General features: G+C 33.9%; 5 protein-coding genes and 1 non-coding gene across 8 annotated transcripts in view; 4 read left to right on the top strand and 2 right to left on the bottom strand.

Annotated features, from left to right (window-relative positions):
- LOC145278080 (bolA-like protein 3) overlaps nt 1-598 on the top strand; it is an 11002-nt gene extending 10404 nt beyond the window's left edge. The window contains exon 4 of the mRNA XM_080130344.1: nt 1-598. This exon is cut by the window's left edge and continues 724 nt beyond it. The gene's annotated coding sequence lies outside the window, so the exon portion shown is untranslated.
- Nucleotides 599-17194: 16596 nt separating this feature from the next.
- On the top strand, nt 17195-17267 carry Trnar-ucg (transfer RNA arginine (anticodon UCG)). The gene has a single exon. It is a non-coding gene; the product is annotated as a tRNA-Arg (tRNA).
- Nucleotides 17268-24808: 7541 nt separating this feature from the next.
- On the bottom strand, nt 24809-35450 carry LOC145278074 (coiled-coil domain-containing protein 86-like). The gene is made up of 4 exons (XM_080130330.1): nt 35245-35450; nt 31692-31821; nt 25634-25708; nt 24809-24948 (listed from the first exon to the last, which is right to left on the bottom strand). Exons 1-4 carry the CDS (start codon nt 35406-35408, stop codon nt 24883-24885), a joined length of 435 nt encoding a protein of 144 aa, XP_079986456.1. The 5' UTR covers nt 35409-35450; the 3' UTR covers nt 24809-24882.
- A 271-nt stretch (nt 35451-35721) lies between these two features.
- On the top strand, nt 35722-53128 carry LOC145278070 (uncharacterized). The gene is made up of 4 exons (XM_080130324.1): nt 35722-35858; nt 42345-42906; nt 43814-44477; nt 51779-53128. The coding sequence occupies exons 2-4, from the start codon at nt 42483-42485 to the stop codon at nt 51831-51833; spliced, it is 1143 nt and encodes a 380-aa protein (XP_079986450.1). The 5' UTR covers nt 35722-35858; nt 42345-42482; the 3' UTR covers nt 51834-53128.
- Nucleotides 53129-57717: 4589 nt separating this feature from the next.
- LOC145278062 (meiotic nuclear division protein 1 homolog) lies at nt 57718-100262 on the bottom strand. Of its 3 annotated transcripts, none has more exons than XM_080130314.1 (6): nt 100242-100262; nt 85049-85114; nt 81176-81349; nt 72475-72582; nt 65342-65501; nt 57718-57864 (listed from the first exon to the last, which is right to left on the bottom strand). In XM_080130314.1, the coding sequence occupies exons 2-6, from the start codon at nt 85070-85072 to the stop codon at nt 57761-57763; spliced, it is 570 nt and encodes a 189-aa protein (XP_079986440.1). In that variant the 5' UTR covers nt 85073-85114; nt 100242-100262; the 3' UTR covers nt 57718-57760. The 3 variants fall into 3 exon arrangements, with proteins under 3 accessions (XP_079986440.1, XP_079986431.1, XP_079986434.1); XM_080130305.1 differs by lacking the exon at nt 100242-100262 and adding an exon at nt 98842-98974; XM_080130308.1 differs by lacking the exon at nt 100242-100262 and adding an exon at nt 97398-97446.
- LOC145278056 (uncharacterized) lies at nt 99117-140779 on the top strand. Its single transcript, XM_080130300.1, has 13 exons — nt 99117-99273; nt 107784-107869; nt 110663-110775; nt 112663-112846; nt 112947-113051; nt 115273-115349; nt 121975-122088; nt 125261-125357; nt 126254-126422; nt 128351-128442; nt 132205-132372; nt 138074-138205; nt 140118-140779. Exons 1-13 carry the CDS (start codon nt 99174-99176, stop codon nt 140133-140135), a joined length of 1455 nt encoding a protein of 484 aa, XP_079986426.1. The 5' UTR covers nt 99117-99173; the 3' UTR covers nt 140136-140779.
- Nucleotides 140780-144179: the final 3400 nt, after the last annotated feature.

Here is a 144179-nt window from a genome sequence, read left to right as displayed (position 1 = left end):
TTTTTCAAGAATGGATGATTTAAAAAAAAATTGGCAGTAAACGTTTTTTTGTGTGTAAGCAGAAGTTGTTTTTTTATAAGAAAAGATGAATGATTTTTATGAAACCTATAAATTGTTAGGTGAAAGTGCAAAAAAATTTACGAATTTTTTTTTAAACAAAAAATAAGCAGAAAAAATAGCCCCCCCCCCAAAAAAAAATAATTTAAAAATTACGTTTTTTATAAAAGAAAAAGTCGGTTTAGCATTTCAAAATTTGAACAACATACAGCTTAATTTGATGATTGTCAGTCGAGCCCGAGCCAGAGCCAGAATTAATGAAAAATCCCGAGGATTTGGGTCAAATTCTGCAAGAATACCATAAAACTCATGAGACACTTCTTTCATGGCAATGTGATTACAAAGTATCAGATGTTTAATTAAAAATGAAAATTTTGTTTTTATAAAGTTTTAAAACAAAATTTACGTTTTATGGTTTACATAGTCAATGGTTTTGATTACGACGGTGATGGCAAGAATATTGGATATTATATATCCACAATATCTAATGTGTTATATTTAATAGAATTTAATAAAGAATATTTGTTTATTATTGTACAAATATGATTTATTTTATTTTGTGAAAAAGGCTTTTTTACTTGATTTTTATTCAACCCTTTTATTGCGAGGTTTATGGTTTTAACTGAAGAGTTTATTTTTATTGGATTCCCAAAATGAACAAATCTTTGATGGTAAATAATTGCAAAGATTTTTTTTTTGTCTTTTTTTTGGTGCTTTGTTCTTGTAGCAAAATTCGACAGCTGAAAAAATATTATTTTATTATTGAAATCCTTTGAGATGAGTAATTTGTATATTTATTTTTTTATTTGCGGACTGTTATCCACTGTTATCCTAATCTTTATAGTTACTGTTTCACAATGTTTAGGCCAACTACTCCTCTGGCCTTCATCAGATAGTTAACCGTGACAGGATAGGAATGCTGAGTCTTGTAACTATATCCTCAGTAATTACTGCCTTCCATAGTTGTCTCACCACGTTTTGGCCAATTAATCCTTTGGCCGGCTTTGGGTAGGATTGAAACCACTGTCTTCAGACAATACTCACCTGGAACGTGAACGAAAAACTTGGACAAAAAATCCAACCTTGATCGCCCTTTGGGGCCCGTGGTACTATGGATAAAGGTGTTGAATCTTCACGCTTAAAGAAATAGATAAAAAAAATATTGCTCTCGCTCTCTTTTTTTTGGTTCTTCATTATTTCTTCATTATTTCAGCAAAATCCAACAACTGAAAAAAGTGTGTTTCCATTAAAAACAATGATAACTACTTACTGTTTTTATCAATTTCAACAATAAGCAATGTTATCTAATTGTCATGTCACAATTAGTTTAATATTATTGCATTATTACATAAAATATGTAGTTTGTAGAAGTAGATGATTGCATGACAGCCACCATTATTCTAACAAGATGGACTGAGTTGCTTCCCCTGACTTGATCCTATTAATGTATATACATACTTGAAACTTTTCTAAAACTATTTTCATTAATAATTAATTTTCTACCTTATCGTTTTTCGTAATGTTTGGATATTTTCATTACTGTGACATGGCAATTCATTCAACACTATTAGTTTCACTTGAAATTCAATATTTCATTTTATGAATTTCGCTGTAATAATGAAGAAATATCTTTTTTTTTTCTTAATAAAAAAATTATTCTAACTTATTTGTTGTACACTGCAAGAAGTATAAAATAATGGAGACAAGTGAAAATGTAAAGAAAATATATTTGGATGATGAAGCTATTGAGGTTGTTCAGAAATTTTTTTTATGTTGGTGATATCATCGGAGCACAGGGTGGAGCAGGTGATTATGTAAATGATATTATGAACTTCTCTGTGGCAAAACAGTAAAAATGCTAGTTAAGCATGACTGATTTGTTGATTAACCCTTAAGATCGAGTTTAGTGTGGCGTGCGTTCATTTCTGGGCATTACAAGGATGTTCAATGGCTGGTTTATTTGAACTAAAGTATTTAAATCTATATACGGCATAATCAAGTGGACTCACCGTTCTTGTCAGATCACCGAAGTTAAGCAATGTTGAGCCTGGTTAGTATCAGATGGGTAACCGTTTGGGGATTCTAGGCGCTGTATATGCTCTCCACTTTCAGCATTTGTTTTCAGTTGTTCTGTACATACACATCACTTGCCACTGGTATTTAACAATGTCGACTCAGGAGATATGTGGTTGGAGATTGTGCGCCTCCTGCCACAAAAAACTTTTCATGTGCAGGCACTCTTTTGTGGGTGTCCATAGTCTGTCAAAGACTGAAGAAGCCTATGATTTAAATCTAATAGTCGAGTATTATGGTTCTGCTGTGCTCACAAACCAAAGGAAAGTATGAATTTCTTTGTTAGCCCTTCTTCCCCTTAAACAAGAATTTTCAAAAGAAAAACATGAAAAGAAATGGGATTTTCTTATATTTTCTTTTCTTCTACCCTTCATTCTTGGAGAGTGAGAGTGGGAGCTACTCTTAGTTTATTTTGTCCTCCATCAGTGAATGAGAAATATTTCTAGACTAAGGCAGTTTGTTTTTTGCTCTAATTCAGGGTGTCCCTTTCTAAGAGCTAGATTTTCTTTACATTAAAAACCGACCTCGGTTTTAAATTTGACCTTGTGTGGAGGTTAGTACTTTACTTTCTCTTTTTTACCTAATTTCTAGCCTTCTTTCAGGTTTTTTTTTTTTTTATTGTTGGCTCCAAGTTAGCTCCTCTGTTGGTTGAACAATCCTTTAAGTAGACAAAGGCAAAAGCAAAAAAAAGAAAATAAGCCCTTCCATCCATTTCAGAATGTGCCTTTACAATCAGTTATGGAAAAAAAAAAGTCATTTTTTTTTTTTTAAATATATTCTTAAGAATCTCGATTTCAAATGTTAAATTTACTTAATACATGACAGTAAGGATTTTTTTAACACGAAAAGGAAAAATGTAGAAAGAATTTTCTTGTTAACTATACTGCACAATCGCCCATTAAAGAAACATTTTTACAAAATTTATTTTATTGTAAACTTTTTATTTTAAATCATATAAGGCCATTAAAAAAAAACAAACAAAAAAATATTAAAACAACAATTTAAACATGACTATATTTTTAACTATTTTTCTCTCAGCCCGCCACCCAGGTACAAGTTATTTGACATTTTAGCTAGGAACAAACTGTAGTATCTGTTCTGATGCTACACTTAGTCTATTTGGAACTCAGTCAGTAAAGGAGAAGTTCTTCTAGACTGAGGCAATTTTTATTTTTATTCCAATCCTGAGTGTCTCTTTTCATAGGAGCTGACTTCTCCACATCGACCTTATGTTTAATTTTGCCCTCATGGGGAGGCAAGGAAAAAACAGTTATTGTGCAGTACAGTTAATAAGAAAAGAAACGTGATAAACAAGTAATTTTTACCAAATGCAACCAATCAATCAAATATTATGGAGAGTAGAAAACGTATTATGGATGCGTTATCGGCAGCTCCCATTACTCTCGCTTCTCTTTATTTGTCCCTCAGTCCTCATTTTTTAATGAGTGATTTTTCTGACAAAGAGAAGAAAAAGTTGTATTCTAGGTTGGCAGTATTTTGTGCGAACAGTTGGCAGAGATGGCGGAAATTTTCTTTTTCTATGTCTATCCTTGTAGCCATGTCACTAGTAAGGGTGCTGGAGGTAAACGTTTTATCTGGGCTGACGTTATCCGCCTGATAGTCAGGGACCCAAACCTTGGATTAACCACTAAGGAGGCTGTCCTATCAGCAGGTGCAAAGTACTGGGGTTGCTGTATTGCCATTTGGTGAATGGATTCTGGACCATGCAGTAGCTTCTGGTGGGGCCTCTCGATGCCATATTAGTGGGTAATTGTTACAGCTTTACCTTATAATAAAAAAAATTTCTTCGTTTCTTTTTCTCTCTTAGTTTCCTCTCTCTGTCCTGCTCTAAGCAAGTCTGACGACCTAGTCCACAAATTCCAAAACTCCATCATGACAAGTTTCAAGAAAAAATACGATTAAACCCGGATCTCAAACTTCCAACGCAGACCCCCACTACCATGTCTCCTTCTCCAACATCAGGGGTCTACGTTCAAACCTTCCAGAGGTTGAAACCCAATTACAGGAGACTAAATCTGATCTTTTATTTTTAAGCGAAACTGGCATTGGACAGACTATTTCCCTAGATGAGTTCGTAATTAAAGGATTCTCTAACTTAACTTCTAAATCTGACCCCCAAGATCGCCATGGGCATGGAATATGTGCCTATATTAAAGATGGTTTTCCATGTGGTAGGGACATCTTCAGAGAAGATCCTAACTTACCCTATATGTGCTTCTGGGTTGCACTAGCTCAAACTACTGCATTTATATTTACTCTCTCTCGCTCCCACAACAGCAGAGTTACTATCTTTAAAAGCATATCTGAGAAAATTGACCAAGTCCTATCTGCTTATCCTTCAGCTAACATTCATGTATGTGGAGACTTCAATGTTCACAACGTGGAATAGTTGACCCACTCAAACAAGACCGATGATGAGTGGAGGTTCTGTCATATTTTCTCCATTGCTTATGACCTCACTCAGATTGTTCACGAACCCACCCGTGTGCCCGACAATGACGGACAGTATGCGAGTTTACTAGACCTTTTTCTCACAACTTGCCCTGAACTATGTTCAGTTTCTGTTCTGTCTCCTCTTGGATCTTCCGACCACTCTGTTGTATTAATTAAGATAAAAATGAAATATAATAAGTCCCCAGACGTACCTCTCCATCGTACAGTACATCGATACACTATGGCTGACTGGAATAGCTTCCGTACATTTACATCTTATCTACCTCTGTGTTCCATGTTTAAAAAGGATGTGTCCTCTATAGTATCAGACCTGACGGAATGGTTAATTGTAGGTATAGACCGTTTCATACCCTCGAAAAAGTTCCAGCAAAAACCTAACAGCCAGCTATGGTTCTCTCCAGAATGTGTTGCTGCCATTGTGCACAGAAATCACTTTTTCCACTGCTTCCAACGTAATAGATGTATGGAAATTAAAGCCGCTTTCAGGACTGCTAGCAACCATTGTAAGAAAGTAATAAAGAACGCAAGAGAGTTGTATGCTCAGTCCGTCAAGTCCAAAGTAGCTGAACAGCAGCTTGGTTCCCGCCAGTTTTGGCAAATAGCAAACAGAATCCTGAATAGAAGCATGTGCTCTATCCCAACTATCATCAATGGACCTGAGGTAATCTCGTCAGCATCAGACAAAGCCAAAATCTTTGCCAAGAACTTTGCAGCTAATTCTCCCCTTTGCGACCAAGGCCGCCAACCCCCAATATTTCCTCCTGTATCAGAAAACATGCTATGTGATATACATATATCTGTATGTGATGTTGCCAAGCTAATCAAAAACCTTGATTCCAGTAAAGCAACCGGCCCTGACGGTATTCCAATTATAGTACTCAAAAAACTTCAACCAGAACTAGCGCCCATATTTACAAAACTGTTTAAATATTGTCTTAAGGAGAATAGCTTCCCATCACCCTGGAAAATCTCATCAGTATGCTCTGTATTTAAGAATTCAGGTGATCGCTCATCCCCCTCTCAGTACAGGCCAATAAGTCTCCTGTGCGTCATGATCTGTCTTAAATAGAGAAGTAATCAACCATCTCAGCAAAAATAACCTTCTTAGTTACACACAATATGATTTCCGTTCTGCTAGATCTACAGCAGATGTGCTTACAGTTATATCTCATAGGATTAGCGAAGCTAATCTCTTGACGGAGGCAACCTTTCTAGGGCAATTGCTCTTGACATATCTAAGGCCTTTGATTGGATATGGCATAAAGGTTTACTTCACAAGATCTCTAGCTATGGTATAGCTGAAAATGTCTTCTCAATTATTAAATCATTTCTTTCTGACAGATTCATAAGAGTAGTAGTTGATGGGCAAAAATCAGAAGCTCACAGTATTAATGCTGGAGACCCTCAGGGACCCATCCTGGGCCCAACGCTTTTCCTGATCTACATTAATGACCTTCCAAATCACATCCTTACATCATTTGTAGACATTTATGTTGATGACACTACCATCTATGGTAGCACATCTAAGTCAGTAAGCGACCAAGTTCTCTCCGATTCTCTTTCCTCTGATTTTGAGCACGTAGTACAATGGGGAAAGGAATGGCTGGTTACTTTTAATGCATTTAAAACCAAGCTTCTCTCTTTACATCACCAACGTTCTGATCCCCATCTGGCATCAGTTGAAATGAATGGCTCTCGTCTTGAGGAGGCCTCAAGTTTTGACAAGCCTCTGGGCTTGACCTTTACTCCTGATCTTAAATGGAACAGGTACATCAAATCTGTTGCCAAAGCCACTGGAAAAATGATGAGATCCTTCTATCGATCCAGTAGATATCTCACTGCTGATGCAATTCTCTATCTATATAAGAGCCAGGTACGTCCACTGATGGAATACTGTTGCCACATCTGGGCAGGAGCTGCTAGAAAGGACTTGTCCTGCCTTGATAGAGTTCAAAATAGACTTTGTAGCCTCGTAGGAGATATCCTTTCACTTCCCTGCAACCTCTATCTCACAGAAGAGATGTTGCGAGTTTGTCTCTACTGTATCGTTTTTTTTTTTCATGGAAAGTGTTCGACTGAGCTTCAGTCTATGGTCCCCCCTCGCAAACTTTCACAAGAAACACTCGTCTAGCTGAAAACACTATCAATAATTCCCCCCACTCGTTATTTGTGCCTAAACCTAAACGTAGATTCCATGAACAAAGCTTCTTTCTTAGAACTGCACACCTGTGGGATTGTCTTTTTCCTGCTTTCCAGCTGACTACAATGTGGTTGTCTTCAAGTCTAATGTAAACGAGTTCCTGATGAGCCGTTCCACTTAAGTTAACAAATTTACTGAATTTCCATTACTAATGATTACTATATAGTCCAATTTCTACTGTACACTCTTTTACCCTTATCCTCAAGTGGCCGCTTAGCCTTGATAAGTAGTGATGCCTATGTAAAAAAAAAATTAAATATATATTAGTGGCAGTTATTAGTTGTATTTTTGTTTAATTTGCGATTTTCAGTTGTTAAACATGTGACGACAAACCTTCACATCAAGTAAATAAAGGACACCATCTTTAATTTTCTATTTTTATCATGCCATTTTAGGTTGTATTACAAAATCTGAAAAAATAAACCTGCAAATAAAAAAGTTTGGTTCTCGTCCAGAATTCCCCCTATATTGAAAAATTAAAATAGAGAAAAATTTGTAGACCTGATTAATCTTTGACTATTCAAAAAAAAAAAAGATTTAAATTAGAAACAAGAACAGCAATATCAGCAGAAGAATTCAACAAGAAAAACTTCTTAAAAAAAAAAGGGTGATTACATCTAGTTACACCAAGATATATCCTGGCAGCTGAGGCAGGATCAAAATCAGTTTTTTTTTTCAAAGCATTAACAAATCTGAAAACAAAGCTGAAAACTCTTAACAGCTTAGACAAAAAAGAAAATTTGGGTTTGTATTACTGTACACATAGATTCGAAAAAGTTGTCAAAAAACAAATACATAACAAATAAATGTTATCAAAGGCAAGATAAGTTACTTTTCTACCTAACTGGATATATTTTTTGTGTTTTTATTCAATGTAACATATTTATTCAGCTCGAAAAACATACAGTGTTTACTGATGTATTCGAAAATTCAAGATGGCGTCTCACACCCTCTTTAACACCGTAAGTATGGAAAAAGGTGTTATAAATAAAAAACTATACAAAATACTATTAAAAACCCGCCGAATATAGGTCAGCCTATGTCACGGTAACATATATTGAGCGAGTTTTTAACAGTATTTTATCCGTTTTTTTATTTATAACATCTTTTCTCACACTTACCGTGTTAAAGAGAGAATAAGACGCCATCTTGAATGTTCCAATACATCGGTAAACAGTGTATGTTTTTCGAGCTGAATAAACATGTTACATTACATATAAACACTAAATACATATCCAGTTGGGTAGAAAAGTAATTTATCTTGCCTTTGATAACATTTATTTGTTATATATTTGTTTTTTGACAACTTTTTCGAATCTATGTGTACAGTAATAAAAACCCGAAAATTTTTCTAAATCCAATACAGAAGTCACATCAGAAATGACAGGCAAATCTGAATTAAAAAAAAAATTTTTTTTTTTAAATTCAATTTTCACCTCAAACAAGGCACAGTGCCACTTTGAAGTAGGGAGCTACTATCGGGGACATAAATTGCAAGGGTATTAGGAAGAGAGATGAGTAGCAAGATGTCTGTTCACATTACACTTGAACTTCTACATGTCAGTACAGATGGGAAAGTAGAATCCCGGAAGGAAATTCCAAAGTCTAGCAATTCTAGCAAATTCTAGCAAAGTCTAGCAATTCTAGCAAAGTCCAGCACATTCTAGCAAAGTCTAGCACATTCTAGCAAAGTCTAGCAATTCTAGCAAAGTCTAGCAATTCTAGCAAAGTCTAGCACATTCTAGCAATTCTATCAAAGTCTAGCAATTCTAGCAAAGTCTAGCAATTCTAGCAAAGTCTAGCAATACTATTGGAGTAGAAGACCTTCTTACACCTAGAGATCTCTACTGTAAAGGGGTGGGATTTGGCTGCTTGCAGGGTTTGTCGAGGGTATTCACGTCGAAGGGGTACAAGTGCTTGTAGTTCATCAGACCATTCACCATTAAAGTATTTGTAGAACAGGCAGAGTGATGTAACATTTTGTCGATGGAACAGAGGCTGAAGCCTAGATGACAGTTCAGGACCTATCAGATTGACGATTCTCTTTTGAACCCTGTCCAGGAGTGAGAGACAAGTAGTAGATGCACCAGCCCAAATGTGACAACAATACTCCATACATGGACGGATGATGATCTTATAGAGGTACAAGATACTTTCAGGCGTAAGTAATTTTCTAGCACAGTAGAGAGAGCCCACCTTCCTCGCAGCAGCCTTGGCAATGTTCTCAATGTATCTATTCTAGTTCATGTTTCCTGTAAACGTTAGGCTGAGGAGTTTAAAGGAAGTACTTTCGGGTAATGTGTTCTTGGCCATTGCTATTGGTGGTAGAAAAGGTTTCTTGTAATTATTGAAAGAGACAAGCTTAGTCTTGGCAGCATTGAATGTGACCATCCATTTTTCTCTCCATTCCACAACAGATTGGAGGTCATCCTCTAGTATTTTTGCCATTTCCTTGGATATGTGTTCATTTGTTTTCTCCTCGTACCTGTTATAGAGAGTGGTGTCATCAGCAAATATACCCATCTCAGAAACAATTTTATCAGGGAGGTCATTTATGAATATCAGAAATAATAAAGGTCCAAGGATAGACCCCTGAGCTACTCTTGCATTTATATCAAATTGTTTAGATGTATGACTGTCGCGGACAACCTGGATTTTTCTCTTACTTAAGAATAATTTAACTACATCATGTATTCTTCCAGTGATACCATATGATCTAATTTTCCTTAGAAGACCATCGTGCCACACCCTGTCAAAAGCCTAAGATATATCGAGGGCTACCGCTCTACCCTCCCCTGTTTTGTCTAGTGAACGGTATATACGTTCAGAGATTACAGTTAGGATGTCTGCTGTGGAACGTGCTTGCCTAAATCCATATTGTTTGTCGGTCAGGAGTTTAGCAGCTGTAAGGTGATGGACTAGAGCTTGATTAATTAAGGACTCAAATATTTTGGCGAAAAGTGGGAGAAGGCTAATGGGGCGATAATTTAATGGGTCAGTTCTTGTGCCAGAATTTTTGAAAATTGGTACCACAGAAGCGGTTTACCAGCATTCAGAAAAGCAAGATTCATTTAGGCATTTATTGAACAGTTCGGAGAGAACTGGAGCAACATCAGCGCAACATTTTTTTAATAGCACAGCCGGGATGAGATCAGGTCTACATGCTTTTGAGGTGTCTAGGTTTTTTATGATACCATGTACCTGAGAAGGGGTGATTTTCAAATCATCTAGTGTGGTATCTGTCCGTAAAGGAAAGTCAGGGAGGAAGTGGTTTACTGGGTCCAATGTGGAGTTAGAGGCAAACCGACTGGCAAGTAGGTTAGCCTTCTCAGTTGCCGTGCAAACAACCTCTAACTTCACGATTGTTTGATAGTGGGGGAATCATTGACTGCCCATTATTTACTACGCTGTTGTAGATTTTCCAAAAATCATGGGTTCCTAATTTCTGTGTTTCGATGAGTTTTCTGATGGTTTCAGTGTATTCAGTCTTAGCTGTTGCTCTTACAATTACTTTTAGCTTCTATATACTTCTGTCTGTTTGAACTGGACTTATGTCGGTTGAATCTGCAGTACGCATGCTGCCTTTGAGCAATGGTAGCTGCACAAGTAGAAGTAAACCGTTGGGGAGAGTGGGGCTTGCTACAGAATTTCCATGTGGGAACATGTGCTTCAATTGCAGTTTTGAACCATTCAGTGGTCTCATTTGTGCACTGTTCAGTTGGAAGAGAAAAGATATTTCCCCATGGGGCATCTCTGATGAGATCCCTGATGGCTTCCCAATCAGCCTTTTTGTAATACCTCGTTGTTTTGAGCAGTTGGTCTTCAGTTTTGGATCAAGAATTAAGGGCGATTTCTACCATTATCACAGCGTGATCAGCATTCCCGAGTGGGCTGTGGGCATTCGTTATACAATCATCGGGAACTATGGTCAGAAATAGATCTAGAAGTGAGGCATGTAGATCTTGCTGATCTGGGAAACATGTCAGAAATGTAACCGTCTGTGATAGGGAATGGATATAGAAAAGCTATGTGTTGTGCTACCAGCTATGTCTATGTGAGTAGAGAATCCAAGCCAGTTACTGTGGTGAACATTGAAGCCACCAAATACATGTACTTGTGCACTAGTATCGAGGGAGATTGCTACATCTATGCTGTCAGAAACTTTGTTTATTATGGTACAGTCCTGAGTTAAGGGTGAGCGGTAGAGAAAATACAAGTAGTTAATATTATGATGCATGTTTAGTCTGAAGCACATAAAGGCCAGGCCTGGTCGTCCGATTCAAGTTTTGTTTCTCTAGTCAGAGGGAGGGTGTTACAAATATAGACTCTAAGCCCATGCATGTGTCTATCTGAGTCCTCACAGCAGAGTGGAAAGACGCACAGCTAGTGACCATATTCAAAAAGGGAGATCGCAGGCTGGGCGGTAACTACAGGGGTATATCACTCTCTCAGTCCCTGGGAAAGTGTTCGCTTGTATTCCCCTGAACAGGCTTATAGCGCACGCTGAAACCTTGCTACCTGAGGCACAATGTGGATTTTGTGCATACAGAGGCACAGCGGATATGATCTTCTCACTCAAACAGATTTAGGAAAAGTGTGTGGAGCAAAATATGGAGCTGTACATGATCTTTGTGGATTTTATGAAGGCTTTCGACACGGTGGATCGAAGCACTCTTTGGGAAGTCTTGCTGAAGCTTGGCTTTCCTGCACACTTCACCAGCCTTGTCAAAGCCCTTCATTCAGGCATGAAAGCCACAGTTAAGCTGAAGGGCGGGATCTCTGATCCGTTCGACGTGCAGAATGGTGTCAGACAGGGCTGCGTCCTCACTTCAACCTTCTCACTCTACCTGTCAGTTGTGCTTCGGCATGCCTTTAGAAATTGTGATAAGGGTGTTTTTATATGATCTAGGCCGGGAGCAGACCTTTTCAATGTCAATGCATACAAATCCGCAAATAGAACAACAAAGATACTCGTATGGGAGCTCATGTTTGCTGATGACACCGCACTTGTAGCGCATAATCAAGAGGATGCTCAGGACATAATAACTTGCTTCGCAGGATCAGCCAAGGCCTTCGGATTGAAGATTAACATCAAGAACATCTAAAGGTAAAAAATACTGACATTAATTCTAAGGAATGTAGAGTCCTCTTATTTAAGGGTGCTACCTTGGTTTTGGTGAATAATAAGTTAGCTGATCTCTTTTGAAAAACATGAGCACCAAATCCAAATGCCTTTTTGTGAGGCATCACAAGATATAATTAAATCTGAATTAATAAGTGTGTCCATTATAAATCTGGGAAACCTCAAAGTTTCTAAAAAAAGCATCTCCTTAAATAATCCACTCTAAGTATTCTGGGGATAAATAGACAAGTGTTTATTCCATTGAACTTTGGTTTTCCATAAATAACTAAAGAGTAATCTCCCTTTGATCGTAACAAGCAGACAAATTGATAAGGGATCATAAACACTAGAATTTTGTGACAATATTCCTCTTTTAGTATTTGCAGCCTTTTCCTCCAAATTGAGTGAAAGGTGCAAATCATCCTCTGTAGTATCATATAAATAAGTACTTTCTCATCAGGAGAATCATGAGTAACATAAACTTTCACCCCCTTTAAATTTCAATATTTCACTGTTAGAATTACATACGATCTTAAGTAAAAATTCACTTCTGACATAACCTGCCTGACATCATTATATACAGATTTAACAAAGTTTCTTGTGAATTATAAATTTTGATGAGATTGTCCACATAAAAATTATTGAGCAGCATTTCTTTAAACAGAGCATCTGGATATCTTTTCCATGTGATGATGCTTAATTATGAAATTAAGGATAAAGGGACTTGCCACAAAACCAAATATAAGTGTTTTGTAACGAAAATCTACAATTTTTGTCATTCAGCTGGACAAAGAAACAAAATCAATTCTGGTCCTTCTCTATCTTCAACTTGATCATTAAAAAGAAGTGACGAAGGTTTAAATTAAGGCTAGTCATTCGAAAAAAGGGGATAACTTTGGAAAATATCGGTGAAAAAAGCAGCCCCTCCTTGTAGAAAGTGCCCAGTTGAGGGTGAAGGAATTAATGTTTTTAGACAATTTTTCGATATTTGTTGTCCAAAGAATCGAACTTCAAAACGATACCAATATGAAAATCCGTTGCCTTTGTCAAAAGTTTTAGGCAGACATACATACATACATACATACATACATACATACATACATTTAAACAGACAGGTGAGATTTATATTATAGATAACAATTATTTTTATACCTACAGACACTAATGTTTCATGCTTATGCAATCATCAGTGTAGAGTAACAATTTCTGCCGGTCATGTATATATATGTAATCAGCATTGCTTATATTTAATTACATGTATTCCTTTTTACTTGTCTGCATACAAGTGCAAAGTTAGATACAAGGTCGGTTTTTAAAATTCAATTCCTCAAAAAGGAACACTCTGGATTGAGATAAAAATAAAAATTGCTTTAATCTAGAAAAATTTTTTCTTCACTGGCCGAGGACAGAAAAGATAAAGTATTAGAACAGATACTACACTTTGATTTATGTATTTGCAAAAGATATAAAAGCAGGATGGAGTAGCGATGACAGATTTCCTGGCAAAGAATACTATGATTACAGATGTTTCACTTTTGAGGAAATTGAGAAAAGCTATCAAAATCAAGAGACAGGGTAAAATTAGCAAAGGTAGCCTTCACTTGTAAGACATTGCTCCGGTCAAAAATCACATATCACCAGTTCAGAAGCATGGGTGTGTGGCGATGGAATCTTCACTATACTGACCTGGCACCCTCTGATTTTCATTCTTAGTGTCCAAATAAGGGACGGCAATTGTTGTTGCTTTGTTTGTCATAATGTGCCTTTGCTATTGCTTCTCAACAAATCTGCAGCAGAGCGATTCTGGGCATCCTGTAGACAGGTGTAAGCTTAATTGATTTCAAGTTGCTGGTAATTGTCCTGCATACCTTGTTAAGCTCGACATCGACCTTTGTAGCATGAGTGGAATGAGCCCATGTTGCTGTACAGTATTCCACGGTTGATTAGCACAGAACTAATACTGACAGATAGAGTGTCTGTGCTTTGGTTCCCCAAGAGCTGTTAACTAGAGTTGCGAGTAGGCTGTTGTGCATCGATAGCTTTTTGCAGAACTTCTCAACGTGAGTTCTGCATGACAGTGTCTTGTTGAATGTTACCCCGAGATAAGTTGGATATAAGATGTTTTCCAAGACTTTACCTTTCCAGGTGATGTTGAGCATCCTTTGTGCTAGGTGGTTCATAAGATGGAATGAGCAAACCATCATTTTACTTGCATTCGGGTTGAGATGCCATTTATTATAGTATTATGACAACTGTATGAGTGTTTGCATTAATCAATCTTTCATGAGTGCAAATTCATTTGATTGGGTTGCAAGGCACACGTCATCTGCATAGATGAACCTGTGGGCATTACAAAATACTGGCATGTCATTTGTACATATGTATAAGAGTACAGTGTCTCAGATGATGCAGCCTTAATTTCTGAAATCGCAACATGGTTGGAGGATCAACCTGGGGCGTTCTAGAGTTCTATTAAACGATGGAAGATGTGTATAACTCTTGGTGGTTCCTATGTAGATAACTGTGTAAAATGTTGTCCTACTGTTGTGAAAATGTCAACTACACATCAAAACCATGTTGATGGTTTTAATGACGTTGCTTCTAATGTTATTTCTCCAAAGTATTTCAGATTGAAATCCTCACTACATGTGATAACTAAACAGAGCATAAAATTAACACTTCTTTTCAGTCAGAACTGACAGAATAAGAACAATCTACTCCTGTGGATTGATTAAAAAGTTTAGTTTGAAATTCTATACAGGTTTCTAAGTTCAACTTAAATATTCCCAAATTTGATTATTAGTGTCTCAAGTTTAAAAAGATGTACCCTAAGAAGGTCGGGTGTTACACCAGCAGAAACATTCTGAATATGTCATGTCGTATTATCAGTTCCACACTTGTTCTAAAAAAAGACACTATTGCAGAGATAAAAACAATTTTGTTTGTGTGTGCATGGTTACTTTTAGATGTCACCAAGACATCGTTATCAGCAGCAGCTAATTAGATTGTATAAAAAGGGTTTTTTTCATTCAACACATTTTAAACTCTGTCTCATACCCTCATCGTCAGGTCAAATGGTGACTTGGTCAATAGCCCCCAGATTCCCCACTGTATGAAACTTCAATTCACTAAAACAACAATGATGACTGGCCAATAGCCACAGTAGCAGCAGAATTTCCCACACACTGGCAATTTATAAGGACTACAACCAACAGAGATGACAGTGGATAGACTGACAACGTGGATGTGCTAAGTTCAAATCTAGTTCGTTCCACAGAAACACTTTCACTGTACACGATCCTTCCTGCAAGCACCCAATGTCTTTCTAGAAATAATTTTAACGAAAGATATTGGGGAAATGAATGCCAACAATAATTACCTGATTTATTTAAAATGAATGAATTAGATGATTAACAACAACAACAACTGTCAACTGATCTTGACATGATCACCACAGAGTCTACTACAGCGACTTTGTTGTCAGTCCCTACCACAGTTTTCTAAAGTCTCATACAAAAAAAAAAAAAAAAAAATCACTGAATTTGATCAAGTACTTTCTTTTTTTTACAGAGGAAAATCGAACTTTAATAAAATCGATCGTATCGCGGCCATCTTGTTTTTCGCGGGTAAGGAGGGGGGCACCAGGGGAGACAACTCCAATCACCGCTTTAAATTTGTCAAAATTTCATGAGATTATTTGGAAACATGGGCCGACAAAATGCCTAAATAAATATTTTAGGTTTTTTTTTTTTCACTTATTTTACAGAGTTTCTCTGTCCTTTTTTAATCCCTTTTCATTTTGTCCTTTGTTAATCCCTTTTTCGTTTAAAGGCACCCCTCCTCCTCCCCGGCAAATGGCGACGATACGAGTTTGATTTTCCTCTGTAAAAAAAAAAAAAAATACTTAATCAAATTAAGTGATTTTTTGGGTTTGTTTTACTGTACACATAGATTCGAAAAAGTTGTCAAAAAACAAATATATAAATAATAAATGTTATCAAAGGCAAGATAAGTTACTTTTCTACCCAACTGGATATGTATTTAGTGTTTATATGTAATGTAACATGTTTATTCAGCTCGAAAAACATACAGTGTTTACCGTACCGATGTTGGAAAATTTAAAATGGCAGCCGACTCTCTCTTTGAGAAAATGAGTTATAAATAAAAAAAAAACAGACAAAATATTGGTAGAAACTCGTTCAATATGTTACCGTGACATAGGCTGACATATATTCGGCGGGTTTTTAACAGTATTTTGGCTGTTTTTTATTTATAACTCCTTTTCCCAAACTTACTGTCTCCGAGAGAGAGAGAGAGAGAGAGAGAGAGAGAGAGAGAGAGAGAGAGAGAGAGAGAGAGAGAGTCGGCCGCCATTTTGTATTTTCGAATACACACTGTATGTTTTTCGAGCTGAATAAACGTGTTACATTAAATATAAACACTAAAAACATATCCAGTTAGTTAGAAAAGTAACTTATCTTGCCTTTAATAACATTTATTTGTTCTATATTTGTTTTTTGACAACTTTTTCGAATCTATGTGTACAGTAAAACAACCCCTCCCTCCTCTCCCCATGTTAAGAATGGCTTTCTAAATAATAACGTTATTCAGCATGACTCAATAAGCGCATATACCGCATAAGTACCGAAAAACGCAGTCTTTCGCTTTTTTCAAAAGACTTCGATTAATGGCTAAAAAAGATGGTCAATATAAATAGATCAAGAAAGGGAGAAACTAAGTTTTATCATTTTCTTTTTAAAGTTTTCGGCTGGCGTACACGAGTCAGGCCCCCATAGCAAAATACGTATCGACTCCGATGTTGTACGCAGCATGTTCGAGGGAGCGTTTATTAATCTAAAAAGAAAGGAAATAAGCTTTCATTTGCTGTTTGCTAACCTTTTCCTCTCATTTTTTTCTTTCTTTTAAAATTAATCATTTTCAGAATGATCTGCCTACTTGAATAATTTATTATCGGTCATGTTTCTTTTGTATGACAATTTTTCCCCGCGTTTTGCGTAGACCAACTTTGTACTTTTCATTTATTTTTATTTTTGCAAAAAGCATGGTTTAAAAAAAGAAATAAGGAAGATTTTAGGGAAAACATATTTCTTTGTTGAAAAAAAAAATTCATAGTAAATAATAAGCAACCATTTAGTTGAAAATGATACAACTTACTAAGAAAAAAAAAAAAAAATTAACATTATTTTTCTACTCATCATCACCACCAAACAAATATGTACAATAAAATAAGAGAAATTAGGGCACGTGGCCGCGTGGCCTAATGGATAAGGCGTCTGACTTCGAATCAGAAGATTGCGAGTTCGAGTCTCGTCGTGGTCGAAAGTTTTTTACAACGGGAATTCATCTTATTCATTTTTTTTCTTTTAATAATCAATGGTTTTTACTGGCCCTCTTCTCTCTTGTCCTTGTTTAATAATGTGAATGATGTATTTTCTGTGAAACTCAAACTCAAACAATAAGCATTTATTTTTATATAGGCGTCACCAATTATCAAGGCCGAGAGACCACTGAAGGATAAGGGTTAAAGAGTGTTATTCTGTGTTTGTTACTCTGTTGTTTTTCTTTTTAAACTAATGAACTTGGTACTTTGAACCAAAGTTCACCACACGTTGAAAACCACATAAAAATGAATACTATTTAAAAATTGAATTTTGTATGCATACAAAATGATGCAATTTAAAAAGGGGGTTTAGCAGAGACGGGAAAAGGATAAAAAAAATTCAAATATAAAAATATAATAAATAAATATTACCAAAGGCAAGATAAGTTATTCTGGATAAGTTTTGTGTAATTGAACATATTTTAAAGCGTTAATTTAATTCGAAACACAAGTAGTGCCCAGTGCCGAGTTGGTAAGTTAGAACAAGATAGCCGACATCATCCAGTCGTTCAACTGGGAAGTCTCGATAATCATTTGAATCATGAAAACAAAACAGAAATTTGACACTCCGAAGACATGTTCTTGTCGGTCGTATTGTTGTCGGTTTAATTTACAACTTGACACTACTTGTTTTTCGAACAGAATAAAAGCATTAAAATACGTTAAAAACACACAAAACTTATCCAGGTAGGTAGAAGAGTAACTTATCTTGCTTTTAGTAACTTTTATTTGTTATCTTTGAATTTTGACTAAATCTCTTTAAAAAAAATACTTTTGGCATCTATTTTATTTGTTATTTTAAGAATAGGCTTTTTCACATTCGAAATTGATTTTGAAGTGTTTAAAATGCCGATTTGAAAGCAATTTCGTTCCACCACCACTCCCTTGCCTTCGAAATGAGATTCTACTTTTGGTAAAATTCCTTGAGAGCGTATGGTGGTTATATGAGAAAATAAAGCTGTGTACGCATTATAAATGTTTCTTTTTGTGTCTTATACATTAGTACATTAAGGGTCATTTCGAGTTAAAAGTTTATTTACTGCACCCATCTGAAATAAAGAAAATCATGATTTAAATGTGTATACCTCGTCTAAATAACTAACGATGAATATCTAATATGGCCGACCAGACGGCTGATCAAAAAGTCAGATCGAGCGTACCGGAAAACGAAATGAGACCAAATTGGCAACTGGCCTTCTTTTTTTTTTTTTTTTTTTTTTTTTTTTTTGCTTGAACTTTGCGCTTTTCAGATTATTTTGTTATGTTTTATTTTCTTGATGGATATTTTTTTTTTTGGGGGGGGACAGAGATTATAGTTATAGGTAAAAACATTAGAAACACTTCAAACATTTGAGAAGGCACTTAAACCATAAAAAATAACGGTAACATAAGTGCATAAGCACCAAAATTGTTTTTGTTTTGTTTTGTTTGTTAGTTAAATCCGGCTAAAAAACAATCATAAAAATAAAAAATAATCCGAAAACCGCAAAGTTCAAGCCAAATTGAAATTTTTATTTGTTACGTTTGAATAAAAAATAATTATTAAAGCAAAAACAGTCGTGTTCTCGTCGAGTAAGTTTTTTTTTTATTCAAGAAAATAAAGGGTACTCATTTTTGTTTACAAATGCTAATCTGGACTTGCATCAGTTTTGTTGTTAACAATTACCTATAACTATAATCTCTGGCAACATTACCCCACCCCCAAAAAAATCCACCAAGAAAATAAAACATAACAAAATAATCCGAAAAGCGCAAAGTTCAAGCAAAAAAAAAAAAAAAAAAAAAAAAAAAAAAAAGGCCAGTTGTCAATTTTCAATTATTTCGTGTTCCGGTACGCTCGATCTGACTTTTTGATCAGCCGTCTGGTCGGCCATATTAGATATCCATCGTTAGTTATTTAGACGAGACATATACACATTTAAATCATGATTTTCTCTATTTCAGATGGGTGCAGTAAATAAGCTTTTAAATCGAAATGACCCCTAATGTACTAATGTATAACATACGGCACAGAAAAAAAAAAAACATTTATAATGCGCACACAGCTTTATTTTCTCATATAACCACCATACGCTCTCAAGGGATTTTACCCTACTTTTTTAGGCGATTGTGCATGAACAGTTTGAAAACTTTCAGAGAAAAAAAATATGGGTTTGTATTACTGTACACATAGATTCGAAAAAGTTGTCAAAAACAAATATATAACAAATAAATGTTATCAAAGGCAAGATAAGTTACTTTTCTACCAAACTGGATATAGTTTTTGTGTTTTTATTCAATGTAACATGTTTATTCAGCTCGAAAAACATGCAGTGTTTACCGATGTATTGGAAAATTCAAAATGGCACCCGACTCTCTCTTTAACACAGTAAGGTTGGGAAAAGGTGTTATAAATATAAAACTAGACAAAATACTGTTAGAAACTCGCTCAATATATGTTACCGTGACATAGGTTGACATATATTCGGTGGGTTTTTAATAGTATTTTGTCTAGTTTATTATTTATAACACCTTTTCCCAAACTTACCGTGTTAAAGAGAAAGTCGGGCGCCATTTTTAATTTTCCAATACATCGGTAAACACTATGTTTTTCGAGCTGAATAAACATGTTACATTGAATAAAAACACGAAAAATATATCCAGTTTGGAAGAAAAGTAACTTATCTTACCTTTGATAACATTTATTTGTTATATATTTGTTTTTTGACAATTTTTTTGAATCTATGTGTACAGTAATAAAACCCAAAATTATTTTAGGGTAGCTTTGGAACCAAACAAAATCCTGTTTTTTCGTCCGGCTTTTTCGGACTATTTACGTAGGGCAGATGACAATTTAATTTGTAAATTGATTAAATCATAAATTAGCGAAAAAGGTGAAAATCAATAAATGGTAAATGTTACGGTACCTTACGCTACAACAGAACTCCGACCACTTTAACTTTTTTTAGGGGTATTTTAGGTCGCTGACAACTAATCTGATAATCAAACTTGTCGCAAATTTTATCGTTTGCATGGTATGAACCCCTGAATCTTGGGACTATTTTGCACCATTTCACCACTTTCGGTAATGTTTTTCTTGTATGATACGTTCGCGTGCGAACGAACGGGCGTAGTGAAGTGTCTTATCACATCGCGGAGGAATCTTTAAGCGGCCATTTGAAATAAGAAAGTTAAAAAAAAAAAAAAAATGTGGTTCATTTTTTCTTGTCTTATGTAGTTTTTAATGCCTTTTAATTGATTAAAAAAAAAGTTTCCCGAGCGGTTTACAAAAACATAAGCACCAAACATTTTTTTTTTTTTTGGGGTGGGGGTGGGGGTGGGGGTGGGGGGAGTATTCAATAATAGAACATTTCCCAAAAATTCTGTTTACATTGGAGGGGGCGTGGGGACAGGGGTGGTGCCGAGGCGGCAATTCTATAATGTAATACCCCCCCTCCCCTCCCGCCTCTCCAAAAAGAACGAAAAAACATGCTTAATTTTTATTATTAAAAAATGAGTTATTGCCAAAAGGTTATTTTAAACTAGAAAAAAACAAAAAACAAAAAAACTTAACATATAAAAAGAACATTTTAAAAACACTTACAAAAAAATATAAAAACATCAGTTTGTAAAAAGACATGTGGGATGAAATAAAGAAATTACCTCTGAAATCCCCAGAGCACAAACCATGGATAACTAGGAAGATTTTCTGTGAACGAAAGCCAAGAAATACTGTATAGGGACACTAACAAGTGATGATGTTTGAGGCAGTCTTGATTTACTCATGTACGGAGTATTGTTGCTAACTCTGGTCTGGTGCCTCTACTATTAGTCCCTCACTCTTAGACAGAGTTCAAAATAAAATCGCTAACCTAATAGGTCCCATACTGTCAACCAAACTCTATCTAAACTCTGTCCTATCACCGAAATATTGCACCCTTGTGTCTGTTTTACAAGAATTTTAATGGAATGTGCTCTAACAAACTCCAAGCATATATATTGGAGCACATACTCCCAACTTACTTGATAAACATCAAAATCAATCTCACCCCTACACTGTAGAGACCCTTAGATGTTTGAAAGCCTTTATCTCTAATAGTTTCTTCCTTCAAACTGATAGATTTTTGAATTTCCTCCTGGGTCCCTGTTTTTCTGACTGTACTGACATGTAGAAGTGTAATGTGAACAGACATCTCGCTGCTCAACTTCAAGTATCCCTGTAAATTTTGTCCCAAATAATAACCTCTTCTATCCAAGTGCCTTGTTCCAAGTGAAATAACAACAACAACAACAACAACATTTCCAGCATTAGAAGATAAAATTTTGAAAGGTAGCTTTACTTTTGATGATGGCTGGTACCTGAAATGATTTTACAGTCACATGCAAATAGATAAATATTAAATAATAAAATTGTAACTTTACATCACTCTGAAGGAGAAAAAAATTGAGCACTCAAACTAGCAAGCTTCTCTCTTTGCGAATGTTCTAGCAAGTATTTCAAAGACAATGTGTGACAGCACGTGTGGCCCCAACAGACCACCGACCCTCAACATCGTATGTGCCGCAGATTTTTCGTCAACTTCTTATAGCTGGATCGTCATTTTCTCACTGGCGATTGTCAGTGGGGGACACACGTGGTCAACAACTAGAAGAATAGAATAAAACAAATAGAAGGAAAACATAACCACCAATACTTTACATATATTTGACGGTTCGGGCTTGTGAGTGTTTGTGTGTCTCCAGTTTCGATGTCACGTTTGTCTCTAAAAACTGTACATCCATCCTTAACGACTGCCAATATCAACTCTCCATCCATTATCCACCACTGCTAGCTGTCAACTACTACCTGGTGTTGCGATATCAAGTCCCCTGCTCTGGCTACCCTGAAGTTTCCCTTCCTCCTCTAAGCATCTCATTGATACTCCTGTCAAGTGTCATTGGTTCTCTTTTTTATCTGTTCTGTAGGTTTCTATTGCCATTAAATCTAAAGGCTCAATCTAAAAATACCTCCAGATTCATTGTTTGTCATTTCCTCTTTCTTTGTTTATTCTAAACCATTTCCTATTTCTTTGTCTATTGTCCCCCTCCCTTCCTCTCAACACTTAGTGACCATAGGTCATCTTCATAGTATTACAAATGATCGCAGACTTGATATTACCATCATCAATTACCATCATTCTGGTGGTGGTCAAGAAGCAACTTTTGTCCTTGTATGTGAATAAGAAACGAAGTCAGCAACTTCACGAGCTGTTACACCCAAACTAGCTGAACCTCTAGCAACCTTTTCAGTCTTTCATCGCTTACTGGAGTTCCTCCTATAGAACGGCCATAATCTACTCTATAAAAAAGTTGATAAAGAAAACCCAATGAATTACAGACTAATGAGCCTCACTTCTATCGTCTCCAAATCCATTCTACACAAACAGGCAATCATGCCTCATTTTATATCTATAGCTGCCATCTCTCCATTTCAACATGATTATATTTTGAAACATTTGTCTCACAAATTTACTGTGATGGAAGAATAGATCACAAATATAAAGGATGATGGAGATACTGCTGACATTGTCTTTTTGAACTTTCCAAGGCCTTTGATTCTATCAATCACCACTTCTATATAAACTGAACACCTCTGACCTCTGTTAATCGATTATAAAGTGGATAAGGCCCTTTATTGATCATACATACAGAGTTAGGATAAATCGCAGTCTGTCACCTAAAATGAATACATGCAATCATGTTACCCAAATCCTCATGCTGAATCCTATCTCAAATCTAGGTTTCAATGTGCCTCAAGAACACTGTAAGACTGCTGGGAGAGGTACCATAAATATAATAATGGCATTTAACGTTCCAGCATTTTCATTACCATCTGAGCTAACAACTAATGGATATCAAAACTTTCAAATTTAACCGACTTTAATGTACATTTGTGCATACGTAGAGAAGCATTATCGACTTATGCCTGCCAAGTTCCAGTTTTTTTTTCAATTTTGACCCCTTACCAGCTATTTTTACTGGCTAAAACCCAAATCAAATTTGTTCCACATGTTCAAATCCCCTATATATCAAGTTTCAAGTCTATAGACCAAAAATTGACAGAGTAGTTTAGTAAAGAGCATTCTGCAGAGACAACTAAGGTGATTTTTATCTACACACACACAATATAAAATTATTGGTCATTTATTGCTAAATTCTATACCACGTCACCCAGCATATGCATTACTTCTTTGTGTTGTTTTACTCTCAATTCATGAGTTCAACAAGATACACTTTAAGAAGGTCAGAAGTTACATCAACTGAAACATTGTTCAAATAAAACTAAAGAGCAGTAATTTTAATTATCAATGCACATTTAAAAACAAATTCACAAATATAAAATTATTTATATACTAGCAGTTCCGCCCGGCTTTGCTTGGGCCCTATGTACTATTTGTAACTTTACGTTCCTATGTATATATTAAAAAGTGTGAACATGTACGATAATGCCTTTCTATATAATAGTCTCCCTTAACTACCATAGAGAAAAGTTGGTAGAGACCGCAGATATCAATTTTTTTTTAACTTTGACCCCTTAGCATTTATTGTTTTGGGCTCAAATAGAATTATAAAGTTAGATCCCTGTCCAAGTAATATATATCTACAATTGCAAGTGCTTAGACCCAAAATTGGTGGAGGAGTTTAGTAGAGTTCTCAAAAGGTCAAATTGTTGAACTTTGACCCCTTAACAACCAAATTTCTGGCCGAAAACCGATTAAAAAGATTTTCCCAAATCTCAATACCCCTTATGTCAAATTTCGAGTCTGTAGACCGAAAATTGACTGAGTTATTTGGTAGAAAAATGTAGACAGACACACAGACAGACATTTTCACTTTTGTCTTTATTTCAAAACTTTGTCAAGATGACGGATTTGAAGAAATAACATGCATGTGCATTATAGATATGGATAAAAAAAAAAATCTAAAAGGATGCAATAAACTCTTTATCAGTAGGTCACAAGAACACATCTCAATATTTCCATATAAAAGTCATGACCAAATTAAAATAACATCACTTTTTAAAATCAATTTCAAACGTTTTCTTGATCTCTGATTTGTCGATTTCGTAAAATGTTCTAAACCAAAATTATTTTCCTGACATTGACATTGCTTCTCTAGTTAAAAATGACCGATTAGAAATTCTTTTATTCAATTTTTTAAACTTCATTTTAACTTTGCTGCAATTTTGTAATATTCAGATGGCGTGTGAACATTTGAACTATGTAAAATAAACAGTTACAATTTTCAAAATATATGATTTAATCAAATTGTTAAGTGTGAATATTTTTTGTTTTTAAATTAAACATGACAAAATATATATCTGAGGCACTATAGTTTTATGCTACAAGTTATCAAGTTGGGACCCATTGAATTTCGAGGATCAAGTCAAAACATCATTTGTGCATAACAAACTCACTAAAAAAAAAAAAAATCAGCATAATTCACAAATAAAACCAGAAAATATCAATGCACATCTAATTTTATTTTAAAAATTGTTTTATATACAAGTGCTGCAAAAATAAATCTTCACACCGACTAACGCATTTCAATATTACGTAAATGTTTCTTCTTCATCTTCTTTAGTTTTTTAAGGTTGGTAATCTGGAAAAAAAAAAAAAAAAGGCATCAATTAAAAGTCTTTCATATTTTAGTTGAATTTATGATTCATGTCTAGAATTTCCCCTATATTAAGAAAGAACAAAAGTAGAGAAAAATCTGTATGATGTACATACATGACAAAATGAAAATATCATATTCCAAAAATCTAGTAAATTGAATAATTAGTTTTCTTTCATACAGAAGATCATTTTTAAGCGATTAATGGGGAATTCGTAGGGATTAGATAAATCTAATAAATATTGTGGAGCTATCACCCTTGTTTCTCTCGAAATTTTTCAAAATGGCAGGCGAGACAGTTACTTCTCAGATACTCATAAAATTTCATTTTCTTTGTTAAAAATAAAACCAATTGTCATTTTATGTGATTTTTGGAACATATTTTCACTATCACGAGTACGTACATCATACAGATTAAAAAAAAAAATTATTTTTAATATAGGAGAAATTCTGGACACAAATCAAATTTATTTTTTTAACTGGAGATAAAAAGTGACAGATACAATGAATTTAAAGATTTTAAACTCAGAAGATTTAATTCTGATATTGAAGTGATATATAAGATGTCTAAAGAAATCTCAGCAGAAAAATATGAATAAAAAATGTTTCTTTTATTTGCATCTGAATTGTTCAAAGTAAATTCTTTCAAAAAATATCAAAAGTAACTCACCTTTTGAACAACCTCATTCTTTCTGGAATTTTCTAACTTTCTATTCTGTCGTTCTTCAGTTTCTAACCTCTTCTCCTGAAAAGAGAAACATTGTGGAATCAAGTTAATATTTCAAATGTGTAGTAATTTCAAAACATGTACATAATCCCCAACTATTTTTTGTATTGTCTGAAAGAATAATATGAAAAAACATAATACAGTAGAACCGGACAGTATACAACATTAGAATAAAGTAACAAAATATAATACAGTCTATAATACATATGTATATAATCAAATAACATTATAAATAACACCAAAATGCAGGGAAAATATCATAACCATGGGTCAGAAAAACATCATATTCCACGTAATTACCTGAAAAGGAGTATTCTAGGTCTTCCATATCCTGGGGTTCTACTGTAAATTTAAAGTTCCAAGTAGAAGAACACAACTACTGACAGAAAAATATTGGCGTTGGTATTAATAACGAGAATGACACAATGGATGTGTAATGCTAATCCTAAAGACAGGCTTAGATCTGATGACCTCAAAGGAAGATTAAATCTGGACAATATAGGGAGATTTGTACAGAACCGGAAACTTTCTTAGTATGGTTGCATTAAAAGAATGCATTAGTAGATGTAGAAAAGTTGAGGTAAGATGGTTAGTTGGCCAAAGAAAACATGAGGAAAGATGGATAAAGAGGGATAAATAAAGACTTAGCCAGAGAGAGGTTAATTTGGAAGTCAATTTCTGAAAGCCATCCAACATAAGCCAGCATGTAAAACAGATGTTGAACCAAATATGATATTGATGACTAATAGCATTCTTTAAAACAAAAGACTCAATTTTATAAATTGAAAATAGAGGCTGATGTTTTGAAGAAAAAAAAAGTTACGTTTCGGAATTTTTGAGATGAGGATTGATAATTCGTATTATTTGGATTCTTCAGACTACTGTTCTCATCTTGAGTGTCATTTTCATTTTTTGTTGAATAATGGATATGGAGTCTTACATCTTTAACCCTCACATTTTCCAATTTCTTTATTTGGTAAGACTTGACCTCCTTAAGTTCTTTTTTATATGATATATTCAGGTATTCTTGGATTTGGGTGTCATCATCAGCCAGTGATATATTTTCTAGGAAGGGGGCAAGGTTGTTTGAGATTTCTATCTGTAACTGAGGTTTCCTCCACTGGTTATGGATTTAGTCTTGGACGAAAATGTCACTCAAGACGAGAATAGTCGTCTGAAGAATCCAAATAATACAAAAAAATGTTATTTCAATTTTTTTTATTACAGTAAGCAATATATCATCATATATATTAAATAATATATATATATAATAAAACTATAGTTATAAAATTTGGACCCCCCCCCCCCCGAATCCTTGCTTCCAACTGTACTGAGATGCAAAAGTTAAAGCGTAATGTAAACAGACATCTTGCTGCTCAACTCCCTACATAGTATCCCTGCAAATTTTGTCTCAAATAGTAGTCCCTTACATCCAAGTGGCAATGTGCTCTGTTTTGGGGTGAAAAAGAAAAAAAAATTATTAAATAAATAAAAAAAATGATCAAACCCCTAACAGTAAACTAGATTCACAACAATCTGAAATGAAAGGCGGTATCTCTGGTCCAACCCCCTAACATATTGTATCTAATTAAGAAATAGGTGACGTTTAGACACCCTATGGAGATGGTCCATTAAAATTAACTCTTCAGCAATGGATGTCTATCATTTTTAAGTAAAATTTTAAGTGAAAATTGTTATCTCCTTTGGTATATACGACTTCAATGGATAAAAGAATTAAAAAATAATAAAATAAATAAAATAAATCATTAAAAAACAAGCAAACATTTCCATGAAAGATGCACTATTAAAAAGACTATATCAATTCATATATAGAACTAGTTGTGTAATGTGTTTTCTTCGAAGCTTGGATAATATATGGAGATATATATTTTCAAAGTTAAATCTTCCAGCGCTTCTATATCATACAAAAAAAAAAAAAAAAAAAAATTTGAATTTCAAGTGAAACAAATGGTGTCTTCATAATTGTCAGGCCTCAAATAGCAACATATCCAAAAATTACAAAAAATGATAAGGTAAAAAATAATTATAAATGCAATAAAGTTTATATTGGAAATAAATTTTGTCCGACATTTTAAATTACGTTCGTCACGTGACGTAAGCAACAAAACTTAATTATCTCCTCTGTCAACTTATCTCTTTTACCCAATTTAGAAAGGTTCAAAGAAAATATATGAAGACAAACCTGTCCATATTTAACGAAATATCTCCAAGAAAACTAATGAAAGACAAACACACATATGTATATATAATTATGCATACACATTCTTATGAATATAGTTGGGAAATTAAGTTTGATTAATGTAATCATTTTTATAATTATAATCATGTTTTTGACACATTTAACTTGACAAACAAGCAATATAAGGAGAAATAAATCTGATGGAATACATTAACTTTTTTCTTGCAAACATTTTGATTAGTAACTGTATCCACTTACACCAGGCAAAAAGAAATTTTAATTATAATCTGACAAATTACATCCCTTATATAATTTTACCAAACTATTAGCAATTTTCTTTTTACCATGACTTTTATTTTTCTTATTGAAATTTTACATACAAAAATTCCAGAAAATTAATAGATTTTTTTTTTTTTTTTTTAACAAGGTGGTCACCACTAATCAAGGTCCAGAAGACACTCAGGGATAAGGGTTATTGTAAGTACAGTACGTTAGTGTGGAGATTTAATAGTGTCTACTTAAGGCGATGGTTCATCAGGAATTTGTTTACGTTGGACTTGAAGATATTATCCTTTGAAATATAATCCATTTTCTTTTTTACCTAACATGCCAATGCTGGAAGTATTTATTAGTTCAGTGGGCACTTCTTTACAAGCACAATGCAAAAAAAAAAAAAAAAAAAAAAAAAAAAAAAAATGTTTAAATATTCCAATACTAATAAACTTTGGAAACAAATAGTGTTTTGTAGTTTGCGCATAAAGAATAGTAATCTTCAATTTTTTTTTTTTTACAATTTTAAGCCTGGTTTTCTCATCACTGTCATTATCATGTTCTGACCATTTTATGCTTTTGCCATCTTCAGGGTTTTTTTTATGTCAAACTTAGGAATTGTCAGTAAAATTTGAACCCAACTCTTTTTTTAAAGCCCTGCGTGTACACCATCCTCATTTGATTTATGAAGCTTTGTTACATTTTTTTTATACTAACGAATCAACACTTACAAAAGTCACTCAAGGATAAAGGTTAATAAAACTGTCATTGGATGATGAACAGTATTATAAAAGGATTAAAAACAAATGAAATGACAAAAATGTTATTACTTAAGAGGACGGGTCAAATGTTCGTTGAGATTAGTTGATCATGTTGTGTTATATATGGAAGGAAATAGATTCCAGTAATTAAATGAACAAAGTAAATAAGTTTGAAAATATATTTACTAAAGAAAAAGGTTAGAATCGAACCCAGTATTCAAAAGTTAAAAGTGAATACATAATGCAATCTCAGGAATTTAGTGAATTGACCATTTTGTTTAGAAATAACTAAATAACGATTCAACTAGTAGATATCGGACAATGTCAATTAAGGAATGTCTTTGCTTTGCCAAAAATGTGTTAGACGTATTATATGTAAACCCACGTGAGGAATCACATGGTTGAGCACATTTCTGACATTACAAAGAAAGGTAAGTTCAATATATTCAGTAAAGAGGGTTCAGTCAGATTGGAGAGAGTGGTAGAGACAGATCAGTCAGGGTCAAATCGTGAAAGAGGAGAGTTAGCCAAGCCCCTTTCGGAGGCGACAGAAAGGAAAGAAAGACACTGTAGAAATCAGAAAAATCACGGAATACCTGATCATCTCCTCCGGATCGAATAAAGATCATATTTATAAGTTTTTGTTGTCATCTTTCAACCTGAAAGGTAATGTGATTTTTTCTATCGTATTTGTAAAAGAAAATGTATGACCCCCCCCCACCACCACCACTTCCAAAGTGTAACTGATTCCCCTTCCTCAAAAGTGTCAACTGAATCTCCTCCTTCAATAATGGATTCTCATCTCCTATGTGTTAAACTAACTGTCTCTCTTTATATCAAGCTCTTATCATAAATATGAACTGTATGCAATCATATAATTGTCGGCCCCATTACATGAATGTCTTGTCCCCATTATACAACACTTGTAATCTGTAAGGAAGAAATGGCATAGTATTGTACTTCACAGTGTAATCTAAAAAGATTTAAGAGAAAAAAAAAAAGAATTGGCAGCGCTCTCACGATTCTAAAATTCAGCTTGTTCCCTACCATGTCAATACACTCAACTTCCTTTTTCCTAACATAGCTAATCCATTCATATGCAAACTAATGCATTTAAATTCACATGCCTCCATGATCCCTAAAGATCATTTCATATATAAACCCATGTTTAAATTGGCACTTACATCTCTAGGGCTTCTTACACAACCAGACACAGCTAGTCCTCATTCTACAAGGCTAGACACAGCTATCTCCCTTATACATGGCTAGACACAACCTTTATATCCTAGTTTACTTTCAGACACAAAAAAGTCCAACTCAAATCGTAAATATCTTCTCCATAAAATGTTGACAGACTCTTGAATGCTGATTTCAAATTCTCCATAGCACGATGACAATTTTCAGTCCGGCTTTCAAATGCTCATTTAAAACTCTCCATAGCATGACAATAATTTTCTCAAAATTTGGCTCTGGAATTCTTATTTAAAATTTTCTATAACATGCCGACATTAACTGTAAAATATCCAATCCTTCTTGATTACATCAACTTTACTTTTTCTTCATGCCCAAAATAGTTTATAATCTAATAAGATTTTATAACAATTGCCAGCATGTGCACGATTTCTTAAATTCCACTTCTTTTCTTCAGTGCCAAAACACTAGACTTCTTCTTCTTCCAAACTCTTAACATAGCTAATTCATTCATATGTAAATTAATGCATTTCAAACCACACATACAAAAGAAATCTTGTTCATGAATATTCTGTTTGGTTTTAGATACACAGAAGAATGAAAAAAAAAAAAAAAAATATTAGGAAAGTTTTGTCTCACCCAACTACCAAAATGAGCCCCCCCCTCCCCTGAAAATTGTAAATAGTTTTGCTTTTAATATTTAAATTATTTTATAATAACTCCACAATGTTGCATCCTTGTGCCTGTTTTGCAAGCAATTTATTGGAATGTGCTCTAATAAACTCATGGCACTTGTGTCCCCATGTTGGATATTTGGCAGGCGACCCTAGGAAGAGACACATTCGATGGATTTCACACACTCATATGATATGTGAGGAATGCCCGGCTTTCCATCATTGTCTATTAAAATGCATAATTTTACCAGAAATATGTGAGAAGATATCGGTCAAAAGGTTGAGAAAATAGCCAATGGGAAATATTAAAACATTACAGAATGAAAGAATATTTATATAAATCTACACAACAGAAAGCCAACCCAAAAGTTTGTCACAGAACGAGGACAAGCCGACACATTTTTCTTAACTGCCAAATATTCAAATCTTAATATACATATCCCCTACCCACCGAACTAACCCTATAAACAGCAAAATCCCACCTCTTCAATGTTGAGGTCCCAAGAATTCAAACAGCTTTCTACTCTAATAGTTTCTTCCTTTGGATGACTAGACTTTGGAATTCACTATTTCCTGCTTGCCTGACCATACCAACAAGCAGAAGTTTAGATGTAATGTGAACAGATATTTTGCTGCTCAACACTCCATTTACTCCCGTGTAAACATGATCTCAAATAGTAGCCTGTCACATCCAAGTGGCAATACACCTTGTTTGAGTTGAAGATTCATGAGGGGATTGCATGTATTTTATTTTCAAATAAAGTATTTCAACTTTAAATATGAACTTGTAATTAGAATTCAAATATTTTAATTAATTAAATTATTATAAAAAAATATATTGTTTTTGACATTCTAAAATGTAGAATCCATTTCATTTTTAATACTTGCAGATTTTCCAAACTTACTCGTAATTCTGCGTTTCTCTTTTCTTTCAATTCTTTCTCGTAAGCTTTAACATTTTTATCTTCCAAGCGTTTCTTCATTTTAGAATTCCATGTCGACTTCATACACTTGTCCTTCTTTATTGTAGCAATTCTGGAAAGATTAAAAAATAAAAATGTCATTGATTTCTGCTTTCTAAGGATAAGAAACATTTCTTTAGTTGTTATATGTTGACAGAAAATTAAAATTAGTTTCCAAGAGGATGAAAAAGTTACAAGGAATTCAAAGACATTTAAGTTTTCCTCCGATTTCATCTGGGGCCAGTAGGGATCAAATAAGTGATTGAAAGAGGTGGGAGAGGGGGTCTGAATAAACCAGGTGAAATAATGTCTTTTGAAAATATGAACTTACGTCATGATTTTTTTCTCACATTCTATTAAGACGTTTCACACATAGAGAAAGTTCTTTTGTTTAGTTTTCTGAATTTTTGAGATGAGGATTAATAATTTGTATTATTCAGACTACTGTTCTCATTTTGAGTGTTATTCGTGCAATTTTTCGGTCAATGGAACCTACAACATTCTTCAGGTGTATCTTGTTAAACTCCAGAATCTTTCTGTCAAACTCCGGAATCTGCACAAAATTTTGAACAGAACCCGTTATTTAATCCATGAGAATAGCATGCTCTAATTCCTTCAGCCATGACTGGGTAGAAATCTTAATTTGCAACTGTATTTTTAGTGTTATCCAGAAGTGTGTAACTTAAAACTGAATTTTACCAAGTACTTTATCCACTATGCCAAGGGTCCTTGTGAATAACACTCAAGATGAGATCAGTAGTTCAAATAAGTTTTTTTTTCTGTCAAACTAAAAAGAAATGCCAGTAATTTCATGTTATGGAAGACACATCAAGCAGAAGGAGAGATAAAGTACACGTTTTGAACAAAACTTTTATGCTTTCTTTCTTTGCAGAGAATGTTAGGAAAGTACATCAACATATGAAAAAGATCTCACGGATTGGCATCCTTTATTAAAATAATTTCAACCATAAGTTCCATAAATTTCTTCTACATCAACAGTTCAATGTTAACTGCCTGGTAAAGAAATACTTGATTGCAATAATTTGAAGTGGATGGTATAAGTTCTGGGGACTTCTGTCTTTAACCAGAGAGGGAAAGTAAGAGAGAAAAAGAAACGAAGAAGGATTTTTTTGCAGATCATGATGTGAGCGAATCTAACAGCATTAATTAAAGAAACACTTGATTAGAACATTTGATATAGAAAGAAGCCGGGCAATTCCAGCTGGCCTAGCTGATTGATGACTCAAGTCAAAAGCAAGGGAAAGCTAACATTCAACCGCACTGATTTGGAATCGATAACATTCAAATAATATTTCACTAACAAAACAATTGTTTGGTGATGAATCGTATTCGGTGGTTGTTTTCGGTTTACTGAAGGCTGGGATGACTTTTGGGGTCAAGAACCGGAATGGCTTGTCGTGAGAAACTTGTCATTGGAAAATTGCATAATGCGGGCACTGACCAATCGATGAAGAAAGGATTTTTACCTAGTGATTATTAATTGGTGGGGAAAAACACCCTGGTTTGCCAGATCCACACTGTTACCCAGTATAGAAACATCAGGAAAAGCAAATTTTCCAGTCTGAACTAGCTTTCAGCTGCTGAAACCTCTTCCCCCACACCACCCGCTCACTGCCCACCAGATGACAGAAATACTAAAAGAGAGAAAAAAAAAAAAAAAGAAACTTTTTTTTAAACTAACTCTTAGATTCAACTGTAAATAATTGCGCTGTTGAAAAAAAAAAAAAATGTATTCAGAATTTAATTCTGCTGTATAATACAAAACATTGTAGTTAGAAGTTTTATTTGATAATATAATTTTTGAAAAAAAACCAAAGAACTGACTATTGAAGTTTTTATTTATTGGCTACAAGATTTATAACTTAGTTATCAGGCCGCACAGTTCACTTCAGCTATTTTCTTTCAGGAGATAGCGAGCGGAAAGGGCAACTACCCTAGCACCGGGAACAGGCTGTAGCCCATTGATCTAAAAGAAACATGTGCCACACCTGTTTTCGTTTTTGTTTTTTTACTTTGCAGACTACTTGTGGAAAAGGAATAACTAGAATTGCACATCAAACCCTGCCATCGTATAGACCATCAAGGCCAAGTTGCTGAACTTTCTTGGGTGTTCCAAAATCAGAACTACCTAGAACTGCACTTATGTACCGGTGAACACTCCTTAGAGTCTTTGTCGGGTTACAATGATAAGGTAAAGCCATAACATTATCCACTAATATGGCACTGAGAGGCCTCACCAGAAATTACTACATAGTTCAGAATCCATTCACTAAATGGCAATACAGTAGCCCCAGTATTTTGTGCCTGCTGATAAGACGATCTCCTTAGGTGTTATTCCAAGGTTCGGGTCCCTGACTATTAGGCGGATAACATCAGCCCAGTTAAAACCTTTATCTCCAGCATTCTTATTAGTGACATAACCACAAAGATAGAACTAGAAAGAGAAAAATTCGGACATCTCAAGCAACAGCTTGTGCGAAAGGACTGCTGAGGGGATAGTCAAGATTGTTTGCTCTTTTTGACTTCCGGTTTCTGCTGTCCATTTGGCTGGACAATTAGTTACTTTCAAGATGACAAGAAACCCATTCTTAACATGTTTTTTTTTTATGTTATCTGACAAGAAGATAAAGTACTCATGCAGAGAGTGATCCGTGCTGAAATAATAACGTTATTATTTAAAAAGCCATTCTTAACATGAGGAGGGGGAGGGTGTTTTGTACCTAATCAGTACTTTAACCTTACAATTGATTAAAAAAAAAAAACATATCATAAAACTTTAATTAAACTTGAAAATACGATTTAAAAAATAGCGCGGAGAGTCATCCAGTCCACCGGATCACTCTCTGCATTAGTACCGAAGAGAATAATCAGAAAGGACGGTATCTTGTTTGTCACAGTTGTTTCATTTGTTGAGCAGAAACCGAAGTTAAAAAGAGCAGACAATCTTAATTTTAATCAAACACGTAAATAAAAGCGCTGGAAAAAGAGACAAAATAAATAAATAAATAAAATGGTAGGTAAGTAGAAAAGTAAATTTTCTTGTCTTTGTTGACTTTTTTTCCTCCTGTTGGACATTCTACATAATCGCCGGGGATTTTTCCTGTAGGAGCGCATGATAATATTCATGTTTTTCATTGGTTTGGGAACACAAATGAACTCTAAGACTGGATCTTTACTTTTAAACTTAATTTTATTTTTATGTAGTAATAAATGGCCAAGACAATTTGTTAAACTTTAAATTTTGAAACTGTTGATTAGAAAATAATCATTGGCAATTATTTGAAATTTAAAGGCAAACATCGTTTTATTGTTCTTGTATGCTCCTAAACTGAAGGAAAGCATAAACTTTCGAACGAATCATGCCGAAATAAACAGCACTAAATTAAGCACAAAATTTATGAAAATAAGCTAAAAATTTAATTTTATCCAACCTGCACGTGAAGCAAAAACTTTCACCGTAAGAATAAAACAATACCTATTTCGTGGATTTTTCCAAATCTTTCCAGATTTTCTTCTTCCCGTAGGAATGTTGTTATACAATTCTTTAACTGCTTTGTTTTTTTCCTGTATAACACGCTTATATTCGTCTTCAGAAATGTCTTTTAAGTGAACCACGTTGTTTTCTTTAGACGTCGCCATTTTTCAAGATGCCACCTAGCGGTGTCACCATATCAACACAAAAAAACAAGGGAGATAAATCAATTTAGGTCACTCATTTTCCTAGTTGATTTTATTTTTCATTAAATGGATTTAAAACGTTTTTAGATTGTATCGTACGAGAAAGAATTTAAAATTGACAATTTTTCTGACACTCATCATTGTTAATAATCATTTTCTACTAATAAGTTTTACATTTGATTGGATTTCGTCAGGATTACTGATAATTTAACAAAAAGTGTAATGCAATTGTAAACGACGGATTGATCGATTTTACATAAGGAAGTATTTTTCCCTTTGCACCGGTCATAGTAGAAATCCTCAACAAAACAATCGCTTTCATCAGATTTTCTTTTTTTGTTTTTAGATGTTTACATTGAATGTTTTTTTGAACAAACAAATTCACTGATGGCAATTTGTTACTTAGAAAATGTAAGTGATTTTTTGGGGGGCTTTGTTTTTTCTTTCGTCCAATTCTGGCAAGAGTCTTCAGAAACCGCGATAATAATATTGACATGACATTTTTTAATTTTTTTTTTTTTTACATTTCCTTGCATTTTAAAGGAAAGAAAGTATTAAGTGGTATTTTTAGCTGTGGTTAGTAGAAATTTAGGGGGGGGGGTAAAAAAGCAAATATGCAACAAATCTTGTCTTTGGTAACATTTATTTGTTGCATGTTTGTTTATTGACCTCTTTTTGGGTATTTAACAATAACAAAAAAGTAAAAACATTAGATTCTGTTGGGAAATATTGGTGCTTGTACAAAGAAAGGCGACATATCGATTTTATAAAATAAGATTGCAGAAACAGGGGACATAACTCAGATATTTTAAAAAAACATATTTTAGATTACTTTTAATTTTTGCTTATAGTTCGTGATTTGGCCAGGGTATTCCGATAGTCACATTTACCCGTTATTTAATTCAATTACTTTCTTTATTTAGAAAATATTTTTTATATAAGTTTACGAAAACAGAATAAATTACTTAAATTTTAATTAATTTAGTTAAAGTACGGTTTTTGCGGTCTTGTTTAACTAAATCGGTACTTTGTGCACTGTTTGTACCGCACTGAAATAACATTATTATTTAGAAAGCCATTGTAACATGGAGAAGGTATTTTGTAACTATTCTGTATTCACCTAACAATTCAATATTATAGAAAGACCTCCCTTGTTTCACGATTTATCTCCCTTGTTTGATCTGTCGCCTTTTTACAAGCACCGACAAATTTATTTACTTTAATTTCTAATACATGCATTTTTGTCACTTGAAAGGTTGGCGCAACACGATCTTCTTAATCTTCATTTGTTAGCTACCCACCCACACCCACTGTCCTAATGACTATCATGTGTCCAAAATGTTATTAAGCTTTTAACAACATTTAAGAAAACATTCTCTCGTGTACACTTAAAAATATTTCCCCCTTTTTAGGAATTATTTATTATTAACACGTTTACTTTTAGTATACAAAACTTAATTGAATTAACTCGATTAAGTTTATAGCACCTTTGAATAAAAGGAGAAACATTTTTAAACGTAATCGGTGTGAAAATCAAAATCTTTTGTTTTTATCGCTAAGATTTCAAATTCTTCGTTAATATTTTTGTTTTTCCTTGCTTGAGGGAAGAGATAATGAATGTTCTTGCATCACAAAGAAAATACTAAATCAAATATTCTGGTCGTTTACGCTTGTTTTATGAGCCGAAAGTTAGAAACCACAAACACGCAATTTTCTTTTTCTTTCGATTTTTAAATGTCAAATTAAGCAAGACAGACAATGGTTGTTTTCAAAAGTAGGGCACCCTTCCCCCTCCTTATTTTTTTTGTTAGTTCCTCGACCGGTGTCAGTGTCACATACACAGGGGAGGAAGGGGATAGATAGCATGTGCTTATTGGCCCAACAAAACTTGAACTTTTTGTGTTTAAAAATGGAGCTGAATAGATTCCATGATAGAATAGTGGCGCTGACAAAAAATACTGTTTTTCTTTAGTTTAAAAGAAAAAAAAAAATCGTGTACAAATACAGAAATAGTCATCTGAGAATTTAACGGACGTCGCCCACTCATGCAGGCAATTAATTGTGGAGACAAATATTCGGAAAATTCGACTCTTTCGACAGTTTACTTTCCGACTTTTCTACATCTAATATTTTATAAATATGCCGTGTTTGTATTACAATCCACATAGGTACAAAAAAGTTGTCAAAAAATAAATATAAAACAAATAAACGAGTAAATTTTTACCGGGTTTCCACCTTAACATTTCCCTTTAAAATGACTTTTTGTGATTTTCGGGTATGCTGAAAACGAATATCGCATTTAAAATTTCCGCAAATAAGTATTTTCCTGATATTAAGCAATGTTATATGTTATTGCTGGTGGCCATCTTGGTACGCGCCCGCTTGCGCGTAGTTTCTCGGAGTTGCGTTTGCGCGTACCAAGAGATAGCCACTAAAAAGTGATATTGCTTAATACCTGCGGAAATATTAAGTGCGATATTCGTTTTAACATACCTGAAAACCTTTTGATCATCATCATTTTAAAGGAAAATGTTAAGGCGGAAACCAGGTAAAAATTTTCCAATAAATTTTATCAAAGGCAAAATAAGTTACTTTTCTACCTAACTGAATAAGTTGTTAGTGCTTTTATTTAATGTAAAATGTTTATTTGGTTCGAAAAGCAAGTAATATTGAGAGCTACCAAAGAACAAGAAAGAAATGGCTCCGATGTCTTTGAAGTTTCGATAATGAGTTCAAAAAATAAATAAAACAAAACAGTGGTTACCATGACGTCATATCTTAAGGACTGTCTGGTCCAAATATTTTTTTCTTTAAATTAAAGGTTCTCCTTCTGAAACGCTTTAGTTGTCCCTTTGATAGAGCTCTCTAGTTAAAGGGTAATGAAACAATTTGTCGAAATTGTCCAACAACTCTCTCGTCATTGTTAATAAAAATCTGTAGGAGTTTTCTTCAACTCAATTCTTTCCTGCACTAGGAAAGCTTCACCTTCTCAAATGCCAGAGACAGTCATAAATCTTGTTGATTTTTCTTCTAGACAATCTGGTTCGAATTATTTTACGTATATATATGAAATATAGATGCAGTTCTAGAAACCCATCCGCCCGCTTGTGAGGAAATTCAGGAATTAATTTTCATTTTCATCAAATGCTCAAGAAGACCTTCACCCCCTAAACACCCCTCCCTCTCCTCTCCCCTTCTCTCACTCCTGTCAGGATTGCTATAGGGTGAGGATGGTGACAGATAGGTTAAGGCAGATGACTCCTACTACAAAAGCCACTGAAAAAAGGGGCTGAACCCTCACTATGTCCTTGCTTAGGTTGTGAGGGTTAAAAATTCTCAAAAGTCAGTGGATGATGAAGGGTGTACACAATTAATCAGAGGTTCTTGATAAATATTTTCACAAACCTAGGAAGCTTGTGCATAGATTTTTGCATTTGGGATGTGATTGGAGATATGAATCCCAAGAATATACTGGAGGTTGCACAGTGTCCTGAAGAGCACTATAAAAATCATCCTTGCTCAAGCAGTCATTGCCAAGTGTAGGGGCATATACCACAGTAATGGTGCTGTTGAAGCTTGAGCTCTTAAAACAAAGTTGAGCAAAGCATTCGGAGAAACTACAAAATAACTAAATATGAAGTAAAATGAATAATTTCTTTCACTAATTAGTGTCTTCAGAAAAAAAAGCTCAATAATACATTTGTTCTTTTTTATTGATTAAGTTTAACATTCAACAGTCTTGAAAGTCTTTGGTGAAACTCGGAATTAATGGCATAAATACTAAAACATGGTGAAAATAGTCTTTGGAATTCAAATGTGATTTTAACGCCTTTAAACTCAATTCAAAAGTAATTTCTGTTTAGAATGAAAGCTTATAACCAACAGTAAAGTATCCTAGTTAATTTGCATTTTTAAACCAACGAAAAAATGTATTTTTTTACTGCACCATTATTATAACAATAAACTCAAACATGCTATATGCCACTAAGTGCAATGAGAAGCAAATAAAATAGCCTAAATGAGAGCCTAACTTATTAACCAATGAACCTGAACCATTATTTCAAATCTCAAGTTAATCTGATCTAACAGGATCAGAGTGTGACAACCTCAACAACAATTTGTAGATCATCAGGTCCTGCTTCAATGCAATCAAGATCTCATACGCTTCTATTTCAGCAAAATCACGTCCTACATCTAATATTTTGCAAATGTGCCTACTTCCAATTTATCGGCTTACCTTCGTAACTACTTCAATTAGTATTAGGGTTAGAGAATCCCCCTCAACTATTGCTCAAGCCAGTTTATCTTATATTTATTTATATTGTCCTTATTTAGTACAAGATGCTGTCCATACTTGTCAGAAATTTTTATTCTTAGCTTTGAAACCAACACACCATATACTTCTAGTAACTATTAATAGTTACACTATAGTCTACTGAATAAGGTTTCTATTATTTTTTCTTGAAGTTATGTACCTCAACTCCCTGTATCTAGCTAGGCTAAACTAATTGCTTAACTGCAGCTAGAGCATAACCAATTTATGTTTTGGTTGCCCTATCAGTATAATTTATGGTATAATATAAAGTCTATATTGTCTCTTCTAATGACCATTCTATCCAAATGAGTATTTGGTAGTGATGGGATGATTCCAATATTTTTCCCGATTCCAATACAATTACAGATTCCGATTCTTTATAAATTGCTAGATATATAAAAAAAATTGCTATAAAATGCTAAAATGGTTATTTTGTTTCAATTACCATAAAAACGCATCTTCATTGTGAATATATTTTCTCAAACATAAAAACACACTTGTAAGGGGGTCATCTATAGATTTTCATTTTACTGGAAGTTTAAATCAATAAATATTTAGTATTTTATTATTATTGCTAGCAGCAGTGGAAGATTTTGTTTTCAACAAAATCACATAAAAAGAATGATAATTAAAAGAGTCGTTTTTGGTATCGGAAAACAAGCGTAATTATTTTCCAATACCAATACGCTAAAAAGTTCCGATTTTCTGATTCCTGATTTTGCTTAATTATCCCAACACTAGTATTTAGACAGGAAAGCACGCTCTTAGTGTTGTATTTCTGCCATACTTAAAAGAATAAATGTGATAGATGGTTTGTTATTAGAAGGAAGATGCACACACAGGAATGCAGCAGTTGGTTCTTCTCAGGCCCAAATCGTCAACCAATCCTGCTATCCATTTTAGATTGTATTTTGGGTTATATAACCATTTGTGACCACATCAAATGCCCTCTTGGGATGGCATTGTCACTGTAGTCACACCCCAAGAACATTTTATTTGGTGATGGTCAATTCAATAAATGGATCTGACTTTGGTTTAATTTGAATACACACGTATATACTTTTTACTGAAAATGACTTTTTAAACATCCAACATTTAACTTATATTTTAATAATTGTTCATGCTTGTTGTTTCTTCCCATGCAGATACCTGGTGTCAGGTTCATTATTTTTATTCAACTGACATTTTAGTATTTTTTGCGATAATTGTTTTATACTGTTTCTTGCATATCATTGCCAAGTACTCATATCCTTGTCAAAAAAAATTTTGCAGTGCACACGGCCTGAATATTTAACATAAGTCCATGTCTGCATTTTCTGCCTCGGATGATCGAGATTAAATCTGTTAAGACCACATCTGGCTAAACGGACTGTTTTCACACCTATCTGATCTTCAAATACTTCTGACCTTATTTATCTTTGGATCAAGGATAACATTCCAATTATTAAAACTATGTGCTTTGGGCATGAGATGAATATGTACAACTATCAAAAAATGAGACCCTCTCTCAAAATAAGTTGGACACATAAGCCTTGTAATCTAAAACTTGCAATCTTTCATGGCAACATTCGTCACAACGAGCATGGAATAAAACCTCTTTTTAAACAAAATAACAAAAGGTTTGTTTGGGCGGTCGAAAGTTGAACTGTGTCCGTTTAAGAAAAAAGTAGAATAGAAAGTTCTTTGGATGTCTCAAGTCAGCCAGCAGTTATCTTTAGCAAAACTCGTCTATGCTTGAGTGTCCAGTGGACAGAGACTAGAGAGAGAAGAGAGAGGTCTGTCTTTGATGCTTGGAGTGTTCTCGCTGCTAACTGACCATGATTCTCAAAGGGACTAAAAGAAGTTCCTTAAGGGACAGCTGGAATGAATGCGCCCTTTAAGCTGATTGGTCAGTGTGTGGCCGAATCACTTAATATCAATATTGATATGCGAGAGAAAATAGATCTTTATTTTATTTGTGACTGCTACAGTATATTTTTGTAGATAGCAGTGTTGGGACGATTAATCGGAATCAGGAATCGGAACTTTTAGGGGTATTGGAATGGATGCCAATAAACAATTCTTTTAATTTTTTTTTTAATTTAATTTTGTTAAAAACAAAATATTCAATTGCTGATAGTAATGATAAAATAATGAATATTTTTTTTTTTTTTTTTTTTACACGGTGGTCACCACTTATCAAGGCCTGGAAGCCACTCAGGGATAAGGGTTATTGCAAGTACATTGATGTTTAACTAATAGTAAAACTTACGTCTATAGATCATCACTTACAAGTGTATTTTTTATGCCTGATAAAATATCTGCACATTTAACACATGTTTTTTTACTATAATTTTGAAAAAATAACTACTTCATAGTTAAATATTTAGAGTTTATAAAGAATTGGAATCTGAATCTGTAATTGTATCGGAATCGGGAATTTAGTAAGGAATCGGTAATTATATCGGAGTTGGGGGAAAATATTGGAATCATCTCATCACTAGTAGATAGACATTACAACTTTTTCCATCATCCAGTTACATCAGATTGTATTTGGGATTTAGTAATAATTGGTTTTGATGCTTGATCTTTGTATTTTACAGGAATGCTACAACCCAAAAGGAAAAATCAACACAGGAAGCATCAAGTGTCGTCCTTTCCTCACCCATACTTAACAACATCTGACGATCATTGTCAACATTACTTTTTATCATTAAAGTGTTTGTCATTCTCTTCTCAACATGGATAGACTATTTACTTGCGAATTGTGCAGCCGTTCTTTCAGTCAATCGAGCACGTTGGAACAGCATAAACAGACTCACGAGGAGAAAAAACCCTACAAATGTATCTATTGTGATCAGTCGTTCCAGTCTTATTTCCAGCTCAGTACACACGTCGGGATAAGTGAAACGGAGCCGAAAGCTCACAAATGTTCCTTTTGCTGTCTGTCATTTGCCGAGGCCGCTTGCTTATCTGTCCATGCAGAGACGCACAAAGATGACAAGTCGTACAAATGTCGGTTTTGTGGAGAGAGATTTACCAGCTCGAGTTTTGCCAGTCAGCACGAGAAAAGCCATTTCGCTGAAAAACTTCACAAGTGTGGCTTATGTTATCGAACATATTCAGATGCTGTACAATTGGCAAAACATTTTCAAGTTCATACAGGTATGTGGTTATAGATCTTTTTTTTTTTTTTTTAATGAAAATTGATTGAAATAATTTTCATTAGGAAGATTTCCTGATGCTTAAAAATTGTGAACACTGACTGTGAATTTAGCTTTTAGGAATCATTTCCGAAACTTCAGAAATAGAAAGAATTTAAAAGCTTAATACTTTAACTTTTTAAAATATTTTAATTTTTACGAGTTTGTTTGAATATAAACAATTTTTCAAATAAATATTGAACTATTTTTTAGTTTTATTACTTAGATAACATTTTACCTAAAAAAATTATTTTAAAATAAATATTTGGTGCTTATACAGTATGGGGCACAGATAAAAATCATAGTTAAATTGGTACACAGATGAAAATCAGTTACGCAGGTTAAAATCATAGTTACATGAGTGAAAATCACAGTTACATAGATGAAAATCACAGTTACATGGGTAAAAATGACAGTTACACAGGTGAAAATTGCAATCAGTGAAAATCAGTTACACAGATGAAAATCGCAATTACACAGGTGAAAATCGCAATTACACAGATGAAAATCATAATTACACAGATGAAAATCATAATTACACAGATGAAAATCATAATTACACAGTTGAAAATCACAGTTACACAGGTAAAAATCATAGTTACACATGTGAAAATCATAGTTACAAATAAATCGTGTTCAGCAGTTCCTAGCTTACATAAAAACAAACTTTTTTTGCATTAGGCTAATGTTCGCAATCGACATTAAAAAGGTCTTCATAACTTCTAAAGAAAGTGTCAAATATTTGTTTTAAAAAAGTTAAAATATGCAAATTTTAAAAAGATGAATAAAATCTAACAAATAAACCAAAAAAAATGATAATGCCTTACATTTCTCATCTTTCAGTTTTTTGTTTTATTATTTTTTTGTAGGTATTAAACCTTACAAGTGTGATTATTGTGAACGCACTTTTTCCAAGTCAAATAAACGAACAGTTCATTTGAGGTCCCACACTGGAGAACGACCATATCGATGTGCATATTGTGATAAGGGATTTGCCGATTCCGACAAACTCAATATTCATATTCGAACACATACTGGTGAGAGACCGTACACATGTGAATATTGCCAACGATCGTTTACGCGTTCGGATAAGCGAAATCAACACACGCGTAACGTCCATAAAAAAGAGTTGGCTTCAAAGTTTATATACCACCCGACGGAAGGTCTTCAGCTTTTGCAGTCTGTCACCAGTGAACTGCCCTATATGACTGATGGCTTTGAGGTAACTCTTCACCACCCACCTCTAACGACTTCCGCCTCCACGATACCACCCACCTCCTCATTCGACGAACCAAATCCTCTTCCAAATCAAACGGATTTCAATCATGTTTCAATTCCTACGCAACAGAATTCAACCGTTTCGACACCTACCTCGCAGATTTCAACCGTTTCAGTTCCTACCCCACAAATTACTTCACCCGACCAACTCGTACTTCCACAACAAACTGCATCTCCCCTGCAGAATAAATACAAAAAATTATCTTATTCTTTGACGGATGCTATTAAAGAACCTGGAAAACAAATACTGGCACAGTGAGTCATTATTTTCACTTTTAACAAATGGCAATCTTAACAGTTTTATTAACTGCATTTTATGTTTCTGGATTTTTTTTTGAGATGAGGATTGATTATTCGTATTATTTATTCTCATCTTGAGTGTTATTTGCACAACGTTTCAGTCGATGTAACCTTTAACCTTCTTCAGATGTATCTTTCTTTTACTCATGTTCACCCCTTACTAAACATATCGCCACTTGGACGTAAGGGGCTACTATTTGGGGCCATGTCTAGGAAAGATTAACAAGATATTTGTTTATGTTACATTTAAACTTCTGCATGTCAGTACAGTCAGGGAAGCAGGCAGCAGGAAGGGAATTCCAAAGTCTAGCTGTTCGAGGGAAGAAACTATTAGAATAGAAAGCTTTCTGGCATTTAGGGACATCAACAGTGAAAGGGTGCGATCTTATTGCTAAGCGGGTTTGTCGGAGATATGTACATCGAGGGGATACAAGTGAAATAAGTTCATCAGAACACATTCCATTAAAATATTTGTAAAACAGGCACAGTGATGTAACATTGTGGTGATGGGACAGGGTCTGGAGCTTAGTTGGTAAAGTGGGACCGATTAGATTGACAATTCTTGTTTATCTTGGAGAGCTCTATTTAATCCACAGGAATAGCATGCTCTCATTCTGTCAGCCATGACTGGGTAGAAATCATAAGTATTTTTGGGTTGCCTGCCCTGAGGAATTAGCCTTCAGTCTCCAGGAATGTAAGTTTTACAACTGAATTTCACCAACTACTATATCCATTGCGCCATGGGTTCTTGCAAATAACACTCAAGATGAGAACAGTAGTCCAAAGAATCCAAATAATATGTATAACTACATTTTTTCGATGCATTAATAGTAATTTTGTATAATGAGTTTGGCTGTTTTTGATGAATTACATAATATTTATATCATTATCTTGATCTGGGTGGTAGGTGAAACTCCACTGCTAAAGAAGCTTAAATAAAAATCATTTGAAGTAAGTTTTTCTTACTGAATAAAACTTAACTGCATTTTGAAATGAATACAAGACAGTTTTTTTTTTTTTTTTTTACAGTGATCACCACTTATCAAGGCCCGGAAGCCACTCAGGGATAAGGGTTATTGCAAGTACATTACGTTAGTGTGGAGATTTGATGAAATGTTTAATTAAGGGGGCGGTTCATTAGGAATTTGTTAACATTGGACTTGAAGACATCCAAGTTGTAGTCCGGAGGGAAGCAGGCAGATGGAACAGAGTTCCACAGGTGTGCAGTTCTAAGAAAGAAGCTTTGTTCATGGAATCCGCGTTTTGATTTAGGCACAGATATAGAGTGGGGGAAATTTTTCACAGTGGATTCAGCTAGACGGGTGTTTTTCGTGAAAGATTGGTGAGGGGGGACCAGAGATTGGAGTTCAGGCGAGCAGCTGCCATGGAAATAACGATAAAACAAGGATAGGCTCGCAACATCTCTTCTGTGGGAGAGAGGTTGCAGGGTAGAGAAAAGGGCATCCCCCACTAAGCCACGAAGTCTATTTTGTACTCTGTCAAGGCAGGATAGGCTGTTTTTAGCAGCTCCTGCCCAGATATGGCAACAGTATTCCATCCTTGGACGTACTTGGCTTTTATATAGATAGAGAATTGCATCAGTAGTGAGATATCTTCTGGAGTGGTAGAAGGATCCCACCATCTTTCCAGCGACCTTGGCAACAGACTTGATGTACGTGTTCCATTTCAGATCAGGAGTAAAGGTCAAACCCAGAAACTTGTCAAAACACGGGGCCTCACCCAGACAAGAGCCATCCATCACAATTGATGCCAGATGGGGATCAGAGCGTTGATGATGTAAGGATAGGAGTTTGGTTTTGGATGCATTAAAGGTAACCAGCCACATCTTCCCCTACTGAACCACGCGCTCAAGATCAGAGGAGAGAGAATCAGAGAGAACTTTGTCATTTACAGCCTTTGATGTGTTGCCGTAGATGGTCGTGTCATCAGCATAGATGTCAACGAATGATTTAAGTATGTGTTTAGGGAGGTCATTGATGTAGATCAGGAAGAGAGTTGGGCCCAGGATTGACCCCTGAGGGACTCCAGCATTTATATTGCAGGCCTCCGATTTTTGTCCATCTACCACTACTCTTATGAGCCTATCGGAGAGAAATTATTTATTGATTGAGAAAACATTTCCAGTTATACCGTAGCTGGAAATCTTGTGAAGTAGACCCTTATGCCATACCTTGTCGAAGGCCTTTGATATGTCAAGAGCAATTGCCCTAGAAAGGAAGCCTTTGTCAAGAGATTCACTAATCCTGTGGGATATAACCGTCAGCACATCTGCGGTAGATCTTGCAGAGCGGAAACCATATTGTGTGTCACTAAGAAGGTTATTCCTGCTGAGGTGGTTGACTATTTCTCTATTTAATATGGATTCCAGCAACTTACTCATAACACACAGGAGACTTATAGGTCTGTACTGAGAGGGAGATGACTTATCACCTGAATTCTTAAATACAGGGCAAACTGATGAGGTCTTCCAGGGAGTCGGAAAGCACTTCTCCTTAAGGCAGCGCTTAAATAGTTTCGTAAGTATGGGAGCAAGTTCTGGTTGAAGCTTTTTTAACACTATAATTGGGATGCCATCAGGGCCAGTTGCTTTACTGGAATCTAGGTTCTTTATTAGCTTGGCGACCTCATGCACGGATATTTGTATGTTACCTAGCTTGTTCTGTGTTATAGGAGGAAATATGGGGAGTTGATGGCCTTCGTCGCATAGGGTAGAATTAGTTGCAAAGTTCTTTGCAAATAGTTTGGCCTTGTCTGACGCTGACGAGATGACCTCTGGTCCATTGATAATTGTTGGGATAGAACGCACACCTCTGTTCAGGATCCTATTTGTTATTTGCCAAAACTGGTGGGATCCAAGCCGTTGATCAGCTACCTTGGATTTAACAGACTGGGCATATAGCTCTCTTGCATTTTTTATTATTCTTTTACAGTGGTTGCTGGCAGACCTGAAAGCAGCTTTAGTCTCAGTGCATCTATTACGTTGGTAGCTATGGAAAAAGTGATTTCTATGCGCGATAGCAGCAGCACATTCTGGAGAGAACCATGGCTGGCTGTTAGGTTTTTGTTGGAATTTTTTAGATGGTATGAATTGGTCTATGCCTACAATTAACGATTCAGTCAGATCTGATACTATAGAGGACACTTCCTTTTTAAACATGGAGTGCAGAGGTAAATCAGATATGAATGTACGGAAGCTATCCCAGTCAGCCATAGAGTATCGGTATACAGTACGGTGAAGGGGTACGTCTGGGGGCTTCTTACATTTCGTTTTTAACTTAACTGATACGACGGAGTGGTCGGAGGATCCTAGAGGAGAATGAACGGAACATGAACATAGCTCAGGGGAAGTTGAGAGAAAAAGGTCTAGGAGGCTTGCATATTCACCGGGTGTATCGGGCACACGGGTGGGTTCGCGAACAATCTGAGTGAGGTCATAAGCAATGGCAAAATCATGACAAAACCTCCCCTCATCATCTGTCTTATTTGAATGGGTCAGCCATTCCACGTTATGGACGTTAAAGTCACCACAGATGTGGATGTTAGCCGAGGGATGTGAAGACAGTATGTGGTCTATTTTCTCAGATATGCTCTTAAAGATAGTAACTCCGCTGTTGTGGGGCCTATAGAGGGCAAATATAAATGCAGTGGTGTTAGCAAGTGCAACCCTGAAGCACATATAGGGTAAATTAGGATCTTCTCTAGAAATATCCCTGCCACACGGGAAGCCATCCTTAATGTAGGCACATATTCCATGCCCATGGCGATCTTGGGTGTCAGATTTAGCTGTTAAATTAGAGTATCTGTTAATTATGAACTCATCTAGGGAAGTGGTCGGCCCTATTCCAGTTTCACTTAGAAATAATATGTCCGGTTTCGTCTCCTGTAATTGGGTTTCAACCTCTGGAAGGTTGGAACGTAGACCCCTGATGTTGGAGAAAAAGACCTGGTAGTAGGGGTCTACGTTGGAAGATGGGGTTCTAGGTTTAATCGAGTTTTTATTCTGGAGATATTTCATGTTGAGGTTTTGGGATTTGTGGAATAGGTCGGCATACTTGGTTAGAGCAGTACAGAGATTAATTAAAAATAATTTTCTTTACAATTTATGTGATTTTTGGAATATGATATTTTTGTTTCATCACAAGTATATACATCATAAAGATTTTTCTTTCTTTTTTTTAATATAAGGGGAATTCTAGAAAATAGCTCAATATATTATAGAAGTAATAATAACTGATGCTAAAAAGTTTTTTTTTTTTTTTTTGTTTTACAATATATCAACTCTTATGAAGTTAATTAATACCACAATCCATCAAAAAGTTATGGCAGTTTTGGAGTTTGTTTCTTTATACACATATATACATACCAGTTTTTATTTAAACTGGTTAGCAAAAAAAAAAAAAAAAAAAAAAGAATAGGCAGAGGACACATTACTAAGGCAGGAGTTTTTTCTGATGTCAATAACCGAATTTGAATCTCGCATCAGTCTAAAGTAAGGGTCAGCAACCTCCATCCAGCAGGTCAATTTTGTTTGGTCCGCCACCTTACTCAGAGCACGATATAAATTTAAACAAACCAACCATCTGTTTTAATGTTCCTATGGTAAAATAAGTGACATCGTTTCAATATAATCATATTATATTTAATACTTGTTTTCTTCAAACGCACAAAAAATTTATTTACATATTTAATAACATTGTTGTCCCCCATAACAATGTAATCGAACCTGCTTAGCTCTCCTCCTATAATCAGCATAGTATTTTGGCCATTACACCTATAAAGGTTGCCGACCCCTGATCTAAAACATTCTATTTTACTGGATACATGTTATATAAATTTTAAGTAATTAATATAACATGACATAAAAAACATTATATAAATCTAATATATAAATGGCTATGTCTGTCTGTCTGTCTATATATTTTCAAACTCTATCTCCTCCGAAACTAAAAGTCGCAGAGTGACGCTAGGGGCCTCAAATGATTGGATTTTTTACGGGCCGTTCTTTTCTGGGTCTTTAGCTGGTTAAAATTATTTTTAAGGGGTCAAAAATGAAAAAACTCATTAAACCTTTTGTACATTCATCTTAGTTTATTTTTTTATTTTTAATCAGTTTATATGTGTGTCACGATACAGTGGTAACATCACCAGCTTTGAATGTTAAAGTTTCAGTTTCGATTCTAGCTGATGGCACCTAAATACTTTCTTTTTTTACTTTTGAAATCTCGACTCTATAATAATATATCCGAAATCTGGACAAATTAAAATATCATATTTAAGCGTATTCTAGACCCTCTCTCTCTCGTATTATTTAAACTAAATAACCAGTTTTGTATAATCTCTCTCTCTGTCTATATATATATATATATATATAGAGAGAGAGAGAGAGAGATAAAAGTGACCTAGACTGTGTGTGTTTGTGTGTAGAACAATCTCTACCAAACTACTCTGTCAATTTGTGGTTGACAAAGACTTGAAATTTGATATATAGGGGATTTGGACCTGTGGAACAAATTTGATTTGGTTTTTGACTGGTAAAAATAGCTGCTAAGGGGTTAAAATTGAAACTTGGCATGTGACTTAAAGTGCTCCTCTACGTATATACAAATATAGAATTATACTTTTAAGTTGGTTAATTTGTAAAGTTTTGATGTTCATATGGACTTATATGGTAGCAAATAATGCTGAAGAGCTAAATGTTTTTGTTTCAATTCCAGATAACACCCAAGTCATTTTCCTTTTTTTTTTGAACTTTTGAAATTACTACCATATATTGGGTACAATATAATAATAAAAAAATTGGCTCTATAATAATACGAAATTGCATAAATTAAAATATCATATTTAAAGATATTTTATGACCAGGCAACACCAGGTGACATACTAGTCACTAAGAAAATAAGATAAAAAAAAAGTATTTGTCATTATTTGAAAGCAAATTATTTTTTGTTTAAAAAGATAATTTTTAATGCTTTTTGTCAATAAAAACAATACCTAGGTGCATTCATCATAGTTACTTACTCTCTCATGCAAATAATAAAATAGAATTTTTTTTTCAACAAAATTTCACAAATATTTTTACTTTGTACTAGCTATATAGAAGTACAAGTTAGGTCAAGATGAAAATTAACATACCGAGGTACTGTACCAACAAGAGTGGTTATAAAGTAGGGGTTTTAAAAAACAAAAATACAGAAAAATCTTTGTACATCACAGAATGAAAATGTCATATTCCAAAAATTACATAAATTGATCAAATATCTTTTTTATAAGAAAATCAAATTTTATAATTCGCCAGATGGGACAGGCAGTAGGTGCCATATTTTTTTAGGTTGCATTAAAATTCAAAGGTGGACAACTTACCAAGGCAGACAACTCAATTCCATTAATTGATTTATTTCTCAATAAATAAGAGATCATCAATGACTGCCAAAAAATATTTAATCGCTAAAAATCGTACATTTGATTTTCTTCAATAAAAAAAATACTTATGCGATTTTTGGAATATAAAATCTTTGTTTCATGACGAGTAAGTACACCATAAAGACAAGACTGAGAGTTCATATAGAAACGTTTTAATTTTAATAAAATACGCATCACGTGCGCTTGAAAGCCAAATCACACCGTAATGTAAGGAAAATAAACAAATATTTTACTTGTTTGAAATTTATCACAAATATATTTCAGAGGTATACTCCATCTTCAGTGTGTTGTTTCTGTTTTCCTTTTCTTCTTCCTTGCCATGTTGTAAAGTTGGAGAAAGAAGTATGTTTGTAAAGAGCCGTGCGTTGTATCTAGCGGTTTTATTTTGAAATGTTTGAACTGTGCGTAGGCAACGCGAGAATAATGTCAAGAATGAGAGTTCATATAGAAGATGGAGTATACCTCTGAAATATATTTGCGATAAATTTCAAACAAGTAAAATATTTGTTTATTTTCCTTACATTACGTTGTGATTTGGCTTTCAAGCGCACTTGATGCGTATTTTATTTTATACACCATAAAGATTTTTCTGTATTTATTTTTAAATAAGTGTTATGCTAAATATGCACCTAAACTAGTTTAGGTAATATTGAGTAACTTCTGCTGATTATGATAGACAAGGGAATAAGAGATTTGGCTCTTATGGTTAAATGTAATTTTTTAAATTAGTAGGCTCAAATATTTTGTTGTAAATGATTAAAGTTTTTTTAAAACTTCTTTAACTATATTAGTTTTATTTTATTTTTTATTTTCAGGTGCAATGATGACGATGTGGTGCCAGGAGACTTCTTGCAAGTTCTCAACAAATGATTGCATTTTTCTTTTTTGTGTTGCTTCCTTTTAAGAATTCAGAAAAAGAACAAGTGTTTCTTTGTATTTGGCTTTCTCTTCATAAGAGGAACGAGGTTTTTGGTTTGTTGGGTAAAAGAATACCATCTGTCATGCCACCACATTAAGGAATGTCACAAATGTGTCAAATTATCCAATTCTGTGGTGAAATGCAGAGGTACAGTCCTCCCCCTCCTCAAAAAGTCTCCATTTCCAAGACAAACCACCCACACACAAAAGTAGAATATATGCAAAAATTAAAATAATGAAAAATTACTCATTTAAATGTCAATAAATCAGATGGTAAATTTATTTATGAAACCAGCAAAGAAACTGATAAAAATAATTAGAAAATTTATGGGATCTTTTTTTTTTTTTTTTTAAAGGTAGAAATTATTTTCACAATGTCAAGCGTTTTCTATCCTCTAATGAATTTTCTTTTGTACACACTGATATTTTTATTTATATAGACGTACAAAAACCGCAACACTGACATGACAATGTTTTTTAGGTGTTCATATTTCAATATAAAAATCTATAAATATAAAAGCGAAAATGTATGCTTTTCCTTGATGTCCACAAAAGGCTTCTTTCAGAGAAGCGCTCGCTCGCTTCACAATTTCTTAAAACTTTTTATATCATCTATAAATTGTAATATCTCACAGTTAACCACGGAGCTCGCCTGTCTATTTAATTTTATTGACTTTCAAACGTTAATTATTCCACATTTCCCGCATCAGCACGCATTACATTCGGTTTTCGGTATAAAAAAAAGCGAAACTCGACTCTAATCACAGGCCCAGAGCCAGTGGTCTATAGAAAGCTAAGTAACATTTGGTCAATGTCGACTTCGTCATATCAGACGGTAGCTTTCATTTCGAGACGAGGGAGCGGGTTTTTAAAAACAAACAAACCGATTTATTGACCTCATTAAAAACTGTCCCGCACAAAATGCTAACTGCTGAATAGCTATCGCCGTCACGTCAATCAAAAACGCGCACCTGTTTTTTTTTTTCACACTTTACTATTTTCCAACTGCGCGTCGTCAAGGCTTCGTTTTTTTTTTTTTCACGGGCACCTGTTTTTTTTCACATTTCGAGTTTTTTTCACACACTTACAAACACCCGGGCAACGCCGGGTACCCCTCGCTAGTCTTAAAGAAAGGACAGACTTTTCATGTGAGGGATTTTCGTTTTTAATGGTTACGGATTGAAACATCGTTACATTGATGTCGCTGCGTTTGTACATGTCTGTATAAATAAAAATATTAATATAAATAGCTTTGCTTATTATTGAGCACTGGTTAAAATTCTTTGGATATTTATCGTGTGAAAAAATGCATACTTAACCTGGATATATATATTTGTTTACTGTTCTTTGGAAAAGAATTCCAACAAAGTGCTCGATTACAAAGAAAGACCTTTTTCAATATAAGAGCATAATATTTATTTATTTATTTAAAATTGTACAGAAGGTCAGAAAAACATTGGTACTATCAGTTTCAAGCCTAACATAAGGGGGACCAGTTAATGGTAAATTGTAAATAATGTTAGACTCTCGTCAGCCATCAGAGAAAACAACATGGCTGATGAGAGCCTAACATTATTTACAATTTACCATTAACTGTTCCCCCTTATGTTAGGCTTGAAACCGACGGTACCAATGTTTTTCTGACCTTTTGTACAATTTTAAATAAATATATATATATATATATATATACATACACACACACATTTGTTTTACATAAGCATTTATATACCACTACACATTCATGCGATACTGCATATACAAAAGTAGTGTCCGTACGCTTAGATTCTATTTTTGTGTAAGCAATCTCGCCTGAAGAGGTCTTTAGTTACTTGTAACTGGCAGACTGAAACATGCTCATGAATGTGTAGCGACATGTAAATACTTATGTAAAACAAATAAAAAGTATATCTTGCCCTACTTCGGTATTGAGCATTCTTGTATGAACCTCATTAAAAATTTATTGGTTGCTTCATCACTGGAATTATATATATATATATAAAATACTGAAAAAGGATTGTTTTTAAAAAAATATGTAATCTATATAAGTATTATGAAGGTCTGTTTAAGACGCCATCAAACACTGTATGCAAATCAAAATTGTCAAAAAAACCCAAAACAATCTAAACATTCACAAACAGCTGTTTCATCATTTCATAACTCATCAGTGTGGCTAGACATAATGAACACATCAACCTTGAAAATATCTAATATATCCATTATGATATTGAAAACCATTTATAACTTAGTACAAAATATTGTAAAATTCTAATGAACAAATATTGACAAATATATCAAGCACTCTGTTTTTAGTTTAAACATATTTTTAAAATTTATTTTTATAAAACACTACTTCATTATATATAAATATATATTTATGTAACGTTAGGTCTGTATATGTTTGCATATTAGTATGTACAGGATTTATTCCTAAACTAATAATAGCTACTAGGCATAAGGGTGAGTAATGTAGCCAATATTTAGTTTTATGAAATGAGGCAAATAGGGATGAAAGACCTTTTATGAAAATTCAAGATACTTCAAATTGTTTTGGAATTTGAACAATCCAGTGATTAGACACCTATTAAGCAAGATTCCTTGTGCTTGTTCTGCAAGTATTTTAATGGAATGTGCTCTAAGGAACTCAAGGCACTGGTACCACCTCGACATAAATACCCCCGACTAACCTGACCAGCAGCAAACTTCTATCGCTATACTTTAGAGATCCCTACATGATGGAAAGCCTTCTACTCTAACAGTTTCTTCCCCTGAATTACTAGACCTTGGAATTCCCTCCTGGGTCCTTGCTTCTCTGACTGTACTGATATACAGAAATTCAAGTGTAATGCGAACAGACATCTCGCTGCTCAACTCCCAACATAATATCCCTGAAGATTTAGTTCAAAATAGTAGCCCCTTACATACAAGTGGCGCCGTGCTTTGTTTGGAGTGAAATAACAGTATAAAAACGATTATAATGTCTTAAGATGCCTTAAACATCAGCCTTACATTTTAGACATTTTCTAGAATCAAAATGATGTAATGGATTCTAGACATAAGGTTTAGTATCACTATATCTTGATTTTAATCTTTGTAAATGCCACCCCCCCCCTCAAATGTGTTGAGTTCGGGGGAAATTAATTTTGCCCCATTCTGGGATAAGTATTCCTCTAACACACACTGTTTGTTACTGGCTTATCATGTTTAGTGGAATAGTGGAAACACAGGCCTCTACATTATTATAAACCGTGCTCTATTCTGACTTCATCCATTCTATTATTATCAGTATTGCTTATATCTTTTTTATATGATGAAAATTTAGATAGGTAGTGATAATAGTATTATTATAATATTTTGTTTTCTCATTGAAATTTAATTATTAGATAGTTTTATCTTTTTAAATCAGAAAATGCAATAATATAAATGCATCCATCTAATTGGTAAATTTTATTATAAAACACTAAAATATGATAGAATATGTGTTTTTTTTTTTTACACAGTGGTCACCACTTATCAAGGCCCGGAAGCCACTCAGGGATAAGGGTTATTGCAAGTACAGTACGTTAGTGTGGAGATTTGAAAGTGTTTACTTAAGGGGGCGGTTCATTAGGAATTTGTTAACGTTGGACTTGAAGACATCCAAGTTGTAGTCAGGTGGGATGCAGGCAGACGGGACAGAGTTCCACAGGCGTGCAGTTCTAAGAAAGAAGCTTTGTTCATGTACATATCATTTCTTTATTCCCTACTTATAGTTCAAACAGATGTAAGACCTTTGAGTCAGATTCCCTAGAATCCATCCTGCTGATGATCTGATCCGAGAGTCCCTTAATCCTTCAAGATTTTGAGGGATACTGCATTATTTCATGCAGTGTAACTTGGGCAAGAATATCATCATTTTGCGACCACAGTCGAGATGAAGGAGTTCAATAAACTCCATAATCATTTTGGATGTTTTTTTAAAATTTTTTTTTCTTCCTTTGAAGATTGTAATGCTGGGTATGGGGCAGCCAAACCAGCTGCCAACATTGCTCTGCTTTTTATTGAAACCAACCGAGAATTCTTTTTAGTATCCTTGCTAAGTGCAATTGTCTGGATCTCTTTTGCACTTGGTTCACCAGGAATATTAGTTAGGTAAGACTTCAAGTTCTTCTTCATAAGCCCTGTGGCACCTATAATAACTGGTACGATTGATATCTCTCCTAAGATTCCAGTTTCTTTTCATATCATACACGAGACCTTGATATTTGGTCTGTTTCTCCCTTTCAGCTCTGTTCAGACCTACATCATTAGGAACACTCACTTCAACCAAGGTTGCAACTCTCTCTCTGACTTATTCCATATAACTTTGTATATGTATGTGTATCTACTGACGAATTCAGAAGGCATCTGTAGCTTTTGGAAGGTTGGAGACTAGAGTGTGGTCTGATCGTGGCATCACAGACAGAACTAAGATCTGCCTTTACAAGACCTATGCACTAACCACACATTCATCGGAGACTTGGACATTGCATCAAAGGCACATTAAATGGCTTGAACGATTTCACCAAAAATGCTTGAGACGTATCTTAAACATCAAGTGGCAAGCACAAGTACCCGATACTGAAGTCCTTATGAGAGCATGTTGCTCTAGTGTTGAGACCCTTGTAATCAGATCTCACATGCATTGGGTGGGCTACCTTGTTCGAATGAAAGATTGTAGGCTGCCAAAACAAAGTTTTTACGGGGAGCTAGAAAATGGCAAGCGCCCTCAACACAAGCCTAGGAAGAGGTTCAGAGACTCTATGAAGAATAATTTGAAAGTCTTACAAATCGATATCGACACATGGGGAGAACTTATTCTGCAAAGGCCGAAGTGGTGAAGGCTTGTACGTGAAAGTTGTGTTGCTCTAGAGAAAAGAAAGTAGGCCCACAGCAATCTGAAGTGAGAGCTTCACAAAGGTTTAATTGATGGTCTTAACCATGACACACAGAACTGGAAATGCAACACTTGTGAACGAGTGCTTTTGTCAAAAGCTGGCCACCTTAAATCGCACAAAACTCCTGTTGAGGTCAACTTTGCACCTATTAGTCTGAACCAAATGATCTGTTTAATATACAGCAACATTTGCAAGTCTACTGCTGGTTTGAGAAGACGTGATTGTTCATAGGAATACCCTTCAACCTCCAGAGGAAGTCAATTCAGTGGAAATTGCTCAATTTGTATGTCACATCTGCTCCAAGATGTGCAAATCTGCGGCGGGAGTGCAGAGTCATCTGAGATGGCATTGACGACAAGATTGGGAGAACTCAATGTGATAGCGATCATCTGGAAAGATGCAGCAATCATCATGTATGTGTATGCAAGCCACTACTACATACATTAGAAAGTAGGAGGACTGACGTGACTTTCCACCTACATACGGTACCTGGTAGTCCTAAATGGTCACTCCTTTGGTAATGACCAGGCTCAGCAACTTTGGTGATCTGACGAGAACCTATGTGTTACCATGATTGTGCTGTCATAATACTTCATTATAGGCGTCACAATAGGCTTCAGAGCACACACAGTATCTGGTCTTACCAAAGGGTCACCCATTTTTGTACTGGCCAAGCTCAATATTGCTAGCGAGAACTTGTGTCAGCATGATTATGCTGAGGAAAATAGCAACAACCAAATAAGTAAAACAATGACACTAATCTTCGTAAATTAAACAATAAGTGAAGATATTGAATTATTTTGACACAAAAGCAAAATTTCAGAATGTTCACAAAAGAATATTTTTAAGCCTGACTGACAGAATCTGTTATCGAGATGCTTGGATGCATTTAAAACTTATCAATCAAAAGAAACAAAATTACACTGAATTAAAACAATTTTATTCAACAAAATAAAATAAATAAGTTTAAATGTAATCAAAATCCTCAGGAATTCCAAACTGTTTGTCAATTACATTTTCTTCAAAAAAAAATTTCTTCTTGATCCAAGACTTAGTTGCAAACACATTGTCTGAAAAGAAAATAACAAGAATGCATTGAAGGAAGGGGGGAAAAGATAATTCCTGCCATTTAAAAAAAAAAACAAAAGAAACTATTATTGTTATTCAAGTTCAAAATTAATCCCTGTACCTGTTTTACGAGTACCTTAATGGAATGTGCTCTGACGAATTCGTAACACATGTACTTCCCTTGACTAACCTGACAAGAAGCAAAATCCCACCCACTTCACTGTAGAGATCTCTAGATTCTGGGAAGCTTTTTACTCTAATAGTTTCTGCTCACAAACTGATAGACTTCAGAATTCCCTCCCTGTCTCCTGCTTCCTTGACTTTACTAACATGCAGAAATTTTAATGTAATGTAAACAGACATCTCACTGTTCAATAATGTATTTGCCATTTTTATTCATAAGTTCTTCTGAATGTCTGACAAGATTTTTAATTGATAGAAATCAAAAACATGAGTAAATACATAAAAGCAAAAAGGTATCAACTGTTCAGAAAAAAAAAATGTTCATTGTGAATCTTCTAAAAAAGAAAATGGACACTATAGACGAAACCCTGACAATAGTAATACTTATGATAAAATGTTTTAAAATTGTCAGGAAGTACAGCTTTTTATTTCATGTGCAAGTGTACATACATTGTTATAATTCTTTGTAATTAATTGCACTAATCATGTTCATTTCGATACAGAAAGAGAAGATAAAATCATTATTTGTTAATTCAAGCGATTATGCATTGCAACATGTAACCACATGGAGAAAGGAAATATTTTTCATAGTAAATGTCCAGTTTCATTATTGTATTATTTAAGCCAGTATACAAAGGTATACATGCGATAAGGGACCACTTGTGAATTTGATATTCTCTAGACACTTCTTCCTTTGGAGGAAGCTGCTTCAGCCCCCCCCCCTTCCCCGGTTAATGGTGCTGGCTATTATACAATGTATCGTTGTGTTAAGTTTACAAATATGACTGAATGGTGAGAAATGAAGATTAAGGTATCTGAAATGTTAAAATTTTCAAAGTATAAATATGAATTGCAAGACATGACAATGGACTCAAAGTAACAGGGTTCTTGTCCAAAATTTCCTCTATATCAAAATTGAAAAAAAACAACATGATGTATGTACCTATGATTACACAAAAATATCATATTCCAAATATGTAAATTGATCAAGTACAATTTTTAAAAAGAAAACTAAATTTTATGAGTATCTTAAGAGTGGACTGTCTTGCCTGCCATTTTGAAAACAATCTCAGATCAAGGGAGATAACTCAATTCATACTAAATTACCACTTAAAAATGAATTTCTTTATAAAAAAATAAAACTACTTGATCGATTTATGTGATTTTTGGAATATTTTTGTTTCGTCACAGGTACGTACATTGTACAGATTTTAAAAAATTTTTGTTTTTTAATATAGCTAGAATTTTGGAAAAGAACTGATAACGTGCATTCATTCTGTTACATCGATAATCCAATATGTATCCATTTATATAAATGCAAGTAATAATAAAAAAAAGACAAAACCATTGTTTTATGTACTTTACTATGAACCTATGTGAAAGAACAATCAATTTTCAAAGTGAACACCTAGTTAAGTGAATGCCTTTTTTTCATTGCAATTTTTTTTTTTTTCTGGAGATGCAGCATTTTACTAGATGAGAGACATTCAGCTGCTATTTCAGACACTCAAAGAGATCTATTTAAGATTTTAACCACCCCATATGCTAACTATAGATTCTATCATTGAGAGAAATGAATGTTTAAGTATGTGAACAGTTAGATTTATTAAACTGTAATTATTCATTGACCGTGATATTGGACTGAACTGCTGATTAAGGAAATTTGTATTCTGTTTAATGTTATTTCTGTAATACATTTTATATATATATATATATATATATATATATATATATATATATATATCTTATCATATAGTTACATTCCAAGATCTAAAGATTTATTTTTATGCAAAAGTTCCAGCATGTTAAAATTTTGGTACATTTTCAACAGATCCATTTTTTTTTATGCAGAAACAAACAAACATGAACAAAGATGTCTGCCAGAACAAAAACATGATGTTGAGTCTTTTAACTTTTTTTTATTCTTGTAGCATTATATCGTCATGTATTTTTTATCTAAGCAAAGAATTTCTAATTTTTCTGAACTGTATATGCATGAAAAGAGATGTGATGGGCATAATAATAACCGTTTGTTTCTGCGTAACGAAACAAATGTGTTAAAAATTTACTGAAATTTTAACTTGCTGGAAAAGTTGTTTCGCATGAAAATTAAATATTTGGGCCTTGGCATGTAACTACAGAGTGGAACAATAAAATTGTTGCCATAGAAATAAAAACATGATTCCATTCTGTTTGATGAAAACATTTTTTGTTGTTTTTTTTTTGCAGACCACCTACTAGTTGGTCAGTTGTATACAAATTCCAAGAGCAATAGGAGCCTCCTATCATGTCTGAAAGTGACACAATGTTCAAAGTGAGATCATAGATACGCCGCTGTACAACTCATGATCTCTACTAATCCAAGTTATGACAACAGGACCATTGCCAGCACCATCAAAATGCATTGTTGGATTACCACAAATAACAGGGACGTGCCAAGGGTGATGAAAATGAAGTTTCTAGCCACGGTTATGGTCTTTTATGTGGTTTCAAGTGAGGGCCACATCATGCCACCTCACATCTTCGAAGTCAGCTTGAAAGTCAACACCAAAGTGTACCTGGATATGATAAAGAATGTGGTGATCCACTAATGCAATCAGGTGGCTGCTGGCAGACCCTGGGTGTGGCAGCAGGACTTGGCACCAGCCCACAAGTCCAAAGAGCACTAGGTTTGCTTCAAAAGGAATGCTACGACTGTGCACCCTTCACTGCCCCCTGCTCTTCTTCCCACCCCTGAACTCACTGGACTACTTTGTTTGGTCACACGTCAAAGACATCACCACATGACCTCTCACAACCTCAAAGCCAGCTTGATCACCACCATCTGCCAAGTATTTGCCGAGCTTCCGCCGATGCTGGGGAAAAGGCATGCTCCGAGTTCCAAACCCATAACGAGACGTTGATTGAGGCTGAAGGCAGCTACATTGAATAGATGTCAGCTCTATTACATAATCAAGTTATCTGAATTGTTTTTTTTTCAATAAAAGTATTAAAATAAAGCTGTAGTGTTGTTTTCTTTAGAGCGACACTTATTGTTCCACACTGTAGACTGTTATTCTTTTATATATTCTCCGTTGTTATATTTAACAGCTTCTAAATAAAAAGGATTGGTATACACAAAGAGTAAAATATAATTGAAAAAAACATTTTACCAAAACAACAAATATATATAGATATTTGCTGTTAGTGAAGCAGGAAGTTATCATAAAATAAACAAAGCTTGATTATTGTAACAATTTTACATACATAGACAATGAGCATTTTTCCTTTTTTTATATCTTTTACAGAAATAAAACTGAATTAGCACATTTTAAAATGGGCTAATTCAGTTATGTATTTGTGACTAAAAAGAAGGAAACAAGAAAAGCTATTTTTCACAACAAATGTCAAGTTTAATAATTGTATTTATTTATTACAATGCACTCAGCATGTTTTGTTTATTTTATGAATACAACATAAACAAATAGAAATTAAGATTAATGTATGCCAAATAAGTATGGATCAACAGATATTTGATGCGATGTGAATTTTTCAGTTCTAACAAGCACAGTTATTAACATATTATAATAAGTAATTCCCCAGAACTGCTAGACTTTGGAATTCCCTTCTGGGATTCTGCTTCCCCAACTGTACTGACATGCAGAAGTTCAAGTGTAATGTGAACTGACATCTTGCTGCCCAACTCTCCACATAGTACCCCTGTAGCTTATCTCCCTGATAGTAGCCCCCTACATCAAAGTGGCAATGTGCCTTGTTTGGGGTGAAAATGTAATAAAAAAAAATGTATGACTTGGGTGCCATCAGCTAGAATCAAAAGCAAAACATACAACTCTCCAACTTCACTCCTTAGTCTCTGAACCATGCCCATACGCCCTGTCATCCTTTTTTTAAAAGATGGAATTGTCCCATCTTCGAAGACAAGATTCAAACAAGGGTAGACGGTTCACAGAGTTTTATAATTGTATAGATAAACAAATCCTTTTATGGAATAATCATTTTCAACTGAGTGGATAAAAAATAATTTGGAAAACATTTTTTTTTACTAACAATAACAATTATCTCAATAGGCCCAAGTATTCATGAGTCTGAATAATTACATCATTAAATAACAATCTAAAAAAAAAAATACATGATAAAAAAAACACCAAAATTAAAAGATTTTTTGCATCATTAAGTGAGAGTGTCCCTTATTTCCTCTTCATCTCAAAACAGATACTTCAAAATATATTTGTGTTTATAAACTACAGTAAATGTGGTTTTATCATGAGCATGCCATCTTCACTCTCCAAGCCATCTTAAACAAAAACAAGTGTTCTACTTATGTATAACCTATAAAAAAAACTTTTGTGGTGACCTCTCACCGAATATGAACTCACAATCGAATTTATCACTTATCATTTTCTTTTATGGGTTTCGTCTTGTGTTATGTTTATTTTTACACGAAAAAATGTCATTTGATAAAAATCTTAAAAACACTAAATACAAAGCAATGTTACACTTAATTTTGTTTATCTAAATGAATTTTTAAAAAAATTATTTTCAAATGTTATAAGTTTTTAATTGAATCTATTGCATTTTGTTCATGAGAAAAAAAAAAAAGTTGAATTCATAGTCTTGAAAAATATGTCCGACCTTTTTAAAACCAAACTATTAAAATGCCAAAACCAAGCTTCTTTTCTTTCATCACTAATATTCTGAGCTTCGTTTTGCCTCAGCTCAAATGAATGGCTCTTTCCTTTCGAAAGAACAGTTTTGAGAACTTCCTGACTTTCACCACAAGTCAAAAATGGATGTCTTACATAAAATCTGTTGTTAAGGTTGCTGGAAAATAGTTGGTGCTAGTTCATACTCTCCTCCCTTAATCTCCAAGAAAAGGAAAAATTCTTTTGATGTACATATCCATGATGGATTGAAAATATCATACACCAAAAATCATGCAAATTGATCAAGTAATTTTATTTTTATAAACAAAATAAAATTTGAGTTTTGTTTTGAAGTGTTTTCTAAAATGATGCAAAAATTTGAATTATTTGGAATTATCTCCTTTGTTCTACAAAATGGTGCCGCGAAATCGTTGATCATCATTTTGCTATAAAATTTCTTTTTCTTTTTTTTTTTTTATTTAAATAAAACTACTTGATCAGTTTACAGGATTTTTGGTGTACAATATTTTCTTTCTACCATGGGTATGTACACCATACCGATTTTTCTTTATTCTTGGTATTTTTGTTTTTCCATGAGAGGGGGGGGGCTAACATAGCGTGGATGTGTGTATGTAAATGCATGCGAAATGATGTTACCAGTTAAGACAAAAAGACTATAAAAAATAAGAGAATGATCATGTGAGAGATGTGGAGCAAAGAACGAGATAACGTTAAAAATTTTGGAGAAACGTGGATAATGTTCACGATCACGTGCAAGGCATGAAGGATGCTCGAGAAGACGATCATATGAGGGAATGAGGAAATAAATGTTGCTACAAAGAACAAACGAGTTGGAGTTATTTCCTATTGTCTTGGTTTCTTCTGCAATTGAAATTACCTGGGCAACGTTACAGAAGGAGTTATAAACTTGTATCAAATAGTTAGATCATTTTACCACCACTAAAAAGTACCTGATTCTTGATGCAATCCTCCACCTATCTTATAGAGTCTAATATGTATGAAGATGGGGAGATGCCACTTAGAGCACTCTTTCTTGTTTTGATACAGCACAAAATCAACTTTGCAATCCAGTGGGAGATGATCTCTTCTCTGCAGCCCCTTTTTCACAGAAAAGACAATCTTTCTCTACTCTATCATTTTTTTCATTGTAGATGTCTAACTGAGCTCCAATCTCTGATTAAAACATTCACAGCAAAAAAACTAGCTACAACCAACACAAAAAAATACCTTCTCTTTCTTTGTGTGTGCACATAAAACCAAAAAGAACTGCTATGAACAGTTTCTTTTCAAGAATTTCTCATTTATGAGATACAACACCAAGATGCTATTTCCCTGCAACATGGTCGTCTTCAAATCCAATGTCAACAAATACCTGTTGAGCTATCCTCTTACATAATTAAATCCTGTTCATCCAACCCAATCTCCTCATAGTATTATTTATCATCCAACCAACAATTTCATTAATCCTTATCCTTAAGTGGCCTTTGGCCTTTGAAAGTGATGACATAAAATATTCTCTTGCTATTCACGGGGGCTACCCCCCCCCCCCCCCGCAAATAGCGAAAAACTGCAAATATTGGATGCAGATTAAAAAAGTCTATGTATGAAATTATATATAATACTAAATGCTTCCCAAAAACATTTTTTTTCTTTGCTCGTTTTAACCTGATTATTGTCTGGTATGGATATCCTCCAAATTAATTAATGTTTGTTTGCATTTTTTTTTATTGAAATTCATCAAACCTTACTGGCAAACAAAATATCGGTATATATATATATATATATATAGAGAGAGAGAGAGAAAAAAATGCTAGCTGCTAGATCCAAAATTTATTGCTATATTCAAAATGAAAGCTTTAGATCTAGTGAGAAAACTGCTAAATTGGCAACACTGTTTACCAGGCATTCGTTTTTATGACGTTATGATGTTAGCCCGGTATACCGGCATATGATGCGATAGGGTTAAGAGCCTAATTCACAAATATGCAGAACCATGAATGGGGAATTGCAAACAGATCGAGGTATATATATAAACACACAAAAAAAAAATCCATCAATAATATATTGTATATACTTAATGGACAACCGACTGAATTGTAAAGTAATGCTGTTCAAACCCACTAATCTGTAGAAATTACAGAGCTTGTGAAAACATTATTACGTACTTACATGTTATGCTGAAACTAGTATAAATTCCAAAAATGATCCAGTAGAAAAATAATTAGAAGTAAAAATGAAATTTTTTGATTTTAGTGATTTATTGAGCTTTAACGCATGTTTTAATGGTGGAGGGTTCGTAAGATGTAGGGGAGGTAACTGCAATTTGTACCGCCATCTTTAATTCAGATATTTGGGACCATATTTGTAGCTGATTTTTTTTTTATTTTAAATACTTCTAACACATCTACTTGATCAATTTTCGTAATTTATACTAATTTTGGCATGAAACATAAGTACGTAATAATGTTTTCACTTGAAATGCGTTAGTTTAAAAGATCACCAATATAAACACGCACTGGAGTTACTATTAACACTTATTGTCTCGTGTATGTTAACTTACATATATCTTTTATAATGAACATGTGACATTGATGAAAGCTTGTAACAAATATTGCTTCATTATAAATCTCACCTGTCCACCTGTTAATGGCTTCTTTTGATGCAATGATTTGGTTTTTGATTTGTTCTATAACTTCTGGATCACATTCACGATAACAATCCAATTCATTTCTGTATTTTTCTTTTTCTTTTTCTTTTTCTTCCAGCATTTTCAAAAGAGAAAGCCGTTCATCCTAAAAAGAAATGAATAAAATAAAATTATTTTTCACTCAGAAATTCATATTTTCAGAATTTTTTATCCCCCCCTTCTTCTTACAAATTTACTTGAAAAAATAAAACTTCTTTTTTTACTTAGTCATTACTATGACATTTATAGTTGATGTTTTTTGTTTTAGTATGCTTTTTGAGTTTAATAATATGAAGCAATCACATAGACAGCTTCCAGAACATTTAATCTCCTTATTGGATGGCTTTCTCATCTGTTAGATCTCTGGGGCTACCTGAAAGCTGGCATCTACAAATATAAGACAACAATTACCAAACATGACTGCTCGAGTAATGGAAAAAAAAAAAAATTGAGAAATCGATTATTTACATCAAATAATTTTATAAATAGATAATTAAAACATTATCATAAATTAGTAGTAGTTTTATAACTTGGTTACATTAATAATTTAAGCAATATTATACCAAGTTAAATTAACTTTTCAAATCTTATTAAAAAATAAGATAAAGTTAGTAAAAAAAAAAGAAGCCTATTCAAAAACAAACAAGATTTGACTAAAAAACTAAGAAAAGAAAACTTCTGGGCAATGCCGAGTAGTGACAGCTAATTTCTATACTTACAAAGTTGAGTCTTTTTTTTTTTTTTTTTTACATGAACTTCACCACTTATCAAGGCCCAATGGCCACTCAGGGATAAGGGTTATTGTGTGTACAGTAATCAATGGGATAGTGTAGTAATAGTATTGGAGAATTGATAAAGTGCCATTACTTAAGGGGGCAGTTCATCAGGAATTTGTTTGTGTTAGACTTGAAGACATCCAGGTTGAAGTCGGGAGGGAAACAGGCAAGCGGAACAGAGTTCCACAGGCATGCAGTTCTAAGAAAGAAGCTTTGTTCATGGAATCTATGTTTTGATTTAGGCACAGATAAGGAGTGGGGAAAATTATTGATGGTGGTTTCAGCTAGTTGGGTGTTTTTTGAAAAAGATTGGCGAGGGGGGGAACAGAGAATGGAGCTCAGACGAGCACTTGCCATGGAAATAACGATAGGACATACTGACAGTTACATTACTACAACAACAATATTTTTACACTCGAAAAACAGTTTTCTAATAACATCAGTTATGTCTATACTATCAACATTTAAAGATACTGCTTTATAAAATGGAATTGAATAAAAAACAAAAACAAATATTAACTATTCGTTTTTATTATAACATTATTTATTTATTTGTATTTAAATGCTAAATATCTGGAGTGCAAAATTTTTTTCTGGTCAGTGCAGTTGGTTACGATCCTTGATTCATTTAATTCTCACAAACAATGCAGAGACATAGCTTTCACTAGTCTATATAAATAAAATAGTGTATATATGTGTGTGTGTGTGTGTGTGTGTGTGTGTCTCTGTCTGTGTGTAAATATTTAACCACTAAATGCTTAAACTACTGGTCACATAACATTAAAATTAACAGGAAACGGTAATCATACACCAAGGATGGTTTATAACGAATAAAATCATAGTTTGGACAGATGAATAACATGTACAGAAGTGGGAAATCTGACATGCAAAATGTTCATTTGAACTTGCCGACATTTCTATTAGTTTGTGCATGCTAAAAGTGGTTTAATTTCATAACTTTCTTATTTATCTGTCAGGTTAGCTTAACTGGTAGGGAACGCAGCTGGGGCGCTAATTATTTAGGTTTCGATTCTAGTTGATTGCAGCAATGCCATTTTTTTTTTTTTTTTTTTTACTTTTGAAATCAGTACTATATATTATGTACAATATAATATTCAATAGAGAATTGGCTCTGTAATAATAACCTGCTAATAAATAATCAAATTAAAACCTATTCCATTAATCATGAAATTTTCGCATATTCTGCAAGTCTGTATTACAACAAAACTTATACATAAATGCCTTTTGCAAATTATGACCAACTTTGAAAATAAATATTAAAACAAAATAAACATTTTGCTTTTTATGTAAACCTTATCTATAAAATGAAGGACAAAAGAAAACTAGCTGGATTTGTCAGCTTGCTATCACTTTGCAAAGTTCAGTATTTGAAATGCATGAAACATGAATTTAAAATAATAAAATTTCATTCATAACATGCTGTAAACACGAAACAAAATCTTTTTCATATATCTCTATCTCTACTCTTATATAAAAGTCACTTTATGCGTGTGTGTGTGAGTTCTTTCCTCATAGGTTCCAAAAAGGCTGAGCCTATCTTTTGCAAATTTCACACAAAGCTAATTTATATGTCTGGCAGTGTTCTTAGATATGTTTTGTACAGAAATTCATCTGATAAGTATCGGAAAACAAAAAAATCCGATCTTAAAAATAGCTTTGCTCTCTTATAGATAAAAAGAATAATTTTTACAGTGGACTATTTTACGTACACCAGCAAAGGGAGATAATGAAATTTCAACAAACTATTTCGTCTTAAAAAAAAAAACAGATTCATAATAATCTGGAGATATAGCTCAGTGGTAGAGCATTTGACTACAGATCAAATGATCTCCTGTTCAAGCCCGGGTGTACCTTACCATTTTATTTCAACTTTTTTTTATTAATGAGTTCAATTTATGATAAAAAAAGAGAAAGGTACCATTTAAAATTGCTGTAAATCATTTCTTTGTTTGCATATTTAAAAACTAAACATTAATCAGCAGTGACTTTTCCAGGGCATTCATCATCAAGCCCAAATATCAGCTGACATGATACTGTAAACAAACACAGACGGAATTTGATGAACAGCATTAACATTATTATTTTTTTTGCTAATTAGTCCACCAGGCAAATTATTCCTCATAATATATAATAATCAGTAGAGGATTGATTCTATAATAATACATATGCAATCAGCATAAATTCAAATATCATGTTTAAGCTGCCAGCTAGTTTATATAAATAAAATTAACATTTTAAGAATTTCCTTATTTACAAATTTATTTATCTTTTAAGTGTGACCATAAAGAAAGGATAAGAAAGAAATTAATTTGTCTTTTCACTTGCAATTTTGAAATAGCTTGTAACTTACTGAAAATCAAGGTCTCTCTAAAGAAAAGAACATTTGAATACAAACGATGAATATTTAATCAGGAAATAAAACAATATTTTTAAACAGAACTATTTGTTACTAGCAGGGGGATCCGAAATTGCCCAGGAGTAAATGAGAATCGATGAATCTTTCACACTTCCAATACCCAATACTTTTATTGTCATTGAAATCAGTGAAATCATCCATTCGTCAATTAAATTGATTGTCTGTTATAGTTGGGAACTCACTGGTGTGCACCGGGAGGAAGCTCACATACCTCTTCGCAATGACTTAGTCCATAATACATTCTAATCTACATTGCTGTGTAGAGAACCTACTGTTGATTTTATGAAATTATTTTGATATAATGATTTGAAAATTTTAAACTGTAAAAGTCAAGTATCATGGTTTAATTGTGCTCTAAACAGAAACATTCATTTCGAACGTTCTCCTGTCATATTAAAGACGCTACTGTTGATTTTATATGTTGGGCCTTTCACCTTGTGTGGTAATAAAACTTCTCAAATGCACTTGTGATGGTAGGCTGTCTAAGGTGTTAACTTTGGTCAAAATCGCCTGTTCCTTCTTTCATCTGATTATTTTGATTATTGATACTTATCGAAGACATTCCGATACAAAACCTATCTAAGAACATTGCCAGATACATAAAGTACATTTGTGTGAAATTTCATAAGAACTGATCCAGCCATTTCATAGTCCATAGGGAACCCTCTCTCTCACATGTGCGTGCACACACACACACACTTACACACACAAAGTTCCTTTTATATAATAGTAGATAGATGATATATAGATATCAAAAATAATCAAATGTATATAATAAATGTTGAATGTCGGAGTCTATAGGAAGAAAATATACTGTAGACACTTTCATGAAATTTGTAACACAGAAATAAAACAGAATCTATTAAACTATGTTTGATTTATTTTTTAGGGGAGTAAAATGCCTACCCTCATCCTTCACCTGACAAATATCTATAGATTAAAAAAAAAACTACTAGACAAATTTTTATGAAATTTGGAATATGAATAATAGATGTTATATGGAATGTAATGAACTGCTATCCCCCCACTCCCACCTGAAAATAAATGTACCCGTTATTCAAAAATCTTTCAATGAGCTATGTCTGATTTATTTTTGAGGGGAGCAATGAGGGCAGAACTCTCGCTTGAAAATAAATATATCCCAAAGAGATTTTTATGAAATTTGGAATGTAGATTTCCAACATGAGTGTAATGTGATATTTATCATTTTGATTGAAAGGAATACAATAATATCATGGAGTCTGTGTTTTTAACCTTAACATTTTTATCTTCTTACTTTCACCTGGACAACACTGGGCAACTTTTTACTGCTTATTTAGAATTGCACTTAATTAAAAAAACAAAACAAAATTACAGAAACCACATGTACATACCCATCATAGAATGAAGATATATTCCAAAAATCACGTAAATTGATTGAGTATTTTTTTTTAATAAGAAAATCCAATATGATTTTTAGTGATTAAAAGTTTTAGGCAGCCATTGTTTATAAATAAAGGGAAACAACTTAAATGGAACACGTACATCAAATCTATTGCCAGGACCGCTGGAAAAATGGTGGGATCTTTCTATCGATCCAGTAGATATCTCACTGCTGATGCAATTCTCTATCTATATAAAAGTCAGATACGTCCAAGGATGGAATACTGTTGCCACATCTGGGCAGGAGCAGCTAGAAAGAACTTGTCCTGCCTTGATAGAGTTCAAAATAGACTTTGTAGTCTCGTAGATGTCCTTTTCTCTTCCCTACAACCTCTATCTCACAGAAGAGATGTTGCGAGCTTGTCTCTGATGTATCGTTATTTTCATGGAAAGTGTTCGACTGAGCTTCAGTCTATGGTCCCCCCTTGCCAAACTTTCACAAGAAACACTCGTCTAGCTGAAAACACTATCAATAATTCCCCCCACTATTTATCTGTGCCTAAACCTAAACGTAGATTCCATGAACAAAGCTTCTTTCTTAGAACTGCACACCTGTGGAATTCTTTCGTTTTCCTGCTTTCCAGCTGACTACAATATGGTTGTCTTCAAGTCTAACGTAAACAAGTTCTTGATGAGCCGTTCCATATAAGTTAACAAATTTACCGAATTTTTATTAATTAATGATTACTATATTTTCCAATTTCTACTGTACACTCTTTAACCCTTATCCTTGAGTGGCCTCTTGGCCTTGATAATGTGGTGATGCCTGTGTAAAAAAAAAAAAAGAAAGAACAAAAATTCAATTGAATACTATTTAGTTTTAAATTTTAATCTAAAATTATTAAATATAAAAAATGATTTTATATATATATATATATATATATATATAAGACTACTTGATCAATTTATGTGATTTTTGGAATATTACATCTTCATTCCATGATGAGTATGGACATCATAAAGATGTCTTTTTTTTTATAAGGTGTAATTCTAAACAAGCACCCTTTATTCTTCTTTCATCTATTTCACATCACTTTTCAGGGGTCAGAGTTTTCTGATATTATGCAAACCCACTCTCCACTTCAGTTCAGCAGTCTCAAAATTCCACTCTGTTCAATCTTATCCAATCATTTTCTTCCAAGTTTTCCTTGGCTGGTCTATCTTCCTGTGATTCAAAGCATTCATACCTTTCTGCAACGGTTTATCCAGGAAGATAAACGTTTCACATAACCATAAAAGCATAATCGATTCATCATTAGGATAACATCTTTGCTGAGCAAGTATAGTGCTTTCAACAAATTCTCCGCCCTAATGTGTTGGGTTTGGTCAGATTTCACAATGACAAATCCATCTGATCCTGGATCTTTCATTGTGCTGCAGATGGGTGGAAAGGTTGCTAGTTAGTAATAAAAGTACAACATAAACATTTATTAAACCTAATATTAAAAACTATATCCACACAATGAGAAATATATTTAATCAAAAGATATGTTTTAATGAAGTTGATATTTTTCTGGATAGCGCAAAAGTTAGTGTTTTGGATAAAAAAAAAAACAATAACACACAGCAAATATGAGTTTATTAACCATTTCTATGAAAATAGCGTCCATTGTATTTTAAATATAGGACTGCCCAAAATCAGATAAACTAATAAATATTCAGAAAGTAACATTGTGCTCTATAGTTCAATACAAATTTGCAGGTTACAATGTGGAATACAATGTTTTTCCAGATCCTGGTTTCGGTATTTGCTCCGCCTTACGATATTATCTGATTATATACATGTGTATTATATACTGTACTGTATTTTGTTACTAATTTTTGATGCCGTATCCCGGGGTTCTACTGTAATAAAATCACATTGTAAGGAACAATATTTAATTTACTCCCTCAGTTCAAAACCTGTTTACAGATAATGTTCTTTTGCCATGTTTCTTTTGAATGTTCCCTTTTTTACCTAACGTTTTGCTGACTTCTTTCTTCAGTGAAGAACTGCTGCACGTCAAAATTATTAGGAATTCCTTTCTGACACCATTACAACAATGGTCATGTATTATTATAATGATATTTAAAGACAAGAGTCCATCAAATGGAGGTTACTCTCATTTTCCAGGGTTGCCAGATTGTTCTTTTTAAATCTAAATTTAGCAAATTTGGCCTCTTTGAAGCAATTTGGTCTTCAAAAATTGGATTTAATGTTTTTCAAAGTGTACGATACGAACACAATAAGGAACAAGCAGAATATTATATACATAGTTATACAAATTAAATTTACCTGTTGTAAACACTAATTTAAATATGTTAAAATAAGTGTCCATTTTAATCTTGCAGCAAGTGACATTGGGGCATACAGAGAAGAAAAATTACCTTTTCATATATTTGTAATAGATTATCAGTTAAAAAATAAATGTAAAAAATGGCCAATTTTAAATTGTAATACTTACACTATCTTCACGTCCTGTTTTTGCATTTGTTAAAGCTTCTGTTAAAAGTTGCTTCTTTTTATTAACATCTTCAATTTTGTCGTTTAGTTCACTGATTTTCCTTTTTCGCTAAAAGAAAAAGAAAAAAATATATTAAAAAAATTTTACAAAAGAAATTACCTCTGATTGAAAGAAACATGAAAAAGACTCATTCATTTTATACTAGTAAGGCTACCCTTCACATTGAAAGTCATAAACTTTGTCTTATCCACATAAATGCGGATAAGACAAAGTTTATGACTTTCAATGTGAAGGAAGCGATCAGGGCTTTGGTTGGATTAACACTGAAAGAAGTCGCTGATTTTACGTATCTGGGCAGCAACATAGTTTCCACAGAGAGAGATATTGGAATTCGCATCTCAAAAGCATGGACCGCATTGGATGGGCTACATTCAGTATGGACTTCGAGACTGGCTGACAAACTGAAAAGGCAGTTCTTCAGGGCATCGGTAGAGTCTGTCCTTGTTTCCGGTGCTACAACCTGGACACTCACCAAAAGATTGGAAAGAAAACTAGACGGCACATACACCCGTATGCTAACAACAATATTAAATATATCTTGGCAAAATCATCCCACGAAGCAGCAACTTTATGGCAATCTACCTGCCATATCTAATACCATGAGAGAAAGACGCCTACGATTTGCCGGTTATTGTCTGAGGAGCAAGCATGAATTGGTGAGTGATGTATTGCTATGGACTCCACGACACAGACGTGCAAGCAGAGGACGACCTAGATCCACGTACATTCAACAAATAGCACACAACGCCAACTGTGAACCTGAAGATCTGAGGCAACTGATGGAAGACAGGAAACTCTGGAGAGAAAGAGTCACATTGGTCCGGGCAAGGAGACCGTCATGATGATGATGATGATGATGATGATGAAAGCTACCCGACGTAGCCTGGGGCAAAAGTAGAACATATTTCTATTAAAACTTCTCTCTATCTCTGCCTATCTGTCCCCTTCCCTATTTTATCCCTCTTTCTCAAATACCTTTCTTTCTACTCTGCCCAGCCCATTCCTCTCTAGCTAGACATACACACAAACAGCTCTTCTTTATATAACAGATTCCTCAAAGAATGAGTCAACATTTTCTTTCCAAATTAGTACATAATAATACTGAAAAACCGACCCCCAGACCCTGATGAAACCCGGCCTAGTTGACTTTTTTTTTATAGCACCGTCGATCGCTTATGCTGCGTCTTTGCCTCTTATTCCATTGTGTCTTACTACTACTGGTTATCTTCAGTTTCAGTCATAAAGTTTGCTGGGAAGATGTTTTATATAATACTAACAGGGCTACCCGGTGTTGTCCAGGGCAAAAGTAGCATATTTTTATTATAACTTCTATCTGTCTATCCATCTCTCTTTTCCCCTCTCCCATTTTACTCCTCCCTCTCTGCAGTTCCTTCTTTCTCTTCTGCTTAATCCACTTCTTCATAGCTTGACTTACACACAGACAACTCTTTTATATAACAGATTCCTCCAGAAATGAGTCGGTATTTTCTTTTCAAATTAATGCATAAAAACACTGAAAAATTGACCCTAGCTCCTGATTAAACCTGGCCCAGTTGACCCTCAGAGAATAAATAATTTATTTTCAAATTTTATATATTATTCATCCAGAGCAACGCTGATCAAGAAAATACCAACTTTGTTGTGATTTGTTTAATCATTTTTTTTTTTTTTTTAACTTTTAGCCAGACATACAAACATACACACAACTATATAATAGATGAATATTAACTGTAATACCCATTCCCATATGTGTTCATAATAATAACACACACTTCATGTGCAAAATATCAAACCCCAAAATAATACAAGGCAATGAAAGGCATCTTTCTATGGTAGAAAGTGTGAAAAGTAAAGATTAATAACTGAAGTTATGGACTTAAAAAAGTTTGAATCTTGTGGAATTAAACTCTCATTTTTAATTTTTACAATCTCTTATCCTAGAGATGATTTGTGATCTGTTGAGTCAAGGTTAATACATTTATTATATAACCAATCTATATAATGGGTCTATTTAGTGTTTACTTGTGTAATGTCATGTCACCCTCCCCCCTCTCGATTCCAATACAATTACAGATTTGGTACTACATTATCGATTCTGATTCTTTATAAATCTCTAACTATTTAGCTATAAAATTGTTATTTTTTCCCCAATTACAGTAAAAACACATTATCTCAAACATAAAAAAACACACTTGTGGGTGTGACCTATAGCTTCTAGCTTTACTAGTAGTTTAAAATAAATACTTATAATTTTATTATTTCTACCAGCAGTGGAAGATTGTTCTAAACAAAATCAAATAAAAAAGATAATGAAAGGAATCATTTTTTTGGCATTGGAAAATAGGTACATATTTTTCTGATTCCGACAAAAACGGTCTTCTCGTGACGACGACCGGTTTTACGCATGCGCCAGATGACGTCATGAACCGATTTACTTTAAATAGTTGAAAAACTGGACAAATTTCATGTACGTCACGCTAGGTCGGTTGATTAGCGCGTTGGTTCATTATCTAAGCATTTTGGGTTTGAATCGTGGTGTGAGATGTCTTCTTTTTTTTTTTTTTCTATTTTTTAAATTTAAATATTGAACCAGTGTTATTTAAGCCATTTTTCACGTAACGTTCGTTTTTCTGTTTTTTTATTTTACTTCGCTTATCCACCCCCAACCACACACTCAAAAACACCCGGGTACCCACCGATTTTTTAAATTTTAATATTGAAGCAGGCTTATTTAAGCCATTTTTCACGTGTTCGTTTTTCTATTTTCATCGTTCGTTTGCCTTACGTTATTTTTTTTGGTGGTTTTTCTTTCGATGTTTTGATTACCCCCCCTTCCCCCACTTAAGTTTTAACGTAGTTTTCTTTTTTTACTTCGCTTATAACAAATAAACCTGGTAATTGACATCGTCGTCATCGTAACGCTCGACGACTCCCGAGCGCGCACCTGTCAATTTGGTTCTTACTTAAATAAATTCAAACATCTTTCAGTAACTCATTCTGGCTGGCCGATTTTATTTTTAAACTTCGCCTCAGAGCTTCGGGTTCGGCCCCCCCCCCCCGGTTTGTTTTTTATTTAACAGCACACACACCTCTAAACACCCGGGCAACGCCGGGTACCCCCCGCTAGTTATTTATAAAAACTAAAATTCCTAAGTTGGTTCTAAAATTGCATTTTACCAAGTTAACATTTTTGATACATATTTGAGCTGACAAAGCAGCTAGATTTCAAAAAACAATGATCATAATAATAATTGTTAAGTCATCCGGTGACTCCCGGTTGTCCATAATAAAACGTTGTTCATTATTTATTGGTAGTTTATGGTACATGTATTAAATTGTCATCCTCTTAATCTCTTTTACTTATAAGGAAACCAGACGTGTGATGAAGACAGGAGCTGTCAGACACTTGTTGATAATGTGGTGGAATGAGGAAGTTGAGAGGTGTATCAAAGAAAAGTGGAAATAAAGGAGTTAGTGGAGAAAAGGTTTAGTGAATAAGGACATATATCTGGCAGCCAAAAGAGCAATTTATAAAGCCCGAGTGAAAGGTTTCCAGATTATTTATAAAGGGATGACTAGAAGAATTACTCAGGATAGCTAAACAGATTGCAAAGACAAATATGAATATTATTGGAGAGAAATGCATTTAAATTAGTAATAGGGTGCTATCAACAAATGAACAGGACAATAGAGATCGTTTAAAATGCTACTATATGAAATTGTTCCACATTAAGTTTTTATGGGCTGAGAAAATCACTAAGTTGCAGAAGCAGAATCCATAGCCATAACATTTCAACCATTTCCCTCACTCTCTATCTGTGTTGAAACCTAAACACAAATTCCATGAAGAAAGCTTCTTTTCTAGAATGTCTTGCCTGTGGAATTCTGTTTCACTGGCTTGTTTTCCAACTAACTATAACATTGTCATCTACAAGTCCAATGTAAACAAATTTTTGTTGAAATGTCCCCTTAAATAGTCTAATTCTACCCAATTTCCACCACTAATGATTATTACACTTATCTCAGTGACCGCAGTTCACTGATTAATCCTTATCCTTGAGTGGCCTTCAGGCCTTGATAAATAGTGATTCCCTTGCGGGAAAAAAAAAAAAAAAAAAAAAAAATGAGAAAGAAATGGTATGGGAAGCTGTAAGCTGCAGTACCCTCACAGTCTCTGGGAGAAATAGACATTAAGATAATCGCAGACTTGACAAATCAGATCCTAAAAGGAGTTGTTCCAAAAGATGGACAACTGTGAACTGTTACAAAGATAAAGAAAAGAGGTGGATCATGTCTTGAAAGTGGTTGAAAGAATAATTGAGCAGCAAATAAGAAGTGAGATAAGAACAGATGAAATTTGATGTTTCAGCAAAATATCACTGATCTCTACAATTATATAAACATAGCTGTGTGTGTGTGTGTGTGTGTGTGTGTGAGAGTGAGTGAATTCGTTCCTTATAGATTCTGAAACAGCTGAACAGATTTTCTTTAAAATTTACAGAACTTTAGCATATAAGTCTGAGAGTGATCTTAGTTAAGTTTTCTCTCAGAATACCCCTGATAATTACCGATAATCGAAACGTATTTTAATTTATCTATCATCGGTAAAGCCATTTTTCCATGCTGTCGCTTAGCAACAATGATAGAACGGGCCGTGAAAATTCTACTGTGGGTAAGTTGATAGTGTGTTTTTTTTTTTTTTGAATGACATGGTCCCTAGGTTCAAACTCTGCATGTAAATTTCTTAATGTTTTTTTCTTTTCATTAACTGGAAAGGAATTTATATAAAATAATTTTATAAAAGAAACAGTAGGTTCTCTAGAGTACAATGTAGAATAACATATATTTTGGACTAAGTTACTGCACAGAGACATGTGAAGCTTCCTCCCAGGCAATTTCAAGGACTTTATTGTCATTACAATAAAAATATAGGAGTGTGAAATATTCGTTGATCATCATTCAATCCCAAGCAATGTCGGGTTTCCCTGCTAGTGTATTATAAATGCAAAAGAAATATCTGTATTTTGCTTTCATGGATTTCAAGAAATCGTTTGACAAGAGTGCCAAAAAGATGTCTAATGGGATTTCCATAAACTAGAATCAAATGATTGCTTGGTGAAAGTTGTCCGAATGAAATGATGCATAGTATGAAACAATTAAACCTTTGCATGTTATGCTAAAAACTTGGAAGAATGCTATGAAGGTAAAGGTCTGAGAGTGAATGTTACCAAGATCACAGTTATGTTAAATGGTTGCAGTGTTAGAAAGCTCCTAAAAAGAGGAAAATTCCTCTGTTCAGTTTATGGAAAGAGCACCGGGTGTTATTCAATCTTTTGTGGTATCTGTAAGCACTGGGTACACAAGAAGTGCAACAGAATTAGAGGAAGGTTGAGAAATGATAATCAGTATGCATGCATGAAATGTAAGACAATGGAGACGGATGAGAACTCCAACGTGGAGAAAGTATATTTGGATGCCGATGTTATTGAGAAGTTTTTTTTTTACCTTGATTATACTATTGGAACATAGGGAGGAGCAGGTGATAGTATGGTTGCAAGAGTGAATTGAGTAATTTCAAGAACTTTCTACCGTTACTATCAGGCATGTATGAAATGTTATGATGTATGGAAGTGTGACGATGACGACGATACAAACAAATGTGGTGGTAGTCTCTAGTTGGTAGTGGTAACAGTTGAATCAGCCAAACGTGTTTATTGTGATAAAGGTACAAGTAAGGGTCCTCACAATAAACACTATTGGAATCAAGCGTAAGGATGTCTGTACATCTATCTACTTGTCGTCTTTCTGTAGTAAGCTGATACAGATTTGTTGAGGTAGTTCACTGTGTGAAGTCGTCTTTATAATGGGTGATAATTCAATGCTAAGATGACAGGCTCTTCCATTACAACACATGCATGGACAGAAATGATATGAGAATGATATGATGGATATGTAATCCGGATCTTAAAGAAAAGCTTTAATTTGATGATCCTAGAGGAAGATTAATTCATAAAATAAGAGACTTTGTTGGTTTGATCATATTGAAAGAATGGATGAGAGTAATTGGGTTAGTTGATGTATAACAGTTGAGGTAGCAAGGACAGTTGGCAGGGAGAAGCCCAAAGAAAACACAAGAGGACATGATAAGGATGGATTTAAGAGAAATAGAGATAAATAAAGATCTGGACAAAGATAGGTTAGTTTGAAAGTCAATTTATAAAAGTCATCCAACACAATCCAGCAAATGTTAAACTGAATATGATGATGATGGTGATGATGATGATGATGATGATGATGATGATGATGATGATGATGAAATTATACTATAAAATAAATTTACAAATTTTCATATGAAAAATTAAATATTTGTTAAAGTATAAAAATAATTATCTCCCCTACACTTATTTGTTTCTAAAGTCAGGGTCCTATGTTTTTCAGTTACTCTTATAAATAGATTTAATAATAACCACCAATCTTTATTATAATAGCCATTTTGTGTCTGCCTGTAACCAAAACTATGTCTCAAATTAAGTCAGATTTTTCCATTGAACATTATTGTTTTATTTTAGTTTCAATTATTGTCTTATTTTAGTATCAATACTGCTGGCACTATTTACATCAGATTATCATTAATATGTATTAACATATACAAGGAGCGTTCCAAAAGTAATGTCTCCTATTTTTTTATTCCACCCAAATGGATCAGAGGAGATTGCAAATTGCATTGCTATGATGACTGAATTTATGTATTCATGAGCTGAAAGTTTAATCTCTCTATTGCAGATATTGACAGTGTGACATAGCCCTTGTCATAGACATATGTCAGAAGCAGAGATGCATCATTGAATTCCTGGCAAAAGTAAAAAGACTGGTGGTGACTATGTAGAAAAATTCTGAAGCACAAAAGGTTGCTTGTTTTAATAATACCACTCCTGTTTTTATAGCTCTTTAACAGCTTGAGTTCAAAAAAAAAAAAAATTTAGAACGTTTCTGAATTTTTGAGGTGAGGATTGGTTGTATCATTTGGATTCTTGTACTATTGTTCTCATTTTGAATGTCATTTTCACGTTTCAGTCAATGTAACCTCCGACCTTCAAGAATCCATAGCACAGTGATTAGAGTATTTGGAAAAATCAACTGTAAAAGCAATATCCTCCTGAAGGTTGAAGGTTCAATTCTCAGTGTGGGCAACCGAAAAATACAATTGCGAATTACTTAGGGCTGCAATCCAGTCATGGCTGATGAAATGAGAGCATACAACTAAATAAAGGGTTCCGTTCAAAATCCCGTCCAAATTCTTTAGTTAGGCAGAAACATTCCAGAGTTCGACAAAATGCACCTGAAGAAGATTGGAGGTTACATCGATTGAAAAAAAAATAGGAAGCTTTAATTTTGAAATTAGTCTTGTATATATAAAGATAGAGAGAAATAAATGTTACTTACCAGATTAACAAGTAAATATCTAATTTAAATAATCAGGTTTAATTAATACTTGCTCAGTGTAACATATTTCTAATTTCATTGTTTTATTATTATGCATATAAGAAAAAGTATAGTGTATACATTTCATGAGAAAAAAATTGAATAAAAAGCTAAACATAAAACAAATCTTTTTTTATATACAAAAACACGTAATTAAATTTGTATTTAGTGATTATTGTTGAATAATAATAGAAACTAACAAAACCAAGTGGAACTTCCACATCTTTGCTTTCTACATGAATTTATATAATTCACTGTTAATAATAATAATAATGCTTTTGAAGTAACAAATGTCTATTAAGGTCAATACTATTAAAAACGAATGACTTTCTCCTGTAAAAAGAACTGACATTTTCTGCTCAGTATTCTTTAGATAAATATAATGAACATGTCTCTTCGTTTTTAAAAAATTACAGCAACTTAATTCTTTTTACATACGGCATAATCACATTGACACACCAGTTCCTGTTAGATCATTGAAGTTAAGCAACGTTGAGCCTGGTCAGTACTACAACGGGTGATCATTTGCGACTTCCAGGTGCTGCATGTGTTCTCTACTTATCTAGACATTGTTTCCAGCCGTCCTGGACTTCTCTTGCCACTGGGCTCAAGCAGTGTAGATTCAGGAAAGGTGTGGTTGGAGATTGTGCAACCCTTGCCTCACAATTACAAGTGCGACTAATCTTACAGGGGGTATCTATTGTCTTTCAAGGCTGACTGGAGGCATCCAATTCTTTTTACAATAATAAATATTCTTTGTCTATTTATCATAAAAAATAAATGTCACTTAACCATCCTTCAAATCAATAAAACAAATTTATTTAAAATTAGAAACTGTTTTAGCGACTAATCTGATTTTGGAACAATTCATTTTAGAATGGGTAAAATCAGAATTGTTTATCTTAGCAACATCAGTTTTACTATTTAACACAGGAGGATGATTGGCTAATTGGACAATTTCGTTTTTTTAAAAGTTCTGTATCGAAGTTGATAAAATACAAACATAAAATGTTTTAGCATATTATACCAATAATAATTTTGTAAAAGGTGAAAAGAGATTTTTTTGAGATTATAAATTAAAATCATCTTTGATTTTCACTTCTTGAACGGATTTGTTTGTTTGTTCTTTTCGTGAATAAATTGTGAATTCAAAACTTACATTTTGACTTGCTTTACTTGGAAATGCCCAGAAATAAACAGAAGTTCCAATCTTTTCGGTATCAACCATTCCATCATCTACAAGACTGGTGAGGATTTCTTTCACAGACATTGATGTGATGCCTTTCTCTTTTTGACAGAGTTTCTCCAATTCCCTTAACTGGAAGAAATCTTTCTGCAACAGAAAAGTAACAAATCAAACAGGAATACTTCACATCATAAGCATTCAAAATAAAAATGACTTCACCTCATACACATTAAAATAGAAAAACTTCACATTGTAAGCATTCAAAATATAAACTTTACATTATAAGCATTCAAAATAAAAATGACTTCACTTCATACGCATTAAAATAGAAAAACTTCATATTGTAAGCATTAAAAATATAAAAGATTTACATCATAAGCATTCAAATGAATTTACATCATAAGCATTCAAAATATAAAAACTTTACACCATAAGAATTAAAATAAAAAGTCTTCACATTATAAGCATTCAAAATAAAAATGACTTCACATTATAAGTACTCAAAATAAAAATGACTTCACATTATAAGAACTCAAAATAAAAATTTTCACAAGCATTCAAAATAAAAATCTTCACATTGTAAGCATTCAAAATAAAAATCTTCACATTGTAAGCATTCAAAATAAAAATCTTCACATCAAAAGCATTCAAAATCAAATGACTTCACATCATAAGAATTCAAAATAAAAATCTTCACATCATAAGCATTCAAAATAAAAAATCTTCACATCATAAGTGTAAAGTGTTGAGCCATTATGTTCAACAAAGATAATGGTAGTAAATCAAATTGGTGAAGAATAAATGCAACAGAAAGTAATAAATCAAAACTGGAATACTTCAGCTTAAGCATTCAAAATAAAAAGGACATCACCTCATAAATATTCAAAATAAAAATCTTCACATCATAAGCATTAAAAATTGAAAAACTTCACATCATAAACATTCAAAATAAAATGTCTTCACATCACAGGCATTCTAAATAGAAAATCTTCACATTATAAGCGTTCAAAATAAAATTTTTTACAAGCATTCAAAATAAGAATCTTTACATTGTAATCATTCAAAATAAAAAATCTTCACATCATAAGCATTCAAAATAGAAAATCTTCACATAAGCATTCAAAATAAAAATGACTTCACACCATAAGCATTCAAAATAAAACGTTCACATCATAAGCATTCAAAATAAAAAACTTCACATCATAAGCATTTGAAATAAAAATGACTTCACATCATAAGCATAGAAAATAAAAATGACTTCTCATTGTAAGGATTTAATAGAAAAAATCTTCACATCATAAGCATTCAAAATAAAAATGACTTCACATCATAAGCATTAAAAATAAAGTCTTTGCATCATAAGCATTCAAAATAAAAAATCTTCACATCATAAGCATTCAAAATAAAAATGACTTCACATCATAAGCATTAAAAATAAAGTCTTTGCATCATAAGCATTCAGAATAAAAAATCTTCACATCATAAGCATTCAAAATAAAAATGACTTCACATCATAAGCATTAAAAATAAAGTCTTTGCATCATAAGCATTCAAAATAAAAAATCTTCACATCATAAGCATTCAAAATAAAAATGACTTCACATCATAAGCATTAAAAATAAAGTCTTTACATCATAAGCATTCAGAATAAAAAATCTTCACATCATAAGCATTCAAAATAAAAATGACTTCACATCATAAGCATTAAAAATAAAGTCTTTGCATCATAAGCATTCAAAATAAAAAATCTTCACATCATAAGCATTCAAAATAAAAATGACTTCACATCATAAGCATTAAAAATAAAGTCTTTGCATCATAAGCATTCAGAATAAAAAATCTTCACATCATAAGCATTCAAAATAAAAATGACTTCACATCATAAGCATTAAAAATAAAGTCTTTACATCATAAGCATTCAGAATAAAAAATCTTCACATCATAAGAGTCAATTGTTGAGACATTATGTTAAAAAAAAGATGGCGATAATAAATCACATCGGGAAGAATCAATGCAGTCATGATTTCTAGTGTTCAGTAATTATTAAGAATGGCGGCGAAGAATAAATGTAGTCTGGTTCAGTCATTTCAAGACAGAGACTTATAGAAAACTGACTTGCATCCAAAATTCGATATTTATATAAATCTCATTTACATTTGGCAGATACAAGTATTTTTCATGATATAAAACCCTGTATTATTTCTCATTGGTTGAGTATCGTAACGTGTAGTTATAAATAAGATCATCCAAATTATTGGTGTCATACCCTTATTAGTAGTCAAAAACATTTTAACACTCCCACTTTTTGATATAATGAAAAAGTCCTTTCAAACTCAATTTGGTTTGATAGTGTAAAAATAAAAAAAAATATTCATTTCTTTTTTTTGTGTTTAATTTTATTTATTCTTTATTTTTTCTTTATTCTAATTTGTCAAAAAAATATCAATATATTGGTATAATGTGTGTAAAAAGAAGACATCTTTAACCCAATTGTTTAAGATTTTTTAAGAATAAATAAATATATATATATATATATATATATATATATATATATATATATGCAGATATACATACAAATTAATACAGATATACATGCTTTTTAAAAATATATACAAATAGATTATATACCTTTTTCAAATATACATACAAATACATACAGATATACAGATTTTTCAAATATACATGTAATTGTTTTTGCTTGTTTTTAAAAAAAAGGGTTTTCTGAAGAAGGAAGAAGAAAAAATATAACTTTTTTTTAAACAAAAACTTGAAACATTCTGTTACACATTTTTAGTTTGTTAATTTGGTGAGGCAGACAAGAAAAAAATGGTCATAGGCTTGTGTCATACCTGGGACAGTTTACAATTTTACTTTTCGCTTTCTGCATTAACCGTTTAGAATTACATTGCCGCCCAAATATTTCATGCAGATGTTTGATTATAGACAAATTATAGACACCCTTTTATTTAAAATGACTTTGTTTGGTTCATAGTCTTTGCGCATCGGGATCCTGACAGCGATTATCAAGGTTAAATTTGGAGCAAATATTCTAGCCCCCCCCCATTCTCACCGACCACAGGATGGGGTGTCTTAATATTCTTAATATGGGGATGTTGCGGCTGACCATTCCAAAAGCCATTCTTAACATTAGGATCTTGGGAGTGTCTATTCCTAAACCGATCTTACCATGAAGAGGTTGGGCAACAACAACAACATTGTTTTTGCGACGAGCATGATTTTTTTTGATAAACTTTTACCTTACATCCATCTACACACTTACCTTTCAAATGACAATTTTTATATGTTTTCCACTATGCTAATAAAGAAAATCTCATTTACATTTGGCAGATACAAGTAGTTTTCATTATATAAAACCCTGTATTATGCACTTTAAAATCACTGACCGCCAGATTAATATGCATGGGAGAAGAACAAATCTAATTATACCCGACAAATTTCTTTGTTATTCATAGTATTTGCGTGTGAGATTGCCTGACAGCAATTATCAAGATTAAATTTGTGGCAAATATTTTGACAGCTACCCCGCATTATCAAAATGGGGTGTCTATTCCAAAAGCTGTTCTTAGCATGAGGAGGTTGGGGGTTGGGCAACAACAACAACTACAACTGTAGTTTAATTTTTCTACGAGAGGAGGGGGTGCATGCTTTCACTAGGAAACGCCGGTTAACGGGTCCTGCTAGTAGATAATAAAAGCCTTGAAGGAAAGGCAAAAGTATTATGACCATGGCAATACTCTTGTAAATCCAAGAAAAACAGTAGTTTTTGATTTTTTTTTTAACCAAATAATATGACTAGAGTAAAATAATTAGTTTGGATCATCATACCTTTTCAAAAAAGAAATCCATCATCCGGCTCCTCTTCTCTGCAACACTGAGTCCTTTCTTTTTAGACTGAAAAGAATCAAGAATCCAAAAAATAATTTTACACTTATCATGAAAAGCAGACATGTTGAACCAAAAAAAATTTAAATACATCCTTGCAATTTGAACTCAAGATCAATTTAAAAAATAAAATAAAATTATGCAGACAAAGACAAAGGATAGAGGGTTGACATCAGTTAGCAGTCAGCTACGCGAAGGTATTCTCAGGGACAAGTTGTATATATAGAGAGAGAAAGAGTGAGAATGTCAATCCAGTTTATGGAGATAGAAAGCGTATAAAGTGTACACACTGTCTGTTAGTTCGTGCCCCCTACATAGTAACAGGGGACGTGACGCGCATGAGCGCCCCGAAAGGGGGAGGGGCAAATGGACCGACGATCGCTCAGCTCGAGAGCTAAGTCGAAAAGGGCTGGAAACAGCTTGTCTCTTGCTTTTATACTTGTTTCCGGTGGTCTTTTGCGCATGTGTGGATTTCCTTTGAAAGGGGAAGTGACGTTGTCCATGTGTGTGTACATGTGCATACGTTAGCGTGTGTGTATACACATGAATGTGAGTGTATGTACGCGAACGTGAATATATGTACATGTGTGGACGTGGGCGCGTATGCTTGTGGGCGCGTATGTATATGACAAGTAACATAGCTTGAAATGTGAACGCATGTTTTTGTGTGAGACTAGAAAAGGCTTGCGCAGATGTTTAAATAAAAACATGAGAAAAATTTCTCCATCTCACACTAGTTTTTGATTTTGAAGTATTTTTTTTTATTAGCTTATTACATTAAGTGACATCATGCATTGTCTGGAGCGATTTCCATAAAAAAATAAACAAACAGGAATCTGACACATGTTTCTTTATAGTAGCTCATTTATAAAATGGCTGCAACATATTATTCTACAGTTAAGATATCTGTTGTTGAACGGGCTTGCCTAAATCCATATTGTTTGTCAGTCAGGAGTTTAGCAGCTGTTAGGTGTTGGACTAGGACTTGATTAACTAAGGACTCAAATATTTTGGCGAAAAGCGGGAGGAGGCTAATGGGGCGATAATTTAGTGGGTCAGTTCTTTCACCAGAATTCTTGAAGACTGGTACCACAGAGGCGGTTTTCCAGCAGTCGGGAAAACAAGATTCGTTAAGGCATTTATTGTAAAGTTTGGACAGAACTGGAGCAACCTCGGCAGAGCATTTTTTTAATAGCACAGCCGGGATGAGATCTGGTCCACATGCTTTTGAGGTGTCTAGGTTTTTTATAATAGCATGTACCTGAGAAGGGGTGATTTTCAAATCGTCAAGTGTGGCGTCTGTTCGCAGAGGAAAATCAGGGAGTGAGTGGTGTACCGAGTTCAGTGTGGAGTTTGAGGCAAACCGACTGGCAAGCAGATTAGCCTTGTCAGTTGCCGTGCAAGCAATCTCATGATTGTTTGTTAGTGGGGGAATAATTGACTGTCCATTATTAACTACGCTGTTGTAGATTTTCCAAAAATCCCGGGTTCCTAATTTCTGTGCTTCGATGCGCTTTCTGGTGGTTTCAGAGTAATCTGACTTAGCTGTGTCTATCACTCTCTTACAATTATTTCTAGCTTCTATAAACTTCTGTTTATTTGAGCTGGACTTATGTCGGTTGAATCTGCGGAACGCATGCTGCCTTTGACAAATGGCAGCTGCACAAGCAGAAGTAAACCATTGGGGGGAGTGGGGCTTGCTATAGTATTTCCGTGCGGGAACATGTGCTTCAATAGCAGTTTTGAACCATTCAGTTGTCTCATTTGCACACTGTTCCGCTGGAAGAGTAAAGATATTTTGCCATGGGGCATCTCTGATGAGCTCCCTGATGGCTTCCCAATCAGCCTTTTTGTAATACCTCGTTGTTTTGAGTAGTGGGTCTTCAGTTTTAGGGCGAGAATTTAGGCTGATTTCTACCATTATCACAGCGTGATCAGCATTCCCGAGTGGGCTGTGGGCATTTGTTGTACAGTCATTGGGAACCGTTGTCAGAAAGAGATCTAGAAGTGAGGCATGTTGATCATGCTGGTCTGGGAAACGTGTCGGAAATGTAACCAATTGAGATAGGGAATGAGATATAGAGAAGCTATGTGTTGCGCTACCAGCTACGTCTGTGTGATTTGAGAATCCTAGCCAGTTACTGTGGTGGACATTGAAGTCACCAAATACATGTATTTGTGTGCTAGTATCGAGGGAGAGTGCTATATCTATGCTGTCTGAGACTTTGTTTATTAGGGTACAGTCTTGGGTTGAGGGAGAGCGGTAGAGAAAATACAAGTAGCTAATATTGTGTTGCATATTTAGTCTGAAGCACATAAAGGCCTGGCCCTCTGATTCTAGTTTTATTTCTCTAGTTAGAGGGAGGGTGTTTCGAATATAGACTCCAAGTCCATGCATATGTCTGTCCGAGTCCTTACGGTAGAGTGGGAGATAACCAGGCATGTTAAAGTGGTTAGAGGGAATGGAGGAGTGAAGGTTAGTTTCACTTAATGCTAAGATATCCGGGGTGTTTACAAGGAGAAATGACTCAACATCATCTAAGTTAGTTCTAAGCCCGCGGATATTAGTAAATGCAAGCCTCAAGGGAGGAGGCAGGTTGGTTTTCTTTGAGTTTGGTCCTGGTTTAAACGTAACTTTTGCTTGAGCTGTCGTTTCATTTTATTTTATTTAAAAGTTTCAGTTAGGGTGGATGAGTGAGGGGGTGCTGGACAAGTAGTTGTGCAGAATACCTCTTCTAATCTTCTATCTTCTTCCTCTATCTTCTAATATAATAAAATGATAACGATTTTTCCCATTGCAACTTTCGACACTCTAGGAACCCAACGAGGCAATTCCTATGCAAATCTTCCGCACTCACTATTCCAAACTCTTACTACAACGTGTTTACGTACAAAAATACACACATTTCCTCATCTTTCCATAAAAGTGATATTTTCTCCTTGACTTACTCTCTCACCAATGTAATCTCATAATGGTAGTAGCAAATATTGGCCCTCTATATTTTTAATCCTCTTACAAAACACTAAATCACCAGTTCTTTTATTAAAAGTAATACATAGCTGCAAGACACCGGGTAATTATTCCACTTACTAAATACATTAATTCCATACATATTACATTGGCATAACATTACAGAATACGGAACGCTCTCTTTCAATTCTAAGTTCAGCAAAATGACAAAATAGCACTCGAGGAAACAGCTTAGCATTATAACCAGTCATTCTTCGGTTAAGAGAAAACTATTTTCGAACACAGAAAAAGCCTTTCTCAGTTATCACTGCTGGACACATTAATCAAAACAAAACCTTTAATCACAACATAAAATACAGACATTATTGTTTTAACATGTTCTCCCTTAATTGTTCCGGCTATATTTCACCTTAAATCCACGTATATCATCTGTTTTACAATTAATACATAAAATTGCATATAGCCTATAATTATTCCTTCCTTATGGCAGTTGGTAAACAAACATATTGTTTATAACTGGCCGATTATTTCACTGGTATTTCTTACTACTTCTTTTGGTACTCTTGCATAATTTGACTTGAATTCTTGTGATTTCCCATCAAGCCCAGATCGGGCGAGACCGGCAATCATCGGCGTCAGCCAAGCGGCATAACAGACGCAGACTAAGGAAAAAAGCAAAAAAAAAAAAAAAAAAAAAACGAAAAAAAATACAAATGCTAATTATCAAAAAATAACACAAAACCTACTTTGAAAAAAGCAAATATATTTATTTAATTTATTTTAGTATTTATTTATTTATTTTTTCAAAATATTTATCAACAGCAAGTTATGTAAATATTGTTATCTTCAAGAAAAGGTTGTTTGTTTACCTGTATAAATGTAAGGTGTAAGTACAATTTTTTTTGTTTTTCTTTAACCATATTTTTTCTTGTTTTTTTATTTCATTTTCAAGACTTTTTGTTCAGTCAGGTTGTTTTTTTTTGGGGGGGGGGATTACACAAAAATAGAAAAACATGTTTTTTTGTTTTTTTTTCAAGAAATAGTGATATTTTTTTTATTTTTTTAACGGTTCTTCATTGCCGGCGGAAGAACTTTCTTGAGATGAGGATATTTCTTTTACTTCGGTCGACTGTTGATCAGCCGTCAACAGCAAAGAGGGAGGTGATGGGATAGAGGAAATGGAAAAAGCCCCCCCCCCCAACCGGGTAGCTTTTGGAAATGTGATTTATGATGAAGACAAAAGGATCATTTCCAAATTTTTGTCTCCACATAAATTCAAGTAAATATGTACCCAGAAGCTCCCGGGTCCCGGCTGGTCCTGCATTCTTGCTTGTTACACTGTTTTGACCCAGAGCGGTTCAAGGATTCTCCCTATGTTATGTTTTCTTCGGTTGAATAGAGATTCATTGATTTCTACAGTGTGCCCTGGGCCTCCTATCTGCCGGGGATTCCTCAGGAAATACTTCTGACAAATTTCTCTCAGAACATTAACGATTCTGTGCGCAATGATACCCATTGTCTACATTGTCCATTGGTACACCGCCAAGAGAAGACATCCTTTACGCACAATCTTTTTTTTAGTAAACATTTGTGTTTACAATGGTGCACCTCATTCTTTGGGAAAGCAATTTCTTTTTCTGACAATATGAGATTGTCTCATCGGCGTTTCCATTTGTTTTTCTAGCATGCACAGATTTATTTCCTTGCCTGTCATTTTTCTGTTTGGTGAGTCTGAAAATATAGTTGTTTGTCAGCTTTTTTTGGGGTTCAGTCGATTTCTTCCAATTCGAATATTGTCTGCTTTCATTTACATATCGCTTTTTCATTGGCTAAGCAAACTCCCAGAAATTGAAGTACAAAAAAAAAATTCAAATTAAATAAATCATTTAAAATAACTAATCATAAAATAAAAAATTACTAAAAACATAAAAAAATTTTTTTTAAATAACTTTTTAAAGTCGAATTAGCGTTTCAACATTTGAACAATGCTTGGCTGTCACTGATGATTGCTGGTCTCGCCCAATCTGGGCTTGACGGGAAATCACGAGAATTATGCAAGAGTATCCTTCTTTTTCAGCATCAATTTTCTTCCTCTTATTATTTACTATCATTTACTTCTTTTTTCTCTGTCTTCATTTTTACGTGTATTTTTCTCCTTCATTTTATACCATCTTTGTTTTCTTTTTTGCCATCTTCTTCGTCTTCAACTTTGAATTCTTATTATCATTTTGCTTCTTTTTCAGAGTTTTCTTCTTCTTCAGATTCTTCAACTTCATCTTTTTTCTTCTTATCCTTCTTTTTACCTATCTTCTTCATCTACTTTTCCAGTGCTTTCTTCTTCTTCTTCTTCTTCTTCTTTTTAAATGTCTTCTTTTTCTGTGTCTCCTTTGTCTTTGACTTTGTATTCTTTTTCTCCTTCTCTTCTTCCTCATCTTCTGTGTCTTCTTTTTCTTTTCCTTTCTCATTCGTTTTATTCTTTTTCTTCTAAACAATTTCTTACATGCAGCTTAAGCGCCATGCTACTGATTGATTATAGGCTTTTCCAGAAATATATCTTTCGATTCAACAGTTTAAAGGCTTCAATAATTCTTTTAATTTTACCTCTACACATTAAAACTGATCAAAACAGATTACGGACATGGATTTGTATTATCAGAACGGTTTACAGATTGCTTAATGGCACCACAAGCTTGTGCAGGAATTCATGCTCATTAACCAGAATGTAATTGGACTGCTTTACAAAATCTTTTGCTATCACAGATGTGATTATTAGTTTCTTTACAGGACATATACTTTTACAATTATTGCATAACTAGACGGTCCTGGATATGACCTTAAACTATATCTGATGGTGAGGCCCCAGCTTGCGGGCCTTAATTGCCATTGCTCCCAGGTTCACTCTGACCCGGAGTGGTAATACCTGTTAGGGTCCCAACTATGGGTTAAATAGAAATCGACTTAAAAAAATATATTCTATTAAAAACTTTTTCTGCAAAAATCACTGGATTCGGCATTAAATAACCTGAAAAGAGTTGATATGCCGTAAAACAAAAACAACGAACCAACCATAACTAGACAGATTTTCTGTTGTCATCATCTGAGGCATTAACTTCTCCTTTTGGGAGTGAGTAGTGTTCATTCCTAATGATACGATTTTTACAGTCATTATCTCCTTTCTGAGGGATCAGTATATTATGCTTATTCATCATATCTTGCCAACCTCACAAAAGTATGTGATCGGAAGGAGTATATTTTGCTAGTTGTCATTTAACTTATTCAGATATTGTATTAATATTGTACTTTGCATTTTGTAATTTTATTTGATAAAGACAAAAAGCCATAATAGCAGCCAGACACTTGATAACTGTTAAGTTAAATTAGCAGTTACTATTTTTATGTGTCAAAGCTATCTGATGAGTCACTAGGCAGTGATAAAATAGTTTAAATTTAATAGGAAAGGGAAAAGTAATTAATCAGCCGATTACTGATTAATCGTCAAAGTGGCCAATTACCTGCCGATTAATTGGTACCCCTAGTAGAAAGTTGTTTTCTTCTCCCAACTCTCTCTTCCCTTATTTTGTCCTTTAATTTTCACATTCCATGAGCGATGTTTCTGACCGAGGGTGAAGAATTGCTGTTTTCTGGGTCAAAATTTCTCCATCTCACACTAGTTTTTGATCTTGAAGTATTTTTTTTTTATTAGCTTATTACATTAAGTGGCATCATGCATTGTCTGGAGCGATTTCCATAAAAAAATAAACAAACAGGAATCTGACACATGTTTCTTTATAGTAGCTCATTTACAAAATGGCTGCAACATATTATTCCAATTTTTTTAAAAATCTTAGACTTTTAATAAACTAAAATCTAAAAAAGTAAAATGGATCTGTAAAAAAAAAATTCCAATAATGTCAAGGAAAAAGTATCCTTTGAAAAAAGCAACTTTGACCTCACCAACAACTGTGAGTAATGTTTCTCTAGAATGCACGACGAATGACTGCATACTTCAATTTGTACATGGTAATTTTCTTCCTTTTAATTATTTGATTGTTTGCTTGCTTATCAGGATCAAGAAATGGCATTCAATTTAGACCAAAAAAAGAACAAAAACAAAATTGCCATCTTTTTTTCTTTTTCTTCAGACGTGGAAAATCACTCAGACAAAAAAAATAAATAAATAATTTAAATCCAGGTACTAGACGCCACAGACTGTACCTCTCCAGGGGTAATGACAGGGTAACTTTATAAGCAATAATACAACTTCTGGAACTTCATTGTGACTATGGGTTATGTAGCACACCATGAATCTTGACCAGGATTTTTTAATTAAATATCTATAATAAATTTGTACATATGAACCTTAAGCTATAACCCCCCCCCCCCCGATATTCTCCAATTTTTTAGATGATTATATATATAAACCTTTGAAAAACTTGGCAGCAAAAGTTATTGATTAATATTCCTTGTTAGCCCGTCCCCTTAAAATATTCTACTCATTAATTGTGAACACCCTGAAAAACTTGGAGGAAAGAAGAAAATAAAAGAAAAAACAACAAAAAAACAATTTCAAATTTTAGAATGGGGTATTAGTTTTGCAAATAAATTTAATGTAAAATAATTTCCCATTCCTGAACCATTCTAGCTTTTTAGGGCAGTTAACAAAAAAGTCATGGGAAATAAATTCTCAGCCTATATTTTTTTGTGATCTATGCTGAAAAGTTAGTAAAAAATGTGTATTAGTTTTGTTTATTAAAAAAATAGTTATTGTTGACAAAATACAATTTTATCAAAAAGAAACTAGAAAATAACACATTTAAAAAGAACAAGTGCTTGTGTGCAGTATACCAGGTTTTCGAACAATACCAGTTCAGGTAAAAACACTATGTATTTACTACGTGTCATGTCAAAATCAGCATAAATTCCAAATATTACGAAAAATGATCCTGTAGAAAAATAATTACAAGTAAAAATAGAATTATCGAGTTTCATTGTATGTTTTAATATGGAAGAGTTGTGCAACCAATTCTGTATGACAAACCGACTTATCTCCCTTGCTTTCCTTGAAATCTGCCATTGAACAAATAAAAAATATGAGACTGCTAGTCTTTTTGATTTTTTTCTGAAAAATACATCTTGTACATTTTCTACTGCATCATTTTTGGAATTTTTAAAATTTATACTAATTTCGACATGATGCAGAAGTACGTAATAGTGTTTTTACCTGTCATGTACTTGTTCAAAAACATGAGCACCAAAAAACATTTTAGATAAAAATATTTAAAAGTACTTGTAATGAATAAAGACCAAGAGAATTTTAGTCATTACATAGTCAGTTTCTACTATTCTAACTATTCCCAAAACAGACAATACAAATAACAAAAAACGAGGTTACATGTTTGCTAACTTCAGCAAACAATACAAAAGACAATAATCCTCGCTGTTTAAGAGTTAGGGTCTCCTATAGACTAGCATGATTAAAGTTGGGGGTGAGGGAACAAGTATGTTTATTCACCAGTTTCTGTTGCATGGGTAAACTAGTGCATTTAGGAGTCATTTGGGCATTGTTTCTGGGGGGGGGGCAAGGGTATGGCTAGAGCCAATAAATTCAAAGAACGAGAGTTTTTCACACAAAAATTCTTTTGAAAAAAAAAAACATCTCCCAACTCTTTCTTATTTCTTAATTCTTGCTGTCATGTTTTTCAGAATATAATTTTGGATGTTATAGGGCGGGGGTTAAAAAGCAAAATTTAACAAACATCAGAAAAATGATTACATGTCATTCAAATGCTATCTGGTCAGAAAGTGGAAATCATTTTATGTTAAATTTATGTTAAACTTATCCCTCACTCTAAAATTTTTTTTTTTTTAATTTTTCAGAAAGCATTAATTCTTTTAATAAAAATTGAACTTAATTTACTTTCTGGGTCTAGTTACTATTTTTACTACTCGTTCATCTGCCCTCCCTTTTTTCTTTCATATATTGTTATCTGAAAAAAGATTTTAATGACATAAACAAAATGGCATTTAGTACTTCATAATCCACTTCATCTTTTCGATCAGTGAAGGAGATTGAGGCAATTTTTATTTTTCCCTCAGAGGGGATGGGGGGGGGGGTCAGGTGACTGAACTTTCCCTACATTACTGATCTCGTATTTAACCCTTCCAACCTTGCACAGCCGATATATCGGCCTTAGCAACATAGGTAAAAAGACAACATGGACGATATTTCAGCCTTCTAATAATACATTATCAAATAATTTTGATAATCACCTATTGTCTTTTTGGATAATTATTGCTTAATTGGGTCAGGGTTTAAAGGATTAAGACTCTAGTTGAGTTTGTCATTCAAACTTCTCGACCCAACAATCACAGGTGACATGAATTGAAACGAATATATAGAAGACATTGCCAATGCTGCTGCAAATAAAGTGGGCCCTCTTTATTGCTCTAGCAGAATACTCAACCGTATCAGTTTTTTATACCTCTAGAAAGACACCATTCACCCGTGCATAGAATGTTGCATCCTTGTGCTTGTTTTACAAGTACTTTAATGAAATATGCAGTGCAAGTCCAGAATTCAACTAAAATAAAAAAAACGAAAATACAAAATATTTCTATGATGTGTGCATCCGTCATGGTTGAAAATGTCAGATTCCAAAAACTACGTAAATTGATCAAGCGTTTTTTTAACTAAGAAAATCAAATTTTATAAGGAAATGAGCCATACTTTGTCCCACCATGTTTACTAAATAAGAGGGAGACAACTCACTTTGAACTATCGAGATTAAAATCACTAAAAATCAAAAACAAAACTGACTTTCTATATTAAAAATCTGCTTTATTAATTTATGTGATTTTTGGAATATGACATTTTTGTTCCGTGACGGGTATGTACATCATAAAGAGTTTTCTCTATTTTTGTTTTCTTAATTAAATTGAATTCTGGATAACCTTACATGCTCCACCTCAGTGTAAATACTTCCGACTAACCCAACAAGCAGCAAAATCACACTCCTTCACTATAGAGCACATGGACGGAGAACCTTCTATTCTGATAATTTCTTCCCTAGAACTGATAGACTTTGGAATTACCTTTGTTTCCTGCTTCCCTGACTTTATTAACATGCAGAAATTTAAATGTAATGTGAACAGACACCTTGTTCATCAACTCCCTACTTAGTGCTCCTGTAAGTATGGTCGGTCACTAATTCATAATAGCCACTTACATCTCGGTAGCAATGTGCCTTGTTTGAGGAAAATATGAGTAAAACTAAAAACAACTTGAAAATACTATTTAAAAATAGCATGGTTCAATAAGTACATTTGCACCATTTTTACTTAAAAGGCAACTCAGCCTTTAAATTGATGACTTTTAAAAGTTTTTGGATATGCTGAAAACGAATATCACATTCAAATTTGGGGTCAGACAAGTAGTTTTCTAAAACATTTTTTTTTCCAATGTATTACTTAATGAATGTCAGTGGCGGTCGCCATTCCTAACATTGGAAGAGGGTGTTTTGTAACACGCATGCACATTAGTACTTGTTCAGTTTGGAAAAACATGGCCGCCAGTGAAAACATAAGGGATTAACTCGGATAATAAAGGTATTAATATCTAGAAAACAGGTATTTGGCAGAGAAGCCAACAAACGACTACAATGAAAAAAAAAATTTTTTTTTTAAATCAATTTTCACCCCAAACAAGGCACAGTGCCACTTTGAAGTAGGGGACTACTATCGGGGACATAATTTGCAGGGGCATTATGAAGGGAGTTGAGTAGCAAGATGTTTGTTCACATTACACTTCAACTTCTGCATATCAGTACAGTTGGGAAAGCAGTTGGGCTTTCTTACATCTAAGGATCTCTACTGTAAAGGGGTGGGACTTAGTTGCTTGTCAGGTTTATCGGGGGTAGTCATGTCGAGAAGGTACAAGTGCTTTCAGTTCGTCAGAGCATTCACCATTAAAGTATTTGTAGAACAGACAGAGGGATGCAACATTTCATCGATGGGACAGAGGCTGAAGCCGAGATGACAGTTCAGGACCTATCAGGTTAGCGACTCTCTTTTGAACACTGTCCAGGAGTGAGAGACAAGCAGCAGATGCACCAGCCCAGATGTGACAACAGTACTCCATACATGGGCGAATGGTGGCCTTATAGAGGTACAGGATACTTTCAGGCGTAAGTAGTTTTCTAGCACGGTAGAGAGAGACAAATTCTTTGCAGCAGTCTTGGCAATGCTCTCAATGTATCTATTCCAGTTCATATTCCCTGTAAACGTTAGGTCAAGGAGTTTAAAAGAAGTACTTTCAGGTAATGTGTTCTTGGCCATTGCTATTGGTGGTAGAGAAGGTTTCTTGTAGTTATTGAAGGAAACAAGCTTAGTCTTAGCAGCATTGAATGTGACCATCCATTTTTGTCCCCATTCCACTACAGATTGGAGGTCATCTTCTAGTGTTTCTGCCATGTCCTTAGATATGTGTTCATCTGTTTTCCCCTCATGCCTGTTATAGAGAGTGGTGTCATCGGCAAATATACCCATCTCAGAAACAATTTTATCAGGGAGGTCATTTATGAATATCAGAAATAATAAAGGTTCAAGGATAGACCCCTGAGGCACTCCCGCATTTATATCATACTGTTTAGATGTACGGCCGTCGAGGACAGCTTGGAATTTTCTCTTACTTAAGAAGGATTTAATTACATTATGTATTCTTCCAGTGATACCATATGATCTAATTTTCCTTAGACGACCATCGTGCCATACCCTGTCAAAAACTTTAGATATCTCAAGGGCTACCGCTCTACCTTCCCCTGTTTTGTCCAGTGAACGGTATATACGTTCAGAGACGTTAAGATATCTGCTGTTGAATGGGCTTGCCTAAATCCATATCGTTTGTCAGTCAGGAGTTTAGTAGCTGTTAGGTGTTGGACTAGGGCTTGATTTACTAAGAACTCAAATATTTTAGCGAAAAGCAGGAGGAGGCTAATGGGGCGATAATTTAGTGGGTCAGTTTTTTCACCAGTATTCTTGAAGACTGGTATCACAGAAGCAGTTTTCCAGCAGTCGCGAAAGCAAGATTCGTTAAGGCATTTATTGTAAAGTGTCGAGAGAACTGGAGCAACCTCAGCAGAGCATTTTTTTAATAGCACAGCCGGGATGAGATCAGATCTACATGCTTTTGAGGTGTCTAGGTTTTTTTTATGATACCATGTACCTAACAGGGGGCGATTTTCAAATCCTCTAGTGTGGCGTCTGTCCGCAAAGGAAAATCAGGGAGGGAATCGTTACCGTAGTCAAGAAAAGATAATTTTATACCTATCTGGCTCATTTGTTTTGGTTTTCAAGCTGTTTTATAGCTCTTTATTTAATCTCCGAAATTCAGTTTTTCCGACTCAAAAAAAAAAAAAAAAAAAATGGCGGCATCTTTGGAAAAAACAAGCCTCGTTTTGAATTCAAGGTTTACCGGTGCTTTGAGTTTTTTTTTGTGCCAAGCAGAGAGTGATCTGCGCTATTTTTTAAATCATATTTCCACGTTTAATTAGTTTTATGTTGTTTTTTTTATTCAATTTTAAGGTTAAAGTACAGAATAGGTACAAAACACCCTCCCCTCCTCATGTTAAGAATGGCTTTTTTAAAATAATAACGCTATTATTTCAGCACGGATCACTCTCTGCATGAGTATCTTTTTTTTCTGTTAAAAGGGTGCCCAGGCTGGGCACTGCCCAGCGTAGTATAAACACCCCAACCTACCCATGTTAAGAACGGCTTTCAGAATAAACGCCCCCATCCTCGAATGTTGTTCTTAACATGGGGAGAGTGGGGTGTTTATACTACGCTGGTAACTCTCGTAAAAACACCCCAAAAATTCAAAACTAGGCAAAGAAGAAAATGCCGCCACCCCCACCCCCAAATCCGCTCGGAAAAACCGAATTTTTGAGATTAAATAAAGAGCAATAAAAACTACTTGAAAACCAAATAGGTATAAAATTAACTTTTATTGGCTACGGTAACATTTATTTCTTGTATATATTTATTTTTCGTCTAGTTATTTGTTGGCTTCTCTGCTACCCAGAAAACTACTTGTTTGCCCCAAATTTAAATGTGATATTCGTAAATGCTTATTCAGCTCGAAAAACGTCCAGTGTTTACCGATGTATTGGAAAATTTAAAATGGCGCCGAACTCTCTGCTGAACACGGTAAGTTTGTGAAAATGAGTTAAAATAAAAAAAAACTATACCATATACTGTTAAAAACTCACCGAATATATGTCAGCGTATGTCACGGTAACATGTATTGCGCTAGTTTCTAACAGTATTTTGTATACTTTTTATTTTTAACTCATTTTCCAAAACTTACAGTGTTCAGTCAGAGTTCGGCGCCATTTTGAATTTTCCAACACATCATCGGTAAACACTGTATTTTTGTCGAGCTGAATAAACATGTTACATTAAATAAAAACACTAAAAAATTATCCAGCTGGGGAGAAAAGTAACTTATCTTGCCTTTGATAACATTTATTTGTTATATATTTGTTTTTTGACAACGTTTTCAAATCTATGTGTACAGTAAAACAAACCCAGATATAGTAATAATTTGATACGAAAATGCTGATTAATAGTTATAAAATAATTATATATTTTTTGTGTATATTAGTTTTAATCAATCTTATTAGTGTTAAAGAATCTAACTTATATTACTCCTTGCGATAACTAAATTGTCGTAACAACAAACATTATTTGTAAATAAACTTTTACAAACCATCTTGTTTAAATTATCAACAAGGTATTCGTCGGCTGAAACTGAAGAGGAATTGTTTTCAAAATTGCCTCCACTAAGTAAACTTTACCCTGTTCACTACACACAATCAGCAAATGTCAGAAAAAATTACATATACTTTTTTCTGTTAGCAGATAATAATTTTAAAACGATTTCAAAATAGAAATGTATTACTAAAATATTGAAAAAACAAGAGAAAAGCAAGAAAAATGGAAATAAGTAACATTTTTATAAACAACAGGTATTCCCGTATCGGTAGGACTGAGGTGAATCAGGGGGAGGTAACTGCGTCGTCTCTACAGTCGTCGTAGCTGATGTCGTCCAAGAGGGACCGCTTTCGGATACATCCTCGCCGCGGTGCAAACTGCGGCCGGGTTGATCAACTCCGACATCGTAGAAGGGAAGATGAAATAGGTAGGAAGACATTCGTTCTTTCTTCATCATTGTGCATCAAACTCTTAAAAACCATTGAACAGTATAAAATGTCTGATCAGACCACCGTGGTGTCACTGTAGCTGTACCAGTACCACTGTGCACTGTACCAGCTTATTCTCTCAGCGATAACGATTTGAAATATTTTTGATTTAACGTTTTAATTGTTGTCTTTGTTTTATTTCATTTTAATTTGAAGTTAAAAAAAATCATATTGTTTCTGGTTGTTTTGAGACGTGAATAAAAGGTCAAAGTCGTCTGTTGCATGTGCCATAGTAGTAGTGGTAGTAGCCATATTGGCACGAGGAATTAGGGGGGGGGAGGCACCAGGTTCGTTAAGGATTGTTTCTGCTTTTTAATAATAATTGTTGGTTTTCTCGCTTTAACAATGACAAGGATGGTGCCTAAATCAAAGTTCTTGGAAAATTAAACTAGTTTAAATCTTATTTTTAGTCAATTTGCAAGAATACCTCCAACAAAATAAAACAGATGTGGTTTTCTTGGAGATGTTTTTTTTTTTTTTTTCTTACGTGACAAACTATGGCGAACAACTTGTTTCGCCATCGTAAAAAAAAATAAAATAAATAAAAGAAATATGCCACATATTTTTTGCTAAATGTATTTTCCAATAATGAATGAGATCAAGTTAACATCCAGTTAAATTTCAATATTTTTTATTCTTCAAAATTTATTTAAAGTCTGAAAATAAGACATCTTGTTTTCAAGATTTTAAATGAGATAGCCCTAAATTCTTCATCCCGTCACGTTGAAAATGTAAAAATATAAAGGAGGTTACGTCTTTGTCTGATTTTATTTATTTATTTATGGATGGTAAAGGTGACAGATTTCAACAATATTAAACGACTAACTTGTTGCCTTAAAACTGTTAAATTAAAAAAACAAACACTCCAATATCAGTACAGTACACTAGTAGCAGCAGTAGCACCTACCTCTTTACTTTATTAGATATCTTGTGACTTCATCTCGAAAGAAATAACTTTTACTAAAACAGCCGTTACTTTAAATTCTTAACTATATCCGATTGCAGCAAATTGTTAATGCTATTTTGGTAATCTTTTGGATATCTTTTCAGTTTACGGGTCGTGCTGAAATAATAACATCATCTAGAAATCCATTTTTAACATACGGGGTGGGTGGGGGTATCTGTTAACTAATCTGTACTTACCTAACAATTTAATAAGCAAAAGATACCGTAAATAATTGAATCTATCATAAAAATCCTATCCTTAAAAAAAAAAAAAAAAAAAAAGGAATAGCACGGTTCATAAATTGCAGAAGTACCATCTTTTGTTTTAATTAAATCTCATGGAAATTAAATAAAGATCTGACTACATGTTACTAGTGAATATATATATATATATATATATATATATATATATATATATATACCAAAACTTCAATGAATGTTTCTAGTTTTTAACCAGAATCTAATGCTTTAGGATGCCGATATATTTGATTTGAATTAAATTAGCGATGGGGGTCTTTCCTTTCTATTAGCAGAAGTACTCAGCATTGCCCGGGGCATGGAAAATGAAATTAGAAAAAATTAAATCAAGTGTATAACCTCTTTCTTTTAAGAATCTCTCTCTCTCTCTCTCTTTATAAACTCAATCAGGTTTTTGAACGCAACTGGTTCAATATAATAGTCCATTCAAGATAATCGAAAGCAAAGAGAAATTATCAACAACTGATTGCAGGTCAGGTCAACAGTGTTGACCGTCAACACAACTGTAACGGTGAAAACCAGCGTTCAATAGGGATGTGTGTTATTCTCTTCTCTATTAAACTACACCATCAACATTGTTGATCATGCTTTTCGAAACTATGCCTAGATGGTAGTTGGGCAGGAGATGAGTGTGTGTGAAATCAAACCTATGTGTTGCGTTGACACCAAATCGACGTATGTTGCATTCCTATCAAATGGTGTGCTATCTAACAGGCTACATATGTATGCATATTTAAGTTGTTTGATATATAACAGGCCGTCATCGTTGTGTCCCAAATGTCTATCTCAACAGCCTGCAACTCGACCAGTGCTTTGAGTGTGCATAGATGTCCACATATAATACACATACACATGACGACATACCTGTCTGTTGTTGGCCGCTTCTGGGGGATTCGCCAACTGTCCTTTGGGGAGCTGGAACCTGCTGTAATGAAGACGCTTCAAGACATGGACCAAAGACGATGGGTGTTATGTTTTATTCATTCCCAGGCATCTCGTCTGCAGAAATGGAGTGACCGACAATCTTTGGCTTGTGTGTTCTCTGACTCCATTTTGAGACCATTACCTCCCTCATGGGGAGACCCTCTTAACCTATCTTGTTTGTTCAGCGTCTAGGCTCCAACTCAACTAAGCTTAACTCAGCATACTCAAACTGGAACACTTGACATGTCACGTCCGGTCCCTGCTTGCATACTTCTGGTGCAACTGACCGGTCAACAAAGTTTGACACCTGTCAAAACATACCAAGATTCAAATTCTCTGTTGTTTACTCCACTAGATAGATAATTATATAGATAGATAGATAATTATCTGCTTTCACCTGGCTATTATCTAATATATGCTAACTGTTATGTTATGGGGGAAGGAGCATTTTGTCTTTTGTTAAGTCTCATTATTAATATTACAGCCATATCCTGGGATACGGCATTAAAAATTAGTAACAAAATACAGTACGGTATATAATACGCATGTATATAATCAAATAACATTATAAATAACGCCGTAAGGCGGGACAAATACCATAACCAGAGTCTAGGAAAATATCATATTTCACATCGTAACCTGAAAAAACGTATCCTAGGGCCAACGTATCCCGGGGTTCTACTGTATTATTATTAATATGTGTGTCTTATTATTACATGTCTATGTATGTGGTTGTATTACCTCTAGTGTGTGTGTGTGTGTGTGTGTGTGTGTGCATGTGTGTATGCAAATAAAGTTCATTATACTTTTTTTTCTGTTATCTTCTCTTTGGGATCCGATTCTTCCTGTCACTGGTCGATGCTGCAAGGAATATCTCAGACGAAAACATAACATCAATTTTCTGGCATAGATAACTTTATTCATCTACGAGTGAATGGGGAGGGGGAGCCAGAGCGTTGTTGGCTCACTTCTTCTTTCTTTATTCTTTATTTTTATTTTTTTTGTTTTCTTTTTCTTCAACACATTTTCACATCTGACCCGACACGTCTGCTTCACCCAAAATCGAAAACTAGACTCAACACATCTGTTTAGCCCCAAATCAGAAGCTAAATTACTTGCATGCAAGCGGAAACATTTCTTTCTTTCTTTCCATGGTTTTGTTCACACAAACCAATTGACCTTTCAGGTGTCACCGTCAACCTCAACTACAGATTTGACATATGACAACTCGTTCAACTCTTTGTATTAACCAACATGCCAGCTAAATTACAGTTTCCAACGTGCCGGCATAAGCCGGGATATCATATTGATATCATCTTGTTGGAGTCAACTGGGGACCAGGTAATGTTGGCAAGAGGCTGCTCTTCACATGAGTATGTGCATCAACATCTCCAAGATTAAAGTCCTCTCTATCTGGTCTCTGGAGACTACTGTTTTGGAGATGTGAAATCATTTGTGTACTTCGGGTCCACTATTGTTCCATTCAAGCAATGTGTGGCAGAGGTCAAATTGAAAGTGCGAGATATGCATCCAGCACTCCTTGTGGGCATGACAAGAAATTTTAAAATCAATGAAGGAGCATGTTTATCACTCTATCATCTGGAGGATTTTCCACTATTGTTGGAAAACATGGTCAATTTGTATATGCTCCTTATTGATGAGTGCATAAAATCCTATACACACACACACACATTGATCGTCTCATTGCTGCCATGATAATCATTCTAGAGCCGTTGATTTTTCATCCACTGACATATGTTCATTAGTTTATAAACAGATTTATTCAAATAAATAGAAACTTTACATGCGTGTGAGTGAGAGAGATGAGATAGATATCACTAGGTTTCACTGGATAAATGCAAGGAAGAGGATCTCATCTAGAAATCATGTGTTTTGCGTAACTTCTGTTTGGTGCTCTCCCCTCCTCCTGTGATCTTCGACCTTCAAACTTTTTTATTAACAATGCTAATACTTTGTAGCACAATGTGGGTTTTCAATCAGAAGTTTTTTTTTTTTTGTTTTTTACTCACCTTCATCCCCAAACAAGGCATATTGCCACTTGAACTAATTGGGACAATGCCTAAGAAAGATTAAGATGCTGATTTATGTTACAGTTAAACTTCTGCATATCAGTACAGTTAGGGTAGCAGGAAGGGAATTCCAAAGTCTAGCTGTTCAAGGGAAGCAGCTATTAGAGTAGAAAGCTGTCTGGCATTTAGTGACCTCAACAGTGAAGGGGTGTAATTTTGCTGCTAAGCAGGTTTGTCAGAGATATGTACATCAAGGAGGCACAAGTGCAATTAGTTCATCAGAGCACATTCTATTAAAATACTTGTAAACCAAGCACAATGGTGCAATATTGTGGTGATGGGACAGGGGTTGGAGCTTAGTTGACAAATTGGGACCTATTAGAGATCCATTTTTGGACCCTATCCAAGAGGGAGATACTAGTGCTAGATGCACCAGCCCAGTTGTGGCAACAATACTCCATGCATGGGCGAATGGTTGGAAGTCTTTGATGATGACAGCCTCATGACTGCTGTTCTCCACCAACTCTTCTTCAATCTGAAGCCTTCGCCATCTGTATTGTTATATCATACAGCTTATCGCTCAGAAAAGAAATTAACTTGCGATGTAATTTCTCCTTACTTTAGTAGGCAGTTAAGGACATGGATGACGCCCATCAGGAAAAGCTTGTCGGAATTTTTAGGTCAGCAAGTGGTCGATGATGGAATCGCGACTGATTAACTATCTCTTATAACCTTGTTCAAGGCTGATGGGTATTAGGCTAGGAAAGAAGTCGGCTCAATCTGACTCAGAAGAATACAATTGCAAGTACAAGTAACTTTAAATTTTAATAATAAACTGAATGAATTACAAGGACATTATTTCAGTATCTGACTTATTTGAAAATTCTTACTGTAGTCCTATTATATTCTATTATGTATTAGTACTAGCGGAACCTAGAAATAATTGTAAGCATGAAATAGCCGCCACCAAGAGAAGTCATATCAAAATGACTAAGAAACAAAATCTCACCCCTTCACTGTTGAGGTCTCTAAATGTCAGAAAGCTTTCTACTCTAATAGTTTCTTTCCTCAAACAGCTAGATTTTGAATTTCCTTCCTACTACCTGCTTCCCTGACTGTACTGATACGCACAAGTTTAAATGTAATGCAAACCAACATTTTGTTAATCTTTCCTAGGCATGTTCCCAAATGGTAGCCCCTTTATGTCAAAATGGTGATATGCCTTGTTATAGAGGAACGTGAGTAAAAAAAAAAATGTATTGAGTTGCAGAAATTAAAAACTTTCAATTTCTGAAAATCTATAATGATGTGGTGAATCAATCAACAATTCCTCCAGTATACAACAACCATGTAGGCCCTTGCATGGTAACAGAGAAAGCTGACCTGCTTGCCTGGTAGTTCATCTCCGACTCCACTTTAGACCTCTCAAACCACTCCCTCCCAAATTTCTCTTTGCAGGCAGAAGCCTATTTGTACTTGACTTGTGGCAGATAAATCGATGGAATGAATGCTGCCTTTGTGTAATGACACCTGCACAAGTTGGAGTGAATCATTAGGAAGAGTATGACTTGCTATAGTACTTTTGTGTGAGGACATGTGTTTCAATGCCTGCTTTGCATCATTCAGTTTCTTCATTTGCACACTGTTCAGTAGAAACACAAAATATATTAATCAAAGAGGCATCTCTGATGTGTTCTCTGATAGCTTCCTAATCAGTCTTTTTGAAGCATCTTGTCATTTTAAGCAGAGGCTCCTCAGCTTTGAGTCAAGAACTTAAGGTAAGGTGATCAACGATTCCAAGTGGACTATGAGCATTTCTCACACAATCCTTAGGTATTGTAATAAGGAATAGATTTAGACTTGAGGCTTGTTAGTCCTTATGATTTGGGTCATAGGTTGGGAATGTGACTGTTGGTATTAGGCATTAGGGAATGCAGTATAGAGAAGTTATGTGCATTGCTACCAGCTGTGTCTGTGTAACTTGAGAAACCAAGCCAACTACTGTGGTGAACGTTAAATATCCAAATATATGTACCTGGGAGTTAGTACCTAAGTGTCAAAAGACATGGTTGATTAGGGAACAGTCTTGATTTGCGGGAGAACGGTAGAGAAAATATAAGTAATTCGTTGTCGAGCTAGTCTAAAGCACATGAAGAACTGATCATCTGATTATAGTCTGCACATTCTCTTTTTGTCAAAAAGCAGCTCCTTCAGAACCTTTTCATTTCAAAGTCGCAACATTATTAAACTGATGCTTTGTAATCATTAACACAACTTGACATTTTTTTTAACTTTCGAAATTAAATTTTCATTTTTGAAAAGAATAATCACCTTTGAAAGTTGTGTCCTGATGTCTACATTCATAATGTGGGTATCTGAATCAAAAAAAATGAATAAGCAATAAAATTTAAATAAAATAAAATTTAAAACCTCGAATTTTTCACTTTTCTTGTATAAACTGTGTGGTGAGTTGTAATTAAAAAGAAGAAAAAAAATGGAAAAGATTTTTTTTTTTTTTTACACAGTGATCACCACTTATCAAGGCCCGGAAGCCACTCAGGGATAAGGGTTATTGCAAGTACATTACGTTAGTGAGGAGATTTGCTGAAATGTTTACTTAAGGGGGCGGTTCATTAGGAATTTGTTAACATTGGACTTCAAGACAACCAAGTTGTAGTCCGGAGGGAAGCAGGCAGACGGAACAGAGTTCCACAGGCGTGCAGTTCTAAGAAAGAAGCTTTGTTCATGGAATCTGCGTTTTGATTTAGGCACAGATATAGAGTGGGGGAAATTTTTCACAGTGGATTCAGCTAGACGGGGGTTTTTTGAAAAAGATTGGCGAGGGGGGACCAGAGATTGGAGTTCAGACGAGCATCTGCCATGGAAATAACGATAAAACAAGGACAGGCTCGCAACATCTCTTCTGTGGGAGAGAGGTTGCAGGGTTGAGAAAAGGGCATCCCCCACTAAGCCACAAAGTCTATTTTGTACTCTGTCAAGGCAGGATAGGCTGTTTTTAGCAGCTCCTGCCCAGATATGGCAACAGTATTCCATCCTTGGACGTACTTGCCTTTTATATAGATAGAGAATTACATCCGTAGTGAGATATCTTCTGGAGCGGTAGAAGGATCCCACCATCTTTCCAGCGACCTTGGCAACAGACTTGATGTACGTGTTCCATTTCAGATCAGGAGTCAAGGTCAAACCCAGAAGCTTGTCAAAACACGGGGCCTCACCCAGACGAGAGCCATCCATCCCAATTGATGCCAGCTGGGGATCAGAGCGTTGATGATGTAAGGATAGGAGTTTGGTTTTGGATGCATTAAAGGTAACCAGCCACATCTTCCCCCACTGAACCACGCGCTCGAGATCAGAGGAGAGAGAATCAGAGAGAACTTTGTCATTTACAGCCTTTGATGTGTTGCCGTAGATGGTCGTGTCATCAGCATAGATGTCAACGAATGATTTAAGTATGTGTTTAGGGAGGTCATTGACACTCTTTCCGTTTTATAAGAATATCACACAATTTGAATTCTATATATTACAGTTGGTTAGAAAAAAAAACAACACAAACATCAAAAAATGATAGTTCATATAGAAATGTTGTTTTAATAAAAGGAAAAAAAACAAAAAACAAAGAAACAACTCACTGAAGATGGAGGATACCTCTGAAATATATTTGTGATAAATTTCAGACAAGTAAAATATTTGTTTATTTTCCTAATATTATGTTGAAATATGTTTTATTCAACACAAACATATTTTTTCTTTTTTACCATTCACCAATAACTTTTTTTATCCTTTATTAAGCCATGGTCATAAAATCGTTAGCAATAAACAGAGGTTACTAAGCTACTGAGGGAATACAGAAAACTTCGGAACATTGCAATAGTTAGACAATATCTAACTCTGAAAATGTGACAGTGATACATGTTTATTCATACATTCTAAAGATACATTGACTGAAACGTTAAAATAATAACTCAGATGAGAATAGTAGTCTGAGCAATCCAAATAATACAAACTATAAGCTCTATTGTATATTTTTTTTAATTTATAACATTGATGACTTTATAAAATGACTATTATTTCATTGGTTTCAAAAATGTAATTCTTTTATCATGCATACATACATATTTTTTTTTTTAATTAAAAGTTGAAATTGTATTATTGCTTAAAATAAATGCCTAAATAAGTATTAAAAATATTTTTTTTTAAGATTAAAAGATTTAATATTAATGGTAATTTAAATTTGAAGTTGAGACTTAATTTTTTTTTCTCCTTCATTTCAGCCCTTCGTAAAGAAAAACGAGACTGGATTCTAAATTCCAAGCGGTTCCGCTATGATGAACCAGGCAATGAGATCTCTGAACAAGAGGTAAGCTCGGATCTTTCTACTCCGCTGTAAAACAATGGATTTTTTGTGATTTGAGAACATTTTGAATATATTATCAATTTCTTTTATTTTAGTATAACTTTGATAACTTTGCCATATTTCAAAAGTGAATATGCAAATAACCATTGAATGTTAGGGAGGAGTAAATATTTCATTATTGTTCAATTTAGAAGATTCATTTGATACATCATTAAATCATAAAACATCAAAATCTTGAACATGCAAAGGTGCTTGTACATTATGATCGGATATAAAAAAAAACATGCGTTTTAAATAAAGATGCTATTACCTACTGATGTGTTATGTCGAAATTAATAAAACTTATGAAAATTAAAAATAATCAAGTAGATTTGCTAGAATTATTTTTACAAAAAAAAAAAAAAGAAATCATGTCTATTATCATGTATTCCTGATCTGCCATTTTCTAATTTAGAATAGTGACAATGATGGGAAAACAAAGGAGGTAAGTCAATTTGTCATATGAAATAGAAGAAACTGCTAAAACTGCATTATTCAATAAATGTTATTTTTTGTTGTAATTATTTTTTTACTCATTCATTTTTTTAATTTTTGAAATTTTTACTAATTTGGACACATAATCATAGTGTTTTTACTTAAAATGCATTTTTTTTTTTGTAATAAACTATAATGCAATAGCATCCATTCAACAACCAGTATGAATATTCTTACACTGTGTTAACACTTAATTCTGATTGGAAAAAATTCTTATAGAAATGTGTGAAGACATATGAGGTGCCTTCAATAAGTTTCCAGACTTTTTTTTCTACAGACATTAAAAATTGCTGTAGACTTTGAAAATTCAATATGTCATTATACATCTTATGAGATGATTGACCAATTTTTATGATTTCAAGTTCAAATGAACAGCTACAGCAGGAATTGAAATATATCCTACTAAAGCCTGATTGTCACAGCTGGTGAATTTTAAAAGTGTAATCTGGATGTGAGAATACGTTAGAAGAATGATATATGATAAAAATCTGTTTTAAACTTGGAAAAAAATGCCACAGAAATATATAAAATACTTCAGACTGCTTTTGGACCATCCTGCATAAATTGAGCATGAGTTTTTGAATGGCATAAGAGATTCAAAGAAGGCAGGTAGTCTGTGAGAGAAGAGGTGTGTGAGGAGTAAAGAAGCTAGAACATGATAGTTGATTGGCCAAATAAAGAATTTCATGGATAAGGACCATCATGTGTCTATAGAGACAATAAGTGCACCGTTTGATGCCAGTTTGGGAACTGTACACACAATTATTCTTGAGGAACTGAAAATGCAGAACATCTGCACAAAATTTGTCCCAAGGGTACTCAGAAGATCCATTCCTGTCACAGACTATTTGATCAAGATGGGCATCAAGATAGTTCCTCAGAATCTGTCGTTATGAGACAATTGAGGAAATGAAAGATGCTGTGATGAAGATCATTGACATGCTCACACCAGTGGAGTTCCATGGGGCCTTCCAGAAGTTGTTGGCACGGCACAACAAGTGCATTGCAGTTGGAGGAGATTACTTTGAAAGGGACTAGAGTTTCATGTATGTACTATCAATAAAAGTGCCCATACTAAAAAGTCTGGAAATTTATTGAAGGCACCTCCTATAAAGCAAATTATTTGATGTGTAAAAGTCTGTGATTTTTTTTTGTTGATCAATTACGTTTCAAGGACCCCAGAAAATAAGCAAAACAAAAGAGATGACTTTGTGTCTACACTGGTTAACTTTCGGCATATGTATACATATGTATACATAGCCAAACTAACCTGACAAGCAGCAAAATCCCACTTTTTTCACTGTTGCGATCCTTAAATGCTGGAAAAGTTTCTACTCTAATAATTTCTTCCCTTGGACTGAGAGACTTTGGAATTCCTTCCCTGTTTCCTGCTTCTCTGACTGTACTAACTTACAGAAGTTTGAATGTAATCTGACCAGACATCTCTCTGCTCAACTCTCAACAGTCCCCTGTTAGACACCATCCCCAATAGTAACTTCTTTAGTTTAAAGTAGCAATATGCCTTATTTGGATGTAAAAGAGTTTTAGAAAAATTAAACAAAAAAACAAACTGTAAACAGATAAAGCTGAGTCTTTTTGGTCTTACAAAATGAATTTTTACTGCTTATTCAGATTGTCATTTGTGGTGGCATTTAAAATTAAAGAAAATACAGAAATGTCTGTATGATGTATGTATCAGTCATGGGACGAAGATGAAAAATTCTCAAAATCATGTAATTTGATCGTTTTTTTTTAATTTAAAAAAAAAAATTTTTTATTCAAGAAAATCAAATTTTACTCTGTTTTGATGAGGGTGAAAAAGTGTCCAGTTAATCAGTTGACAAGGGCAGATGACTCAGATGCACATAAAGTGTCAAAATAATTACTGATTATCTCCCTTTATCATCTAGATATACATATCACTTATAGGGGAGGGGACAACAAATTTGTTTTTCGTAATCGTAAATAAAAAAAAAAAAAATCTACTTGATCAATTTTTGTGATTTTTGGAATATAAAATCTTCATTCCATGACAAGTAGGTACAAAATAAAAGTTTTTCTTCATTTTTGTTTATTGCTATAAGTGCTAATCTGAATAAACATCTGATTTTTAATATAGAAAGATTTATTTTTACCAGAGTCTTTGAAACCTAATTGATCCTTTTCTTTTTATTTTAACACTGTATTACTTATATGGAATGAAATAATTATATTTATTCCTGTTTCAAGAAAGTAAACAGTATTTTTTTTAATTTTATCCAGGTTGTTGAAGCTGCTCAAAGTTTAATAAAAGGCTGTGACAATTGTATAGAGAAACTTCAGCTTCTCAGAAGAGCATTCTCCCAGGGATCTTTGTATATAGATGCATTCTTTAGGTAAGCAAATTTGATTACATGCAACAGTGATTTTATTAAAAATATTTTTATTTGATTAAAAAAAGATTTTAGCAAGGTCAAAATTTTCTAGTTTTCTACAATATAGGATTATGAAATTTCAAAGTTAATGGTATTTTGAAAATAGGTGACCATTCTATAATTAAATGGATTCCTTTTATAAATGCTTTTGAACATTTTTTAACGATGGAAAAATTTAGTGCTTATGGCATTGTTGACATACCAGTTCTCATTTGATCACTGAAGTTAAGCAATGTTGAGCCTGGTCAGTGCCAGATGGATGACCATTTGAGAATATGAGGTGCTGTATGTCAGGATGTCGACACCTCCCTGCAACAGTTGCAGGAAAACTTCCTAACTTCCGGCGAGACTGCTACCAGAAACGGTGACAAGGCAAATCAATTCCTCTGCTTTTTTCTCTCATGCTTATACCTCCCCTATGCATATACTTTTTTTTTTACTATTATTTTTTTATTGTTCTTTTTTATTTAATAATCATTGAAAAGTTTTTTTTGGTCTTATATTAATTAAAAATTATTGAAAATAGTTTTATTTTATTTTATTTTTTAATTGTGAAAACACTTTTTGCTGCCTTTTTTATTTTTTTTAGAGAATTACTGAAAACACTTAAAAATCTTTTAAAACTAATTTGGGAATATTATGTATTGGATAGTTTTTTTTTTATGATGTTTGAAATTTTATTTTGATTTCAATAATTTTATTTTTATAGTTTCATAAGCATATATTTATTGTATAAATTCAAATAAACTTTTATTTTCAAAATTAAAACAATGATTTCATAAACACATTTCTTATAAAATTTCAAATAAAATAAAAAAATTTTTTTTTAATTTTGTTATTAAAAATGCAAATAAAGACTAATTGTGTTAATTTTATTTGTATAATTTTGTTAATTTTTATTATATATTTTTCAGTAATGTCCTTTTCTTATATTTTATTTACATAAATCACTTCACAATAGAAATACTGAAGGTGAATAAAAGTGAAGGAACTGATTTGCCTTATCACCACTTCCGGTAGCCCTACACTGGAAATAAGAAAATTCGTTAGCTGAGTATAATCCAACCTTCATTCTCTACACATAATTATACAGTTTCATAGGAAATTTTCATTGGCCGTCAAGATGACTGCATTTGATGATTTCTTGAGAAAAATTCTAAATTTACTGTTAAGATTTAAACAACTGGGAATCATTTGTGAATTTAATATTCCCCTTACTATCTTCCTCATCATTTGACATTTATCCTGAGCAGATTGAGTCGGCATCCTTAAAGGAGGAAGCCTACTCAAACCGCTCAGGATAAATACCATCTGATGCGGAAGTTAGTATCGTAACTAATATGCATAATGTCTTTTGAAATATTAGACGTGCTTACAATTTTAGTTAACACATAGTTTGTAACCATTGTATACAGGAAATTAATATTTGCATAAAAAGATTTGTTACCAAAAGTGATTTAAGATATAGTAGTCTATTTCTCACAGGAGAGACGTTGCTATTATTTGTCTACTCATTATTATTTGCATCATAGGGATTCGACTAGGCTTCAATCTCTGGTTCCCCCCTGTAAGAGAATTCACAGCAAAAACCCATCTAGCATCAAACTGTAAATAATTTTCATTTCTTTCACCATGTACCTAAAAGTTAAATAGAATTTCCATGTGTGTGTTTGTTTTCGTAACTAATTATTTGAAGAGAACCTTGTTCTACAGTAATTTTTTAAATCTCTAGTAGTTTTTGGTTAAAGAAAAAAATATGTAAGGACGATAATATTTTAATGTAACAAATATGGAGTATTTTATTTAGAGTTGAATCTTAAAAAAATTTTGACTTTTTTTTTTTGTCAGCATTGACAATGTGTTGCCTTGCCTTGTCCAGCTGTTTACCGGCCCTTGTTCTGATGTCCAGCTGGAGGCTGCCTGGTGTCTCACTAACATCTCGGCCGGTATGCATCACCACACAACTGCTGTAGCCAAGGCAGCTGCCCCCTACCTCATCACATATCTCAGTTCCAGTAACCATCTTTTACAGGTAACACACTTCGTAACCTCATTGCACCATCTTTTCTTAAGTTTTCAACATTTTGTGATTTTAGTTTCTAATACCATTGATCTTTTATTTCCCTCTGCAGGATCAGTCTGCCTGGGCTATTGGTAACCTGGCTGGTGATAGCAAACAATGCCAGGATTTGCTTCATTCTCAAGGAGCAGTTTCTCCATTAATCAACCTACTACAGGTAAATATTTGCATTTTTAATCTGTGCCTTTTTGCATATAAATGTCCGCAGTATACTCTATTCAGAAACTGCTGTTTGGATTTCAGTTAAGCTTGACCCAGAACGGGTTATTAGCTATATTATTTAAAGGTTTTAAAAGTCATGTGTCTATATATATAGATATATATATATATATATATATATAAATTTGTATTAACCCTTGTTCACTGTTGGTTTCATGCATACACTATACCATTATCAATTTGCTGACAGTGTTGTGAACAATAAAACTAAGCTCCTGTTGAATTCAGCTCCAGGTTTATTAAAAAATAACACCTCCAACTCCTGGATACATATTAGGGCTGAAAACCATATTCGATACTTTTAGTTTCCTTTTTACGTGAAACATCTTACTATTTTTTTTAAGTAACTACAGACAAGGCATGAAGGCATTTGTAGTAAGGAGCAAAAAAAAAAAAAAATTATTTCAAGGTCAAAAACTAGTCAACAATAATTATTAGACTGATAGATCACACTCCAGAAAACAGCAATTCTTCCCCCTTTGTCAGAAACATCATTAATGAAATGAGAACAAAATAAGGAAAGTGAAAGTTATGAGGCTGGCGAAAGTAAACCCAAAGTTTTCCTTTTTTTTAATCAGTTCTGAGAATAACTAACCCATAAATTTTGTTTTCAGAATTATCGTTTTATGCAAATCTTAATGTATGTTCAAACCTGATCTGAAAAGGTTGATGCACATCTTGAGTATTTTCTTTGAATTAACAAAATCAAATTTTAGATTTTTAGCAATTAAACAGTTTTAATTATTCTTGAGACAAACTTTCCACAAATTTTCCGCATCTTCAGTTTCTTGTGAATAATTGTGTGTGCAGTTCCCACACTGCCATCAAACTGTGCACTTATTGTCTCTATCGACACATGATGGTCCTTATCCATGAAATTCTTCATTTGGCTTATCAAATCTAGTGTCCTGATTTCCTTACTCCTCTTACACCTCTCATCATCCCTCGCAGACTCCTTACCTTCCTTAAATCTCTTATGCCACTTAAAAACTGCTTGATTCATACAAGATGGTCTAAAAGCAGTCTGAAGCATTCCATAAAATTGAATTTTGCATATCGTTCTTCTGAAGTGTCCTCGCGTTCAGATTTCATTTTTGAAATTCACCAACTGTGACAATCAGGCTTTAGTAGAGTGTATTCCAATTTCTACTGTAGATCTTCATTTGAACCTGAAATCATAAAAATTTGTCAGTAATCTCATAAGGTGCATAGCAATAACATACTGAATTTTCAAGAGTCTATGACAATTTTAAATGTCTGTACAAAAATGTCTGGGAACTTATTGAAGACACCTTGTATAAAAACAGACGATCCGACCTATTCACCATTTTCTTTGTAAGAATTTAATTTTGTTACGCAGATCAAGGAAATACATTTCTTGGTTCTACATAAAACCTTGAATTTCATTCTTAACAGAACATCTATAACAACATCTTGGGGTCAATCGTTCTTTGAAATGTATAATTCACATTTTATACTATTATTTAAGTTATGTAGGAGAAGACATAAAAAAATACAAGAATAATTTTCTTTATTAGATTTTTAAGTTTCACTTTTTTTTTTCTTCATAGTGCAAATGTTAACATTAATTACTTGGGGACTCATAAAATTTTCCAGGGACTTGTTAAAATCAAATTTATGTGTTGCAGGGACAAAGACATTAAAAAGCAATCAACATCACTGATGTACGTACATATGTTTGCTATAGAAAAGCAAATGAAATTTTTTAAAGTGTTTAGACGCTTTTTTAATTTTGGCTTAAGAAAATGATAAAATTTTCACCAAACTTTCTAATTATTTACTCTCTTTAAACGAAACAAAAATGCTTTTATTTAAAACAAAAATTTTCCATTCCCTTTGTTTATCATGTAAAAATTGATATTTATGAATTGATCAGAAGATTGGTTATAAACTCAGTTTTCTTTTCTTTTTCTTTTTTTTTGCATTTGTTTATTCAATTATAATTTTTTTAAATTATGTAAAACTTTACCATTTATTTCAGTTATGTTTCCTTTTTATGAATTATAAATTCAATTATAATTGAAAAAAAAAATATTCTTTGAAATTTTACAATTTATTTTAGTTATGAACTACTTGAAAAATGAATATTAACTTTTTTAGTAAACATAATCATTTTCTTTTCAATTTTTTTTGTACAGTCACCTGTGCCTTCTGTCATTCAGTCTGCTTCCTTTGCCCTCGCAAATCTGGCCCGAGAATCTCCACACATACAAAGGTAAAATTGTCCTTTTCCTGTTTTATTGCAATTAACAGAATGCATGTGTTCTTTAAAAAAATAAAAATCTTTTCTACAGTTGTTTATAAGACCATTCGAGGATGGTAGTAGGAACGAGCTGATGAATGTTAATGTGAATTATTTAACCCAACAAAATTCAAATCTGATTGGACTTATTGCATTCTGTTAGTGTCACTTGGGGCATTAGTTAAGAAAAAAATTAAAAGAAAATTGTATATGATATCTTTTAAAACTGTTTTCTCTCTCTCTCTCGACATCCTCAATCATGTTCCATGTTGAACATTTATACACAAACTGATTCAACATAATAGAAAGAGAAGCAGCTGAGTCTTTATTTTAGTTTCAGTGTTTTTCAAACAATTTTGACCCCTTAACATTTATTGTTTTGAGCTCAAATCAAATTAAAATGTTTGACCCATGTCCAAGTAACCTACATCTAAAATTTCAAGTGTTTAGACCCAAAATTGGCAGAGGAATTTTGTAGAGCCTGTAAAGGTCAAATTTTTCAACTCTGACCTCTTGGCAGCCAAATTTTCACCCCAAAAACTGATTAAAAAGCTTGTTGCATGTCTGAATACCCTTTATGTAAAATTTCAAATGTTTAGACCCAAAATTGGCCTAATAGTTTGCTACAGATTGCAATGGTCAAATCTTGTGAACTTTGACCCCTTGGTTACCAGCTTTTCAGTCAAAAACAGATTATAAAGCTTGCCCTATGTATGAATACACTTTATGTAAAATTTCAAATGTTTAGACCAAAAATTGGCTGAGTAATTTCATAGAGATCACAGAGGTCAATTTTTTAAAACTTTGGCCCCAATTATGACCCCTTAGCATTTATTGTTTTGAGCTCAAATCAAATTATAAAGTTAGATCCATGTTCAAGTAACCTATATCTAAAATTTTAAGTGTTTAGACCCAAAATTGATAGGAGTTTGGTAGAGTTTTCAAAGGTCAAATCTTTGAATTTTGACCCCTTGACAAAATTTCTGGCCGAAACCAGATTTAAAAGATTTTCCCAAATCTCAGTACCCCGTATGTCAAATTTTGAGTCTGTAGACTGAAAATTGACAGTTATTTGGTAGGGAAATGTACACGGACAGACAGACACGCACACATACAGACATTTTCACTTTTCTAGATATACTAGCATGGATGCCCGGGTGTTTGGAGGTGTATGCTGAGCCAAAAAAAAAACACAAAAAAACGGTCAATTTATTTAACTTTGACCCCTATTATGACCCCCTTAAAATTTATTGTTTTGGCCTCAAATCAAGTTATTAAGTTAGATCCATGCCCAAGGAACTTATATCTAAAATTTCAAGTGTTTAGACCCAAAATTGTCAGAGGAGTTTGGTAGAGTTCTCAAAGGTCAATTTATTGAACTTTGACCTCTTAACAGCCAAATTTCTGGCCGAAACCCAATCACATCGATTTTCCCAAATCTCAGTACGCTGTAAATCAAATTTCGAGTCTGTAGACGAAAAATTGACAGAGTTACTGTGTAGGGAAATGTACACACAGACACAGACAGACACACAGACACATTCATTTTTATAGATATATAGATAGATTGATGTTGCGATAGAATATCAAAACAGTTGTTTAAAATCTGCTGCTTCTGTTTTGATTTTGAGAGTTTTTTTCTTTTTTTGTTAAAATATATATATATATCTTCTATCATATAAAGGACACTTGTCTGTGTGTTTCTTTTGTCCAGCTAAAAGTAAAAAAAAACAATGAATCACAAAGTTAGTATATTTTTGATGAACGTTACCCTGGATGAATAATATCTAAAATTAAAAAAAAAAATATTAATTCTCTAGAGGTCAACTGAATTAGGTTTTTTTGGGGGGATATGTTGGTGATGAGGGACGTATTTTCAGCCATTTTATTTATTAATTTGGAAAGAAAATGTTAATTTGTTCCTCGAAGGATCTATTATATAAAGAAGTTTGTGCATGCGTCCAGCTATAGAAGAATGGAATAGGCTGAGAAGAAAATGGGGTCTGAGAGGAGAGAGAGGTTGGGGGGGGGGCGAGAATGATAGAGAAAGCGAGAGGTTTTAAGAGAAATATATTAAACTTTTGCTCTAGACCAGGGATTTCCAAACTATGGCCTGCAAGCCATATCCAGCCTGCCAAAGTCATCAATTCAACCTACAGAGCTCTTATGTAAAACTAGCCTAGGTGTTCGGAGATATGTGTTAAGCAAAATAAAAATTTTAAAAAAGTGGTAGTATGCAGGCAGGCTCAAACCCGTACTGCAAAGGAGGAAAAGAAGGTGAAAAAAAAAATAATGTTACGTTTTTGCTGTTGCGTCCATCGCCAAACCGGAAGTGGCGAAGGTTTAATGTTTCTCCACACTAACGTAATGTACTTGCAATAACCCTTATCCCTGAGTGGCTTCTGGGCCTTGATAAGTGGTGATCACTGTAAAAAAAAAAAAAAAAAAAAAAGCTAGTCAATCGTAAAGAGGGGGATGATTTTAGAAAATATCGGCGAAAAAAGTGACCCCTCCTTGTACAAAAGTGCCCAGTTGAGGGTGAAGGAATTAATGTTTTTAGCTAATTTTTCGATATTTGTCGTCCGAAGGGTCAAGCATCAAAACGATACCGATCTCGTGAAAATCCGTCACCTCTGTCAAAAGTTTTAGGTTGACATACATACATACATTTAAACAGACAGGTGAGATTTATATTATAGATATCATTCAACCACGGTAGTGGTTGAATATATGCTTATGTCCGAAATTGAATGAATCGAGACACATTCAAACCCCCACCACTAATTCCGTTCGCAACCAAATTTTAAACAGGTTATATAGTTGGATAGAACACCTCATTAGCTACATTTTGAAAAAAAAATTTCGAAAATTGGTTCAGTAGAAAAAAAAGTTACAACAAAATATGTGGGTTCACAAACAGGAGAGTAAGTACATAAGTGACTAACGCTTTTTTTTATTTTGCATAACTTTTTTTGTATATAAATATTTTTTACTGCGATTTTGCCAATATGACATGTTAACGTAACGGTTAGAGTACCGGGGGTTGGTGGAAAGATTTTAGGTTCAATCCCATGTATCGTTTTTTTTTTATAATTAAAAAACCGAACTTTTTTTTAATAACTAATTTTTTTTTAACTCTCCTTATGATTTTATAGCAAAAAATGGTGAATTTATCGATTAAAAATATTAGTGAATTCTATGATATACATATTCTTTGAATGAACTCAAATTTTTCGTTATCACATTTGATGAAAAATGTAGTCCCGTTTTGGCAATGCGTCTGACCAATGATGCTTTTGAACCCGCGACCAGCACTGCGATGTCATCAGCATCAGCCTGGGCATAAATATTCCTATTTTTAAACTCCTTTAAAAGAGGATTCAGCATACAGTTCCATAGTAAAGATGATAAAATCCCACTTTGGGGGTTTCATTTAACTACTTCCCTTTTAACAGTTGCCCTCAGTAGTTCTACTTGAACTGTTCTGTGCCTCACCATATACTCAATCCATCGGATGAGTACTGGTGGCACATTGAGTTCTCGTAGCGACTTGAACATACTACTGAAGGGTATGTTGTCAAAAGCTCCAACGATATCTAAAAAGACACCGCGTGCCATCTTCTTTTTTGTTAGTTTATGCTCTATACAGATCACGAATTCATGAACCGCAGTCTCGGTAGAGACCCTGGCTCGGAACTACTGTGATTGAATGATAAATATTGCATAAATGTGTGTTTGAGAGCTAATTTTTTTGGGCAATCATTAATAAATATTACAAATTTATATATTAATACAATAGCAATGCCTGGAAAAATCATGGATTATATGGAAAAATGCGTGCATGAAAAGTAATATTCTTAAGATTTTATTAAACCTGGAAAAGTAAAGGACAAGAAATTCAACCTGGAAAAGTACAGAACAAGATATTCTAGTAAAGTAAAAAAGAATTTTTTAGACTTAAAATATTGCAGCTAAAAATAAAATTTGAATATTGATAAATATTTTATTTATTATTTGCATATGTTGTTGTTTATTGTTGAGTTAGAAAGAATTAAATGATCCTAATTACGATATAATAAAATTATTAATTTTTATGTAAATTATAAAATTATTAATTCCATCTACTAACTAACTAACTAACTAACGAATTAATTTTATTCAAACAATTTTCACTACATAAATATATGCAAATAATAGGGGGGAAATAGGTTCAATCCAGCGACTGACACCCTTTCTAACTCAACAATAAACAACAACATATGCAAATAATACATAAAATATTTATCAATATTCAAATTTTATTTTTAGCAGCAATATTTTAAGTCTAAAAAATTCTTATTTTTTACTTTACTAGAATATCTTGTTCTTTACTTTTCCAGGTTGAATTTCTTGTCCTTTACTTTTCCAGGTTTAATAAAATCTTAAGAATATTACTTTTCATGCGCGCATTTTTCCATATAATAAAAATATTCAGGAATAATTAAATAATTGAAAAAAAAAAAAAAAAAAAGGAAATGTGTGAAAATAATATGGTGTTTTTTTTTTTTTTTTTTTTTTTTTTTTCAGCAAAATGAATGAATAGAAAACACATCCAAGTTATTTTTTTTTAAGTAAATATTTAGACTCACGTAGCGCTTACAAATTCTGCAATATGGCCTCCAGTTCAAAAACTTTGAAGACCCATGCTCTAGACAATGCCTGGTACCCTTGTTTGTGTGTGTGTGTGTGTGTGTATGTATGTATGTATATATATATATATATATATATATATATATATATATAAAAGCGAAAATGTTTGTATGTCTCGCAAAAACTTTCGACAGAGGCGACAGATTTTCACGAGATTGGTATCATTTTGAAGCCCGACATCTTGGACGAAAAATATTGAAAAATTGGCCAAAAACATTAATTCCTTCACTGGGCCCTTTTCTACAAAAAAATTGTTCCTTCATTTTCTCTCCTCCTACTACGACAAGGATGTCATGTTTGACCTAGAAAACGTTGATGTTAGTTTAAACCACCTGTAAGTGTTTTTAAAGGTTTAATTTTATCCGTTATTAAGTATATGTCTCTTTGGCGTAGGGGTAACGTGTCGGGCATTTTTTTTTCCGCCTTAGCCTCGATGCTTCGGGTTCGAGTCTGTCTTTCTATCTAAACTTTTTCTTGTCTTTTACACCTTTTTTTTTTTTTTTTTTTTTTTTTTTTTTTTTTTTTTTACATTTGTTCGCTGTTTTGTTTTGTTTTGAATTTTCCAATTTATTTTTAACATTGTGTTTTTTTTTTTTATAATATTAAAACAGGGTCACCTTCTCCTACATACACACCTCCAAACACCCAGGCAACGCCAAGTATCCCCACTAGTATATATATATATATATATATATATATATATAAAAACGAAAATGTATGTATGTTCGCTTTTTGTGTATGTTCGAGAAAGGCTTTTTTCTGAGAAGCGATCGGTCGACTCACTTCTTCAAACTTTAAAAAATCTACGAGTTAACAACAGGGGGTCGCCTGTCTATTTAATTTGCTCGACTTTGAAAAGATAAATATTCAACATTTTTCTATTGCCGCGTGTGCATTAAGCTTTTTCGTATAATAAAAGAAAAACTAATTCTGGCGGCATTTTTCCGGTCGTGATCACCGGAAACGTCCGAAAGCAATCAGCTTTGATCAATATAGAGTTTCTCCTTGAATCAGACAATTGCTATTCAATCCCCTTTTTATGGGGAGCTGTTTTTTCCCCACAACATCTTGGAAAACAAAAAAAAAAAATAATAAATCCTGCCTCGCAGTAAATAAAATACTGCTCCGCAGTCAAAGTTGACCTCATTAAGTATGGGCACCTGCCAAGTTTTAATACTTAAATAAATTCAAACATGTTATCGTTACTATTTCGTGGTGGCCCAGTGGTTAATGTCGCACGTTTTTTTTTTTTTTTGATTTCACATTTTAATTTCCAACTTCGACTCAAGAGTTCGGGTTCGATCCTTCATACTTACCTACCAAAACTTTTTATTTTTTTATCTTAACCCCCCGACTCAAACACCCCGGGTGTTATGATTTACCTAAAACCACGCACACCTCCAAACACCCGGGCAACGCCGGGTACCCCCCCGCCCCACTAGTATGTATATAAAATAAAAAAATCAACTTAGAATTAAAGCAGATTGAATCCAAGGCACCAGTTCTTTGCGCACACAAAGGGTTTGATGTTGTTTCAGATATTGTTTTATAACAATAATGAATAGCATTTTGAATAACTTCAGACATAGTGCTCGGAATTGGATATTAGCTGTAATTCTTTTAAATTTTAAACATCTATTTTATTATTGATTTTCCAAAATTTCTGCTTGCTTTTAAGAAAAAACTATTTTTCTACTGGTACTTTTTATACAATGTTTTTTTAAAATATATTTTGCATTGGTTACCTATTTCAAATGGAAGGTAATTTGTTTCACTGCTTTTTTTTAATTCTCTATTCTCAGATGAGTATACTTTCTGATGTTGTTCTGGGTGATGTTTGCATTTTGCTTTAATTAGTTTCATAAAAAATCTTTTCTTTTTTTTTTTTTTTTTTTTTTTTATTCCTCAGGACGATGTTGGATGAAAATATCCTGGTTAACATATTACCGTACTTATCGTTTGATAATGATAGTCTTGATATCCTATGTGAATTGGGATGGGTGCTCACCTATCTTACAGCCAGGTAAGAAGAATAATCTTTTATCCCTTCAAATATTTTGTACAAACAAATCAACATAATTGTCTGCTATTGAGGAAACGTTTGAGTAAAATCTCTCTTATTAGAAATGACAAGATTTGCTTTTTTTCTGTAATTACAACCGATTAATCATTTTTAATTTCTCTCCTTTTTAAGGCATCCAAAATTTGTTTTTCTTTTTAAACCAGAAACTGAGATGTTGTTCAATGAGTAAAATTAATTTTTTTTTTGTCTAAAAAAAAAAAAAAAAAAAAAAAGTCTGAAAGTATGTGTAATATTAAAATTTCTATCTCTCCCACCGTCTCTATATCCCTTAGTAATTACACCCATTTTCTGTCTAGGGTATAAAGTACAGTTCAATCCAACTAAAGACTTACTAAGAATAAAATTATATTTTTAAAATAAATTATCTCTATATATCTTTATAAGTGAGAATGTGTGTGTGTGTGAGGACATTTTTCAACCTATATACTAGTGATGGGACGATCCCAATATTTTCCCGGTTCTGATAAAATTACTGAGACCGATTTGGATTTATATAAATCTTTAAATATTTAACTATAAAATTGTTATTTTTTCCCGATTACCATAAAATCTCATGTTAAATGTACATACATTTTGTTAAATGTAGGCATGGCCAAAAAATGTAAGAAAAACCCAGTTTATGTATATTATTCCTTAATTGGAATTCATTTTTGAGATGAGCACTATATATATTAATTTATTTTCATTTCGGACTATTATTCTCATCTTTTTATTATTATTATTATTATTTTTTAAAAAAAGATGAGAATAATAGTCCAAAATAAAAATAAATTAATATATATAGTGCTTGTCTCAAAAATGAATTCCAATTAAGGAATAATATATATATATATATATATATATATATATACCAATCGGTACGGACCCGACTATGGAAGATCAGATAATAAATAAACGTGGCTTTATAAGATCAAAGAATCCAACCTTGATCGCCCTTCGGGGCCCATGGCACAGTTGATAGACGTTGAATCTCTACGGTTCCAGATGGACATTGTCTGAAGACAGCGGTTTCAATTCTATCCGAAGCTGGCCAGAGGTTTACTTGGCCAAAACGTGGTGAGACGACAACAACTACGGATAGCAATGATTGCTGAGAATGCAGTTAGGAGATTCGAAGTTCCTATCCGTCGCGGTTACCATCTGACTAAGGCCAGAGGAATAGTTGGGCGAAACGTTGTGAAAAATAACAACCAATAAAAGATGAAAAACAACAACCAATAAAAGATGAAAAACAACAACCAATAAAAGATGAGAAACAACAACCAATAAAAGATGAGAAACAACAACCAATAAAAGATGAAAACAACAACCAATAAAAGATGAAAAACAACAACTAATAAAAGATGAAAACAACAACCAATAAAAGATGAAAAGCAACAACTAATAAAAGATGAGAAACAACAACCTATAAAAGATGAGAAACAACAACAAATAAAAGATGAGAAACAACAACCAATAAAAGATGAGAAACAACAACCAATAAAAGATGAGAAACAACAACCAATAAAAGATGAAAAACAACAACTAATAAAAGATGAAAAACAACTAATAAAAAGATGAAAAACAACAACTAATAAAAGATGAAAAACAACTAATAAAAAGATGAAAAACAACAACCAATAAAAGATGAAAAACAACAACCAATAAAAGATGAAAAACAACAACCAATAAAAGATGAAAAACAACAACCAATAAAAGATGAAAAACAATTAATGAAAAGATGAGAAAAAACAACCAATAAACGATGAAAAACAACAACCAATAAAAGATGAAAAACAACAACCAATAAAAGATGAAAAACAACAACCAATAAAAGATGAAAAACAATTAATGAAAAGATGAGAAACAACAACCAATAAACGATGAAAAACAACAACCAATAAAAGATGAAAAACAACAACCAATAAAAGATGAAAAACAACAACCAATAAAAGATGAAAAACAACAACCAATAAAAGATGAAAAACAACTAATGAAAAGATGAGAATAATAGTCTGAAATAAAAATAAATTAATAAAAACCCAGTTGTTTATTTTTTTTAAAACAAATTAAAACCAATTAAAATCCATTATTCTTGAGCAACTTTTTTTTTCCAGAAAGATAAAAGCTTCAATTTTATAATATGAAAAGCAGAATAATATAATTCTTTTTAATAGAATTTAAAATTAAATATTTTAAAAAAAAAAGCACCATTTACCACCATTTTTGTCCCAATAGATAACACATTTAAACTTTTTTTTTTGTTTTTGTTGAATTAATCATGACTTACTTTTTCTTTATATTTTTTAATATATAAAAATAACTCCTGAAATTCATTGTCATTAATTTCATGGTGCATGTTTAATTCATGGTTAAAATATTTGTTTTGACTTTTATCTTCAATGAAAGAAATTTTACGAAAAAAATCAAATCGTTTTCGAAATTTCCTTAATTGTATTTCTACTTTTTCGCTGTACCAAATTTTTTCGCTGCACAAAACTTTCGATTATATAATGGTATATTTCAAAACAATAATTCCACAGGAATCGAAATCATACTTGGTATAGGAATCGTTTATCAACATTTTCCTGGAATCAAAAAAAATTTAGGAATCGTCCCAACACTACTTCATAGTTTAGGCATTAGCGTCAAAGGAAAAATCGTAAGCTTCATGTTTTGGTTTCGATTATCGGTGGTGTCACACAAGTCATTTTTTTGTTTTGTTTTTAAACTTTTTAAATCATTACTATATATTAGATCCAATATAATAATAAATATGAAATCTGCATTAATCAAAATGTAATACTTAGTCATATTTTATGATTAGGAAATCCTGGGCAGTGTGTGTGTGTGTGTGTGTGTGTGTGTGTGTGTGTATATATATATATATATATATATGTGTGCGTGTGTGTGTGTGTTTTGCCAATGTTCGAAAGCGAATTTGCTGCCATCATGTGTGTATATATGTATGTATATGTGTGTGTGTGTGCATATATGTGTATATGTATGTATGTGTGTGTGTGTATATATATATATATTAAAAAACCTCCTTATAATGTTGGACTAGTTGAGAAATTATGTGATGTTTGAAATTTGCAAATTGTTAAAGCATAAATTTACGCTTTGATTTTAGTAGTGAATATGTCGATGAACTTGTAACGACTGGATTGTTGATGCAACTGGTCGGCCTTTTGGTGACGTTTGCTGCTGAGGATCCAAACAATGGACAGGTAAAAAGATGTTTTTGTTTCTTTTTTTGTCATCTTAAAATCTTAATTTTATTTCTTATTGTGTATATAAATATTTTTTCTTAACTGCAGCCAGTAATAAACGTTATTATATCTAATAGTCTTTGTCTTCTTAAAATCTTAATTTTATTTCTTATTGTGTATATAAATATTTTTTCTTAACTGCAGCCAGTAATAAACGTTATTATATCTAATAGTCTTTGTCTTCTTAAAATGCTTTCTATTATATAATAGCAGATATTATTTTAATTTTTTGTTAGTTGTCAGATATCTAGTTTCTTTCTTCCAACAACATTAAAGTGTCTGTTTTTCTCTTTTGCTGAAATTTGCTATTATTAATGATTCTTTCTCCATGTTTTGTCTCCCATGCTATGATTTCTTGCCAATTTTAAACTCTTAGCTTTAGCATACACTAGCAGGGTTACCCGGCGTTGTTCGGAGGTATATAAAATTAAATAGAATAAAAGGATTTATCACTTCCTTCAGTGAAATAGTTATGTAGATTCATTTGAAATCATTCCAAATTTAATTCCTCCAGAAGATGGAGATTCAACTGAACGATTTGTTTATAATTTTCAACATTCAAGACTGACATACTTGAGTTAAAATAAATTTTTTGTTTGAATTTAAAAGTTGAATGTTATAAGATGTTGTTATTAATGCTGACACATCGGCTCCTAAAAGATCATTGAAGTTGTCACTACTTAAAGGGGTAATCATCTTAGGAATATCATGTACTGTATGTAAAACCTACTATTAGTGATCTTGCCAGCTTCCAACCTGCATCTACGACAAGGACTTTTGGACTGTTGATTCTTATGTTAAACAATCTCACATCCTCTTTGCTGACTCCTGTTTTTTCTTTTGTCTTTTTGCAGGCTATTACTCCTTTACTGCGAGCAGTGGGCAACATATGCGCAGGTGAAGATGCTTATAGTCTTCAGGCCATCAACAACCCAAACTTGCTCTCGTCACTCAATGCCTTTCTCCACTCCAAACACAGGCACATTATCAAGGAGACATTGTGGGTACTTTCCAACATGGCAGGTAAGAAGGTCCAGATTTGTAAACGCTGCATTTTTTTAAGATGATTCATAAGTGCCAAGAGAAATCAACAATTGTTGTGGTGTTAGTTGTTGAATAATTGACGAGAAAGACACAGTAACAATTAAATGAATATGTATCAAGAAAAATATATAAAAGAGGTAATTGCTCACTGCTGGACTAGTTGTGACGACCATACTCTCCACATCTGTCTCCGACTTCTTTCGTTAAACAGTTCTCGTTACCCAGAAGTGATGTCATAGACAGAAGTCGCATCATGGGATATAGTTCATTATTCCAAGTAGTATGGGTGCATCTCCAACAACAATAAAAAAATAATTCAATATTATTAATCTATATATATATAAAAGGCAAAATGTGTGTGTGTATGTATGTTCGCTTTTTGTGTATGTCCGCAGGGGGCTCTCGGGGGGGGGAGGTCGCTCATTCTTAAAACTTTTTATATGCTGTCTAAATGATAATATCTATGAGTTAACAACGGAGGTCGCCTGTCTATTTAATTAGCCCGACTTTGAAACGCTAAATATTCCACATTTTTGGATCGCCGCGTGTTGCTTTCGCTTTTCGGTATAAAAAAGAGTGAAACCGGATTCGATCAGCCGGACAAACTCTAAACAACTATCCCACAGTAAAAGGATCTGACCTCATTAAAAACTGCGGAAAAGCGTGATGTTTGTCACTTTTTAATCGGTCTTACATTGCTACTGTCGCCGTAGCACAGGTGTTCAGGCTTAGCCTATTGGCCTCAAGGTTCCGGCTTGAGCCTACCTGCCACCTGCCCCCCCCCCTTATTTTTTTTTCTCCCATTTTTAAAATCATTGTTTTTTGGTTATATTTTTTAACGAGTTTAACATCGTTTTTTTTTTTTATATTTAAACAGGGTAAGTTTCCTTTTTGTTCTGATTTATCCTCCCCACCCAAACGCACACACCTCCAAACACCCAGGCAACACCACGTGTTGCTTTCACTTTTCAGTATAAAAACAGCGAAACTGATGTAAATGTCACCGTCAACTATCCTGCAGTAAAACGATTTGACCTCATTAAAACCTGCGGAATAGCGTGATGTTTAACATTCACTTTTTAATCGCTCTTACATTGCTACTGTCGCTGTTCAGGCTCAGCCTATTGGCCTCAAGGCTCCGAGTTCGAGCCTACCTGCTACCAAGCCCCCCCCCTATTTTTTCCCCTCTCATTTTTAAAATCACTGTTTTTTAGCGTTTTCATTTTTGTCTCAATAGATAACACATTTAAACATTTTTTTTTTTTTTGTTGAATTAATCATGACTTACTTTTTCTTTATATTTTTTACTATATAAAATAACTCCTTGAAATTGATTGTCATTAATTTCATGGTAAACAGGGTTACGTTTCCATTTTTGTTCTGCTTTACCCCCCCCCCCTCCCAACACACACACCTACAAACACACGGGCAATGCCGCGTACCCCTGCTAGTAAAAATATAAATGACAAAATCATGTTGATTTCCTTTGTTAATTTGGTTCGACTAAGAAGCTTTTTTGGTGCTTCTTTGTTATTAGAGAGAAATTCGAAAACCAAAATATTGAATTTCAAGTAAAATCTTAATTGTCATGTAACAGTAATGAACGTATCCAAAAATTACAAAAAACAGTGAGGTAGAAAATTAATTATTAATGAAAGTAGTTTTTGAAGACAATTAATGAAAATTGAATTTTGAAGACAATTAATGAAAATTGAATTTTGTTTAAAAAAGAAACCAGAGAGTTCCAATCATAACAATGAAAGAAATTATTTTCTGAAATTATTCAATTTTTGGATTTTCAAATTTTACTCTAATGATGAAAGAAGTGCCTTATATTTTGTTTATCTAGAGAAACCAATTTCCACTCCTGGTTAATATTTAATGTATTTTTAAACATAATTTTTCAGCCGTTGTTGATGCTGCCAGTCAGATTCTGGTATCAGAGCTCCTTCCTTCCATCACTGCCCTCTTGGTGTCCACATTTGACATCCGCCTTGAAGTAAGTATTTTAGCATTTAGTTGTGGGGAGGGGGGATATACAAATGGTTGGATGGGTGTGGTGCCCTTTCAAAAAATTCACATAACTTCTGTTTCCAACATTTGTTCTTGTTTGTTTTTATAGCTTAAAACGACCAATATTATCATGTTTTAAAAAATGACATTTTTAACAACAGTGTTATACCGTGGCTACTGAGAAAGAAGGCCGATGCATATGACAACGTAACATCACTTCCTAATTGAGTTGTAGGTATAGACAGCTTCCGGTATTCAACCACGTGGTCATGTTAACAGACATAAAAAAAAAATATGGCTACCAATGTGTTACCGATTGTCCATGTAGGTTCTAAAGAGAAAGAACAATTCTCCATTCGGATAATAATTATTATAATTGCACATTTCAGATAATTTTAATCAAAATATCGTAAGTGAATTCATGTTTGAACTTTTATTTTTATCGGAGAAAGTCAAATATTTCATTTTATTTATTTTCTTTACTGCAAAACAAACAATTTTTATATAATATTTTCCAGTCCGTTCTTTTTTTTTTTAATAATAAATAAAATTTTTCACTGAGTATTTTCAAATATTTTAAAGTAAGCATTTTTCACGGCAGTTTTTTTTTTTTTTAACGATCGGTGAATTATCAATATTTGAGCACCGGGTGTACCGTAAGATGTGGTGACTATGACCACCCGGGGTGACTGAGCCAATAAAATAAAAATAAATAAATGTGTAAATAACTTTGCAGCAAATATTTGCTACTGCACCACAACGCGTCTGTAAAATTATGAAATCGTATAGGACCTGGAAATTATATTTAAAATTCAGAGATCATATATTACTTACTCATTATTTTAATTTATATTTATTTTAAAGGATCAAAGTCAACTAGGGTGGCCAGTGTCACCCCAGTTTATGGTAATTTATTTCTTTTAAATATTTTTAAACTTCAAGTTTTTTTGTTTTTTTTATAACATTTTAACTTTAAATAATTTATATGACCGGTTTGTATTACTATACACATAGATTCGAAAAAGTTGTCAAAAAACAAATATATAACAAATAAATGTTATCAAAGGCAAGATAAGTTACTTTTCTACCTAACATGCCGACATTTTTCTTTTTAAAATATATCGATAAACATTGTATGCTTTTCGAAGCGATTACATGTTTTAAAGTGAATAAAACCACTAAAAACCTTTCCAGATAGGTAGAAGAGTAACTTATCTTGTCTTTGATAACGTTTATTTGGTCTATATTTGTTTTTTGACAACTTTTTCAAATCTATGTGTACGGCAATACAAACCCAAAATTTAATTTAACTTGAAAATACTATTTAAAATACACGTGCGTACACTGCACAAGCAGCCTTATTCTTATCATAATTATTATAGTAATAATAATAAAAAACTGGTGCAGTTAACATCGACTAGTTGTGAAGGGTCAGGGAGGATGGGAAGATCGAGGGAAGAGAGTACTGACCAAATCGCCACTGGAAATGTGCAGTTCAAATCTGGTACTTTGGGGAGGCATTTTGTCACCCAAACCCCAGGAAACACCAATGGCCGATGCCAACGAGACAACAAATCAGTGACAACAGCTTTTGTGATAACATGCAATCATCTGCACAAGTGGTCAAGAAGTGGAGAACACTGGAAATCTGGGGAGACTTGTCACTTAGTCTCCAGGGAACACCACAGGTTACTGCTAGTGAGCGATCACTGATGATAGCCTGTGAAACAATACGCTACACATTTTGATGAAAAACATGGGGGAAAAATGGACATAAAAGAACAGGAAACCAAAACTTTAAAGATAATTTCTGTCTTTAAAGTAATAGTTATTTAAATGTTTCAACATATAATCTTGTGGGGAAAATCCAGCTTCCCAAAAATAATCTCAGTCATGAAAAATTTCTCCTCCACCGACTGAGGACAGAAAAGGTAAAGTGTAGCATCAAAACAGATACTACACTGATCTTGTTCCGAAGGCCAAAAAATATTTGTTTAATGTTTCTTTGTTTGTTCCCTAAATTCATAATTCAGTTTTATCAGTTTTAAATTGTATATTGCTTTAAAATTACTTAATTTTACATAGATAATATTTATATTTTATAAAGTTCGGTTTCAGTATTAATCGAACTGTGTTCCTTTTTAAAAATGCTTTATTGTTCTTTTTCAAATGGCCCTCATATAGTACTTACAGCCTGACAAATCTCACCTACATTGCCTGCAGACATTTTTCAGTTAACAGGCCTTCTTACTCTCGGTGGCCGTGGTTACAGAGTATAGCAAAGTTGAGCAATATTGAGCCTGGTCAGTACCAGATGGGTGATCAATTTTGGAATTCCAAGCACTGTATGTAGGGGGATGTCAACACCTCCCTGTAAGAATTGCAAAAACCTAACACCATCATCTCCTCTAATGGGGATATACATGTGACTGGGGACAGCTTGTGAATATCATACTCCCATGGAACTTCCTCCTTTGGAGGAAGCTGGTTATACCTGCATAGGGTTAGTGTCATTTCCATTTGTTTTTCCCAGTATTATACAGTTTAAAATTTGTAAAGAAAAAAACCCCAGAGAATTTGGTAGAGGAGGTGATGATTACAAAATCATAGAAAATGAACCAACCTGTAGGTTGTATTTAGTGATTGTTTTTAAAAAAATTTGGTGCTTGTTCAGAATCCCCCCCCCCATCCGTATGAAAAAAAAAAAAAAAAAGAAAAAAAAATCTGGATGATGTACATACCTGTGACAGAAAGAAAATATCACACATCAAAAATCATATAAATTGAACAACAAATAGTTTTATTTTTAAATAAGAGAATAAAATTTTATGGTTAAACTATAAGTGACAATTTTACGATGCCACCTTCAAAACAATCTAAAGAAACAAGGGAGATAACTCCGTGACTATAGAAAGTCATTCTTAACATGGTGAAGGCGGACATTAGAAAAAACTCCAATTTTCTTAAAAATGATTTTCCAATTTACATAAATTTTTTCGTGTACAATATTTTCTTTTAATCATGGGGTGTATGCAGATTTTTCTTTAAATTTTTGTTTTATTCTTAGGAGGGAATTCTGAACAAGGGCCAAAAATTCTTATTACAACTAATAAAAGTATTGGTTATAATCAGCTAACGTATTTCCTAACTTTAGGCATAGCGCTACCAAGCAAATCAGTTCCTTCACTTGTTCCTCCGTATTTCTATTGTGAAGCAATTTATTGAAATAAAATATAAGAAAAGGATATTATTGAAAAGTATACAATAAAAATTTACAAAATTATGCAGATAAAAATTTTTTTAAAATTAGTCTTTATTTGCATTCTTAACAGAATTTTAAAAAATTAATGTTTTTATTTAATTTGAACTTTTATAAAAATATGTTTATGAAATTATAAAAATTTTTTTTTTTTTTTTTTTAAATTTAAAAAATGTTTTTTATTTGAATTTATATAATAAATAGATGTTTATGAAAGTATAAAAATTAATAATAAAAATAAAAAATAATAATAATAAAAAATATTGAAATCAAAATAATTTAAAGGTGTGAGAGAAAAAAAGCAAAGGAAGTGATTTGCCTCGTCACCGCTTCTGGTAGCACTATGCTGGAAATTAGGAAGCACATTAGCTGACTATAACCAAAGTATTGGTTAATTTTTTACCAATTTGCTTATTTCAAATAGTTTCCTCTTTTTACATGTTACAATTCACTGAATTTTGCTCCTTTTTTCATTTTCCACACTTTTAGGTAGTGTACCTGCTGTGTAACCTGGGCAGCCATTCCACGTATCATTGTAGCAAGTTGGTGCCTCTGTCTATCCTGCCCCAGTTGGTGCCACTGCTAAAATCTTCAGATCTTGAATCTCTCAGCCTTGGATTATATTTCTCTGAAATGATGTGTCGCCTTACCCCAGAGGTGAGTCTACAAATCGAACATAATGCTTCAAATTGATAATTTATATTTTGTTAGCACACTTGGTTCTTGTTCACAATTCTCCTTATATTAAAAAACAAAAATCAAGAAAAAGCTATATAGTGTATGTAACCATGACAAAACAAAAATATCATATTCCAAAAATCATGTAATTCGATCAAGTAGTTTTATTTTTATAAAGAAAATCATTGTGAATCGATTAATAGAAATTCATAAACATTACAGCATAACTCTAAGTTTAAATTGAGTTATCTCTCTTTGTTTTTAGATTCTTTTCAAAATGTCAGGCAAGAGAGTCATTCCTTACATATTCATAAAATATTATTTTTCTAATTTTTTTCTTATTAAAAATAAATCTACTCAATCAATTTACATAGTTTTTGGAATATGACGTCTGTTTCATCATGGCTACATACACCATACATCATGTCTTTATTTTTGTGTTTTAATATAGAGGCTATTCTGAATAAGAACCATACACTTTCCTTTTGGGGTATATACAGGGTGAGCCCAAAAAAAACAAAAGCTAAATGGAGGCCATCTAGAACATATGCTGTAGAACGTAGAAAAAAAAGGCCAAAGACCCTAGTGTTTTGATGTGATGTTTTGAATATAATAAACTAGTTATGACCAAAGTTTCATTTCATTCGGACAAAACACTAAGAAACGGAACCTAATTAAAGTTGGGGCCCGTTTTTTTTTGGTCACCCTGTATATGTGTGTGTATGTGTATCATTTTTATTTTTTATACTCATATATGGTTGTTATTGATTAGGTTTAAAACCTCGCAACTATGTTTTTGTGTTTCTTTTTATAATGCACTAGCATGAATACCCAGCATTGCTCAGGTGGACATGAAATTTGGGTTTGGACAGAGCTGCTATACTAAGGATATTGACCCCCCCCCCCACAACATTTTAAAAAATGAGTAAACGGAATCGCCCCCCAAAAAAGAGGACTCTCATATCATTTAAAACTATTTCTATACGAAATAATTAACAATTTTTACAAATTATGCGTCTGAGGCATTGCTTTTTTAGATGGTATTGGTTTTTACCTGGTTGGATGCTGATGGCAAAAATTTTTAGCATAGATCTAAACATGCGCAGGTATACACAGACAAATCTCCTTTATATAATAGACTAGCATGGATACCCGGCGTTGCCCGGGTCCGCATATAGTTCAGTTTGGACAAAGCTGCTATACTAAGGATATTTAGCAAGCCCCCAGAAAAGAACGGAATCGCCCAAAAAATGAATCAAAACAACTTTTCTTTCAATCAAAATAGCTGTGAGTGCCCATGCGCCCACAAAAGAAAAAAGAAAAAATTAGCCGCAGTAGGTAGGCTCCAACCTGAAATGCGAAAAATTGAAAGAGAAAAATAGTTAATGGCAAATGCTTTTGTTCATCGGACTATGATGACATGATGTCATGATCCTGCAAAATAACGTTTTTAAACATACTTTCAGTTTGCTACATTTGCGTAATATGCAAAAATTTTATCGCGAAAAGTGCCCCCCCCCTCCCCCTTGCAAGAAATGGTCTAGTTAACCATTACAGAATTAATCTTTTTTCTAATTTTTACATATTATTCATCCGAGGAATCGCTCTTTCAGATTGTACCAGTTTTAACCCAGTCCGATGCGGCTGACGAAAGTTAGGGCTACCTGGCGTTGCTCGGGACCATATAAAACAATGAGAAAAAATGAAGTTGCTTTTGAGCATGCCTATTATTTTTGGATAAAGGAATTTTTGATGTCTTTATAGCATTTGTTATCTCAAGCAAAAGAATGTTTTACCTACCTTAGGACGGGTATTACACATGTATGAAATAATTGTACCTTCCCTATGATAGGTAATTTACAGCACATATATGAAAGAATTTTGCCTTCCCTAGGACTGGTAATGTACAACACATTTAAAATAATTTTACCTACCCTCAGACAGGTAATGTAAATACATATATGAAACAATTTACCATACTCTCGACAGGTATTGTACAACAATGTACATGATTTTTAGCATGTGGCAAAGAAACACTCAGTATTACTTGATCAGTTTACGTGATTTTTGGAATGTAACAAGTAAGCAGTCGGCATTACTTGATCAATTTCTCTGCTCTTTGGAATGTGACATAAGAAATCAGCACAATTTATCAATGTATGTGATTTTTGGAATGTGACCAATAATCATTCAGCATAACTTGATCCATTTATCTGATTTTTAAAATCAGCATGTTATTTTTGGAATATGACATCTATTGTCAGTGTTGTGCATCATAACTATTTTTACTTTGATGAACTGAACTTTTGAACTTCAAAACTTGTAACAGTTTTATCACTTTGTTTCTGGTCTGATCAGAAAGATACAATTGGTAGGAAATCCTTTTATAAGATGAAAATTTGTCAGTAATCCAACCTGGCTTCTCTTTCTGTGTATTTAGCAGTAGTTCCCAACCTTTCAAATATGGCGACAATCAGAAAGCTATTCCAATCCATAAAATATCTTATATATTCCTTCATCTTTCAACTCCCCATATACTGCAATCATTCAATTATATAGATAATTTATTTGTAAAGTAACTACACGTTCCACAAATTCATGATTAATTTCAAATTTATTCATAAAAAATCCCAAAGCTTCTACAAAGATGAATTAATTGCAAATCAATTAAAAATCATTCAAACACAAATTTCCATCGTTATGGAAACTATTTATGAATTGACTTTAATGAGACAGCTGGTGTTGCAATTTTTTAGCTAGCAATTTTATTTTTGATTCCATTGTCGATATGGTACCTCAAGTTCCTATTTACTATGCCTCCCCACGGGACAGAGTTAGACACCAGGGTCGTTTTTTAACGTGGAGAAAAGGAACAAAAATAAAAATTGTCTCAGTCATGAAGGATTTCTCCTCCACTGACAGAGAACAAGAAATTGAAGTGCAGCATCTGGAACAGATACTACACTTTGAGATATTAAATCCTTTATTCATGTTAAAAATACATTGAAAATCAACAATGAACAAAAAACTTAGGCACATGGCCAAAGAAAGCAATCAGATCCTGATTAGAAAAAGACAACACCCCCTGGCAAGCTTGCAGACGTGACGTCCAAATTACCATTCTCGCCACGGCCAGGATTGTAACATAGACCATTTGTCTTTCCCGGTCCCACGGTGGCCTCACATTGTCCACGACATTGGATACAGTAATTGGGCGAGGATGCTCAGGATCGATGCGAGCCGTCACCTCACTGACATACGACCAGTACCGGCGGAGTTCGCAGCAATCGAAGAAAGCATGATCAGTCGTTTCTACGGCCGTTGTCCCACAATGGGGACAATCAAGCGACTCCAAAAACCCAGAACTGCATTGTACGTTGTTGAGTGGAAGTGCATTTCGGGCCAATCGACAGGTAAGAGAGAACTCCGAATTGTTCAGATGACTCGAATCTGGCGCCCAGCTCCACGCGGAGCGGATCTCACTCTGCTGCCAACCCAAACATGCGCATAGCGGGTCGTCAGCAGCCCCCTTCACTAGATCCCTGTGGAGTTCCCTACGGGTAGCAGTCACAAGGTCGCTGGACCTTGGTAGTCGTTTTAGCGCGGCTCGGCACTCTTTCATGTAGGCAGATTCTCCCTGCGGCCTGCGACGGCTCTCAATAGAAGGGTCAAGAACGAGGTCGGGGAAGGCGGCAGTAACCACAGGGTGCCATGGTTGGTCATCTTGCATATAGTGGCTCAGGAAGGCCAGCCTCTCAGCGTCCCGATGACACTTCAAGTCCGGCATTCCCAAGCCTCCCTCACACGGACGTTGAATACAGACCTGTCTGCTCACCCAGTGTCTTCCTCTGTCCCAAAGAAGTGAGGACAAGAGTTCGACAAGAGCTGTTAGGTGTTGTGCAGGCAGGGGAAGTACGGCCAGTCGGTAAAGGATGAGAGGAAAGACGTAAGTGGCGCACGCCTCAGCTCTACCCTTTAAGGAAAGTTTCCTAGGAAGCCACGAATTGACTGCAGCCTCCACCTTTGACCGTACCTCCAACCAATTTTTGTCAAGCTGGAGACCCGGTCCGAACCACACGCCGAGGATCCGAACCGGGCCATCTGTCCAGCTGAAGGGCGCCAGGAGGTTGGCGTTGCCACTCCAGGCCCCCAACCGCAGTCCTACCGACTTGCTGCGGTTTATCTGGGTCCCTGTAATTCTTTCATACTGAGCGAGTGCCTCCGACACGATCTCGATGTCTCTGAAGCTCGACTCAAAGACTGTGACATCATCGGCGAACGCGGATACCTTGGCGGCTTAACCACCGGGTATTGCAATTCCGCACAGGGCCGAATTTGTCTCCCCACGTCTCAGCTTGCGGAGCAGGGGCTCCAAAGCCAGGGCATAGAGCAGGGGTGACAACGGACAACCCTGACGAACTGACCGAGAGATAACAAATGGTTTTGAGCGCTTTCCATTGACTTGCACGACAGCTGTGGGCTGTCGATACATCACGGAGATCCACTTGCAGAAGTCCAGTTTAAAACCGGCGACCTCTAAGACAGATGCCAAGAAACGATGGTTGACCCTATCGAAAGCTTTGGACTGATCTAAGTTGATCAGCGCGGCTTCCGTGTCGTCATCTATCCCTCCCTCTAGGATCGTGCGGATCAGGTGCAAGTTGTTCTGAATCGATCTCCGCTTCACAGCGTAGTTCTGTTCTGGTTCAACCAACTCGCCGATAACAACCTGCAGCCGATTCGACAGGACCTTGGCCAAAATCTTCAACTCTGTGTTTAGCAGAGTTATGGGCCTGTAATCATCTAACTCTTCCCCACCATGCCCGTCACCTTTCCTCAGCAATGTGATCACTCCCTTGGTGACTTGCCACGGGATGGATCCCTGAGCAAACCAATGGTTGAACACATCCGTCAGAAGAGGCAGAAACATGGGTGACAGCCTCAAATACAGTTCGTATGGCAGACCATCGAGTCCTGGCGATCTGTCACAGCTGACCTGCTTCAGCGCAGTAAAAACCTCCCGCTCCGTCACCCAGCCCTCGCAACTAGCCGCCTCGAGGCGGGGAGAGTCGGCCAAATAGTCACTAAACTCAAGGACTGGAAGATCGGACTGCTGCGTAAAACGCTCCTTGAAATGTTCTCGAAACCCCTCGCTGATCTCCCGATTTGATTCAAGGGTGCATCCATCTGGATGTCTTACCTTTGTAATGTACTTGTCCGAGCCACGCCTAGAAATTTCAGAACGCATGTCAGTGTTGGAATTGACTGCTTCTTTGATCTTGTCCCGAAGGCCAAAAATGGTACCTCAAGTTATCTTCTACATTTTTAATTGATTTCGGTATTTGTTTTTAAAGATGAGAAATTGGGAGAATGCTGTTTCATATAAGTTGTTCGGAATGATAAATTCCTTGTAATTTCTGATATTACTGGGGATTTTGGGGACTTTTTGCCCAAAATTCTTGTAGTTGCGGTGTATCAATGTTTTTCAGTGTTTTCTATAATATTCACATTCAGCTCAAAATCAATTGGCGACCCCATGAAATTGATGTTGTGACCCACAGGTTGGGAACTACTGGTTTAGAATCTTTATAATTTGAAGAGACTTATTTATTACCCGAAAATTTACGAATAATAATCAAGCCTGTTTTTTTTTTCTCTTTCTCATTTTTCGTACCTTCAGAGTGCTCACCAATTTGAAGAATGTGGTGGCATTGGTTTCCTTGAGGGTTTAGAATATCATTCCAATGAAGCGATTCGAACGCAGGCTAATAAAATGCTAGAGACTTATTTCCTACTTGGAGATGATCAAGAGGTAAGTAGGGAGTTTTTGTTTTCTTTTTTATACTTTGTCTTAGCGGAGGAGTTCGGTAGAGTCTGCAAAGGTCAACTCTTTCAACTTTGACCTCTTAACAGCCAAATTTCGCCCAGAAACTGATTAAAAACCTTGCTACATGTCTGAATACCCTTTATGTAAAATTTTAAATGCTTAGACTCAAAATTAGCTGAATAGTTTGCTAGAGACCGTAAAGATCAAATCTTTTAAACTTTGACCACTTGGCAGCCAAATTCTTGGCCAAAACCCGATTAAAAAAAAGTTGCCATATATCTGAATACACTTTATGTAAAATTTCAAATGTTTAGACAAAAAATTCGCTGAGAGGTCAAATTTTTTAAAAACTTTGATCCCAATTTTGATCCCTTAACATTTATTGTTTTGGATTCAAATCAAATTAAAAAGTTTGATCCATGTCCAAGGGACCTGCATCTAAAATTTCAAGTGTTCAGACACAAAATGTGCAGAGGAGTTTGATAGAGTTTTCAAAGGTCAAATTGTTGAACTTTGACCCCTTAACAGCCAAATTTCTGGTTGAAAACCGATTCAAAAGATTTTCCCAAATCTCAATAACCCTTATGTCAAATCTCGAGTCTGTAGAGCAAAAAATTGACAGAGTAATTTGATAGGGAAATATACACACAGACAATTTTACTTTTATAGGTATACTAGCAGTTCAGCCCGGCTTTGCTCGAGTCCTATGTACTGTTCATAACTTACCCTACGTGTGAATACACTTTATGTAAGATGTTTAGACCAAAAATTGTCTGAGTAATTTCGTAAAGCCTGCAGAGGTCAATTTTTTAAAAATTTTGACCCCGATTTTGACTCCTTAACATTTATTATTTTGGTCTCAAATAAAAAGTTTTACCCATGTCCAAGTTACCTACATCTAAAATTTCAAGTCTTTAAACCCAAAATTGACTGAGGAATTTGGTAGTATCTGCAAAGGTCAACTCTTTCAACTTTGACCTTTTGCAGCCAAATTTTCACCCCAAAAATTATTAAAATGCTTGCGGCATGTCTGATTATCTGTTATGTATAAATTTCAAATGTTTAGACCCAAAATTGGCCGAGTAGTTTGCTAGACACCACAAAGGTCAAATCTTTTGAACTTTGACCCCTTGGTAGTTCAAATTTTCAACCCAAACCAATTAAAAAGCTTGCTTTATTTATGAATACCCTTTATGTAAAATTTCAACTGCTTAGACTAAAAATTGGCAAGGTAATTTGGTAGAGATCACAGAGGTCAACATTTTTTTAACTTTGATCCCATTTTGACCCTTAATATTTATTTTTTTTTGGCTCAAATCAAATTAAAAAGTTTGATCCATGTCCAAGTAACCTACATTTAAAATTTCAAGTGTTTAGACCCAAAATTGGCAGAGGAGTTTGGTAGAGTTTTCAAAGGTAAAGTCCTTAAACTTTAACCCTTTAACAGCCAAATTTCTGGTCGAAAACCGATTAAAAAGATTTTCCCAAATCTCAATATCCCTTATGTCAAATCTTGAGTCTCTAGACTGGAAATTGAAAGAGTTATTTGATAGGAAAATATACAGACACCCACACACACAAACATTTTCACTTTTATAGATATCTAGATTTGAAGGTGATACAGTAGTATAAAATAAGTAACCAGATTCAGTGTTTATTTTATTGTGTGGAATTTTAATAAAATGTTTTTATTTTTATCGGTAGCCACATCTTTATATCTGGCCAGAGACTTATTGAGTTTTGTTAAAGATATTATTTTTATTTATTATTGGTTATCTTTTTATTTTATATTTCCTTAACAATGTCTGAACAGTTAACTCCATTAATTTCTTCTATAGTCAACTTAAAAATTTTCATGCAGACATTTTTTTTATGGTTTAAATGTTTATCTTTGTAGGATGTGGAAATCAATTGATGAACAACCCTCCAAAATGAACAGTTCTTTCCACCCTCCATTCATAATAAGGAAATATGATGCCAACATCCCGATACGCTAAGGTCCCTTTTCTAAAACAAAACATCCGACTGATTACAACCTGGGATATCTCTGCTAAATGCTCAGTTGATGGAATGGTGCTTGGGACTTTCGATTTTATTTTTAACCTCGTCATCTTTTAACCCTCCCTCTCTCTTTTTATTTTTTATTTTTTTCAGACCCATTTCTCTCCTGGGGGTCCCATAACACCCCAATCTCCTCTCGTGCTGGCAGCAGCATTAATTCCAGCTAATCTTTATTGGCAATGAAACCTGCATAGCAATCTCTTTTCTATTGAATGGACGCCTGGCAAAAAAAATTACTATTTTTCTTGGTTGTTAGATGATGAATGAAAAATTTATGGGAATGTGTACGTGCGTGCGTGTTTCTCCTGCTTTCCTCTGTTTCAGAGTTACCCTCGACTTATGCATGGTTATAAGAGTTTCTCAAATTGGGCAGTTGCAATTGAAACTTTTCAACTTATAAAACCCACAAAAGACAAAATTTAGATAAAAAAAAAAGTTGATTCTTTTTTTTAGAATTCAATTTGATTTAAAAAAAAAAAAAAAAAAATGTGCAGAAAATAGAGACAAATCTTTATGATGTACATATTGTCATGGAATTAAGCTGTCATATTCTTAAGATCACATAAATGGATTAAGTATTTTTTTTTTTTTTTTTTTTTTTTTTAACTAAGTAAATGAAATTTTATGAGGAAGTTTGGAATCCTCATGTTTTAGAATATGTTAAAATCCAAGGGCGACAACTCCATTCGAGTACCGGGATTTTGTATTTAAAATAATCCAAACTTTTTAATTGCTAAAAATCGTAAATTTTGATTTTCTTAATTTAAAAAAACCCAACTATTTCATCAATTTACATAATTTTTGGAATATGATATCTTCATCCTGTGACGAGTACATACATCATAAAGATTTTTCTGTGTTTTTCTTTTTTTAAGTAGGTTGAATTTTAACTGAGAATCAAAATGTTGTAAACCTTATAAAAACTTCAAGTGTTTTATTTTTTGTGAGTTTGAGCCAAAATTTAAAGTTTGGTTACAATTCTTTTTTTTTCTTGGTGAAAATATTTGCTCTACAAATGCCTTCACTCTAATGTCTCAGTTTTTTTTTTTTTTTTTTTTTTGATCATTTTTAAAACTAACACAAAAAACAACCGAATTTCTTAAGACACATCCCATTCAATCTACGCGTTTAGTCATGAAAATGTGATTTCAAACTTAAGCGTACTCGACCACGATCAATCGATGAACATAGTCTCTTATTGAAAAGCATAACTGCATATGGAAAAAGGAAAGTTTTGTGATTGGAAAAACTTTCTTTTCATCTCCATCTTTCTCTTCTTCGTCATCAGCTGCCCTTGTGTTCCTTTTCCATTTCTCTCTCTCATCCATTCATTCTCTCTCTCTCTCTCTCTCTCTCTCTCTCTATCATTACATTTTTTCTCTTCCGTTTGTTTTTTTTTCCTCACTTTTGTCTATCGTATCTTTTCCCCCATTTTTATACCTATTTTCTGTTTCTTTTGTCTTCTACTCTGTCTTTCTCTCTTAGAAATAATTCTAAACTACTGCACAAGAAAAGGTCATTTACTTTTTTCAGTTTAGAAAAAAAAGTCTTTCTTTGCTATTTCATTGTTTATTTTTATGAATTATTCAATCTGAAAACACAAATGTGTCCGTTTAGTGAAAATGTTATTCCAAACTGTTAAGCATTATCAAATGATGGACCTGGTAAAGAAATTAAAAAAAATTGTTTGCTTAAAGATAAAGAAAGAAAAAAGAAAATATTTAATTAAATTTTTTTTTTTTTTTTTTTTAAATGATTTCCTCTTGGCAGTTGCTCTCATCTTTAATTGGAGGAGGAGTAGGAGAAAGGTTGGATGAATCCATATGAATCCAATTTCTTTTCTCGCTCTGAAATTCTTTCATTTCAATTTGCACCGTTCGTTAAATGTTGTTTTGCTTCTTTTTTATACTATTACTCTCACCCGTAAAAGATTTTAATCTCAACCAAATTACCCCTCCTTTCCACTCCCTGTCTTAAAGTTTCCTGTGTCCCCCCCCTCCTCCCATCCCCTTCTGTTTTCTGCTGGTTATGAAATTTCTAGTTCATCTCTCTTTATTAAAGAGTTTAACTGTGTTCTACTTTTCTGTTGATTGGATCCTTAGTTTTTTTTTTTTTTCTCTATTTAGTTCCCTGCCTTAATTTGGCGGAAGGAAATTCTCACCAGGAAAAGTAAAAAGAAAAAAAAAATTTTTTTTTTTTTAATCCTTTGAGATGAGGATTCATAAATTTGTGTCTTCACTTTTTTTGCAGACTGTTATTCTCATCTTTATAGTTGTTGTTTCAGCACGTTTCAATGAAACATCTATGAAGATGAGGATAACAGTCCACAAAAGAATGAATACACACAAAAAAAATTTTTTTTACTGCATTGGTTTTTTTTACAATGACTGTCTTGTTTCAGTTGATATACCCTTCAGCCTTCTTCATCAATATTTTTTCCCCACGTATTGATTATTTCTGTCTGCTAGTGAGTTCTGACAACATACATTTTTCATTGCGTTCGAAATCAAGTAAAAACATTGAACAAAAGTTATTTTGTTTAACTCGACTTCTTGATATCATTCATCCAAGATGGTTTGAGCCAGATCTTTCCATAGAACACACAGCATCCCAAATGAACGTAGACCATGCACAACGGTTCGCAGTGACCAAGACAATTATGGGTAGCCAGTCCCAGGATTAGCGGTGAACACTGTAGACCTGTGCAGTGAACGTCAGTTTTGATAGTGCGTCACCATGTTTTCAGCTGGCTTCCTGGGTGTCTTTGCTAATGTGGATGAACTCTGTGTTGTGGCTCACAGTGTGGTCAAATCAGCAAAGTCTCCTCTTTAAAAGTACTTGGTTAAGAGGAAGGGAGAGGCTGATCCTGCATTCTTGTCTTGTTTGCAAACTAAAAAAATTGTAAGAATTTATTTGAGAGAAGCATCTTTGATTCTACCCTGTTCTAACATGTACATATGCTATAGATCGTAAGTAACCGTCAGTTTCCTTATGCTGTGTAATGACTGCCATTGTCCAGGATGTAGCGCAGGCCAGGAAAGAAGCCCGTTCAACCTGATCATTGCAGCAACAACAAAAACAGTATTACTACTTCAAGTCAGCTGCTGCTGATTCTTTGTTTTGCTTGAATAAACTGAATAATCAAAATACTTGATGTCACAAAGTTTTGGCTAATGTAACCTTCAACTTTATTCTAAAATCTATACAGAATTTCAAACTAAAACCCTTTATGTAATATATAGGAGTTGATTGTTCTTAATCTGTCAGCCATACCTACAAGTGTTTAGTAATGCTTTATTATATTTTTAGTTAGTGTCACTTGTAGTGAGAATTGAATTTATAACCTCCGAAAGATTGTCACTGAGAACTGGATTTTTTTTTTTTTTTTTTTTAAGGAAATTGCTCCAGACAAGGCATGAAACCATTTGATGTAAAAAGCTGAAAAAAAAAAAAACTATTCAAGGTCAAATACTAATCAATGATAAGTGTTAGATGGAATAGATTCAGACCGAGAAAGCAACAAATCTTCCCCTTTTGTCAGAAACAATGCTCTTAAAATGTGAAGATTGAAAGACAAAGGAAGCTGAAAGTAAACTTAAGAATCATATTCTACTCTCCAATATTTTAACCCAATTCTTGTATGTACAGAATTTCAAATTGAACCTTTTATTTAATTTACGGGAGTAGATTGTTTTTAATCCCTCAGCCATAATCAAGTACAAGTGTTAAATAATTCTTAATTATATTATTTAGTAGAGATTGAATTCTCAACTTCGAAAAAATTGCAACTTGCAAAATTGCAACTTAAAATTCATTATTACTTAATGCCTAAAACCATTGAACTGAATTAACCTCCCTTAACATTACATGCAAGGGAATAGCTATTTTTATATATAGA

This window comes from Euprymna scolopes, chromosome 1 (assembly GCF_053919585.1).
Source record: "Euprymna scolopes isolate OS-2025 chromosome 1, ASM5391958v1, whole genome shotgun sequence".
NCBI classification, from domain to species: Eukaryota; Metazoa; Mollusca; class Cephalopoda; order Sepiida; family Sepiolidae; genus Euprymna; species Euprymna scolopes.
Note: the sequence above shows the minus strand (reverse complement) of the source record. Positions and strands in the feature narration are given on the sequence as shown.

Coding starts and splice junctions, on each gene's coding strand:
- LOC145278074 (XM_080130330.1), bottom strand. CDS start 35,408: ATGGCGACGTCTAAAGAAAACAACGTGGTTCACTTAAAAGACATTTCT. Junction 31,822..35,244: donor TGGAAAAATCCACGAAATAG/GTATTGTTTTAT, acceptor TAATCTTTCCAG/AATTGCTACAATAAAGAAGG. Junction 25,709..31,691: donor AGAGAAACGCAGAATTACGA/GTAAGTTTGGAA, acceptor TTCTCTTTTCAG/GAGAAGAGGTTAGAAACTGA.
- LOC145278070 (XM_080130324.1), top strand. CDS start 42,483: ATGGATAGACTATTTACTTGCGAATTGTGCAGCCGTTCTTTCAGTCAA. Junction 42,907..43,813: donor ACATTTTCAAGTTCATACAG/GTATGTGGTTAT, acceptor ATTTTTTTGTAG/GTATTAAACCTTACAAGTGT. Junction 44,478..51,778: donor GGAAAACAAATACTGGCACA/GTGAGTCATTAT, acceptor TTTTATTTTCAG/GTGCAATGATGACGATGTGG.
- LOC145278062 (XM_080130305.1), bottom strand. Junction 81,350..85,048: donor TGGATTTCTTTTTTGAAAAG/GTATGATGATCC, acceptor TTTCTGTTGCAG/AAAGATTTCTTCCAGTTAAG. Junction 65,502..72,474: donor AAACAGGACGTGAAGATAGT/GTAAGTATTACA, acceptor ATTTCTTTTTAG/GATGAACGGCTTTCTCTTTT.
- LOC145278056 (XM_080130300.1), top strand. CDS start 99,174: ATGTCGTCCAAGAGGGACCGCTTTCGGATACATCCTCGCCGCGGTGCA. Junction 99,274..107,783: donor TAGAAGGGAAGATGAAATAG/GTAGGAAGACAT, acceptor CCTTCATTTCAG/CCCTTCGTAAAGAAAAACGA. Junction 110,776..112,662: donor TATATAGATGCATTCTTTAG/GTAAGCAAATTT, acceptor TTTTTTTGTCAG/CATTGACAATGTGTTGCCTT.